Here is a 127,866-nt window from a genome sequence, read left to right as displayed (position 1 = left end):
TCAAGTGGCGGGCTGCATCAAACCAGTCAGAAGACTGATGCCTAAAAAGAAAAGAAAAAGCTATATATCTTCCAATTGAGGTCGACATTTGACATCAGTTCACTTATTTCAATGAGGAATGCTTTCTTTACCTGGTTTTTTTTAGTTTATCTGCCTTTCTTCTTCTGTCATGCTTTAGTTTGCTTACAACTTGTCATACTTTTTGGACTTTGTCTACTACGTGGTGCACAGATTCTATAAATTTTGCGATAATTTCATTTCTGTTACGACTCATTATGAAACAGGTAATAACAGATTCACCTACATTTACATAAATACTATGAAAGCCACTATATGTGGCACGGCGGAGAGTACCACGTATTACCGCTAGTCAATCCCTTTCATGTTCCACTCGCAAATGGACTGAGCTAAAAGCAGCTGTCTGTACGCTTACTTAGGAGCCCTGATTTCTCGTATCTTGTCTTCGCGGTCCTTACGTGAGATGCGTGTTGGTAGCATTAGGATCGTTCTGCACTCTATCGCAAATATTGGTTCTCTGGATGTTCTCACTAACGTTTCGCGAAACGATGTCTTCTTTCCTTCATTGATTCCCATTTGAGTTCACGTAGCATTTCCGTAGTGACCGCGTGTTTATAACATAACGACTCTGGGGGTTACTAAATTTTTCCTTACAATTTTAATGTTGGGATATGTTTTGAAACGTCCCCTTTGAACAATTATACAGACTGTGCTTAAACTGACATACAATATTTTTAGCGCAACGCAATCTGACTTTCAAAAATCCCTACAAAAGAATGGCCCTGACTAACATTAAACTATACCTTTCAGAAATCACTTACCTCACAAAAATCTTCATTCCTCGAACTACTGCAATACAGCGAGCGCCACTACTGCCAGCTAAATAAAAGATTCAAACTACGGAAGGCACTAACTACTGATAGGGATAGTTAGCAAATGAAAGATATTAATAGAGAACAAACAATGTATTTACCTTAATAGTCATAATATATGTAGCAGTTCATGACAAATTACAAAACTCCGCCATCTCTCTCCCCACATCCACCACTGCTGGCGGCTCACCTCCAACTGCGCAACGCTACGCGCTGTTCACAGCCAGCTGCCTAACACTACAATGGCGAGTATTACAACAATGCAAAGCAGCCACAGACTGCACACAGCACAGCCAGTGATTTTCATACAGAGGTGGCGTTACCAATAAAAAAACCTAAACAGCCTACTTACAGTTTTATCTGTGCAATAAAGGCTTTAAATAATTGTAATAATTTTTTCTTGTGAAATGTTGAAGTGTTACATTGTTTTTGTGTTGTAAAATTGAATGAACATTAAATGTAATATAGTTGTATGTAGTTACGGTGGGTTAGTTCGGGTTATACGTTGTTGCCAAAGAATACAGTGATGCTGCAATCGCAGTATCGTTGGACGCGCAAGCGCACCGGCGGTACAGTGTGGAACGTTTGTGAGATGTGAGCAGTCGAGTCGACTCGCGTACGGAGAACGGCGAAGGTAGCGGCGAGGCGTGTCTGTTGAGATGTGGTCCTAAGGCAGCGGTGCTAAAATACGTAATGGGAAGTTTGGTGTGGCCAGACACAGAACAAGGTATTAAGCGGGCTCAGAACAATCACCGCAAGAGCATACCAGTTAACAAGAAGAGTACTGCGGATCCGATTTTATTTATTGTGGGGCTGCGGGAAGAGGAACCTGTGCCACACATTGTCAACGATTAATGCCTTAGATGCAACGACGACGGCTCAAAACGAAGTAGGATGTAGCCAATCATTTGATTAGACTTGTATATTCTACCAAACGCTGTTTAACAAAGTAGGTTCCATCCAATCCATTGTTACTGACCCGAGAAAATCCTAATGAATGAGAAGCTATTGCACTGATTTTTTTCTATACAAGAATGAAGTCAAATAGAATAACTAACTAGTGAATAGCTTTTTGCTATGCTGAAAGAAGTAACAGCAACTAAAGTTTCAATTGTTTGCAAGACAGTAATGAACCAAAGTGCTTGCGTCTAATACTCGTAATTTGAACATAATTTCAAAATCATTGCTTAACAAAGTAAAATTCAGTAAAAGATATTTTTTTTTTCAATGACAAGTTAGTTTTCATTTTACGCAGTTGCAATCACTCAGAGGCGCTTGTTAACTCTTGAATAAATAATGGTAGTAAATGTAAAAAATCATTTTCGGAAAATAGTAATGAATGTAATGAAAGTTGAAGTTATTTGAGACCAACAAGTCAGTAAAATGATTTCTTGAATTTTGACATAGTTCTGCATTTGAAAGTTAGTTTTGCAGATTACTGAACATGGATTTAAACAATACGATGGTTTCCAATGTAAATGACAGCGTTTGGTAATGAAAAGCCAACCAGCTATTCTTATGTTAATTTACCAGTAAACAAACCATTAATTACAGAAACACTAATTATGCTCACCTTCTTTTCCAAATTTGGCTAACTACTGCGATTCCATTTCGCTCTTTATTTTCATTTCACTTTAATTGAAATTCATTTTCTTATTGTCATTGCTAGAAGCCGAGAGCATTGGCGAATCGGTTGTAGCATAACTTACATTTGGCGGAGTCACTTATTCTTCGGACTAGATTCCTCTCCTGCGCTACAGCGAACTTTAGGCATATGGCTCATTTAAATCCTAACTAACCGAAGTGGGAAGAGCTGTTATCTGTTGATCGAACCAACCGGTAACAAATATAGCAGCAAGCTTTAACAGTGATGAATTGTGACTTGTATTTGTTTTGCAGGAAGAGAAAATCAAGATTATTTCTGTAAATAAAATATTTATATATGAACTAAAATACTGTTATCACATCAGCAGAAGACTGTAAATTATAGCCGGCCGGAGAGGCTGAGCGGTTCTAGGCGCTACAGTCTGTAACCGCGCGACCGTTACGGTCGCGGGTTCGAATCCTGCCTCGGGCATGGATGTGTGTGATGTCCTTAGGTTAGTTAGGTTTAAGTACTTCTAAGTTCTAGAGGACTGATGACCTCAGAAGTTAAGTCCCATAGTGCTCAGACCATTTGAACCATTTTCTGTAAATTACACTGTGCGACAAGAGAAGTGAAGCGCGCAGAAGGAGAGGAGGAAACGAAAGGAAACTTGACAGGCTGTGATGTTAGATCACTGATTAAAATATCGATCTCATTCTACGAAGAAATTGACAGTACGAACCCACTTATCGGTATGATACTGCACCCGTTCTGTCCTGGATGCACACACTGATTCGGTTGGGGAGGGTATCATAAAGCCGCTGCATCTTTTCGTGATGCAATATGCTCTGCAGCTGTTGTAACTGATTCTTGTTATCCTGAACACTGGCTCTGGGATGAAATTGACGTCCGAGCTGCTCCCATACACGTTCTATTGGGACAGATCATGGGATGTTACTGACCCCAGGAGTGAATCAAAATCATGCAGACACTTCATAGAGATACGTACCATCTGTGGTCGAGCATTGTCATGTTGAAAAATGGTGCCACGATACTATCATGTGAGAGGCAAATCAGAAGGACGCAGGATGAGCCGTAGTTAAATGGTTCAAATGGCTCTGAGCACTATGGGACTTAACATCTGTGGTCATCAGTCCCCTAGAACTTAGAACTACGTAAACCTAACTAACCTAAGGACATCACACACATCCATGCCCGAGGCAGGATTCGAACCTGAGACCGTAGCGGTCACGCGGCTCCAGACTGAAGCGCCTAGAACCGCACGGCCACACCGGCCGGCAGTCGTAGTTATATCCGATGACTAACCACACCATGAAGTCAGGAGTAGCAACCCCCGTGCCTCTTCAAAACATTGGAAGAATGACCCCTCTGCCTAGGTCGCTGCTATGCTCGCCGACTATGGCCATCCAGGGTAGTAGGGTCGTCATTCAGCGCTGAGCGCAATGCGACGCCGTGCGTCACTACTCCATTTGTCCCACTCGCGGCACTACGTCAGTCGCAGCCGTTTGTGATGCAGAGTTAACGACAGCCTATGCACGGGACGATAGTTCTCTAGCCCTGCTTATGTTAGTCTCTGACCAACGGTGCGGAATTACTCAGAGTGTTGCAGAGAGTCCATTACTTGTTCTCGGATGGCAGATGCAAATGTGAAACGGTTGTGATGTGTTTAGTGCACAGTACGCCGATCCCACCTTGTGGTCGACCGGAGCCTAGCCGATGAGTGTGCTGCCTCCAGGTTTCAATGCAGCATCGATCACTACAAATTGAAATACTCCATGATTCTGCCAGCCGGCCAAATAGGTACACACAGTGAGATCCCTTTCAAACTGATGTGCTGATAACGCTATCTCACTTAACGTCTCTTATGTATCCTGCCACGCCTGGTGACAACACTAAACCTAATACAGTCAGAACACCGTTCTACCTGTTACGGAGAAATGTCACTCTAATCATTTACATGCTCGCCAATTGTGTATATATGTACGAAATTTCAGTGACACTCGACCACTTCTTCTGGCTGCTTCATTTCCTTTGGCAGGCATTGTATGTTGTGTTTGTTAGTTAGCTGGTTGTTCCATGGATCACTTTGCACGATAGATCATAATGATGTGGATCGATCTTTTTAAATTCACATTGCAAATTAATTTGTGCATATAGTTACATTCTGAATGTTTCCAAGTTATGTATTTTACAAAAGGAATTCCTACCCACCCCCTTTTATATAGTACAGTAACAGAAATTCTTCTAAGGGACAGAAGGAGTTGTCAAGGAGAAACTTTCTGAGTTCGTTTACAAACTTTACTTTGCTGTCTGTCCGACACTTTACATCACCTGGTAAGTGATCAAAAATCTTTGTTGCAGAATTGTGCACCTCTTTTTGTGCTAAAGACCACCTTAATATTGAGTAATTTTTTCTTCTGGTGTTATAATTATGTACATCATTTTTCCTTTTCAACTGAAGTGTTTTATTTAGAATAAACTTTATGAGGGAAAACATATACTGTGGAGCAGTAGTCAGATTACCTAAATCCTTAAACAGATGTCTATAAGGGGATCGTGGGTGAGCACCATATATTATTCTTAAAAACTAAACTCCGACCGAACGCCGTGTCATCCTCAGCCCAAAGGCATCACTGGATGCCGATATGGAGTGGCATGTGGTCAGCACATAGCACTCCCGGCCGTATGTCAGTTTACGAGACCGGTGCCGCTACTTCTCAATCAAGTAGCTCCTCAGTTTGCCTAATAATGGCTGAGTGCACCCCGCTTGCCAATAGTGCTCGGCAGACCGGATGGTCACCCATCCAAGTGCTAGCCCAGCCAGACAACGCTTACCTTCGGTGATCTGACGGGAACCGGTGTTACCACTGAGGCAAGGCTGTTTGCTGTATATTATTCTTAGAGCACGTTTTTGTACAATAAAGATTTCCTTTCTTAAAGATAAATTACTCCAGAACATTATTCCATATGCCATTACTGAATGAAAATGTGTCAGCTTACTGATTTGTCTCTTTTCCAAGGTTTGTAATGATTCTAAGTGCAAATGTGGCTGAACTAAGTTGTTTTAGGAGTTCCAAAACGTGTTTTTTTTCAGTTTCAATTCTCATCAATACGGACATCTAAGAATTTTGAAGTTCCACAATATTTATTATTTCCTCACCATGTGTTACACTTACCATCGATGTAGTACTCCTTGAAACCTGGATGATAGGTACTCAGAGAGCACACAGGATAAGGTTACGATTGTGGATAGGGCCGTAAACAGTTACTGTGAGTTGCACAATCAAACAAACAACTTTATTTTTCTAAGAACCACTTATTTACACATTGCTTTAAAAGATCGCAATTAGACAATACGGCTGAAGGCCTAGTTAAAGAAAAGTTGAGATGCTTTCTGGGTTGAAGGCCCAAAACCACACCAAAAACAAGAACGGCTTAAAGCCTTGCTTAGAAATCAAAAGCAATTAAAAGTAGAAGGTAAAAATTCAAAAAAAAAAAACATGTAATTGAAAAGAATTAGCGGCTGAAGGCCTACACTACACGTCTGAAGGACAACTATAATCAAAACTCATAAATAAACAATTTTTACTAATCAATAAATTTCTTTTTAAACTTACAACAAAAGGGCCGAAAGCCTGATTAAAGAAATATTAACTTGTTGCACGGCTGAAGGCCACAAACAAATTTGAAACATCGACTGAAGGCCTGAACAACATGTCAGACAAACAATTTAAAATAAACCCCTTCCTTCTTATAAAAAATTTTCCTTTAAAGAATACACACGGCTGAAGACCTTATTACAGGGGTTCACGTAAATCCTCGGCTGAAGGCCACATATAACACATCGAACAACTACCGGCTTAGGGCCTGGATTACAAACAATTTCAGATAGAACAAATTAACACGGCTGAAGGCCTTTATGTAAAATTTAAAAAGAACTGGATTAATATAAAACCGAAGGCCTCGCACAGTACTTCAAACTAAAATAAAAATCACAATATAAAACAAACAGAACAAGTGGTGCTCAGAAGTGTTCCAAGGGTCAGCCTGAGAAGGTAGCTCGACCGTAAGGTGAGACAGGCAGCCAAGAGTTGGAGTTAAATAATCGGATGGCAACCCGAACTAGGGACGGCCCAAGGACCTATCAACAATTCAACCAATTCCCTTCCATCCGACCAACGGCACAACAATGGAAAATACTGAGCGAGGACGAGGATACGAACAGCACTACGTCTTCAAAAATTGGCGTCTAAAAACAACCAAGAGAACAATAAGCACTCTAAGTAAAATATGAACCAAACAACTTAGAAGGCTGTGGAACTACACGCTGTGCCGGACAGCATCAACATGACGAGGAAAGACACACTGCAGGAAAACTATGCTAACGACCAGGGCAGGTTACTGGGGCGTTAACGGCCACAGGGCAGAATTACCGCTGGTGCACTTCACAGGCAAGTAACAGTCAATTCAATAATTAATCACAATATAGGGAGACGGCTGCAAGATTTCGCCAACACATTATACGTTGCTGCTAGCCCTAACGGCCCAGGTAGCAACAACCCGCAAATGAATGAAGAGCTGTCACAGCAGTTGAGGTTTCATAACAGGTTAACTGATCACTCAACTTCAGCGTCCAGGTACGGTGGGCAACGAACTTTGTCGCTCTCGCAGCTAGACGTCAAGCAATAGCGGCACGAACACGTGCCGCGTGCGGCTCACTCCTAGATGTCCAGAACTGAATATGTTGTACCTTTTTAAGATTGAGGGAGAGACCATTCGCAGGAAACCAGTCAATGGTACTTTTAAAAACTTCTTTCACCGTTCTTTCCGTTTCTACACTCCTGGAAATGGAAAAAAGAACACATTGACACCGGTGTGTCAGACCCACGATACTTGCTCCGGACACTGCGAGAGGGCTGTACAAGCAATGATCACATGCACGGCACAGCGGACACACCAGGAACCGCGGTGTTGGCCGTCGAATGGCGCTAGCTGCGCAGCATTTGTGCACCGCCGCCGTCAGTGTCAGCCAGTTTGCCGTGGCATACGGAGCTCCATCGCAGTCTTTAACACTGGTAGCATGCCGCAACAGCGTGGACGTGAACCGTATGTGCAGTTGACGGACTTTGAGCGAGGGCGTATAGTGGGCATGCGGGAGGCCGGGTGGACGTACCGGCGAATTGCTCAACACGTGGGGCGCGAGGTCTCCACAGTACATCGATGTTGTCGCCAGTGGTCGGCGGAAGGTGCACGTGCCCGTCGACCTGGGACCGGACCGCAGCGACGCACGGATGCACGCCAAGACCGTAGGATCCTACGCAGTGCCGTAGGGGACCGCACCGCCACTTCCCAGCAAATTAGGGACACTGTTGCTCCTGGGGTATCGGCGAGGACCATTCGCAACCGTCTCCATGAAGCTGGGCTACGGTCCCGCACACCGTTAGGCCGTCTTCCGCTCACGCCCCAACATCGTGCAGCCCGCCTCCAGTGGTGTCGCGACAGGCGTGAATGGAGGGACGAATGGAGACGTGTCGTCTTCAGCGATGAGAGTCGCTTCTGCCTTGGTGCCAATGATGGTCGTATGCGTGTTTGGCGCCGTGCAGGTGAGCGCCACAATCAGGACTGCATACGACCGAGGCACACAGGGCCAACTCCCGGCATCATGGTGTGGGGAGCGATCTCCTACACTGGCCGTACACCACTGGTGATCGTCGAGGGGACACTGAATAGTGCACGGTACATCCAAACCGTCATCGAACCCATCGTTCTACCATTCCTAGACCGGCAAGGGAACTTGCTGTTCCAACAGGACAATGCACGTCCGCATGTATCCCGTGCCACCCAACGTGCTCTAGAAGGTGTAAGTCAGCTACCCTGGCCAGCAAGATCTCCGGATCTGTCCTCCATTGTGCATGTTTGGGACTGGATGAAGCGTCGTCTCACGCGGTCTGCACGTCCAGCACGAACGCTGGTCCAACTGAGGCGCCAGGTGGAAATGGCATGGCAAGCCGTTCCACAGGACTACATCCAGCATCTCTACGATCGTCTCCATGGGAGAATAGCAGCCTGCATTGCTGCGAAAGGTGGGTATACACTGTACTAGTGCCGACATTGTGCATGCTCTGTTGCCTGTGTCTATGTGCCTGTGGTTCTGTCAGTGTGATCATGTGATGTATCTGACCCCAGGAATGTGTCAATAAAGTTTCCCCTTCCTGGGACAATGAATTCATGGTGTTCTTATTTCAATTTCCAGGAGTGTATATGAATGCTTGGATTGATTACTCGTACAATACTAGCGTCATCTGCAAAAAGAATTAGTTCTGTTTGTTGTGTATTAGACGAAAGGTGGTTTACATATGTATGGGGAACAATAGTGGACCTAGGATTGAAACTTGGGGGATCCCATACGTTATTTCTCACCCGTTAGAATTACATCCCTGAAGTATATTGGTTGAGTTACTAAGTACAACTTTCTGCATTCTTTTGGTTAGATATGACATTATCCATTACTTGGCTATACTATGAATTCCATAAAACTTCAGTTTATGTAGGAGAATACTGTGATTCACAGAGTGAAATGCCTTAGACATGTTGCAGGAAATGCCAACAGGTGCTATTTTGTTAATCAGTGCTGATAAAATCAGATGAGTGAACATGTAAATGGCGTTTTCAATAGAGCAATGCACCTGAAGCCTAAGCTATGATTTGCTGAGGATATTGTAGTTGCTAAGGTGAGATACTATTCTAGAATGAGATACTATTCTAGAATGCATCGCCTTCTCAAAAAAATTTTACGCATGGAGTATACATTATGCACGGAATAAAAAGAAAAGGCGGAAGTAAGTATGGAGTAGAATAGTAGCAAGTCCAGCTACTCGGCCTTGCCACAACTCATGCTGGTCATGTACTGACGTCACGAATTTGTAGCGTAGAGGCGGTCGCCGACGTGTCCGGAGGCTCGCTTCGCGCCTGCAGAATTAGCCAGAAGAGCGTCCGCTATTTATAATCGCCGGCATGCCGGGCGCCCGTAAACAGACCGGCGCCGGCGGTCAGTCAGTCGACGAGTGACCGGCGAGCGGGCAGGCCGAGCACGTGCTCTCCACACGCTGCAGCGGAGGAGGAGGAGGCGCCAACAGCACCACCACAGCACGCTTTTGTAAGTGCGTAAAACGAACAGCCCCCCTCTCCCCAATCAGTGTCAGAACACTCTGCGAGTCGCCATTCAGCTAACATTTGAAGGCGCGTGACACGTGTATATATGATTTACTTGTTATCTGGTCCAGGAATACTCTATTTGTTGTTACTCGACAAAGCGAACCGTAAGTGCGGCCGCGGCGGGAACTAATTTCGTCGCGTGATCAGGTACAGTTAACTTCCAGTTCAAAGTGGTGCGTTTTACTCCCTCGCCAGTGATAGTGCGGTAATTGCCTACCTGAGCAGCCGCGACGGCTTACTGTTAACGCCGTTGAACTTTTTGACGATGAGAAGGAGATAGCAGTGACAGTGATAATGTCAATGGAGACGGAACACGGAAGCATAATTGCCACGTAGGATAAATGCCAATTATGACAGCAGGGCACAATGATGTACAGAGTGGAATAGAAGTACCTATCGCAAGGGAATGCACTGACGATATGGATAGATGTTTTATTAGATAGCAGTTTCTGCGATATTATGAAAAAAAGAAAAAAACTGGCCAGGCGCGATTAGGACTACCGCATTGGGGGATCCGTACAAACTTATTTATGTATACAGACAGTTCACACATTCCGGGAATCGAGAACCTCCTTCATTTTCGCCTGCTATCGACATGTATACTGGCAAGATATCGGTCCCGAGGGTTCCAGGAATTTCGAGCATGTTTTAATTTCAATAATATAAATGTGACATGAAGTCATGGAAGAGGCAGGCTACTATAATTATAATAATCAGCAGTTTTCCATTCAGGCTGACTGGGTCGCAGTGGGTAAATTCAAGGAATGGCTTTATTCCTCATATGACGCGTGTCGGAAGTTATCGGTCATCAGGAGCGATTACTGCAAGTAGGTGTAGCGTTTCAAATTGTATGTGAAACAAACACTCGCAGACTATACACTTTCGTTTGTGTCGACACTTGTCGAATGCCATTTTTCCGCTTTCCCTGTATTCTTCCTTTCTTTATTTCGGTTATGCCATAGTCCCGTATCGATCGCAGGGTCGACGTGGTTACAACGGATTTGACAATGTTAGTGTTAGGGATGGCCGGATGTCCTTCCTGCCGCCACCCTGTACCCCCCAGGACGGAATCAGTGTACCCCAACTGTCTGCGTCTAGTGTAAATCGTGAAATAGTGCGGACGTGCTACAAATGTCTGCGACGGGTGTAGCTGAGGTGGAACGTGGGGACCAGCCCGCTATTCACCCAGCGGGCTGTGGAAAACCGCCTAAACCCACATAGAGGCCGACCGGCACACCGGCCCTCGTCGTTAATCCGCTGGGCGGATTCGATCCGAGGCAGGGGCGCCTACCCGAGTCCAGGAAGCAGCGCGTTAGCGCGCTCGGCTTCCCTTGCGGGTCTTTCTGATTTCCCTGTATGTGGTGCCTATATATTTCCGATACGGTGCCTCTTGAAACACCAAATCCTTCGTCTACCTTGGTTACGGAGACACCCACCACGCGAGCACCAACAACAATTTGCCCATGTTAGAGTTCACTTCGATCCCAAATGATGCCCATACAACTACACAGAACACTATTTTGAACAAGACTATCACGTGCAACGTATGGAGGATATTGCACAGATTCCGTTCGTGGTCATATGAGTGTGGTTTGAAAAGTTCTCACAATCACCACGAGAGGTCAGCGCTAGCGCAACGAGTTGTTCACGTGATATTCATTGGACTGTTGCCTGTAAACACGTGCCACGTCAGTGCTCGTTGAAGGGAGCTGTGGCGGTGGTGTGGCTCTGTTGTTGTTCTTGCGTAGTGATTTGCGAAAATGGAAAAAAATCGAGATTCGAGCAGTGATTAAGTAATTCGTAAAGAAAGGTATGAAAGCAAAAGACATTCATGCCGATTTCCAAAATACACTGGGGGACTCTGCTCCTTCATATTCAACTGATCCGAAGTGGACATATGAATTTAAGTTCGGTCGGGAGAGTTTATATGATGATCCGCGCAGTGGTCGAACGAGATGTATCACTACTCCAGAAAACATTGCAAAAGTGCATAAAATGGTCATGGAGGATCGCCGGCTGAAAGTGCGGGAAATTGCTCACGATTGCCAGATGTCATCTGAAAGGGTTAGGGCCGTTTTAGGAGAAACGAACAAGATTTTTTATGACCACAGATGAAATCTGGGTCCACTACTATACCTTAGAGACAAAACAACAGTAAAAGCAGTGGAAACATGCTGGTTCTCCGGCACTAAAGACGGCAAAGACAATTTCTTCGGCGATAAAGGTCTTGGCATCAGTGTTCTCGGATACCCGCCGCGCGGGATTAGCCGAGCGGTCTTAGACGCTGCAGTCATGGACTGTGCGGCTGGTCCCGGCGGAGGTTCGAGTCCTCCCTCGGGCATGGGTGTGTGTGTTTGTCCTTAGGATAGTTTAGGTTAAGTAGTGTGTAAGCTTAGGGACTGAAGAACTTAAATGTTAAGTCCCATAAGATTTCGCGCACATTTGAACATTTTTTTCTCGGATGCGAAGGGGATCCTGTTTGTAGATTGTCTCCCCATTGGGAAAACAAGCAGTGGAGAATACTATGGCCGGCCGGAGTGGCCGTGCGGTTCTAGGCGCTACAGTCTGGAGCCGAGCGACCGCTACGTTCGCAGGTTCGAATCCTGCCTCGGGCATGGATGTGTGTTACGTCCTTAGGTTAGGTGGGTTTAATTAGTTTTAAGTTATAGGCGACTGATGACCTCAGAAGTTAAGTCGCGTCGTGCTCAGAGCCATTTGAACCAGGAATACTATGCTAACCTCTTGGGCAAACTGGAATAAAAGATACGCAAAAAAAAGGCAAGGTTTAGCAAGTAAGAAAGTCATCTTCCACCAAGACAATACGCTCCCGCACACATGAGCCGTCGCCATGGCAAAATTACACGAACTAAGGTTGAATTGTTGCCACACCCGCCTTATTCACCTGATTTGGTTCCATCAGACTTCTATCTCTTCCCAAAACTGAAAATTTTTCTTGGTGGACGAAGATTCATTTCAAACGAAGAATTGATAGCCGGAGTTGACAACTATTTTGCAGGCCTGGAGGAAACTCATTTTCGAGATGGAATCAAGGCACTGGATCATCGTTAGCCCAACTGCATTAATCTACTACATTTAAAAATAAATAAAAGTTTCAGTGATATAAGTACTCTTTTTCTGTTCCGTTCCGAGAACTTTTCATTCCACCCTCGTAATACAACAGAGCAACCTGCAGGCTTGGTTGCATCTGCATATTTTGAAACATGCACTTCTAGCGGTGTTTCCATACTTTTGTCCAACCCCACGGCGTCCAATATTTTTAAATTAAATCTCTGTACTAATTACTGGGCAAATATTACTGATTCTAGAGCCAGCAGTTCGAATAATTCATCCTTATGTGTTCTATATTCGAGGAACCTTATAATCTTGCAGTCTTTGAATACTATTGCAGTGTTTTTACGTCTTTGTTGTTCCCTGTACTGTTAAAATAACAATTTTTGAACATTCCAGAGTATTAAGTACTGATATTTTTTTCTTTCTTGTAAAAATATCTCTATGAACATATGCCTCACTTACTCCTACCAATTTTTAGTTTTATATTTTATATCTACACTTCAACATCCCTTCTAGAAAACGAAAATCTGAATAATCCCAGTTTTCCCTCCCAAAGTTCTTTCACTGCCCACCCCTTACTCCCATATAATTCACTTTGATGCAGAGTTTTATAAATCTGGTAAATTATTTGCTTAAGGTTGAGTTAATTTATTGGTGAACTAGAAACGGAACACACAAATGCCTAATTGCTATGTGCATGGCTAATGTGACAACCGCAAAAAGCCCAGTATTTGCCAGTTTGGGTTTTTAACGCTTTTCTATTCTCTTTTTACCCGATCCTCATTACTTTTTAGGTTCATGTGGAGTGTGGCAGTAAATACTCTACCGAAATTATCAAATAATTTTTCGAAACCCCCAACTGCAGTAAAAAATGAGCAACTTCCCCCTTTTCTGTCATTTCCCTAATGTTTCGTTAACACTGAAGGGCACTCGATGCCTGTTAAACAGTGATCGTGCCTTGTATTATTTCCAATATACACTCCTGGAAATTGAAATAAGAACACCGTGAATTCATTGTCCCAGGAAGGGGAAACTTTATTGACACATTCCTGGGGTCAGATACATCACATGATCACACTGACAGAACCACAGGCACATAGACACAGGCAACAGAGCATGCACAATGTCGGCACTAGTGCAGTGGATATCCACCTTTCGCAGCAATCCAGGCTGCTATTCTCTCATAGAGACGATCGTAGAGATGCTGGATGTAGTCCTGTGGAACGGCTTGCCATGCCATTTCCACCTGGCGCCTCAGTTGGACCAGCGTTCGTGCTGGACATGCAGACCGCGTGAGACGACGCTTCATCCAGTCCCAAACATGCTCAATGGGGGACAGATCCGGAGATCTTGCTGGCCAGGGTAGTTGACTTACACCTTCTAGAGCACGTTGGGTGGCACGGGATACATGCGGACGTGCATTGTCCTGTTGGAACAGCAAGTTCCCTTGCCGGTCTAGGAATGGTAGAACGATGGGTTCGATGACGGTTTGGATGTACCGTGCACTATTCAGTGTCCCCTCGACGATCACCAGTGGTGTACGGCCAGTGTAGGAGATCGCTCCCCACACCATGATGCCGGGAGTTGGCCCTGTGTGCCTCGGTCGTATGCAGTCCTGATTGTGGCGCTCACCTGCACGGCGCCAAACACGCATACGACCATCATTGGCACCAAGGCAGAAGCGACTCTCATCGCTGAAGACGACACGTCTCCATTCGTCCCTCCATTCACGCCTGTCGCGACACCACTGGAGGCGGGCTGCACGATGTTGGGGCGTGAGCGGAAGACGGCCTAACGGTGTGCGGGACCGTAGCCCAGCTTCATGGAGACGGTTGCGAATGGTCCTCACCGATACCCCAGGAGCAACAGTGTCCCTAATTTGCTGGGAAGTGGCGGTGCGGTCCCCTACGGCACTGCGTAGGATCCTACGGTCTTGGCGTGCATCCGGGCGTCGCTGCGGTCCGGTCCCAGGTCGACGGGCACGTGCACCTTCCGCCGACCACTGGCGACAACATCGATGTACTGTGGAGACCTCACGCCCCACGTGTTGAGCAATTCGCCGGTACGTCCACCCGGCCTCCCGCATGCCCACTATACGCCCTCGCTCAAAGTCCGTCAACTGCACATACGGTTCACGTCCACGCTGTCGCGGCATGCTACCAGTGTTAAAGACTGCGATGGAGCTCCGTATGCCACGGCAAACTGGCTGACACTGACGGCGGCGGTGCACAAATGCTGCGCAGCTAGCGCCATTCGACGGCCAACACCGCGGTTCCTGGTGTGTCCGCTGTGCCGTGCGTGTGATCATTGCTTGTACAGCCCTCTCGCAGTGTCCGGAGCAAGTATGGTGGGTCTGACACACCGGTGTCAATGTGTTCTTTTTTCCATTTCCAGGAGTGTATTTCCACGTAAAGAAAGCAGTGATTAGCAAATTGGCTTCGCATTTGGGAAGATGGTGGTTCAAATCCCTGTCCAACCACTAGTATTTATGTTTTTCCTGATTTCTCCAAGTACTGGTGTCTTACTTGGAAAAGAAAAGAAAACCGGTTCTCTTCTCTTGTCATCTTTAATGACCTCCTTGTCGACGGGACTTTACACATCAGTCATGTGCATGGGTGCTTTGCATTCACAGCAGTATTCATACATTTTTATTGCCAGTTACCTTTTTTTCAGAAATAATCCATTTATCCGGTTATCATTATTATGTGATAATTAAGAGACAAGTCCTGTTTTACGAAGACAAAAGAAGTAGCAAATACATTCGACAACGGACTTTTTCTTGGAATTAAGACCTGCTGTTACGAAAAAATTAATTTTTAAAGGATTGAACAGAGTAATTGTCCTTGGATGATTATATTGAACATATTCTATAAATATATGGAATCACAGTTTAGAGAGAGTATTAATTATTATTTACTAGTGTTGGTGAGATCTGCTCTTAGTCTTCTTCTTCATCATCTTCTTCTTCTTCTTCTTGCGAGCCACTATGGAATAGATTTATTTCAACTGTTTTTTTTCTCTTTTCTTCCACATTTGTTTCACCATTTCTCTATGTTTCTCTCCTCCTTCTTCTTTCCAAGTGGCTCCCGCTTTCTTCTTCGATTTTTACGTTGTTCTTCAACATCTTGAAGAGTAATTCTAAGTTCGGATATGCTCCTTCCAATGTCTTTGATGTACGTTCTTCCATTTTTAATTTACTGAAGTGACAAGTCCTTTTCTCTGTCAGTTGGGATTAGTACTTTTGTATCTTAAGCCCTTCTTTTTTCGGAATTAGCAATATCTTTTTATTAAGCATTTGGTTTTTCATCTCTTGCAGTAGCAGAGATTGGAAACAAAATTACTGGTTATCAGATCCACCTGTTATGTAAACAATTGTTTTATCATATAAAACGAAACACGTTTCAGCGTGTTTGTGGCATCGTCAGTGGGTATTTTTTATTCAGTTGTGTAAAATGTAAACATGTCTTAAGTGATATTTATTCTCACAAAAATTAGGTCTAAAAACAGTTCTTATGTTGTTGTCATTGCCTTTGTTTACCTACGCTACTGGATTATGTAGAACTCTTTATACATTACTGAATATTGGTAGCTTGTTATCTGAAATTAAATTATGTTACTGCACGTGGAAGTTATCTTCTATTGTAAGCATATAGTACAGGCTGTGACTGGAAACTCTTGATTACCCGCGGGCGTGTAATCAGTTCTGCGAGTTATCCGTGGCACATTTCTCCCACTTTTTTTTTTTTTTTGTACTGAAAGTTTTTCTTTAAGCCGGGGGCGGTTGGAGATGAGTGATAATCTCACGTTACAAAACGAATGTAGTAAACAATGTGCTGTCCGAACAAGCGCTGGATAGCTCTCGTTGCGCAACGTAGCAATTAGCTTCTGTTAGTGCCTAACAATGTCTGAAAAGCGAGAATGTGTTGCGCTAGCGATACACCTGAAACTCAGAATACTACACAAACTCGAAGAGGGTAGTATTGGTAGAGAAATCCGGCATTGATTTACAGTATGGGTGAATCTACTATCTGTGATATTCGGAAAACAAATACAAAATAAATCAGTTTGCTACAGTTCTAAATCATCTAAAGGTTTGTCAAAGCGGAAGGCTATGAAAATTAAGGCCCGAAGATGATGCACTGAAACACCGATACTGGTAGCCATATAATAAATAACATCATAATGGCGGCTGCAGGTGTTCCGTTTTATTACATTATCTGAAGGTGTTCTGGCTCAGGGAACACCCACAGACAAATGCAACAAATCAGGCATGTATCACTTTCGTGCAACTCTTGTCAGCCAGTATACATAGGTTAAAAGTATTTAGGTTTATGTGAAGAAACAGTCATTTGTATAATAGGCTGATATTATATCCAGCAATACTAACGTCTTCCAATTTTCATTCAGTTGTATAGTCCTAGATTAGGCCTACATCATAAAATAGGAAAAAAAGTCAGAGCAATAAAACGCTCAACAACGACGTTGTATAATGCAGATAACATTGAATGTGTAATACTGATGAAAATACGTCGACCATTGACTATTAATATCATGTATTTGTCTGAAAGAGTTGAGAAACCACGAAAAACCTATGGGAAATTTTATCAAAAACGCCATGATGCAGCAATTTCACACTCTTCCAGTATTTAATATAAGATCATTATCGCCTTTTAGGTGACTTTATTATTTCGTAATCGAACGTGATTTTCGTCGAGCAGCTCTTCAGTTCTTCTCTGCACTCTGTTCAACAATTCAGAAACGTATAATATTTGTCTTGTCACCCTATAGTTCTCTCGTCGGTATGGTCACTTTGAAGAGGGCACAGACTATTTCCTTCCCATTATTCCGTATTCCGAACTTACGATGCGTCTCTCATAACGTCGTTGTCGACGAGACGTTAAACTCTAGGAAGGTTCACTCACGTATCTTCAATGTTTGCTCCGGTAGTGTAAGGATAGAATGGGTCGGACCATTCGTGGAGGTAACTCTGTTGAGCAGTGTATCGAGCCTGCACTCGAGGAACTTCAGCGGCATTCATCAGGCTAAATGTCGGGTTACTGCCAACATGCGAAAGTCTTTCGAGTTGACGCCATTTCGACAGCTTCTGTGTCAAATTCACTAAGCTGTTTATCAACTTTTGAGTGTTAAGTGGTATAAGACCTAACAACATAGTATTCCGAACTAAATGTTCTTGCATTAGCTCATCGTAATGCGGAAGGGACCTGGGGCATTTGGGCTGCAATTGTAAACACGCTATTACTTTCACTTCCGCAATGCTTGCCAGACACGAGCCATTAGTCAGTGACTCCAAATTTTTCGTGCCTGTCTATCTAACAGTCTGGTATTTTTTTTTTTTTTTTTTTTAAAAAGGTCAAGTTCTTCTTTTAAAGACGAGTTTGAGCGATCACTCCAGTTTATGTTTCCAGTAGTAGTAAGACATATATGAGATGTAGTCCTTTTCAACAGCATTTACTCAGTCTTCTGATGGGAATCGCCTGAATTTTTGTGTATAGCAACGCTTTAAGTTTTCCTATATTTTATCTGGTTGCCACGTAGTCTTTTTGTGATCACATTTATATCTCTCCATTTATTCATAGCAACACAGTTATCAGCATCTGCATTATCTGCAAATTATCTTTGTTAACAGCTAATGTTACCTTTAAAATGGTCGCTGGAGTGCAGTATGTAGTAGTCATCACTACAAATAAACTCACAAACAATTCGATGTGTGATTGCACCTCTCAGCTATCAATTAATTTCAGACCAGTGTTTCTTGTTTATTTACACTTACCCTTTCTTTCTTTTGTGCTTTATTTATCAAGTAGTGAGCATGATTTCAAGCTGCTGTAAAACCAAATACTCTATAGTCATCTTGTTCCATTGCTACAAGGCTTCAGATACATCAAAAGTCATTTTGAAATATCTGTTCTTTCATGCTCGTAAGTAGGATATTGGTGCTCATTCAAGACTTATCACATCCGCTATCAGGTTACACATCGGGTGTCAGGTTACACACTTGGCTCATTTATATTCAAGGTCACCCCCACTCTCCCTCTCTATCCCAGAGAACCACTGGAAATTGATCAAGGTCACCCAGGAGAGTTCCCACAGGCTTTATCCAGTTGTGCAATAATGGTTATGGACATAAAATGGCGAGAAACCAATCCCTCCCTCTAATCCAATGGGTGCACAATAAAATGGCGGGACAGTCCTCCCCGCCTCCTGAACCAATAGGGATCAAGCACCCTCCCCAACTCTATATTTTATAACTGGAATGCTTAAATGGGAGGTTTTAATTCTGGAGCTGGGCAGGACAGACAGAGGATGAGGCTGTGTCAATTTGCCAAGAACAAATTACATAAAGTCACAGCACTTGACGTCTGTTCTTTAATAAAAATTTAATGTTATGTCATTTGAGGCATCAGCAGAGACCACACCCTGGCAGCTATCTAGGTATTCTTTTCCATAATTTTATGTAATTATCCATATTTTTCATATTTTTCGCATCCTGCAAAGTTTCCAACCATTTTCGTATTAGTTCGCGTATTTTTTCCATAAGTATGGGGTCTTATAACTGGGGCACTTTAGTGGGTGGGGTTCACTGTGGACCTGTGCAGTAGAGAGAGAGAGAGAGAGAGAGAGAGAGAGAGAGAGAGAGAGAGAGAAAGAGAGAGAGAGAGGGTCAGGCTGCATCTATTTGTCAATAACAAATTACATTAAGTCATGTCACCTGGGGTCTGTCCCTTGATAAAAAATAGACGCTGCCCAGTTCTGGAGTGAATCCCTCCCTCTGGTGTGTCAGTGTTGTAAAAGATGGAGTTGGGGAGGGGCGATAGAGCCCATTGATCCAGGGAGAGAGGATGAGTTTCCCACATTTATACAAGTTAGTCAAGTGTGAAACCTTACACTGAGTGTGTAACCTGACAGTGAATGTGATAAGATCGTTGTCTCGTCTTGAAATGCCACTGATAATCTACTATCATACTGCTGGTACGGATTGTTCCATTCAGTACAGGCACTGCATTCGAGCTTAAAACTTGTACTAGGATCTTTCTGCACACAAACACAGTCTAGTGGTAATTTTGTTAGCCCTTTCCGTTTCTTTTAGTGAGAAACATTCTTTCTTATTCCTTCTTAAAACTTTCCAAGATAATTTCATCCTCTCTTTCCTAACGTTTATCCCCTCGTACGGGGTCCGTTCTTTCGATGATTTGGCGAATTTGCTTTTGCTTTGTGAACAGTAGAGTCGATATGCTAAGGTAGGCGAGGCGTCACCAGTCTGTGAAGCGCATAAAATTTTTTCTGTGTGTAGTTTAACGGTTTATGCGTCGTATTTTCTGAGGTGCAGATTGGGGACCAGCCCAGTGTTTGCGAAAAGAGGCATGCAAGACTGCCTAAGTACCACGTCTAGACTGACAGGAGTACCACACGCACGTTCACTAATCGCTGGTCTGGCTCACGTCCAACTCTCGCACGCCGGCGCATTGCGCATTGAACTATGCAAGCAGCTTGATAAATTTTATTTAATCCTTTGGCTAAATCCGATTTTCCCAGCGTGAATACTAACGTTTGTCACTAATTTGTCTGCAGTGGCAGAATATTAGCGCTCACACCTTTAAAGAAAATTATAAATTGCTTTTGCCATTAAAGAGGCTGTTTTACTACTGCAAATTTTTGCTCATCTGCGTGAAGGGGATGAAATCTATTGCTGTGATTATCTTACTCAGATATACAGCTGACTCGAATAGAATGGTGGATTTGCACTGTAAAAGTAAGAGAGATAATTGTGTACGGTCCTGGTGAGAATTAACTCTCAGATCTCAAAATATTAGGCGGATCGGAAAGTAATATCGTTTCTGTGCATGTACGTATTCGTTTATAGCAGCGCGGGGTAGCCGTGCGGTCAGGGGCGCCTTGCTACGGTTTGCGCGGCTACCCCCGTCGGAGGGTCGAGTCCTCCCTTGGGCATGGGTGTGTGTGTTGTCCTTAGCCTAAGCTAGTTTAAGTTAGACTAAGTAGTGTGTAAGCCTAGGGACCGATGACCTTAGCAGTTTGGTCCTATAGGAACTTACCACAAATTTCCAGTGTTCGTTTATCATTTATCAGCTCACTGTGTACTTCAGAGCCGCCCAAAAGACATTTTAAGGTCAGAGTGAGAGGGACTTGATGTGACTATGTAGACTTTCGCGTCGTATTAACAGGTCAAATTCTTGTATGGTGTTCAGCCGGATCAAGCTTGTCATCTGCCGATTATCGGCGAGAGCGGCTTAGCTTTTTTCACCTGATGATGGCGACCAGGTGGACAGCGGAAATATTGTGTGCAGATGACAAGTTTGATCCGGTTGAGGACCCGACGAAAATTTGTTCTGATGTGAGTGACTTGTTTACTCGAAAATAGTTAACTCCTTTTTTTTGCAATTTATGGTGAACTGGCCCGCCAGCTGCCAAAAGAAGTACTGGGTACTTGTAACTTTCCCTATTTAACACGTAATAACACGGAAAATAATTACCTCACGAGTACCAAACTTGGTAGCATTAATGTACAGAGAACAACGACCTGATGCTATATTTAAGTTAGAAGGAACAGTCAAGATCGCAATAATATTTGTTTATTGATCGGTTTCGTCTTATGTAAAAGCCATCTTGAGAATTTGTGGCTCCCTATGGCTGGGCCGCGAGCACCAGCAGTAGCATGCGAAAAATTCTGAAGATGGCTTTTACGTAAGTCGAAACTGGTCAGTAAATAAATATTATTGCGATCTTGACTGTTCATTACTTAAAAATAGTGATTCATAGTCTCACACACCTGACCAGAATCAGTGCACTTGTTGACGAGTCAACATTAGCTTGGACAAAAGGAACAGAACATTAAGTTACCTTTAATTTACGTCTATGGTCACAAACTTTTTGTTAACAGATTACCGGTTTCGGTCTTTGATGACCATCATCAGATCTGTTTCATAAAAACAAAGTCCTAATGTACTGCAGCCATAGTGGCATCGTCACTATGGCTGCAGTACATTAGGATTTTGTTTTTATGAAACAGATCTGATGATGGTCATTAAAGACCGAAACCGGTATTCAGTTAACAAAACGTTTGTGACCATAGACGTAAATTAAAGGAAACTTATTAAACATACGGGTCACTGTTTTTTCGCTACGATGTCGCAGCTTGTGGATCAGGACTATTATCGATACAACAGTAATGTTGCAACTGCACTTAGAGACATATCAACGGCTGAAAGGATTGCGGGAGTGTCCTCTTTCTCCACTTGCTGTGCGGAGCATTATGAAGAAGTTAGAATCAACTGGAGAACTGGGTGTCGCTCCGGGAAGAGACCGACGACCGGTTGCGCAGGTGGCTGATGAAATCGGTGTTGCTATGGCGGACAATGCTGAGCGCAATTCCCGATCGTCAGGCAGTGCGCGTGGTGTGTCACGACAGTTGAATATCCCGTGGGCCACTGCACAGAAGGTGCTTCGAGCCATTCTCAAATGATATCCGAACAAGATCCATATCGTACTGCTGCTTGCACCACAGGACACACAACGACGTGTTGACTTCGCTCTCCACTTTCTCGCAAGGATTGAAGTTGATGAGGGCTGGTCCTGGACCATCCTATGGACAGACGAAGCTCGTTTTTCAGGACGGGTGAGGTGAACACACTGACGAGTGTGGAGATCTTCAGCCCCAGTCACTGTGCATGAAGTTCCTCTATATGGTGAACGTGTTACCGTGTGGGATGGCTTCACGGCTAGGTTCATCATTAGTCCATTCTTTTTTGAACAGTTTGGCGCTCAAGGACCAAATTCGTGCAGTGTGAATGGCCAGCGTTACTGCGATATCCTTCGCCAGCATGTCTGACCCGTTCTACAGGAGAGAGAGGCACTGAACTCAACAGTTTTCATGCAAGATGGGGCCCCACCGCGCATCGCTGGTGAAGTTCACCCGCTTCTCCGAAATACGTTTGGAAACAATCGATATTATCAGCCGACCGTTTCCAAATGCTTGGCCTGCGCAATCACCTGATCTCTCCCCCTGTGATTTCTGGTCGTTGGGCTACCCGAAGGACAGGGTTTACCAGGGGAACATTCAAGTATGTGCTGATCTGAAGCGCAGCGTATCAAGAGAGGTAGTCAGCGTACCTACGGATATGCTTCGTTCTGGTGTGAGGGATGCAATCCTGGGTTTTCAGACTATTCTGAACACTGAGGGAGACATAATGAGCCCTTTTTGTATCAGTAATGGTACCGGCATGTAACAGTATGATGTACCGTAGCAGCACGTTAAAAATGTTTCAATTGAATGTATTGTGCGTTATTTCTCTTCCCCATGTCCTTGACATTAATGCTACCAAGTTTGGTCCTCGTACGGTAATTAGTTTCCGCATTACAATATGTTAAATATGGAAAGTTTAATATAACCACCCACTACATACCCAGCATCGTATGCTCTTTGTGTTTCGCAACAGTTGCAACCAAAAACATTTGTGATGTTTATCCAAGTGCAAGTGCAAATTCCAAGGTTGGATTTATATGTTCAAATGCGGTAATTTTGATCTTTCCGAGACTTATCGATCAGGAAGACCAACAATTTTAGACAGTGACATGTTAAGGGCGGAAGTGGAAGAAAATCTGTGTCGCACAATTGAGGAACTGTTAAACGCCTTTAACCAATCTTGGTCGACCATCCAAGAACATTTCCTGCAGACTGTTGAAGACAAATAAAGGTAACCGATCCACCGCATGAAACTTATTCCTTCAGCGGCACAATACAGGAGAGTTTTTAGATCGCTGGATCACAGCAGTTGGTACATGGGTCCTCTATGACAACCCAGACGCAAAAGGCAGTGTGCTCAGGACCTGACGTCACGAAGTACAGCGAAGCCAGCTTTACACTCCAACCAACATTTTCTAAGAAACAAAAAAGTCAGGAAAAGTCCAAAATGTCATCTCCAACTATTTTGCTCAAAAACCAATTGATTTTCGACGATGCGGCATTTAGAACTTGCGCACTAAATGGCAAAAGGTTGTTGATAAGTAGAATTATTACATCACTGATTAAAAATAAAAACCTGTTAACAACTGATCTGTTTGAATTTAAGGTAAAAGTGTTATTTTCCGGTCACCCTAATATGTTATGGAGATTAAATCGTAAGACGCTGTTTAACAGTGATGTGTCCACCGGCTGGAGGCGAAAGGCGCCTAGTGGTGATAGATATTTCATAGATAAGTAGCTGGCTGTTCAGGCTGCTGTCTCGACTATCCTAACTCCGTGAACAGCGACATGAAAAGTACGCAGCGATGATCACATAACTATCGCTAGCACTGACTCTGAATAGTCGCATCACAGGCCCAACCGCACATAGTGTTCATTCTGAACCACATTGAAAAATCATGAAGAGATGGAAATGAGCAATCTTTACGGTCCTGGGCCTGTAGTGTTAACTGAACTTTGCCGTGTCTTGTCTTATATACACGGTGTCGCAGTTCAGGAATATGACTGGAACGATTATTCGAGCAAAATTCTAGTAAACATGAGGTCTAAAATGCGCACCTTAGGAACTAAGGGCACTTATCTTCGATACTGTGAAACATATTTATCCTACTGCAAACTCTTTGCCAAAACAAACCCTGAGTATAGATCATTCCTCCTAGGATATACTGTATAACGTTGGAACTTCCATTTGGGAGCAAGTTACTGGCGACTTAAGTATGACGCTCTTCGCTTCTAGAAGTACGCAACCTATTTTCGCGTGTTTACGAGAGGAGGCGGAAGCTGGACAGCGGCCAGAACAGGACAGGAAGCGCGCCAGATTGGGGGTGGTCAGGTCGGCAGACCCAGGCCAATTGCTCGGCGGGGAAGACAGACTCGCATTCGAGGATTCAAGTATCTATCCAGCTGTTACGATTTATGTAAAACAAATTGCTCCTCCTCGGATTTTTTTATACTCCTTTAATAATGAGTCAATTGCGACTTGTTTGAGGAATCAAGCCCGTTATCAAACTCATTCACTGGAGCAGGATCAGTTACATAACGTGACAGTCAGAGCCAGTTCATATTCTTCCAAGTATTGCCAAAAGAGACATCAATAATACAAAAACTAGCCAGTTATATTGCCATACCGCGTCCGTTAGTTATGTTGATAGGCCTGGCCACTCATCCAGATGAAGACCTAAGCGAACGTAACTCAACAGTATGTCAACTGCTTGTTTAACTAATAACAGTTCTTCCTCTACTTTGTGCAGTTCAGCAGACACTTACTTTTGCGTAAACACTTGGAAGCACAAATACTAATGATTCTCCCACATAATATTAACGCCATAAATGACGCATCCCGTATGTAAATATAACTGGTTATTTTTTTGTATATTGATGTCTCATTTGATAATACTTAGAAATACAGGAATCGGATCTGGCCGTGACATAACACAGAAGCATTTGTTCCGTGGATGTGCCTGAAACTGCGCAATATGCCTGAAACGTGCCGACACCTGATGGAGTAATAAGGGAGCATAAAACAATTGATTTGGGAGTCAGTTAGTTTACATAGTAACATTATAACATCGACATCACACTATTCCAATTTCCCTAAATCAGGTAAAACGACAGAACTGATTTTTGTCTGTACACTGAGCTATTCATCTTTCAGTTTATTTCAAGGGTATGGATTGTAGAACTTCCTCGCAGATTAAACTGTGTGCCGGACCGAGACTCGAACTCGGGACCTCTGCCTTTCGCGGGCAAGTGCTCTACCATCTGAGCTACACAAGCACGACTCTCACCCCGTCCTCACAGCCAGTACCTCGTCTCCTACCTTCCAAACATAACAGAAGCTCTCCTCGCAGCAAAGGTCCCGAGTTCGAGTCTCGGTCCGGCACACAGTTTTAATCTGCCAGGAAGTTTCATATCACCGCACACTCCGCTGCAGAGTGAAAATCTCATTATGGATTATAGTCTGTGCCTCCTCATATTCTTTGTTGTAGTTCATTGTTGGCAGAGTGCGCCGTGCTACTTGATCCTGATTTCGTCGGATCTTCTGTCTGATTACTCGGAACCGATGGGCACATATGAGCTCTCAGCTCAATTTCTATATAATTTAAGGAGGGAAGGTGGGGAGGGGTGACCGACATCGCATGTCAGGTTAATTTCGTAAGACTATTCTCTAATCCAAATGTGACTAATTTACCTATAGTGCCATAAGTCATTGATTGATTTCAGAAAAATAAAATAATTGTTGTCAAACTCTTCAATTCATTACAAAAACTCACGGTTATTCCTGATAATGCCTAAAGTTCTTTCACACTTATTTGACTGAAAACCCCATGTAGACTTTCGTATGTTTATCTGGGACTGCAATATCACTTCAGTTATTCAAGCCAGCTGGTGATGCAAATCGATAGTAGCAGTGGAGAGAGGAGATTAGTGTTTAACGTCCCGTCGACAGCGAGGTCATTAGAGACGGAGCGCAAGCTCGGGTGAGGGAAGGATGGGGAAGGAAATTGGCCGTGCCCTTTCAAAGTAACCATCCCGGCATTTGCCTGAAGCGATTTGATAGTAGCAGTAATAAATGTAAACATAAAATCGTTCTTGGATGTGCTAGGATGACTCTTTCTCTTTCCTAAATTAAGGCCTACATTAAATGCTAATATATTTCTTTGTCCATGCTAGCCTGCTTTTTCCTTCCACGGTAGCAGAATTCCTTAACTTTGTCAAAGGGTTGAGCCATACAGGAGAAGAGTACATCTTCGTCTTACGCTGTTTTATGACGTTTTTATTTGGTTGCTTTCTTGTCTGCCTCTATATTCGGCACAGATTTTGCAATTGATTTTAAACTCGCTTCGAAATGAGCTAGAGAACAGAAATTTTCAACATAACTGGACGACACTGCAGTATTAACTCGAATCTTGTCTACCTGATCGATCTAGCTCCCAAAGGTATGAGTATGAAAAGGGCTGGTAAAGGATGACATCTTGGCTGCCCTGCAGAATGCATTCCAGGTGTTATGCGAGCGGACGGGCATGGATGAGCAGAGAGAGAGAGAGGGGGGGTGGGTGGGTGGGGGGAGGTGGGGAGGGGAGGAGTGAAGGAAGATACATATTGCTTTCTTGTCTGTCCGTTGGGTACAAATTTTGGAATTGATGTTAAACTACCTTCCCGATTAGCCAGAGAATTGGCATTTTAAACATAGCTCATAAATCGGATGGCAATGCATTATTAACTCGCTTTCTTGTCTGGTGTGTGGCGGAGGCTAATTTGCGTATCTCTCCAATTTCCTCCTTTTCCTGTACCAGTCGCGAATAGTTTGTGGGAAGAAGGATTGCTGATAAGCCTCCACGTAAGTTTGTATCTCCTTAATTTTTGCCTTGAGGACTTTTCGAGGGATATGAATAGGAGAAAGGCAGACATTTGTTGGGTTAGGTGAAGAGAAACTGAAACGAACATGAAATTTACTACAATATGTCTCTGGTGTAATCTCATCAAAATGTTTGAGAAATTTCGTATGCACAAGACTAACAAACAGAAAAAAATATTAGAATAAAAACGATTTTTTTAATGATGTAGTTGTGGTCTTCAGTCCTGAGACTGGTTTGATACAGCTCTCCATGCTACTCTATCCTGTGCAAGCTTCTTCATCTCCCAGTACCTACTGCAGCCTACATCCTTCTGAATCTGCTTAGTATATTCATCTCCTGGTCTCCCTCTACGATTTTTACCCTCCACGCTGCCCTCCAATACTAAATTGGTGATCCTTCGATGTCTCATAACATGTCCTACCAATCGATCCCTTCTTCTAATCAAGTTGTGCCACAAGCTCCTCTTCTCCCCAATCCTATTCAATACTTCCTCATTAGTTATGTGATCTACCCATCTGATCTTCAGCATTCTTCTGTAGCACCACATTTCGAAAGCTTCTATTCTCTTCTTGTCTAAATTATTTATCGTCCACGTTTCACTTCCGTAAATGGCTACACTCCATACAAACACTTTCAGAAACGACTACCTGACACTTAAATATATACTCGATGTTAAAAAATTTCTCTTCTTCAGAAACGCTTTCCTTGCCATAGCCAGTCTACATTTTATATCCTCTCTACTTCGATCATCATCAGTTATTTTTCTCCCCAAATAGCAAAACTCCTTTACTACTTTAAGCGTCTCATTTCCTAATCTAATTCCCTCAGCATCACCCGACTTAATTCGACTACATTCCATTATCCTCGTTTTGCTTTTGTTCATGTTCATCTTATACACTCCTTTCAAGACACTGTCCATTCCGTTCAACTGCTTTTCCAAGTCCCTTGCTGTCTCTGATAGAATTACAATGTCATCAGCGAACCTCAAAGTTTTTATTTCTTCTCCATGGATTTTAATACCTACTCCGAACTTTTCTTTTGTTACCTTTATTGCTTGCTGAATATGCAGATTGAATAACATCGGGGAAAGGGTACAACTCTGTCTCACTCCCCTCCCAACCACTACTTCCCTTTCATACCCTTCGACTCTTATAACTGCCATCTGCTTTCTGTACAAATTGTAAATAGCCTTTCGCTCCCTGTATTTTACCCCTGCAACCTTCAGAATTTGAAAGAGCGTATTCCAATCAACATTGACAAAAGCTTTCTCTAAGTCTACAAATGCTAGAAACGTAGGTTTGCCTTCCCTTAATCTTTCTTCTAAGATAAGTCGTAGGGTCAGTATTGCCTCACGTGTTCCAACATTTCTACGGAATCCAAACTGATCTTCCCCGAGATCGGCTTCTACCAGTTTTTCCATTCGTCTGTAAAGAATTCGCGTTAGTATTTTGCAGCTGTGACTTATTAAACTGATAGTTCGGTAATTTTCTCATCTGTCAACACCTGCTTTCTTTGGGATTGGAATTATTAAATTCTTCTTGAAGTCTGAGGGTATTTCGCCTGCCTCATACATCTTGCTTACCAGATGGTAGAGTTTTGTCAGGACTGGCTCTCCCAAGGCTGTCAGTAGTTCTAATGGAATGTTGTCTACTCAAGGGGCCTTGTTTCGACTCAAGTCTTTCAGTGCTCTGTCAAAGTCTTCACGCAGTATCATATCTCCCATTTCATCTTCATCTACATCCTCTTCCATTTCCATAATATAGTCCTCAAGTACATCGCCCTTGTATAGACCCTCTATATACTCCTTCCACCTTTCTGCTTTCCCTTCTTTGCTTATAACTGGGTTTCCATCTGAGCTCTTGATATTCATACAAGTGGTTCTCTTACCTCCAAACGTCTCTTTAATTTTCCTGTAGGCAGTATCTATCCTACCCCTAGTGCGATAAGCTTTAATGTACCATGTTTTAAACTAGACTAAAAAGCACAAAATAATTTGTCCTAACCCCATACAGATATTCTTGAAAATTTGTTATCTGAATTTTAAATAGTTATGAAAATGCTTGCAATATTTAAAACGGAAAACGTGGTATACGTGCAGTACGTAGTTATATGAATAGTTCACCTCCTTACAGTTGCACGACTAACTAACTGATACATGAATAGTTGCATGCGCCCCGCGTTTTCTTTATTAATCTTCCAAGTATTTTCCAAGCTTTTAAAAATTCAGTGACACACTTTTCAGAACTGTCTGAATGAGGTTTTAGGAACCAGTATGAGGATAGCAGAAATTATGTTATTCAGTGCGATTTTTAAAAAAATAGTACACTGAACATTTTTATTTAAATAATTATCAATCTGACCTCTTCTCTCTTGGTCTTCCATTCTTATTGTATTTTCTTGGTTCTTGTGCATATTATATTTTATGCATCTTTTCGTATAGCATTATACCCATTTATCTGAAAATTACAAATATTTCGCTGGGCTTTATACTGTCGAACGGGTTTTCTGGGTCTACAAATCCCACGAAAGTTTTCTGAATGCTTTTAACAAACGTAAAGTCAGAACTGCCACTCTGATGCCTTTAACTTTTATGATGCCAAAGTGGTGTCATGTATCTTACTCTGGTTAGCAACTTGGGTGTTGAAAACTGGCGACCATATTCAAGTTAAGAGAAAAGTTAGACAGTTTTGTGGTCTCACAATTTCCAGAAGAACATACCTCCAGACAGCGGCAGGTCAGGAAGAGAGAGAGCACTGGTATTCGAGGTGAAACACTACCAGGGCAGAAGAGTCGACAAATGACGTACTCGCCCTCTTATCGATCCCTGGCAAGCCTTGGGTACCTTTTAAGACTGGCTCAGCGTCAGACAGTTTTGGAAGATATGCAGTACTTTCTTCATATCGACTCTGGTCTCAGATTAGTCTTTAGGACTTACGAGACACTGGCGGAGAATCGTAGCGGCATTTGTGCCTCCTAATACTTAAAACTAGACGAAGAAGATTGTTTTAAGAGGGGAGAAATGTTGTAGTAATTGGTGTACAATGTAAAAATTCATGTATTCAATGTTCCCTAAAAATAAAGTTGTAGTAAACTACAGTGGCCTTTTAAGTATGATGCCTTAACGAGACCATCACAGTGTGATTTGGGCTATCAAATACCGCTGAAAAGCTTACGAAAATGAGAGCTCGTGCCACAGTCTTAGATTTCAGTTTATTGAACTGCTGCCTTGTGGATTCACTTAATTTTAATAGGAATCAGAAAAATAGGAAATGCATCCTTGGATGGAGTGCACCCACTTACACACGATCCCCAGTTGAGCTAGTTTTGGTCTTGGAAACAATCGAATCAACTTCATGACATATTTCCATTTCTGAGGTAACTTCTCATATAGAAGAAAATTATCTATTGCGTAAAAGCGAGCATGTGGCGTTCACATGCAGTCGACTTGTAGGTACCGCTTGAAGGAGTTAGGCATTTTAACTGCACCTCTCAGTACATTTGCTTCGGAAATTCGTTATAAATAACCCACTACAGTTTGAGAAGAATAGTGATGTCCATTCGTACAACACTAGTTAACATGATTTTTATTACCGATCATTAAAACTTTCAGTGGCTCAGAAAGGCGTACATTATAAGCAGCAATAAAAATTTTTGATCATCTGCCTGATAACATAAAACATCTGACATGGACTAAACCAAGTTTTAAAGCTAACCTAAAATGATTTGTCTTGCTCAACTCTTTCTATTCCAAGAAAGAATTTTTATTTTAAAACTTTGTAGCTCGCAAGAAATTAGAGTTTTTAAGTGTAGCTGCATGATTAAGACAAAAAATAATGTAATCACTAATGTTGACTACTCGTTCCGAAGAGGTCATGAAGACTCAGCAATACCGACCGACTGCCGTGTCATCCTGAACCTAGAGGTGTCATTGGATGCGGATATGGAGGGACATGTGGTCAGCACACCGCTCTCCCGGTCATATGTCAGTTTACGAGACCGGAGCCGCTACTTCTCAATCAAGTAGCTCCTCAGTTTGCCTCACAAGGGCTGAGTGCACCCCGCTTCCCAGCAGCGCTCGGCAGACCGTATGGTCACCCATTGAGTGCTAGCCCAGTCCGACAGAGCTTAACTTCGGTGATCTGACGGGAACCGGTGTTACCACTGGGGCAAGGCCGTTGGCCACTAATATTGACAAGAATTATTTATGCAGCTCCTGTAAACTGAATCGCTCCACATCATTTAGACGAAAGAATTGTCCAAATTATCTAAGAAACGTAACTAACTAATCATTAATAGTGTCAAAAATCCGAATTCCATGAGTCACTCTGCCGAGCTTGCATCCCCTACCTGTCTGACGGGTCATTATCAAAACAATCACACTGCATCAGCCCAAGAGACACTGTCGAACTTAACGTCCCTAGCTGACCAAAGAAACACTATCAACAGTCGTATGTCGTGACTGCGAAGTGGTACAGAAATTAATCTGGTACATTGGCGCTGTTTCTGACTGTCATGAAGCTAACGCTTCCATCAATTTTTTTTTCTTTGCCGGGAAAATACTAGCGATGAAAATTTGTGCCCTGACCGGGATTTGACCCCGCTTTTTGCGAATCGAGTGCCATCAAGCAGGCGTGCGTTAGTATAGTCGGCAACGCAGGTGTGTTGTCCCTCAGTGTGTATTGCTCTGTTGATGTATCCTCCTGTAGACTCAACGGGAGCTGTTGAATGCCTGGTGCTGAGCCGGCAGTGTCGCGTGTGGTGTTGCAGAGGCGGAGATGCCGGAGGAGGCGGCGTCGTGCGAGCTGTGCGGCGCGCCGGCGTCGCAGCGGTGCTCCATGTGCCGGCAGGCGGCCTACTGCAGCAGGCAGCACCAGAAGCAGCACTGGCCCACGCACAAGGCCGGCTGCCGCTGCTACGAGGTGAGCCGACGGCCCGGGCGCTACTCACACCAGTTGCAACTCTGCTGCTCTCTGTCTCAGCGAATCTTCCTACAACTGTCTACCAAAACTTCTCAGAAATGACTACCAAACAAACTAATTCCTGTTGTTGATAATTCTTCCGGGTCATATGGCCGTGGTCCATGGAACACTTCAATTCTTAACGTTTCGTCCAATACTACGTTGGACATCCTCAGAGGTATGGCTGGTCCTGCCGAGTCCTGCCGACTGACGAGTCGGTCGTCGGAGAGCGGCCTAAATACCGAGGAAAGTGGGCGTGGTCTAGCTTGCACATAGTAGCAAAGAGAAAACTAGTCAAAGATAATATGTAACTATCGACAATAGCCCGTCATAGATAAAAATCACTTATCGATTCTGTAACGCCACTGTCCATATCTCGCTTAATTTCAAGGCCTCTTCTTTTCTACTAAAATTATCTTCATGTTTATAAATTTCAATAGCCTCCCTATACATGAAGATAAACTCCAGCAAGCGACCAAATGGGTATAAAAATCTTTTTATTTATGTAACTGCTTGTAGATTACGTACATGATTACTTACCAATATTATAACTTTGCAGTGTAAATTGCCCTGAAGATGACCCCATCGCGGGTTGAAACCGGTTGGCGGCAAAGTAAACTAATGCGATTGTGACTGTCATTTTGAATAATTGATTATAAGTAAATTAATCGCTGTTTCTCCACACAACTGTGTGGTCTAAAAATCCATGAACTTTTGTTGCAGCTTCAATGGTAACCGTTATAACCTGTAACTCTTTCTGACCTGTTGCTAGGAGGACCATGTCGTCCCCAAACCTCAAATCCTTCTTCCCCCAGTTTTTATCCCCTTTGCATTTCCCCCCTAAATTGTTGGCGTAGAGCATTCAAATTTTCAGCAAGTTGCAACATATTGTACATATACTTAGCGTACTGAGTAAAATAAAAAGAATTTTAAGTATATTTAAAAAATTTTTGGAGAAAGTACAAAGAATTGTACAATATTTTAACCGCATAGTTAAACAATTACATTTCCCAAGCCAGTGACTAAAATGCAATGATTTTGTTTCAGTAGCCTAAGAATATATGAAATTTTCTGCAAATTTTTCATGACCACTGCTATAGTGGCTTATGAAATACAGGGACCCAAATAACATAATTTATCATCGACGACATAGGGCATTCTACTGCTCCTGCTTACGCCTGTGCCAGGCAGTGCTCGAGCCAGTGTTTATTCGACTGTACATGCTTTTGTGTGATACCAGTCGTCACTTAAAAAAGCTCGTGAACCCGCCTAATAGACTCAGATGTAAACAGAAATAGTTGCTGAACCGTTAATCAAGATCTCGGATGTTAAAGTGAATTCAGCGCTAGTTTTTCTCTTGCTCATATATGCGTTTCTCCCGTCTGTTTCCTTCGTTTTGGAGTGTCATATAAGATCAGTACGTACACTTTGTTTTCAGAATCTAATTCTTAAGTAAGACCCATGAGTTCAGTCACTGTTTCACAAGGATATACTGCATGATACTGCCTAGGAAGCTGTCTCTCTGCATGCCCTCTCCTGCCCTGTTTCGCCTGTGTCCGAACGTGCACCTGGCCTAGGAATCATGGCTGTAGTGTTACGCTTTGTGATCACGTAAATTTGCTTAAAGAAGACCACGTAACATATCTTAGTCTTTTGAATTCGCGATGACACTTCAGCATGAACAAAGTTGTTGAGATTAACGGGGTGGCAACTTCATTGGTTTTTGTACAAAAGCTGTGATATTAATTTGCAGTGTGTAAATAAATTCATATTCTCCGGTGGGCACATTAGTCAGGAATGACACCTTTAGACCACCAAAAGCTGCTATATCACTATTTTGTTATGATTATAGATCATTTTACTGACAGGGTACTATAAATGTAGCATTATGAATGGTAGCCTGGAATGACAATCCATTGATATTAGACATACAAGAAAGACTTGCCAGTCCTCTGTATTAAGCATCACGGCTCTACAAACACCTCATTTCATTGACAGATGACGAACGTGTAGCGTTTATACTGCGTGAAGTATTTGTGGAGTCATAATCCTCAACACAGTAAACTTGTATGTCTAATGTCAGCGAAATGCCCTCCTGTGCTATGTTTATAATACTACTCGATCTGATGATGATTTATGATCAAAACGAGCCGTTCATTAAAAGAAAATATTGATTTTAGCGATCTGAAGTCGACATTTTTGAATTCTTTGGGCACAGTGGAACACTGTCTGTAAAAAGATCAGACTGTTGATGGACAACCGAGAACTGAAAAAGCTGTCGATTCGAAGTTGCCTTCTGGTTTCTAGATAAATCACGTCGAGTATTCTAACACAATATCCGTGAACACGACGTTCCGTTCCACGTAAGATTGGCTCGAGAGCGAGGACAATTTGTTGGTTGTTTTCGTAGTTCTCTGTTAAACAATGTGTGATTTTTTTCCTTTTTCTTTTTGTCCACCTGCCTTTTACTTCATTTGTTTATTTGTTATATTAAAAATATGTTGGGCCAAGCACGTAATATTCACTCCAAACAAGAAAAAAGGGAAACAACGCCCCACAAAGGAATTACTCGAACGGAACGGTAATCGATAGATACAGACAAACAGATGATTACAATATCAGAAAATTTGGGTGATTTGTAGAAGAGAAAGAGCGTTTCAAATTTTGTTGGTCCATCTGTGGTCCTCACGCAAGCAGTCATTCGGTTTGGCATTGACTGACAGAGTTGTTGGATGTGCTCCTGAGGGATGTCGTGCCAAATTGTCTCCATCTGGCGCGTTAGATCCGAGATCGTTGGAGGGCCCTGTTCATAACGTTCCAAACGTTCTCATTTGTGGAGAAATCTGGCGCCTTTGTTGACTAAGGTAGGGTTTGGCAGGCACGAAGACAAGCAGTGCATCTCTCGTTGTGTGGGGTCGCGCATTATTTTGCTGAAGTATGAGCCCAGGACGGCTTGCCATGAAGGGAAACAAAACGGGGTGCAGAATATCGTCGACATACCGCCGTGCTGTAGGGGTGACGCGGATGAGAGCCACAAGGGTCCTGGTGTGAACTAAAATGCAATCCATGACAGCACCCCTGGTTGTCGGGCCGTATGGCGGTCGACGGATAGGTTGCTACCCCACCGCTGTCCAGGGCGTCTGCAGACACGTCTTCGGCCTGAAGCTCAGTTACTGGAGAAGAATTATTTTTCAGTGATGAACTCCCTTTTGAACTGAGTCCCGATGACTAGCACATAGAGGTTCCAGACACCGGTCAGATAACAACCTGACAGTCATCCGCTACCTCTTTCTCTTGAATAAAACACCCAATTTTACTGAAATTGTCATCTACTGTTTGTTCACATCTACAGATTTAGATTTCCGCCCCATTCGAATAATTCCTTCGTAGTGCCGCCCCCCCCCTTTTTTCAGTGTATTTGCATTAACATAACCCCAGAGAATTATATATATATATATATATACCAACCACCTACAACTTTTGTTCTCTGCGGATCCCTAAAGTGCTGTCGAAGTTTCTTCCTGATGCACCTCTAGTTAACGTTTTCCACATGTTTACTTCCTTGCCGGTTCTTTGGAGGTCATTCTGTTTCATTATTGGTCTACTTGATTTTCAGCATTCTTCTGCAGCACTACATTTCGTATGTTTTTTTTTAATTTCTTTTATGGTTTTAGTGTGGTATTCGTGTCTTTCCGACGTGCGTCCGTTAAATGCGGCATGTCTGTCGAAAACCAATGTTGTGCAATGGTGCGCAAATGGGTGCTGCTGTTTGATAAAAACGCACATCCCCAGCATCACAAGTGTCGTAACGCAGAAATTACGTCAGCTCAAGTGACAGGCACTCGAGTACCCGCCCAGCAGACCTGATCTCTCGCAATTCGAGTATCACTCCTTCGGTCCCTTAAAAAAGGTCTTAAAAGGTCAACAGTTCCTGTCGGACGAGAATGTGCAGCTGGCAGTTACGAACCTACACGCAGCAGGACACAGTGTTTTACCAAACGGGTGCCTTCAATGTGGTGCGTCGGTGAGATGATTGCCTCACTGCTCATGGCGATGTTGCCTGACTGGGGTACCTGTTCTAGACTGTAATGTCCTTCGGACGGAAAGTTTTTGGTAGCCCTTTATATTAATTAAAAATGCTACACTCATGTGCAGTTATTTCATAATTAATAAATCAATGTCAAAGATGAATGGTTTGTATGATTATAGTTTGTGGGTGGAAATGTCTGGAGTCTTTAGTGATATTGTTCCTCTTGCTCTGGAACTATTCTAACTTGAGACTGGTGTAGATGAATAAGCTGCTGGTAGGTGCGAAGCAGAAGACGCTGACGAATCTGCTGAGAGTGTGTATATGATGGAAGAATATGTGTTGGAAGTTAGAGTACACATGTCTCATGCAATATGTGAGGTGGGAATGAGGGATAACAGAGGAGAAAAGTAATGTTACTGCGTCGGATTGTGGGCACTATTATATAGAAGGGTGATCGACTCAGGATGCCGTGCAGGACGCAGCGCGCATACTACCAGCTTCTCGGTGGACATGAAATCAGAAATTCTGCTTCAGCAATTACATTTATTTATTGAGACTCTCGTTCAGTGACTGCTGGCGGCTACTCAAGGCTTGCGTTGACCCCAAGGTCGCATGGCTACTTCAGCAAAGCACGAGGAAACGCACTCGGCTCGCAGTAAGCAAGGAAGCTCTCAGCCATGAACAGCAGCTAGAAGCTTTACTGACGACGACCCGATTTGCCAGGAACTTCGTTCAGTGTATGAGGAGCCAAAACAGATGAACACGTTTCGGTTTATCCGTTTCTGAGAAACGATGGTCAGAGTTTATTGAGGTACTTTCTGTACCTTTTAGTGAAAACATGGTTCAACTGAAGCTGTGGTACAGTGAGCAGCATCGCGGCTTCTCACTTTTGTGTCCCTCGTTCGAAACCAGATGACTACATCTAGTCATGTCTGTAGAAGATTACTACATCAGTGTTTTCCAATGTATTAGTTTGGTGCATACCTTTGTAGCGTTTCCCACAACTTTAATAAACACAACATGTACGCATAACAGAGACTTTAGTAATCGATAAGATAGTTTCCTTTACTATTTACAACAGTTTGCCAACGCTGTGGTATCGTTTCAATTCTGTAGAAATTACATGCTTTTGAGGAGCAAAAATCGTCAAGCCACGTTCGAATAGCATTTTAATTCGGAAAGGAAGTTCCTTGAAGATTTTACTATTGACAGCCGAAAACATGAAAATCTGAAGGCGCAAGATCGGGTGAACAAGGTGGGTGCGGAATGACTACCCGACCAAACGCACGTACAGGGATTTATTTGAGTCCAGCAAAATGCAGGCAGGCTCTTGGACTTACAGTAGCATCACTTGACGCAGTCTTCCGGGTCTTTTTTCTGGACTGCGTCTGCAAGACGTCTCACTTTTTGACAATAAATGTCAGCAATGATGATTAAGTCTCGGGGAAGCAATCCATGGTACACAGCACCGTCGCTGTTCCGTCAGATACAAAACATTATCTGTCGTGGATGCGCACAGGTCTTTGTACGGTTAGTTGCTGCTTTCTTTGGCCTCAGTCATTCCTTTCTTTCCCTTAAGTTAGCATAAAGACACCGGTGTTGGTCGCGAACCAACTGATGACGAGTGAGCAGGGCTGCACGTACGGCCATCCGCTGGTTTTTGTGCTTTTGACTTAGAGGATTCAGTATCCATACACCTGATTTTTGAACCTTACCCATTACATGAAAATGTCGGACGATGGTGGACTGTCACGGTTCACCAAATTTACCAGTTCTCGAGTACAATGACGCGAATCATTGTTCATTATTGCGCTTAAACCATTTTCATCGAACCCTGAAGGTATTCATCAATGTGGAAGGTCACTTATATCAAAACAATCGTCCTTGAAAGGAGAAAATCATTTTCCTGTAGTGCTCAGTCCCATGGCGTTACCCCATACACGGCGCCAAAGTTTGTGGCTGTCCACGCTGCTGTCGCCTCTCTATTGAACTCAAACGGGAGAATGCGTCTGATGTTCAGATTTCTCTACTTGGTGTCCACAGATCCAGTTACTATCTCCGAATGATACAATGAAAATTTGTAATCTCAAATACAAGAAGTGAACTACAAACGAAAAATCGCAAGCGATAAATAAACCGATACCAACCGGAATACCACCATGCAAAGCAAAAACGCTACGGTCTTATGAACTAACCTAATATATTGAAATAACGTTATCCTTATTAGCCTAATAGTCGTGTGTCTAATGAACGAATTAAAAGAAATGAGTGAGAAAATTATTTGAAACTGTTCCGGTGAAATACCTGTAGTGTATATTCATTCATAATCAGCTGCGCGCGCCAATTTTCGGAGAAGTGATCTGTTATGCTAGGTTTGCCGCGGAATTACTGCCAACATGTCAAATCTCCAGCAACGTTAACGTTGCTTTCCGAAGTGAGACTCATGTGAAGAAATGTCACTGTGGCAAACCTGCCTTCCCATGATGGTCGTGGTGTTCAAGATTTCTATGTTTCCTACAGTCGTGGGTAAATAAATTCGAAAAATAAACAAATAAATGAAATAAGCAACAGCAATAATCGGATTTCGAACATAGGGCGCAAAAGTGGGAGGCGTCTTGGACTGTCGTGAGCTAAAATGCATCTACATTATTCGAAAACTTGGGCCATCGTTTTCTCAAAAACGATAGAGTGTCTACTGATTGGATGAGACACGTGCTCGCTTATTTTGACTCTTCTTCCACTGAGAAAGTTTCTGGGAAGTTGGATTACGGCACATATCGTGTTCTCCTTGTAAGTCAAGACTGTCGTGGCAAACCACAGGCCCGGATGTAGAACAACTTTCTACTTCCGCAGACGGTAAGCGTGTGGCATGCTGACGCGCTGGTCGCAGACCCGAGATCCCTTGGGGACGTCAGAGGTCGGTTAGAGTCACCTTGGAGCCGATCCCAGCTGTATGGCGCTAGTTCAGTTTCCGGCAGCATCAGGTCAGCAGCAGCGGAGGTACTGGGTAGGTGTGAAAGGGGCTGGGTGACAAATATCGGGCCGCCGGCTGGCGCATAATATATTTCGGTGTCGGTAGAAGTTGACGACAACAATACACTACTAGGTCTTGGCGGCGACTGTTTATGGTAGATTTGCTTCCCCCGACCCCTACCTCCCACATTTGTTATCACTGGGCTCCGCCCTCACCCATGATGGGACCGCGGCGGACAGAGGCTTACACCATGCCGGCTCAGAAGTATTCTGGCTCTGGCAGCAAATTTCTACAGGCAGCTATCCCGGCCAGAGGTTGTGAAGTCGGTTCCGAGAGGTCTTGGCTCATCAGTACATAACGATGCATGTCAGAGGTTCGAGAATGGCTAAATTTCGAAATTTGGGAAAAGCGGGGTATCGAAATTAACTCAGTCAAAGTGTGTTGTGAAGATGAAGGGAAGTTTGACTTTAGGAGGCTAGTTCTAAACTGAAGAAACTGCGAATAGTTGGGAACTTAAGGAGATGGTACGTGGATAAACAGAAAGACCCAGAGGTTGTAGAGATTTTCGGAAAGAGCATTAAAGAACGATTGACAAGAACAAGGAAAATAAATACAGTAGGAGAAGAATGGGTAGATTTGACAGATGAAATAGTGAAGGCAGCAGAGGATCAAGTAGGTAGAAAGACGAGGTCTAGTAAAAATCCTTCGGTAACAGTAGAGATAATGAATTTAATTGATGAAAGGAGAAAATACAAAAATGCATTGATGAAGCATGCAAGAAGGAATACAAACGTCTCAAAAATGAGATCGACAGAAAGTACAAAACTGTTAAGCAGGGATGGCTAGAGGACAGATGTAAAGTTGTAGAGGCATATATCACTAGGGGTAAGATAGATACTGTCTACAGGAAAATTAAAGAGACCTTTGTAGAAAAGAGAACCAGTTGCATAAATATCAGGAGCTCAGACGGAAAACCAGTTCTAAGCAAAGAAGGGAAAGCAGAAAGATGGAAGGAGTATATAGAGGGCCTATACAAGGGTGATGTACTTGAGGGTTATAGTACGGAAATGGAAGATGACGTAGGTGAAGATGAAATGGGAGATATGATACTACGTGAAGAATATGACAGGGCACTGAAAGATCTAAGTCGAAACAAGTCCTTGGGAGTGGACAACCTTCCATTAGAACTACCAATAGCCTTGGTAGAGCGAACCCCGACAAAACTCTACCATCTGGTGATCAAGATGTATGAGACAGGACAAATACCCTCAGACTTGAAGATGAATATAATAATTCCAATCGAAAGAAAGCAGATGTTAACAGGTGTGAAAACTACCGAACTATAAGTTTAATTAGTCACGGCTGCAAAGTAGTGACACGAATTCCTTACAGACGAATGGAAAAACTGGTAGAAGCCGACCTTGGGGAAGATCACTTTGGATTCCGTAGAAATGTTAGAACACATGAGGCAATACTGACCCTACGACTGCCGGCCGGTGTAGCCGTGCGGTTCTAGGCGCTTCAGTCTGGAACCGCGTGACCGCTACGGTCGCAGGCTCGAATCCCGCCTCGGGCATGGATGTGTGTGATGTCCTTAGGTTAGTTAGGTTTAAGTAGTTCTAAGTTCTAGGGGAGTGATGACCACAGATGTTAAGTCCCATAGTGCTCAGAGCCATTTGAACCATTTGACCCTACGACTTAGAAGATAGACTAAGGAAAGGCAGACCTACGTTTCTAGCATTTGTAGACATAGAGAAAGCTTTTGACAATGTTGATTGGAATACTTTATTTCAGATTCTGAAGATCGCAGGCGTGAAATACAGGGAGCGAAAGGTTATTTACAATTTGTACAGAAACCAGATGGCAGTTGTAAGAGTCGAGGGGCATGAAAGGGAAGCAGTGGTTGGGAAGGGAGAGAGAGGGTTGTAGCCCATCCCCGATGTCATTCAATCTATAAATTGAGCAAGTAGTAAAGGAAACAAAAGAAAAAAATTGGAGTAGGAATTAAAATCTACGGAGAAGGAAAAAAAAACTTTGTGCTTTGCCGATGACGTTGTAATTCTGTTAGACACAGCAAAGGACATGGAAGAGAAGTTGAACGGAATAGACAATGTCTTGAATGAGGATATAAGATGAACATCAACAAAAGCATAACGAGGGTAGTGGAACGTAGTCTAAATAAATCAGGTGCTCTGAGGAATTAGATTAGGAAATGAGACAGTTAAAGTAGTAGATGAGTTTTGCTATTTGGGCAGCAAAATAACTAATGATGGTCGAAGTAGAGAGGATATAAAATGTAGACTGGCTATGGCAAGGAAAGCGTTTCTGACAAAGAGAAATTTGTTAACATCGAGTATAGATTTAAGTGTCAGGAAGCCTTTTCTCAAAGTATTTGTATGGAGTGTGGCTATGTATGGATGTGAAACTTCAGCGATAAGTAGTTTAGACAAGAAGTGAAGCTTTCGAAATGTGGTGCTACAGAAGAGATTAGATGGGTAGATCGTGAAACTAATGAGGAGGTACTGAATAGAATTGGGGAGAAGAGGGATTTGTGGCACAACTTGGTTAAGAGAAGGGATCGGTTAGTAGGACATGTTCTGACGCATCAAGGGATCACCAATTTAGTATTGGAGGGCAGTGTGGACAGTAAAAATCGTAGAGGGAGACCAAGAGATGAATACACCAAGCAGGATGTAGGGTGTAGTAGTTACTTGGAAATAAGAAGCTTGCACGGGATAGAGCAGCGTGGAGAGCTGCATCAACCCAGTCTCTGGACTGAAGACCGCAGCAAGAACAGGCTAGTTCTGGCGAAGTACGCTCTCTTTACCTGTGCCAGCCTGCCTCCAAGTTTTGTCGATTACAACGGACAAACGACCGTTGGATTACAGTCGCCTGTTGTCGTCGTGACGTAGTGTCTCTGTGGCGGCAGGTGCGCACGAGCGCGGAACTGGGCCGGCACCTGGTGGCGACGCGCGACGTGGAGGCTGGCGCGGCGGTGCTGGGCGACGCGCCGCTGGTGGTGGGCCCGCGCGTGCACCGCGCCGCCGACGAGGCGCCGGCCTGCCTGGGCTGCCTGCTGCCGCTGCCGCTGCCGCCCGAGGCCGCCGCGCTCGCGCGCTGCCCGCGCTGCCTGTGGCCGCTGTGCGCGCCGTGCGCTGCCGCGGGCGCGCCCGACCACGCGGCAGAGTGCCGGCTGCTGCGGCTGTCCGCGGGTCGCGCCGGTTGGCTGCTCGCCGCCATCACGCCGCTGCGCTGCCTGCTGCTACAGAAGAGGCACCCGCGCCGCTGGCAGCTGCTCGCGGACATGCAAGCGCACGAGGACCAGCGCGGGCCCGGCACCGACGCATACACGTGAGCAGCCCTCCAGCCTCAAAGCAAACGTTTCACCTCATATGCAAGCACTATCCCTAGCGGTGTGACGGAAATGTTCAAATGTGTGGGACTTAACTGCTATGTTCATCAGTCCCTAAGCTGACACACTACTTAACCTAAATTATCCTAAGGACACACACACACCCATGCCCGAAAGAGGTCTCGAACCTCCGCTAGGACCAGCCGCACAGTCCATGACTGCAGCGCCTTAGGCCGGGGAAATGGGAGCCACGAGTAAAGCCGTCGGCACACGGGCCGTGCTGTCGAACGTTAACGTTGAGCGTGCCGAGTTCAACGTGCTCCTGAACACTCAGGAACGATGCGACTCGTGGATACGGTACGTGGGCCCCAACGTGGTATACGCGATCGCAACGCACTCCAGCGACAGTTGAGGGATGTTTCTAGTTCGTAAATCACACTGTTTACTCAACGAGTGCGCGTAATTCCCACGTTAGCTCTATTAAAACGCACATTTCTTCCATCGTCCACGAAAAGGAAAGTACCATGTCCAATCAGTAAGGACACAGGCTTATAAAAGTTCCGTTACAGACAGTGCGTTACAAATTTGGAATACTTCTCCGCGTAAGATAAACGTTACTTCATGATTCCCACATTTTAGTAAAACTCCAAGGTCAGTCTTACTTGATCACTGTTCCTACCCACTAGCAGAATCTTCGCAACATGTGAATTACGAAGCGTAAAAGAAGAAGGAGTAAAATATCTTTAAACAAGTATCGCAAACTGTCCTTTAGATTAAGCCAATCGAACAAAGTCACCCCCCCCCCCCCCAAAAGAAGGTGAACTTGTATTTACATAAAATCAAATATTATAGTCTACATTTGTATTAAACTAATAATAAAGTATCGGAACCTAATAAAAACGTGAATGTTAAGAAAAAAAATTTGGTTGTCTCAGGACGCGAACCACCGCCCCAACAAAAAGAACTCTTTTTCAGAACACTGAGGCTCTTCATTACGCTAAACCAACGTCTCCCTTATTGGCACTAATCATAGTATCTTAGCACATGCTAAAAACATTAATCGTAGATATGTTACTAATTGAAATTTAATTATAACAAATTGTACCAACAACAATGCGTTTTGGGTGGATCTTCAGTGTGTCGCTGCCTTCAAATAGTTTACTCTCATTATACGCAAGTTACAATAATTCTTTTGCCGCGAATATGATGTTTCTCATTATTTTATTGGAACGAATCACACAGTTTAAACAACGGGTTTTGCAGTGATTCTCAATTTGCTGGTGCTCAGAAGCGGCTTATATACGTATAGACTTGAAATGAATGCCAATATGGCGCCTCACAAGTCGGTACTGAAGGGAGACGGCGTGCGTGTGACGTAGGTGGCGTTGTGCCATCTCATTGGTCAACGCTCAGACGCACGCTCAGAATATCTGACATGCCGGATATTGCTCTGCACGTTCGGAAAGACTCCCGAGCGTGCTATTCCATGTTGTGACGTCAGAAACTCGGCACGCTCAACGCTCAACGTTCGGATGCACGGTCCGTGTGCCGACGGCTTAAGCGATGGTCACACAGTGACGATCAGGCCCAGTGCCCGGATAGCGTGGAAGGTGGCAAACCGAGTTAAGGGAAACGAAATGCCCTGTTTGGATTACGTAAAATTAGGTTGTGTATAAGACACCGAATGGCTATAATAAAGGACAGCTGCCAACGGATACCAGTTTGGGCTCTAATTACCGGGGTGGCCGAGCGGTTCCAGGCGCTACAGTCTGGAACCACGCAACCGCTACGATCGCAATTACGAATCCTGCCTCGGTCATGGATGTGTGTGATGTCCTTAGGTTAGTTAGGTTTAAGTAGTTCTAAGTTCTAGGGGACTGATCAAAGGAAAGTGGCTCCGAACACTCTGCGACATACCATCTGAGGTCATCAGTCCCCTAGAACTTAGAACTACTTAAACCTAAATAACCTAAGGACATCACACACATCCATGACCGAGGCAGGATTCGTACTTGCGATCGTAGCGGTTGCGTGGTTCCAGACTGAAGCACCTAGAACCGCTCGGAATCAACGGCCGGCTCCATCCTTTACACAATTTCCTCAATACAGGCATCGGAGACGTCGACGAGATGTTGCACGGCGCAGGATTTGCACCTGCTGGCCAAAATTGGAACTATTTTTTTTCCAGCGTAAATCGGTTCTGCATTAACGCGTAAGTTTCTCCGCCATACGATAATTACAGCCCCCACTGTATCTCCTCGAGTAGGTGCATTTCAGTGACTAGTTTGGCACGTACGTTCGTAGCGTTTTTGTTTTACATTTTGGTATTCCTTTTGCTGTCGATTTATTTATCGATTGTAATTTTGTACTTTTTGTTCACATTTGGTATTTCAGTTTACATTTTATCATTTTGTCGTTTGGAGGTTGTGTGAGAAGCTGAGGACGTAAAAATGAGTGCCAAGTGGAAAAATCGGAACGCTTCCGACATGCTTGTTTGACTTCAGTACAGGGGTCACAGCAGTGGATACAGCAGGAAACATTTGCGTCTTGTATCGGGATAATGTCATTGGTCAGACCGCGGCCAGGACATGGTTCTTTCGTTTTAAAGAGAATCTTTTTGATATTAGTGACTCTCCACGTTCAGGAAGACCTTCGGACTTTTATGAAGATCGTTTAAACGAATTAATCCGCCCTGATACACATCTTTGTACTCGGGAACTGGCAAATGTGATGAACTGTGATCGTTCCACCATACTGCGATATTTGCAAGCAATGTAGAGGCTTAAAATTCGCGTGTATGGTACCCCATGCTCTAAGCCAAAATCACAAAAATCAACGGGAGGTCATAGGTTCAACTCTGCTTGGTTGTCATCAACTGGGTGTGAACAGAGCCGCCCCTTGCTATCGTGTCTTTATGCTAAATTAATGAAAAGAAACGAGTGGGTCGGATTATGCAAAGTAGTAACTGCCGCATCCATAAAAGATAACGTTGTGCATGTGGTGCAACAGCGCCGATGTGTAGTACGAACAGCTTCCCCGAGCTGTAACCGTCCCTGCTGACATTTATTGTCAACAAATGAGGTGTACTGCGGACGCAATCCAAAAAAACTACAACCAGAAGTGATAGTAATGCACAACAACGCCCACTTGCATTCTGCTAGACTGGCAAATAACACTAGATAGGAGTTTAGTTGGGCAGCATTTTCTGCACCCACCTTATTTACTTTATCTTGCACCCTCAGGTTTTCAGCTTTTCCTCTTTCAATTGAACAACCCTCAAGAGACTTCCTTCCCGGATGAAAATGAGATCCGAACAAGGCTCGACGATTCCTTTGCCTCAAAACCACCTGATTTCTGCAGTTGTGGAATCGAAAAGCTACCACAGCGTTCGCACACTACTATAAATGATGGAGTATATATTATTGATGGCCAAACTCTCCGTTACGAGAATATATTGTATTTAAACTTACGGGAAAACGCTGAGAACGTACGCACCAACCTAATATAACCATCTGGTAAATTATCTCGGAAACTTTGCAGTCGAAAGATTCGAAATCGAAGTGGCCATAGATACAATCCTTGTGTACCTGCTGTAGTTACATGAATTTAGTACTATCTCTTACAAGGGAAGATACAATTTTCTCTCTGAGCTTGACTTTTTCTTCTAAATTTCTACAACCCCATAAAGGAGCAGTCACGGAGTTCGACAGCATCCACTATGGATAAAATTCATTCTAAATTTCAGTCCTATTTTCCCGATAAAGTGTTAAAAACATCCTGATTCGTATTAAAAATAACGTCACGTGACGCAAAACAATGTTTGAGTATGTCGAGAAGAGATTTAGAATATGTACCTTTTGTATTGAAAAAATAAACTTATGGACTATGGAGTCCAAAGTTGAGGTATCAAAACATGACTACAGCATAGCTTGCACGACCAGGGCTCTCTTCAACTTCCAATTGTAATTTACCCTTGGCAGTTCTTCTGGTTCGACTTGCATCCCTGTTATACATCTTCAGCTTGTTTTCTGAATTTCTCACTCTCGCTACCCAAAGTTCCCATCCCCTCAACAGTGCGACAGCTCGCGCCTGATCGTAGAGATTGCAGCGCTTCACTTGCACTAGTGTTGCGTTGACTGAAAGTAGCAATGGCATCGTGCGGCACAAAGTGTTCAGTGTACATGCTCACAAACACATGGTTAAATGTAAATGTCGTGTGGCGTTCGTCGGGTAGACCTTTCGCCGGCTGCAAGTCTTTGGATTTGACGCCACTTCGGCGAATTGCGCGTCGGTCGGGATGAAATGATGATTAGGACAACACAACACCCAGTCCCTGAGCGGAGAAAATCTCCGACGCAGCCGGGAATCGAACCCGGGCCAGTAGGATTGACATTCTGTCGCGCTGACCACTCCGCTACCGGGGCGGACAACACATGGGTAAGCAAGCGGAAATAACATTGTTCGCATATCCGTTTGTATTTTGTGTCCTGCCTTGCAAACATTTCCGAAGTAGATCAGTGTCTGCCAGGCCTTCGAAAACCGGCTTTAGTGCTTCCACAAACGCAATAGGCAGACTGTTCCGATGAATATGTTTTTCACCAGTTACTAAGTCGTTATTGTGTTTCCACCATCTATCCATACCTGCCAAGCGCAGTCCATGACGCGGTTTATCATCGTTAAACAGTGTATGAAAATACACTGTCCACACAGCTTTCTTTATTGCTTCTATGTAATGAGTATTTGCCTAATTGCTAAACCATAATAATCTTAAAATGTCTCTATAGTTGGCATTGTCAGTCAGTCCTTGCCACCGATTGGTTTCCTATTACTAAGGTAAATTTTACCTAGCGGCCATTTAAGTTTTTGAAAATAGTTCCCCACTCTCTTTTGCACGTGCTTCACACACTCAAGTTTCTTTATTTATACCCTGTCCCCATTTGGGCTGGATGCCACAACTTCATTAAAGGGTTTGCAGTCTCCATCCCCTGAGTAACTGATGCACTGTACGTCATAATATAGCTGAGAGTGCTGAGAAAATTTGTTCACTCCTGCCGTTTCCCTGGGTTCATTTGTGCCACTGCAATTTCCTGTACAATTGTCTAAATGAAGCTGCTTTTGTCTTTCTGGACACTACAAAATTTGGACATAATAGCAACAGCAATCTCTTTGCCTGTGTCCACACTTGTGGCTGTGATGAAACCATTTTTTGAAGTGTGACCTCGCTTTTGTCAAGTGCCATAAAACGCTTTTGTCTCTTTCTTGGTCACAGTCCATATTTTGTAACACTCCTTCGTTTGCTGCAACTTTCGTACATTCATTGGCAACAACTTCAGCTGCAGAACCTAATATATAGGGTGTTTGTTTTAACTCGAGACATCTAAATATCACGAAAACAAATGCACCATATGAAAAAAAGTTCTAGGTGAATAGATAATATTAGTAATGGGGAAGTCTGTGCTATAACTGGCCATCCCCTGACCATCACTCCTTCGTGGGCGGTGTTAACTCTGTATTTTCAAATGGAAAGCGTCCATTTTTATAGCATATTCTGATTCTACGCAAAAAAGTGCATACACCTTACTCAAACCTCTGTTTTCCATTCGTGGTAGCTGTAACTACGTACAATCGAAAAATATCAAGTTTTCCTGCGTTTGGAATTAAGAGACGACGCATTTGTTTCTACATTTCATTTACTATGAAAATGTAAACCTTTGAAACTGATGTTCAAACGTTACTTCGGTGTTGCAAATGTGATTGTACCGTACCGCACAAATGATAAGGCTAGACATTGACGTTTCTGGCGAATAAGCTACTTGTATCGTAACGTAGTTTTCTATTCCCTATGGGTTGACTGTGCTGAGTCCCCAAATGTTTGGTTTCGGTGGCCTGCCTCAGCGTGATTGTTTCCGGTGTTCGTTTCCATTCAACCGCCTCAACTCTTGCGCGGCTACTGGAGGAATACAAGCCACAACCATCGTAATAAGGTAAAATGTCCAGGAAATGATAGCGACAGGCGCACCTATCATGGATACTCGCCGTAATCAAGCATCCCAATCGTGTGGGAGGCAAGGCGCCTCACCGAAATCAAGCATCCGATGGGCACAGAAAACAATTACATTCAAGTCGTTGTTCCTGGATCACGATGCAGGTGGCGACTACTCGGAGGCGTGGCAGATAGATGGTGTGTCAGGAGGCACTCCCCCAGTTCGCCTCTTGCCGGTTCCTCAGGAACGAGGAAATGGTTGTAACCCGTGTACGCCAGTGGGCGCAGTAAAAGAAGAGTGATTTTTAACCATTTGTTTCTGCAAATACATCTCCCCTCTAGCGATGCTACGGCGGTCCTCTGTCACAGCCTGTGCGGGTGCGCAGCGAGCGCCCGGCAGCTACTCGGTTAGTGGATGCTGCGTCTCCACACTCCGCACTCGAAGGAGGTGGCGCGTGCGTATGTGGCTTACACACGCCGGCCTAGGAGGTCCCCCAGTAACTGTGGCTGATCTCTGCTCTTTGAACCAGACGACGGTTGTCATGTGGTCGAGAAGTGCGCCGACCATGGCCTGCCGTGCAGGTAGGCCGCGTGGCTCCGCTGAAGTGTCAGGAACGCTGGTGCCCTGGCTCAAGTCGACACGGAGGACCTACAGGCCTTCCCATCTGCGTTGGAAGCCGTCAGCAGCGCCGAACTCGTTACTGGTGCTTACAGAGAGGAAGACACCTCTCTGACGGCTGTTGGTGGTGTTGAGTACGAACAGGAAATCTACAACAGACTTATACCCAGCGTTAATTCCGTGTCAGCGAATCGAAAACGCTCGTCCTGTGCACCATCGATCCTTCTGACCAACTCCTTCCTGAACTCAAATGCTGGAGTATATACGAGGTGTGGCTAGAAAAAAACCGGACTAGTACTGGTGAAACAATAAAACGAATTCAATAAGGCTGAAAGTCGCGTGGCCTGTCACGTGACTCTCGCTCCGCCTACTGCTCGAGTTTCATCTGCCTCTTGCACTCAGTCTGCCCGTGGCGTCTGTTTTAAGTAGTTGACGTTTTGTCTGTGCGTCGGAAAATGTTGAGTGTACAGAAAGAAGAGCGTGTTAACATCAAATTTTGTTTCAAACTAGGAAAATCTGCAAGTGAAACGTTTGTAATGTTACAACAAGTGTACGGCGATGATTGTTTATCGCGAACACAAGTGTTTGAGTGGTTTAAACGATTTAAAGATGGCCGCGAAGACACCAGTGATGACACTCTCACTGGCAGACCATTGTCAGCAAAAACTGATGCAAACATTGAAAAAATCGGTAAACTTGTTCGACAAGATCGCCGTTTAACAATCAGAGCAGTGTCTGAGTTAACAGGAGTTGACAAGGAAAGTGTTAGGCAGATTCTTCATGAAAGTTTCAACATGAACAAAGTGTGTTCAAAAATGGTTCCAAAGTGTCTCACAATTGAACAGAAGGAACGCCGAAGAATGATTTGTTCTGACATCCTGGAAAACATTGAAAGTGATCCCACCTTCTTACAAAATGTTATTACTTGCGATGAATCGTGGTTTTTTACTTACGATCCCGAAACTAAACGCCAATCGATGCATTGGAAAACTCCTGGTTCTCCACGACAAAAAAAAGCACGAATGTCAAAATCGAAATTCAAAGCAATGATGATTGTTTTTTTTTGACATCAAAGGGATTGTGCACATTGATTGGGTACCAGAGGGACAAACAGTGAATCAGCATTACATTAGCGTCCTGGCTACCCTACGCGAGCGAGTACGGAGAAAACGGAACGATTTGTGGAGAAAAAAAGTCATGGATCCTTCACCAAGACAATGCCCCAGCTCACAGTGCGTTGTCAGTGAAGACGTTTTTGGCAAAACACAACATTCCCATCTTAGATCATCCACCCTACTCACCTGATTTGGCCCCCTGTGACTTTTTTTTTCCCCTAAAGTCAAGTTAGCTTTGAAAGGAACTAGATTTGAGACTGTTGAAGCAGTAAAAGAAAAAGCGACGGAAGTAATGTATGGACTTACCGAAAATGATCTGCAGCATTGCTATGAACAGTGGAAAATTCGTATGGAGCGGTGTAGAGACCGAGGAGGAGAGTACATTGAAGGAGATAACATGAAATTGTAAATAAATGTTTTTTCCAGCATCAGTCCGGTTTTTTTCTAGCCGTACCTCGTATAGTGTGAAATATCGGCTGGTGTTGACCCAACGTCACTTGTAATGAGCGCATAGGCTTTCCGAACGTATCAGCGATTCATATCGCGCCCTATTTGCTTATCACATTTGTTACACCAACAGACTGATCCGTAAAAATATTCAATGCGACTTCTTGCGTTAGCGGCGCGGTCCCTTACTTCACGTAACAAGGTGACGTGATACTTCTCAGTCGTATTGCTTTACTAAGCACCTGCTGATGCTAGCTACCCAGTTCACACAAAGCTATGGTCTGCTGCTTTCCGCCTGACCTGCTAACGTGATGAAACGCTGCCGTTTCGTGTCGCGATTGTAGATACTCGCTCAAGTAACACAAAGTGAACGAAATCTCGCAATTATGAAATTCTGCGGCCAGCTGCCTGATACAGGGTTGAGCTTATTTTCTAGCCAGATACTGAAACGCCGAATAATACTGTACTGTACAATCTAATTTGCAACATTCAACTACTTTTTGAACATAAATATAAACCGTTAGGACACAAAGACTTACATTTACATCGTAAATGAAATGTAGAAGCAAATTCATCGAATCTTAATTGGAGAAACAGGCACGCTTGATATTTTTCGATTACAGCGCCATGTACCATGAATCTTGAGTCAAGATGGTGTACTCGGTAATGAAACAAAGCAGTAGGTTCTGCTGATATATCGACTGTTAGACAGTGTGTCTAATAGTGTATTTTAATACGACAGTATGCCATGTTAGGTAATATATAACACTTAAAACACTTGATAATGGCACTTTGAAGCCGAAATCATGATTGCGTTAAGTGTAAATGTAACACTGTAAATAAACAACAGTATAATGGCGGTACTGACCTTAAAGAGATATTTTTATAGCGGATTGGGCATTGTGAGATAACCTGCACAAGTAACACAACCTCCAGAGAGTATAGCTTTTACCATAATTCAACAAGCAACAAACCTATCATGAAGTACTTAAAATGAATACCGGTTAAATGACAGATGGATTTATTAGTAAAAGATCGTTTCAGTGCAAGATGAAACTATAGCTTTCCCCACCTCTGTGGAATGAAAATGCGGCATTTCTTAAAGCGCATACATTTGAATAGAAAATAAATACATCTTTTACACGTTGCTATATGCAGGCGAAACTAATAAATAGCCACAGGGTGTGTCACCGCATAAGGCCCTTATTTGATGACATTGGTAACGAGTTCTTAACTCATTACATTTAATTTTTACAAACTGTCACGCAAGTTTCGAGCCCACTATCTATAGCTGTGTATTGTTATATTTAAATTTTTTTGTTATATGAAAATGGTATTCTGGATAACTTATTAAATATTATTTACTGTTTGGTTCACTTCATAAACGCAATATCAAATATTTTTCAAGTAATATTGTAAAAAGTTGCGTGAATAGGTTAACCAGCCGCACGGTAAACAATGCTGAATCCTCAGAGATGGGGAAAACATTTCGGACTATTCAGCCTGTTATACAGGAGCTCTAACCAGCAGGCATACATCAAAGTATAGCGAGATGAAGTGGGTGAGCGGCCGGCCGCCGTCGCGGCACGGAAGAACGCGGAGCTGTTCGAAACGCGGGGCCACTGTGGCTGGAGGTTCGAGTCCTTTCTCGGGCTTGAGTGTGTGCTGTTCTAACTCACACTAGCTTAAGTACATTCTGGGCATAAAATACAACCCTGCGGTGATAAGCATTCATCGGCTGCAGGTTACATGTACTATTTTATTACTTACAGTATATAATCACACCACATACAAAAGTGCAGACATATATATATATATATATATATATATATATATATATATATATATATACACACAGTGTGTTACAAAAAGGAACGGCCAAACTTTCAGGAAACATTCCTCACACACAAAGAAAGAAAATATGTTATGTGGACATGTGTCCGGAAAAGCTTACTTTCCATGTTAGAGCTCCTTTTATTACTTCTCTTCAAATCACATTAATCATGGAATGGAAACACACAGCAACAGAACGTACCAGCGTGACTTCAAGCACTTTGTTACAGGAAATGTTGAAAATGTCGTCCGTTAGCGAGGATACATGCATCCACCCTCCGTCGCATGGGATCCCTGATGCGCTGATGCAGCCCTGGAGAATGGCGTATTGTATCACAGCCGTCCATAATACGAGCACGAAGAGTCTCTACATTTGGTGCCGGGGTTGCGTAGACAAGAGCTTGCAAATTCCCCCATAAAGGAAAGTCAAGAGGGTTGAGGTCAGGAGAGCGTAGAGGCCATGCAATTGGTCCGCCTCTACCAATCCATCGGTCACCGAATCTGTTGTTGAGAAGCGTACGAACACTTCGACTGAAATGTGCAGGAGCTCCATCGTGCATGAACCACATGTTGTGTCGTACTTGTAAAGGCACATGTTTTAGGAGCACAGGTAGAGTATCCCGCATGAAATCATGGCGGTGAATCGAGGAAGTGCAGTACATACTGACGAAACTAAAATGAGCTCTAACATGGAAATTAAGCGTTTCCGGACACATGTCCACATAACATCTTTTCTTTATTTGTTTGTGAGGAATGTTTCCTGAAAGTTTGGCCGTACCTTTTTGTAACACCCTGTATACATATAAAATGATTCAAATTTCCCACGTTTTGTTGCAAGCGAGGAAATGTCCGGGCAAGTACAACCTTTGGTGTGCAAGAACGGCCCTCAGATGGCTATCTGTCATTTGCGATCTATGTTTCGATTTGTAAAGCTTTAAGGCTGAGAAAAGTTGATCACATACAGGGTGTTTCAAAAATGACCGGTGTATTTGAAACGGCAATAAAAACTAAACGAGCAGCGATAGAAATACACCGTTTGTTGCAATATGCTTGGGACAACAGTACATTTTCAGGCAGACAAACTTTCGAAATTACAGTAGGTACAATTTTCAACAACAGATGGCGCTGCAAGTGATGTGAAAGATATAGAAGACAACGCAGTCTGTGGGTGCGCCATTCTGTACGTCGTCTTTCTGCTGTAAGCGTATGCTGTTCACAACGTGCAAGTGTGCTGTAGACAACATGGTTTATTCCTTAGAACAGAGGATTTTTCTGGTGTTGGAATTCCACCTCCTAGAACACAGTGTTGTTGCAACAAGACGAAGTTTTCAACGGAGGTTTAATGTAACCAAAGGACCGAAAAGCGATACAATAAAGGATCTGCTCGAAAAATTTCAACGGACTGGGAACGTGACGGATGAACGTGCTGGAACGGTAGGGCGACCGCGTACGACAACCACAGAGGGCAACGCGCAGCTAGTGCAGCAGGTGATCCAACAGTGGCCTCTGGTTTCCGTCGCCGTGTTGCAGCTGCGGTCCAAATGACGCCAACGTCCACGTATCGTCTCATGCGCCAGAGTTTACACCTCTATCCATACAAAATTCAAACGCGGCAACCCCTCAGCGCCACTACCATTGCTGCACGAGAGACATTCGCTAACGATATAGTGCACAGGATTGATGACGGCGATATGCATGTGGGCAGCATTTGGTTTACTGACGAAGCTTATTTTTACCTGGACGGCTTCGTCAATAAACAGAACTGGCGCATATGGGGAACCGAAAAGCCCCATGTTGCAGTCCCATCGTCCCTGCATCCTCAAAAAGTACTGGTCTGGGCCGCCATTTCTTCCAAAGGAATCATTGGCCCATTTTTCAGATCCGAAACGATTACTGCATCACGCTATCTGGACATTCTTCGTGAATTTGTGGCGGTACAAACTGCCTTAGACGACACTGCGAACACCTCGTGGTTTATGCAAGATGGTGCCCGGCCACATCGCACGGCCGACGTCTTTAATTTCCTGAATGAATATTTCGATGATCGTGTGATTGCTTTGGGCTATCCGAAACATACAGGAGGCGGCGTGGATTGGCCTCCCTATTCGCCAGACATGAACCCCTGTGACTTCTTTCTGTGGGGACACTTGAAAGACCAGGTGTACCGCCAGAATCCAGAAACAATTGAACAGCTGAAGCAGTACATCTCATCTGCATGTGAAGCCATTCCGCCAGACACGTTGTCAAAGGTTTCGGGTAATTTCATTCAGAGACTACGCAATATTATTGCTACGCATGGTGGATATGTGGAAAATATCATACTATAGAGTTTCCCAGACCGCAGCGCCGCCATCTGTTGTTGAAAATTGTAACTACTGTAATTTCGAAAGTTTGTCTGCCTGAAAATGTACTGTTGTCACAAGCATATTGCAACAAACGGTGTATTTCTATCGCTGCTCGTGTAGTTTTTATTGCCGTTTCAAATATACCGGTCATTTTTGAAACACCCTGTAAATAAGTAGAACCAAACAAGCAAGTTATAGCTGCAGCATTTGCAAGTAGTTGAAGGAATCTATCCGGTGGAAAGCAAGAATAGAATTGAATGGTGTCATTAGCCATTCTAAACTTTTCCTTAATGAAGCGATCACATTGCAGATCTATGAGTTCTAACTGCACATCTGCGAACACAGATCTGACGTCCATAGAGCATGGTGACATGAAAATATCAAAATATGGCTCAAATGACCTCAAATACTCGAATCGTTTTGCGAATCCTGCATCTAGAATATTGAGAGACTGAACAAACGACGCAACAAGGTCATTATTAATATTATCTGCGAATCGTGTCACATTCGGAAAATGTGTGAAATTACGATCCTGGAACTGACCTCTCCATATCTCGAGTTTCATTTGGATTGCGCGAAATTTAGAAAATAGGGATACAATTAACTGACCTTTTCCATGCAACGAAGCATTGACACTGTTCAAATGACTCTTTATGCCGGTAACAAATGCTAGGTTAACAACCCATCGATGGTTAAACGTCTCAGGAACGGACCTTCCTTTCATATCCATAAAAAGATTTATCTGTTCAAGCAAAAGGAAACGTTCTAGGGTTTTACCGCTATTCAGCCATCTTATCTGGCAAAGATAGGTTATATCTCTGAAGTGAGCGTGAATACATTAACTTTCGAAACTGTCTTTGATTCAATCCTGCAGATCTTATTAAATTTACAGTCGTAACAACGACATTCATAATCCTGTCAAATTGCACAGTCTTCGCACAAAGTGCCTCTTGATGAAAAACGCAATGCACTGAGTGGAACTGCTGTCCTGGGCTCAGCTTAGTTTTTAGACGTCCCACAAATCCCACGTTACAGCCAGCCATATTTGGGGTGCCATCAGTGGCGACGGAAACGAGCTTATTCCAGGGTAGATTCAGCTTAGTACAGCATGTTGAACAGCATTAAATACGAGTATATCTTCGTCGGTACAAGTGTCTCTCATTGGAACTAAATTAAGAAGTTCTTCTGCTTTGTTTAAATCTATATCTACCCCTCGGAAGAATATAGCCAATTTTGCTGTATCAGTAACGTCGGCAGTTTCACCAAGTCACAGAGGATATGCAAAGAATTGTTGTTCTCTCACCATTAGCTGTCGTTCAGCATCTGCACTAAGGTCTTCCACACGGCGTGCGATTGTGTGTTTACACAGACAAATTGCGTGAAATTTTACTGTTCTTAGAGGACATACGGATTCACTACAAATGTCGAGGCAGTCTTTCACCGACGGCCCGGTGGAGAACAGTCGAATTTCACGAGCAATAAAATGGGCAGTTCTAAAGCTCGCCCTCACTGCAACGTCATTTGTAGCTTCAAATTCCTAGTCGAGTAAATCCAGTTATATTACAACTTGAATAATATTAACAGTTGATGTAAGCTTAATTGAGATAACCGACTTTACCTCATTGCCGAAGGATTCTTTTAACGTTGCACTTGATTGCAGAGGCTCGTCTCACTGAACACTATTACACACGTCACAATGTTTGGAATTGCAGTGTCGTCCAAGGTTATATTTTTTTCGTATAGCAGAATGTCGACATGCTGAACACGCAGCACGTTCTCTAGTATGCGCAAACAGCCATGCACTTTCCACTGGGATTCTTGTTGTATGCAGTTTGCACTAGATCTTTTTTTTTTAATCTCATTTTGTTCTAGATTGTTCGTTGAATTTGTTCGTGGCGGACGTCCGATGACGCCTGTTCAGGTTGATCGTTTATTCGTTCACTCAGTTTTTTTGTTATAGAGGGTAGCTAAACCCTCTGACCGAACACGCTGAGCTACCGTGCAGGCAGATCTTGGTCTCTTCTCAGCTGAAACCATTCCCACAGCACCAGTTGTCACCGCAGCGCCGGCCGCGGTGGTCTAGCGGTTCTAGGCGCTCAGTCCGGAGCCGCGCGACTGCTACGGTCGCAGGTTCGAATCCTGCCTCGGGCATGGTTGTGTGTGACGTCCTTAGGTTAGTTAGGTTTAAGTAGTTCTAAGTTCTAGGGGACTGATGACCATAGACGTTAAGTCCCATAGTGCTGAGAGCCATTTTGTCACCGCAGCGAACAAACAGGCTTGTTTACGCAGCGAAGACTGACAACAACACGCGGCTACCCTGCCCGCTCGCCACTCGTGTACCAAGCGCGGTGTGAGCAAGCCTAGTCTAGGGAGTGGAAACTAGCACGTGACCCATACAAAGGCAGGCTTCCTTCACTGATCAGCGTACGCTTTCCGCTTAAAATTACTGCAGACCGCAGCGCGTGCCCCCACCCTACGATCGGGACATGTAACTCCTTGTGCCAGAGAAGCCAACCCGGGGGAGAAATCGATCCTTACGTACATGTTTATACCACTATTAAACCCTAATCCTGTCGCTCAACAACGTTTTTCCAGGTCTCCCTAGCTTCATTTCTTAGGCTACGGCCACACAGAACGCCCCTCGCTTGGCAACTAGGTATCTCGCTACTCGCCTGGTGCCAAGTGCTTGGGTACTTGGTGGCTATCCGGAGCCAGTTGCCACAGGCGTGTTGCTCGCTCGCACTGTGGAAAAGTCTCTTCCAATGCTGGATCAGAAAATGCTTCGAGCAGAAAATATATGAACTGTTGCGGAAACTACCATCATGCTGGGTACATGGTATTAATTGTGAGAGAAGTGAACGTGGTCCATTCAAAATGTACAAACAACTTCGGGAGTTGAAAGACACATTTTTTGGTGCAAAGTGAAGTCGGTAGACAACCTTCTCGTGGCTATTACAGAAAAAAAATAGGAACAACATACTAATTACAGAGCAAGTATATCACCCCGAGTATATCTCCAAGAAGTGCAGTCGGAGAAGGTGATATTGCCGCAAGATCTACGCACTTTTTTGAACGGTTTCAATTGAAAAAGAAAATACTAAATGACTCCCGAACATTGAGATTCTAGAATTTTACAAAGAGGAAGCTTGCCAACAACAGATGAAAGTGCTACGCTGTTTTAAGACCTTCAGTATCCGGAGATGCCAGACGTTCCTCAGACAGTTAACATAGCAGAGGCACAAAGTAGAAAAGGCGTTCCACTATGTCTACAAGCATAGGCACCCAATTCTTGGATCTTGAGAGAAAAATCAAAAATTAAATACTGGAGCAATTGGCGATTGTTTCAGAGTTGGGTTCCATGTATGGCTGAGGAGCCGTCTGTACAAAATCTTATACTGTGAAGCAAAATTCAAAAGGTAATTGTTGCAAAACGTCAGTGAGTTTCCAGAATGAGATTTTCACTCTGCAGCGGAGTGTGCGCTGATATGAAACTTCCTGGCAGATTAAAACTGTGTGCCCGACCGAGACTCGAACTCGGGACCTTTGCCTTTCGCGGGCAAGTGCTCTACCAACTGAGCTACCGAAGCACGACTCACGCCCGGTACTCACAGCTTTACTTCTGGCAGTACCTCGTCTCCTACCTTCCAAACTGGCAGAAGTAAAGCTGTGAGTACCGGGCGTGAGTCGTGCTTCGGTAGCTCAGTTGGTAGAGCACTTGCCCGCGAAAGGCAAAGGTCCCGAGTTCGAGTCTCGGTCGGGCACACAGTTTTAATCTGCCAGGAAGTTTCACGTCAGTGAGTTGTTTAAAAACTGCCGATATTACTGTTTCATCATCCATGGTAGAGAAGAAGCAAACGAAATGATATAATCTGCAGCATTTGTCAGGTGAAGCTACTAGGTGACATGCCAGGATGAACCAACACCACCGTTCGTCTAGCGACGCGCCGAACCGAGGTCCACGAGAAAGACAGGCCGCGGCGCGTACGTCACGAAGGTAGCACGGAACTCGCTCGTTCGCTCGCTCAGCTCAGCAGACAAAATGCGTTTCTAAACCCGTTAACTCGCAGCTGGGCGTGTAAGTACTAACGAGAATTGCGTCTCTAACTGGAATCTGATTAACAGTACTACAGCAAAATTTAATTTAAGATCAATATTCGATATAAATGGTATAACGGCTTGTTCATAGCATTTAGTCTCTTCTGCTTAACAGTACTCATTACACGCTGGAAGTGGTGCTTTATGCAACTGATAATCATTTTAGCATGATTTTATTTTATTGTACGCCAGTACAGCCGTGACAAATTATAAGTAGGCCCATGGACTTCCCATCATTATAGGACTAATAACAGTAAGATTCCATAATAGAGGATTCCAGTAGAAGATTCAGTTTTCGTTTGTACGGACATGCCTAGTTACGAGTTAACAGGTGTAGAAACGTAGTTCGTCTGCTGATTTGAGCGAGCGAGCGAGTGCAAGACTACCTTAGTGACGTACGCGCCGCGGCCTGTCTTTGTCGTAGGTCTCGGCCAAACGGTATAGCTTAGTCACCTGGCGCTCGGTGCTGCTAGTCTCGTAAGTTGACAGCTGCTTGTTTAGGTGGGTAGTCGCTTGGTGAGTCGTGAGGTACCTAGGCTCCAAGCGAGGCGCGTCCGGGGCGGGTGTAGCATTTTTCTTAAAAAAAAAAAAAATGGGCTAGGGCGCCAAATGTAAGGGGACCGTCACCCTAGTCGGCCCCAATCCAAAGACTGAGATTTACGATGAAGAGGACAGCCCTAAATACGGGTCTGTTGCGCAGGGAGTCTGGCGAGGTGTCTGAGTTCCTGCGGAAGAAGGTGCTGTGCGGCGAGGCGGGTGAGGCCGTGGAGGACGCGAGCGACGCGGCGATCCGGCGCGTGTGCGGCGTGCTGGACGTGAACGCGCTCGACATCACGCTGCCCGGCGGCGGCGAGGCCAGCGCGCTCTACCCCACCGCCTACCTGCTCGAGCACAGCTGCGTGCCCAACACCAGGCACACCTTCGACTTCCAGCGCGGCTGCCGGCTCACCGTTCGCGCCGCCAAGCTCATATCCAGGTACCGCTCCTCACCACACTCCTTCCATACTTTCGTTTATTTCATTCTCCCCCAGGTGGCTCAGGTGGGTCATCCTCGACATTAGGGGTTGGAACTACTGCACACCAAGTCCCGTTTAGGAACACTGGGAAGCCGATTCCCATTCCTTAGCCGGCCGGGGTGGCCCAGCGGTTCTAGGCTCTACAGTCTGGTACCGCGCGACGGCTACGGTCGCAGGTTCGAATCCTGCCTCGGGCTTGGATGTGTGTGATGTCCTTAGGTTAGTTAGCTTTAAGTAGTTCTACGTTCTAGGGGACTGATGACCTCAGAAGCTAAGTCCCATAGTGCTCAGAGCCAACCCATTCCTTAGATGTGCCTTACAGCTACGGGAAAACAACTAAATCTTTAGTTGGAATTAGAATAATTTATTTGCAGAATGAAATTTTCACTCTGTAGGAGAGAGTGCGCTCATATGAAACTCCCTGGCAGATTAAAACTGTATGCCGGACCGAGAGCCGTACTCGGGACCTATGCATTTGGCGGGCAAGTGCTCTACCAACTCAGCACCCAAGTACGACTTACGATCCGTCCTCGCAGCTTCAATTCCGCCAGTACGTCTTTCTCCTACCTTCCGAACTTCACAGAAGCTCTCCTGCAGGCATTGTAGAACTGGCGGAATGAAAGCTGCGAGGCGTACTTGGGTGGCTCAGTTGGAAAGGGCTGGCCTTGTGGACCATCGGCTTAGATACCTCGACATTTACCACACCTTACTCACTCCCATGTGGCACAAGTGTTCTCGGTTCCGATTACCCTCGCACGTCGTATGTTGATGGCGATGGGGTCCTTTGTCTGCACCGGGATGTTATTTAAAGTTCAATATTCCTCCCTTGCCCTCCCGCGGGAACGTGGTGGAGTGGACTTATTCCATGTGCAAGACAGAGTTACGGCACTTTTTGTTAGTTCCCAACTGAAAGGCTGGCGTCGCTGCCCGAGGAGCCTGACCGGACTGCTTTTACATGAATATGCGCCAGTCTCTATGTCAGCCCCAGTCACGTTAGCAGAAATTCCACACACCCCCCCCCCCCCCCTATTATCACTTTCGGCACTTCTTTCTTGAATTAAGCTGCATCCTCTACTCCTTACCCCTTCCACGTATAATCCAGACAAAGACTGTACACAACACATTACACATGTGTCGAAACCCCGACGCCATCGAACACAAGTTCCCCAGATCATATGGCGTCGTGTGTGGAAATCGGTGCATGCAGGTTATCTCGACACCATGTTTGAATTACTAGGAGATCCCAAAGGATAGTCTGGTAGCCAAGTTTGTAGACTATTTAGCCGTGTCTGGTAATTCAAACATGCAACGAAGCGACCAAACGAACGATTCCTTTGGGAACCATCCGACTAGAAGATTGGGACCATCAGTCCGGATTTGCTAGCTAAATATTGAGGGAATTAGCCGATCCAAATCTGAATATCTTTCAAAGTTTCTATTGGACAATAGCATCGATGTGGTACTCCTTCAGGAAACACATACCGACTCGCAGGAAGACTTACAAAGAAGAGGACGTATTCAAGGCTTCCAACAAATAGGGGCAACATATCATCACGCCTATGGCGCCGCCACATACGCCCAATCCGATATTGAACATGCACACCTGCTGTCCACAAGCACAGAAAACAACATCCATGTTGTTGATATAAAAGTAGACAACATAAGACTTATGTCTACAAACCACCAAACCAAATCTGGCCAAGTATTGTACTACCCGTACATTAACACCCAACGATATATGCCGGTGATTTTAATAGCCATCATGAAATGTGGCGATACACCCAAAATAATGAACACGCAGAAGCGCTGGTGGAATGGGCCGACGAGAACAATCTACATCTTATATTCGATGCCAAGAAGAGGGGCACATTCCACTCGGCCGCCTGGCGCAGGGGCTACAATCCGGACCTCTGCTTTGTAACTACCGATAACGAGGGAAAACCAGTGCCTATACATAGGAGGGTTGCCACAGATTTCCCACACAGCCAGCATAGGCCTGTTATTTTAGACATCGGTGTCACTATACCCCTGATACGGTCCTTCCCTCGACCTAGATGGAATTTCCAAAAAGCTGACTGGGAGAGGTATTCAGCGGACCTTGATAAATGCATCCGGTTTATACCGTCACTACCTAAATGCTACGATCATTTCAGGAAAGCTATAATTACCACAGCTAAAAAACACATTCCTAGGGGGTTTCGAAAAGAATACATCCCAGGATGAGATGCAAAATGCCATCAGCTATATGAGGATTTTACTAGTAGTGGTGACCAAGAAATAGCTGATGACCTCCTCCACAATCTAGATTCCGCAAGAAGACAACGATGGACTGAAGCAACTGAAAGAATGAATTTCACTCAATCAAGTAGGAAGGCATGGAGTTTGTTACGTAAACTCGGAGGTACGACAAGACCAGCCCAGAAAAATCCAACCATAACACCAGAGAAATGTCAAGAGCTCCGAGAGACAAACCACATACCAGGATGATTAAGCGCGAACTCAGAACACTAAAAAAGAATACTCCAAATATATCAGAGCTTTCCAGACCATTCACTGAGGATGATGTCATTACTGCCCTCAAGGATATGAAACCGGGCAAAGCCCCAGGTTTTGACAACATACATCCAGAATTTCTAACCTACGCTGGAAAGAACGTAGTCAAATGGCTGGCAAATTTCTTTTCGAACATTTTGACTACAAACCATCTCCCTAGAGAATTAAAAAAGGCAAGAATAATAGCTTTGCTGAAACCAGGGAAACCAGCAGACCAACCGCTAAGCTACAGACCAATAGCACTTCTTAGCTGTACATACAAACTTCTCGAGCGACTTGTCCATAATCGAATTAGCGGCATCATTATGGAGAACTTACCCATAGAACAGGCAGGCTTAAGACCTGGCCGTAGTTGCTGTGACCAAGTTCTGGCATTAACATCCTACATAGAGGCTGGCTTTCAACAGAAATTGAAAACAAGTGCTGTATTTCTAGACTTAACATCTGCATATGATACTGTTTGGAGAGATGGAATAATTTACAAACTCTTAAGAGTGATTCCTTGCCAGATTTTAACATCCTTAATACATAATATGCTGAGTAACAGAACCTTCCAGGTCACCCTAAACGGAAAGACAAGCAAAACAAAACTTATTAACAACGGGCTTCCGCAAGGCTCCGTATTGGCCCCTCTTCTGTTTAACCTCTATATAGCAGATCTCCCAAACACAAAGTCAAGAAAATTTTGCTATGCGGATGACATAGCACTGGCTACCAGAGACAAGTATCTCTTCAATACAGAGGAAGTCCTTAATAATGACGTCGAAATACTATACAATTATTTCAAGAAATGGAGACTCAAGCCAAACCCTAACAAAACTGAAGTATCTACATTCCATCTTAATAACAAAATGGCAGATGAAATTATTAACATAAAACTCGGAAACACCAACCTCAAACATAATAAGTTTACAAAGTACTTAGGTATAACATTGGATTGCACTCTTTCTTACCGAAAACATCTGGAGAACACCACTGCAAAAATTGGAACACGGAATAACATCATTCAAAAATTTAGCGGTACTACTTGGGGAGCTAACGCAAAAACATTACGCACCTCATCTATCGCCTTAGTGTTCTCTGTGGCTGAGTACTGCGCTCCAGTCTGGATTAATAGCTGTCACACCAAACTTATTGACAGGCAATTAAATAACACAATGAGGTTGATTGCTGGAACCGTTAAATCAACGCCCACGTACTTGCTAACGGTGCTATGTAATATCCTGCCCCCGGACCTGCGTAGAAAAGCGGCCCTACTGCACGAATTTAGAAAGATTGAGACAAAACCAGAACTACCAATTAAAGAAGAATTCTCACAACTGCGACACACTCGATTGAAATCAAGAAAGCCACCCATACGCACAGCTGAGCAGCTTCAAAATAATAACTATGACCACATGAAACAATGGAGACTAGATTGGAACCAAAAGACAAATGACCAACTACAGACCTGGTTTGAGAGCTATAACTGCAACATCTCTGGAATGGAACTAACACGGAAAACATTGTCCGCATTAAATCGAATACGTACTGGACATGGCAGGTGTGCGGATTCACTACACAAATGGGGAAGAGCGATGCCACCAGAATGCGACTGCGGTGCCCCTAGACAGACGATTCGACACATCCATGGTGAATGCTCCTTGCGAGCATATGCAGGGAACTGGTCCGACTTCCTGGAGGCATCCCCATCGGCGCTAGAATGGATCTCAAACCTCGATATAACCTTTTAACTTACCAATATAAACATAAATTATATTCATGATTGTTATAAGATTTTAATGTCTAACACTTGATGTATTAATGTTGCATGTATAGCCATACGCTAAATAAAATAAATAAATCTCGACACCAGCGCCCAGTCCACCTGGTATATCACCGGTAATGGCAAACAGGTCACCAGTTTCGTTTGCACCGCATCCGCCTCGCTGACACGCCCCTCTGCGTTCTCTGTGGTGTAGGGGACACAGACGCTCATCGATTCTCATGTGGTCCGTCGTCTGACGTCTGGAAGCTCGCGCAGTGTATCTTGGCTTTCATTACCCGACAGACACCTGCTCAGATCACTTTCTTGACGCTTTTATTCCCGGATGTGTTTCATTGCCCCGTAACAAAAACTAACGCTGTGAATTGGATACGCCGTCATACGGTCCGCTACCTTTTTCGCCCCGACGACAAATCAGAACTAGGTTATTGGACGTACCTGAACGATCGACAACTGTGCACTTGTTCGCAACCCCAGATGCAAGCAGAACTTTTCCAATTTTCTGAGGAGCGCCTTTCATGACCCGCCTTCCGTCTGGAACGTCCAAGCCATGAGATGCAGATGCTTTTGCCGACATGATGTTCTGAACACACTACAAACGGAATCTCCATTAAAATTTCGAGAAGTCACGTTTGGATATTCCACCAATCGGAAGGCGCTAGCGACTCCTGGGATTCTGGTACGTAGACTAATTTAATAAAAATAATAATAAAAACCAAAACAATAAAAGTAAATAAATAAAAGAAAATAAACATACAAAAAAGCAAAAAAGAAATAAAATAAACTAAAGAGAAAAAGAAAAGCCCCTACTCAACTACTTTCATTTTCATCTCTGTATATTCTTCCCCCCTGCTTCCTTCCTTTCCTACACCCTTGTAGTAGTAATAGGTTAGTTGTTTTGGGATAGGAGTAGGTAGGAGCCAACGCCTGAGGAGGTGCATTTTTATTTTTTTATTTTGCTAAGACGCAAGTGGCGGTGGCAAGTAGATTTTTTTCGTACTCTCCCTTTCCTGTCCTGGGGCCGAAAGAAAGTGGTAGAGCATAATATATATATACATAAAAAAGTAAGCAGTTGGTGAAGTCCTTGCCCGCGAAAGGGAAATGTCCCCAGTTCGAGCCTCAGTCCTGCACACAGTTTTAATCTGCCAGGACGTTCCATAGTATATTTTGTTGGTGAGATAACTAATAAGACAGAGGGGTTGGAACTGGGTGTGGAAACTGCCAACAGGAAAAAAGGAACTAAAAAACCAAAATCATTTTCTTTGGCTAGACGTCACGGCTGCTGTTAATGGAAAAAATAAATCTGCAAAATTTTAATGCCATCAGGCTTAACATAAGTAGGTCAAACTGAATCACGTGCACCATCAGCACTAAAAGAATTTATAAAAGAAACGTGCACTGATGCACCCAATTTACAATAACTAGCTGGCCTCCGTCACCAACTCTTGACGTTTGCAGTATTTGCTAAGATCATGTTATGACGTCACAGCCATATTTAAAGACTTTCGTCCCTTTTTATACAAGACATCATTATTTTAATTAAAACGAAATTAAATAATAATTAACATCTGAAATATTTATCGTCTGTATAAAAAGCAGCGACCATCGAAACATTGTACTACCATTATTATAAAATAAGAGGACAAAGGTTCTCAGGTTTACATTTTTATAAAGGGAACAAACAATGAGCAAATAGGTCATTCCAGTTTCAATCGCATTCGCTGATCTGATGAAAAAATTTGAAATTTGTGGTAAGATTTTAAACATAGCTGCACTACAGCAACTGTTTCACGTAATAAAATTATAAACAGCCGACCAGTTCCAATGGAGAAAGAAATTCTGAGTCCTTACTAATGTAAAATTGTTACCTTCTGAAGAAGACAAATTTATATTTGTCGAAACCTAGCTAAAGAAATTCTTTATCCATTGCAACTGGTCGGCTGTTTATAATTTTATTATTTGTGGTAAGGTCTTAAGGGACGAAACTGCTGAGGTCATCGGTCCCTAAGCTTACACACTACTTAATCTAACTTAAACTAACTTACGCTACGGACTACACACACACACTCATGCCCGAGGGAGGACTCGAACCTCCGACGGTGGTAGCCGCGCGGACGGTGACAAGACGCCCTAGATCGCACGGCTACCCCGCGCAGCTGATCTGATGAGTTTTAATATAAGTTGTCGCATTGTATTTTGTAGATAGTTGTATGGAACAGTTAAAGTGAAAAATTTAAATTATAACCTGATTTTATCCTGCAGTGTTTTCTTTCCAATTATTTAGAGATGAAAGTTCAGAACTATTACATAATGCAGAATATTTAAATACGGAAGCTTTTCATTTGGGTCCAGTGTTTAATTCCAGTTGACAATTACGGCAGTATAAATTTTCATTCATTAAATACGACAGAACCTGTAGTCACTTTACTTTATTCATAAGTCCGATCGTCTTTTCAAACTTTGATATTCATGCAGTTAATGTCAAAATTAATGCGGTCACAGAATTAATCAGACGAATTGTTTCCAAGCAAACTAGGGCCGTTGGTATTCTGAAAGTAATAGTTAAGAAATGCTTGAGATCTTTCAATAATTTAAATTTTTTATTGAAAACAGAATCAGCGAATAAGTCAAGGATAATTTTTAGGTCCCAGTTATTATATTTATGGTTGCCTCAGTGATGTATTAAGTGCCAATTTAGATCTGAATTAATTGAAATACAATTAAAGACAGTAAGTAAAACTCAAATTACGAGCGTTGACGGTAAAATGTAATTATGCAATTTTTTACAGGGCGTTAAGCAGGCCGTACATGTTTAGTAAAGCCTTTGGGAAAAACTCTCCTAAAACATGAAAATATATGAAACATGTACAGTGACGAAAATATGAAAGCAGAGAATTCCAGGCTACTCATAAAACATCCTTAACAGAGCTTAGCTATAAATGCAAGAAGAACTTTAAGAATTCTAAATATACGTATATAAATCGACAAAGGCTGATAATATTAAGTAAAAGATTAACGTTTAAGGGCCATAGAACAGGCAGTTATTAATGTCGATATCGAAGCACAACCTGAGTCAAATGCACTGCCATGACACTGAAAGAGCTTCACTAGTTAAGTAAAAGTTAACCAACGTTCATTTAACAACGACTATAACTGAAAACACAGAAATCACTTCGAGTGTCGTATACGACGAAAGTGAAAGCGTTTTATTTTAGCATGTTTTTCACCAGGTTAAAGTTTCTTCGTTTCTCTTCTCGCAGTTCAGTGAACTAACTAGACAACTGCTAGATTTCGTTGCCATCGGTCTACCACTAACCTGATCCTTCATACTACAGCATTTCAGACCGAAGTCTCCTCAGATGCAGTATACCAAGTGCGTCTCCTCCGACGGACCGGAAGGTAGAAAACTTTCAGGCCAAGGTCTGCTGAATGCAGTATATCAAGGGCGTTTTCACCATCAAAGCATTTGAATCACGGTTGGAAGCATTTTTGTAGCTAGTAAGACTTAAAGCCATTAAGCAAGGAACACAACGAGAGCGAGACCACAGACTATCGCTCTTAAATCGGGCAGGCGGCGCACCCACGGACTCCAGCAGAACACTACAGCACTCGTTGCTAGGTGACAACGTACAGAGATACAGCAGAGGGAAGACCTCTAATGATGGTATTTTCGCTAGCTGACAACGGCTCGATAATCCTGTCCATCAAAAATATATACAGACTATGTGTGTATGTACACACGATTAGTTTGGAAACACCTAGATTCGGTTGGTGGCGAAGCGTCGTAGCATTTATGATTGACACACCTTTTAACATGACCAGTCAATCACCTCCCAACTGATCACGTAGACAAGTCGGTGCCGATTCCAAAATGCCTGTAGAAAAACCACGATCCCAGTGTGTTCAATAGGGCATATGTCAGATGAATTGGTAGGAATTACATGAAGACCCTCGCGTTCGTGGATTGTTCCTCGCAAGAGGAACTTTATCATTCAGTATGGCGTCGTAACGTTTGGGAAGGAATTCAATACTTCAAGCAGCTGAGGCGGAAAACAGAAACTGATAAGCGTAGTGCTGGGATACAAGCAACGGCACACAGCCAGTCGCTACCAGAACGAACGTGTGCCAACAGTGTGGAAAAATCTATAGCTCCAGCATTGGCCTCTACAGTCGCTTAAGCTCCCCTAGATATTGAGTTTCGAAGAAGACAATCATACTCGTCAGTGAGTGATAGCCCCATAACCGTGGGTGAGTAGCATTTTGATATCTCTTCGCTGGTGTACAGTGTACTCACACAAACGTTCAACTGAAAGCGGTTGACTGAATGACTAGTGCGTATTTTACTTGTATTTTCATCTGTTTACTGTCCAATCTCACAGGCGGACTAGTTACGTTATCCTGGGTACCCGCACTGTGGGCTGGTGCAGGAGATACAGGAGGGTCAAAATCGATTTTGTGCTACGTTTTAATAACACAATGTTTACCTGAGTGGTACACAGGCATACATTTTTGATAGGTCTTGAGGAGAGGAAGAGGATTACCGAATAAAAACGTACAGGGTGCCATCCAAACAAAGACTTTCTGCTGGTTATATTTTCATATCAAATAAAAGTGCAGGAAAAGCAACCATGCTATCATTTGCTTGTGACATTTTTTATTTCAGTCTTGGACAAAAGTCTTTTGGGTTGATCAAGGCAGATATGACACCTTGTGTGTAACAAATTTTATTCAAATTACTATAGGTTATGCTTGAATGGCCCCACTTTCCCACCGACTACTTACGAATAGTAATGGCAGCTGAGTCTTCCCATGTACTAAGTTGCATAGTTGCATGATACTAAGTGAAATGCGTATAAGTTTGAGATGTTTCCAGCTGTTCAGAACCATGCTGGAACATATGCGCCCGCACACACACACACACACACACACACACACACACACACACCGTATGACACAAAGTGTTTTGAGCGTGAGGTAATGGTGTGTGTTGATCTCCGCAGGGGTGAGCACATCTCGACGATGTACACGCACGCGCTGTGGGGCACGCAGGCTCGGCGCGAGCACCTGCGCGCCACCAAGTACTTCGAGTGCCGCTGCCCGCGCTGCGCCGACCCCACCGAGCTGGGTACACACCTCAGCGCCATGCGCTGCCTCGGCACGCTCACCGAGAGGTAACCGCACAGTGAGCTCAGCACACGCTTGCTTTACTTGCTTCGGCATGGAGGATGTCAACACTGCTTGTAGATAGAGACGGCTGCTCTCACACTGCCTGCCGGTTGAGAAACTCGTTACCAACAACGTGCGTAAGACCATGTCCCAGCGCAGCCTTATAGGTCCCCCACACAGCAATGATTGGCGCACTAATTTGAGAGCCTTCTCGTGTGCATACTGTAGTTGTAGCTGGTATACACAAGTTGCACATGTTGCTCAGGGTGGAGGCCCATGTTTCTATTAAAACCATCCACGCCCACCGTCCCATTCTCCCTCTGTGGGCTGTCCTCCGCCTCCGCGAATCCCGCCGCCTCTATCGCTCCTTCCTGCGCACTCGTGACAGGGAACAGGGAGATACACTCCAACGCCACTGGCAAATACAGCGACACGTATGGAACCTTATTACAGCACAGAAACTCCTGGACTGGCGCCAGACCTGCACACGACACATTCTATCGCCTTACTGGTTCCCATTCCACACCCCATTACCCCCTTCTCCATAGCGACCGCCCTCTTCCCGACAACCTCAGTAAGGCCAACCACTTTGCTCCCCACCTTTCCGACGTCTTCTCCGTCCCTAATGATCCCCACTTTGATTACTCTCTTTTCCCCACCATCATGGAATGCGCCGATACCTCGGTCACTCCACTTGCTCCTAGTCTCCAATACTTGGGGCAGTTGCCCCCTCCTGACATCAACACTCCAGTCAAAGCACATTACATTAAACTTAGCCTCCAGTCAAAACGCAATGCGGCCCCTGGTCACGACTGTGTCACCTACTACCACCTTCGAGAAAACTCCTTCTCCTTCCTGACTGTCCTTGCCAATCTTTTCAACGTCATCCTCTCTACTGGCTTCTACCCCGACCTGTTGAAGACTTCACGCATCCTCTTGTTCCTCAAACCCAACAAACCCCCTTCTATATCAGTAAACTCTTCCGGGCTAAGTTGCCGTGGTCGATCTGTAGAACCTGAGTCGACTCACCTCGGAAGATGTTCTCCGTAGTTGAGGACGAAACGTCAGGGAGAAGAAGTTCTACAGATCGACCACGGCAACTTAGCCCGGGAGAGTTTACTGATAAAGACGCCGGCCGTGAAAGCCTACATGGAATGAAAACCCCCTTCTATCGCTTCTTCCTATCGTCTCATCTGCCTCTTTAGTAAGGTCTTTGAATCCTTTGAATCTATCCTCTCCCACCATATCCATTAGCGCCTTTATCAACACCATCTCCTCCCCCCTACCCAGTGTGGCTTCCGACCCTCCTTCACCACCAAAGACCAACTCCTTAACCTTGTCCACTTCTCTTCCTCCAGCTTCACTCCTGTTGCTCTGCCATTTTTGTTTCCCTCGACCACCAAAATGCCTACAACCGCATATGGCATCCTTGTCTCCTCTTTAAACTCCAAACCTATGCCCTGTGTTTCAATTTTGTTCATCCGGTGGCTTGCTTCCTCTCACACCATCCTTCCTATATCACCCTCCACAACACTAATCCCGTATCTTTTATCACACTGCTTGTGACCCGCAGGGCTCCATCCCCTCCCCTCTCCTCTATCTCCTGTACACCACCAATATGCCCAAGCCACCCCCTCCTGTCCACCTCCTCCAGTATGCTGATCACACCACCTTCCTGGATCTCTCTCCTACCCTTCAACCATCCCAATGCACCCTTCAAACCCACCTTGACCAGTTCACCACTTGGTGTAACCAGTGATTTCTTCATATCAACCCCTCCAAAACACAGGCAATCATCATAGGCTGCATCACCTACTCCTTCCGTCTCCAAGATTTCTACCTCACCATTTATGGTCTCCCATCCGGCTCACCCCCCACCTTGAGATACCTTGGCCCCACCCTTGATCGTCATCTCACCTGAACCCCTCATCTTCTGACAGCCAGCAGAAAGCCCATTCCTGCCTCTGACTCTTGAAACTACTGTCTGGCCAGATATGAGGATTGCATCCTTCCACCATTCTCCACACCTACAGATCTCTCATCCATCCTATCCTCTGTTATGCCAGCATTGCCTGGATCTCAACCCCCCCTCCACTTTTACAAGGCCCTCCAAATCCTCAAACACCATGCACTCCACCTTGCCTTCTATATCTGCCTTCCTTCACCCACACGATTCCTGTATGACCTCATCCTCTTCCCCCACCTCCTCCTTTTGCTCCAACATCTTCACATCCTTTAGACTGTCGACAGGCTTGATCCCCACACCCCATGGTTTCCTCCTTCCTCTCCACACCCCACCCAATGCTGTACCTCTATCACTGTATCCCTCCCTCTCTCCACCTCCACAACCTCCATCTCCTTCATCAGGGCTATTTCAAGCACCTCCCCCTCCCGGATTTTGAACATCTACCCTTCCTTCCAACTGTAACTTGGCCTTGTTGTCCCCCTCCCCAGGGCCCCTTTTTCCTCTCCCCTCCTTCTCTCAGAGCGGATTTTCCTCCTTCCCTTCCCGAGTCCCTGCACCCCCTCCTCAGCTGATTTCCTCTTCCATCCCTTCCCTCCCCGGCCCTCCTTCAGCGCGCCCCCACTTCATCCCCCTCTCTCTCCCATCCTCTTATCCTCCTTTTCCCTTCTCCCTTCTCCGTTATCCCTCTCCCCCCCCCCCCTGGCACATCCACCCAGGTTTTTATTATCAGTGTGGTGCTTTAGTGTTGTGTTTTGGTGCCGTTATACAGTGTCATCTAGTGATGTGGTTTTAATTTGTGTTCGACCTGTTTATCGTCCATGACTGTTCCATGCTATGCTGTCCGTCACGTGGCTATTTTAATCGTCTTGTGACTTCTTACACAACGACCATACTTTGCCTGGTGAATTTTAATCCAAAGTGTTTTTTGTTTGTTTGTGTAAAATTCTTTTTTTAGATTTTTACCTCCGTTTTACAGTTACCACTTTGTATGCTTTCTTTTTTATGTTTCCACCTTTTTTTGTTTCTGTATTCTTTATATTGTTTTAAATGTCTTCCTGTCTGCTTCTGTCTCTCGGCTGAAGAGCAGAGCTTATACTGCTGCCAGCCCGCGCCTGATGGAATCGAAATTACAATAAAGGGAAAAGAAAGTTGCTCGGCGCGATCTGATATTTCGTAAATAAGAATATTTGGCAGCCAGGGTCGTGTGTTCTAATCGCTAGAGACATTGACATTGTTGTTACAATTTTGCGTTTCAAAGAATATTTAATAACTGATGTAATGGCTCACTTACGCGACCTATTGGCTATGCGTGTAAGCGCCCGTCGAAGCTTATGCTGCGTTCCCGCTCATTATTTCCTGATGTGACGTAGCTATGACGGCTCCATTGACGAACTCGCCTCCATTCCGGGGTACACTGTTCAGTTAGTCACATGTTCCATAAAGCATTTTAGCGATATCGTTGTCGAAATGATGTGGAACGAGTCAGTTCGTAGGATATGTATACATTATTAGTGTTAAGATTAATGAACAGATTATCATTTTACTCCTACTCACGTAACTACACTTAAAGAAAAGCTTTTTTTTAACTGGCTGCCGATTTTTAAGCAGAAATTCGTCGGTAACAAAGAGTAGTCCAGGAGAAAAGATTTTAAATTATACGTAAAACTTGCTTCGCTACGTCTCAAATATTTAATGTTACTGGGCAAATGATAAAAAAAATTTATTACTGCATTCTGAACTCATCTCTGAGTCACTGAGAGTTTTACCAATTGGTAATAAAGGTCGTTTTCCCTCTAGTGTTGTAGGTACGTTCATCACTGTTCTTCTCCAATGGTGATGGATTATCTATGACGAATTTCACTAACGAAAATATGTATTGTGATGGTGAAGTTAAAATGCCTAGCTCCTTGAAGAGGTACCTACATGAAAATGCCTAGCTCCTTAGAGAGGTAGCTACATGACGGCCGTTTATACTACGGATTTTTTATTTACTCTGTTTTATGTATCTGACTAGCCAATGTGGCGCCTTTGTTTCATAAGTCGAGTGTTCTCTCGTTATATTTGTGCGATTCATGCACAGTAATATTATTCCAGAAAGTATGTAAAAAAGTATTGCGGATCTGGTTACTATGTTGTTTTCCCACGTGTGTACTGGTTATACAGCTGTGCGGACTGTCTTGTAATATTTTCCTCGGGAAATAAAGGAAAAAATACTACAACACACGATCTTGGCTGCCAAATATTCGTATTTTGTGTGTGATTTAAGTATGTAAATTTTGGAAATTTGTGGTAACATCTTATGGGACCAAACAGCTGAGGTCATCGGTCCCTAAACTTACGCACTACTTGATGTAACTTAAACTAACTTAAACTAACTACCCCGCGCTTTACCAACGTAAATGTAATGTTTGCGGGAAGCATCCTGCAACACCATGAGGAATGGGATAGTGAAGGGGCTTCGTACAGCAAAGTATCATCTCCACATGCGCTTTATAGTTTGACCATCTTTTTTATTGACGATAAAATATGACTCGTTAGATCGCGTCATATTCCTCTTCAAATTTCTTTAGTGCTTGACGTTTCGATCCCTCTGCTGGGATCTTCAGGTTTCCGCTGACGTCCCTGAATGGCTAAACACTGTCGAAAGACAGTGACTTATAAAAGGCTGTTTTCTCGCTCTTTTTTAAGGGAAGTGGGGTTACTGGGTAGCAATTTTCAGGGTGCTGTTGATGTGCAGTAGAATGTACTACGGACACCATTTCGGGGTAAAACTGCTCCATACGTATGAGACCATCTCAAATTATGCTTGCTGTCGAATTATTTTAAATATAAGGGTATGTCCGAAAATTTGCGTCTCACGAAAGCAACTAGGATATCACATGGCAGCGGGTACTCTAGAGTTACTGCGAGTGGTTTTCTCCGTTCGAGTGGCCGTTGTAGGTCCGTAAGTGGCGTGAAAGTGCTGCCATGGCGAAAACTCAGAGACCATAAATCATCTCACTGCTGCTGCATAAGTAAAACCCATACCACTCAAGACACAGGATGGGCAACGGCCCACCAAGAAAGAGAGAGAGAGGCGAAGTGAAGAAACGCGTCTAAACATCCACTCTGTAGATACAGCTGTACTTCAGATAATGACGATGTGCAAGACGCAGACGAGAGCTAAAATACGTTTAGGTCGTTTCTGTAGTCAGTAACGGCTGGACCGATCGCTAAGCAGATTTCTCCTCATAAACTCAGATACGCAATCTAACTTGTCTCGCAATCGATCAACTACTAGAAAAGGAAAAACCCCTCGAAAATGTTTTCTACTTGTCGGTTCTTAGAAAATCAGACTGGGGAAGGTTATCTTTCTACTGAAATGATAATACTGGTCCACATTAGCCCCGGTTTTGCACTGACGAAAAAATTCCAACACCAGGAAATAATGAATTGCAATCAAATTTCGGGAATACGTTCGTCTACGTAAGTGTTTAAGTGACTAACAATGCAAGCTCACAGGCTAATGCAAGTGCGAGAAAAGCTATTGCAAATGTGAGATGCAGGTACATTAGTAACTGGTGTAACAGCCAAAATGCGGAATGCAAGCACAGAAACGTGTTTGCATTGTGTCATACAGGTGCCGGATGTCAGTACGTGGGATGGAGTTCCACGCCTGTAACACTTGGTCTGGCGATACAGGGACGGTTAATGTTGGTTGTGGATTACGCTGGAGTTGTCGACCGACGACGTCCCAAATGTGCTCCGTTGGTGACAGATCTAGTGATCGAGCAGGCCAAGGCAACATACCGAATCTGTAGAGCATGGTGGGTTACAACAGCGGTATGCGGGCGAGCTTTATCCTTTTGGAAAACCCCCCTGGGATGCTCTAAACGAACGGTAGCGCAAAAGTCGAATCACCAGCCCGACGAGCAAATTTGCAGTCGGGGTGCGTGGGATAACCACGAGAGTGTTCCTGCTGTCATACGGAACCGCACTCCAGACACGTCCAGGTGTAGGTCCAGTGTGTCTGGGTTGCAGACACGTTGGTTGCAGGCGCTTAGGTGGCCGCCTCCTAACCAACAGACGGCCATCGCTGGCACCGAGGCAGAAACGACTTTCATCAGAAAACGCAACAGACCCACTCTCAACCCTCCAACGAGCACTCGCTTGACACCACTGGCGTAGCAAAAGCGGCGGTTTGGGGTAAGAGGAATGCACGATACATCGCGTCTGGCTCGGAGCGTTCCTCGAAGTAACGTATTTGTGACAGTTAGTTGTACCACTGTTGTGCTAATTGCATCTCAGAGCCGGCCGGAGTGGCCGAGCGGTTAAAGGCGCTACAGTCTGGAACCGCACGACCGCTACGGTCGCAGGTTCGAATCCTGCCTCGGGCATGGATGTGTGTGATGTCCTTAGGTTAGTTAGGTTTAACTAGTTCTAAGTTTAGGGGACTTATGACCACAGCAGTTGAGTCCCATAGTGCTCAGAGCCATTTGAACCATTTTTGCATCTCAGATTGCTACTGCAGACTCAGTACGATGCGCCATACGCCGAACACAGTGGTCTTTCCTCTCGGTAGTGCCACGTGGCCGTCCTGAGACCGGTCTTCTTGCCATCGTACATTCTCGTGACCACCGCTGCCAGAAATCAAGTACAGTGGCTACATTGCTGCCACATCTTTTTGCAACATCGCAGAAGGGACATCCAGTTTGTCTTAGCCCTATTACTAGACATCGTTCAAACCTACCGAGGTGTTGATAATGGTATCATTGTTGCCTTAAAGGCATTCTTTACTAACATCTACTCACCATGTCAAGTCTCCAAGGTAACTACCGCTCAAGACCGTTACAGCTGTATTTAAATCAAACCTGGTTTTCATCCTTGTAGTCGCACAACTCCTCCTTGCTGTTGCGATTTTTTTTTCCATCAGTGTCTCTGCGAGTACACACGAACAGGAAACACACATTAATGTAAATTACAAACACAAAGTAAGAAACGGAAATATAAGCAGTGAACATAGGGATAATTGAATTGCATCTTAAAACTATTAAACAAACCACAACGAATGGATAAGGTAGGGTGTCGATCTTCTCAACAAGACCTCCCCTCAAACTCATAATCGCTCTTGTGTGCGGAAAAATTGCGCCAATCGTACCAGAAAATAAGATATTGATTTTTCCTTCAAATTCTGAACCCGGTCAGACATGGATGAGCCCTCTAAATATAGTATGAAGTCGTATTATCTAACGAAGTTCAAAGATACGAATCGGAAACCTACTCATTCTCCTCTCGCGATAGCCGTCGCTAGAAGGTATTTTTAACAGAGAAAGAGGAGGACTGTCCGCTGCAGCCTGGTGGCAGCAGTTCATCACTCATGAAGTGACGAGCTGGCCCTCGAAGACAGGTCCCCCCCGTCTCTTTCTCAAGTGTTTTCCGTCCTCATCTCCACTAGAGCTCCAGCCGCAGAATGCCCCGTCTGGGCGCTCTGTGTTCCCCCAATTTCGCACAAAATTCCACACAAAGCTTCCTTCAACAATGGGAAAGTCCGGCCAATGATTACCCAATGAAATTTTAATTAAAAAATCTTCACTAGCCTGCCAAATCGATATGTCTTTAAGTTACCCATTGAGGTGCTTTTCCACGCGTGGAGAGAAACGATTTTGTTGTTCAGCTGGTTTCGCGTGTGGACTACTCTGTTCCTCACCTACAAAAAGTAGAGAAATACTAACATACTAACAGTAACTGCCACATACCTTTCTAACGTGAACACCGCCAACTCGCTACCTTTGGTCCAGCATGTCTCACTGCACCTTTCGTAGAAGGCCTTTCGGCGAAAAACACACCACTTAGAGCGGTAGCAGCTCGTAAAACAGTTGTTTACTTTGCATTGGCCCGACGTGCTACATTATTTCCAACAGTGTTTTTTAGAAAGTGACCCCAAGTCGCACAGGACAGAGTTCGCAATTGTAAATACTTGCAGCCATACGCGAGTAGCGGAGAAATATGAAGCGTATCAGCCCAACAGTAGGCTGATACATTTCAGGTGGAAGATGTGAATGTAGGCTATGTGTTACCTTTTCTATTAAAGTAATACCTTTGGATTATGAATCGCTGGCAGGAGTGGCCGTGCGGTTCTAGGCGCTACAGTCTGGAACCGAGCGACCGCTACGATCGCAGGTTCGAATCTTGCCTCGGGCATGGATGTCTGTGATGTCCTTAGGTTAGTTAGGTTTAAGTAGTTCTAAGTTCTAGGCGACTGATGACCTCAGAAGTTAAGTCGCATAGTGCTCAGAGCCATTTTTTGATTATGAATCAGAATGTTTATTCTGAGGGTTAAAACGCATTTTACCACAAAATAATTGCAAGACTACGTGTAGTGCCGGTATTTGAAAACAGGTTACGATCTGTAGAGTCATTCCTTAATTTTAAAATAGGTTACAGTAAATAACGTTGATTTTGAACGTTTCACTGAATAAGATGCAAATAACCAAAAACCTAAGCAACGCAACAAAAGACTAATGTCATCACTGGTGAAATCCTAGTACTGATTCATGTGTAATACTCGTACTTACAGTGACGGTAAGTTTAATGTAATTTATATTATAAAGTTCAAGTGCACCTAACAATAATATTATGTCAGATTTGCCGGTAAGAAGGCAAAATGGCTCTGAGCACTATGGGACTTAACTTCTAGGGTCATCTGTCCCCTAGAACTTAGAACTACTTAAACCTAACCAACCTAAGGACATCACACACATCCATGCCCGAGGCAGGATTCGAACCTGCGACCATAGCGGCCGCGCGGTTCCAGACTGTAGCGCCTAGAACCACTCGGCCACCACGGCCGGCTAAGAAGGCAACCGAACATTTTTAGCGTCTCAGTGGAATCATCGCACAAGCGCGAACCATGTAAGGTGTTTAGATATTCAGTTTTGATGGCAATACGTACTCTGTTCGTTATTTTGTGAGATTTTGCAGCAATATAATGGCACCATCCATGTTAGCCTGGATCTCTCCGCTTTGGGAGATCGTTGAGACAGACGTGCTCTGATTGTCGGCCTAGGCGCCTAGAACCGCTCGGCCACACGGCCGCCTGCCTCAAGATGGTTCAAATGGCTCTGAGCACTATGGGACTTAACATCTATGGTCAGCAGTCCCCTAGAACTTAGAACTACTTAAACCTAACTAACCTAAGGACATCACACACATCCATGCCCGAGGCAGGATTCGAACCTGCGACCGAAGCAGTCGTGCGGCTCCGGACTGAGCGCCTAGAACCGCTAGACCACCGCGGCCGGCCCTGCCTCAAGAGATACATAGTTTACAGTGCAGTAATTGTCTTACTGTGTTAAAACCTTTACGTAATATTATACATCTTAATGACTAGATTATGAGAGCATTTTAGTTTTTAATTTCGGTCGATAGCTAAATGAAATGTTGAAAATCAAATATTGTTGCATTGGAAGCCGTTAGATAGGCAACCGTAACTGTAACAGTGCATTGTGCTCTGGGATAGCGGACTAGTAAAACAGGGTGTCCCAGAAATGTGACGGACTTCGAGGGGTTGCAGACGCTGTCTTGAGGAACAAATCGAGGACAGGAACCCTTGTCCGGAAACGTAATCCAACGACGCTACAGAGCGTCAAAGTTGCAGGCGCCGGTGCGTGCGACAAGGCCACCCCTTCGGCAGCAGACGTGACTTTGTCCACTGACCAACCGTAGGCAGAAGGTCCCACATTGTTGTTCGTTATTGTGTCTAACAATACCACCACATGCAAAGTAGGGTAGAAATCAGATTAATATTGTTGCTCACGCAGCATATGTTCGCTTTATCGGGCAACAACGAAGTTATTGACTGTGGATGGTATCGTCAGAATGGAAATGAAGTCACTGTAAAAAAGTGATTAATTTTGGGACTTATCTTGAATGGATTTCCACGTAGATTTCGTCGATGTTGTTACGGCTCATCTTGTTGATGCTAGGGTGATTCCACTTTGACTGCTAGAAGGTCCAGATCTGTATTTTAGCAATATTAGAAGACCTAACAAATGCGTTTTTCAGGAAATTCTTAATGATCAAACAATCCCAGATCAGAACAATGGTACGGTAGAAATAATTTTTGACTTGGTGTTCAGGATCCACATTTTTATTAAACTTCTTGTAAATTCACATTTACTTCTTCTTGATTGTCACATCATCAAGAAAACAGTTTTGCATCAATCTTCATATATTTAATTTCCACTTTAACCGAACATAAGACTGGACTATTTTTTTACAAAGCGAAATAACAACTTATCTTCTGCAAACTGAAACAAAGATTGCCCTGTGTGCATTCGCTCCAAAACGGTTACAAGTAAGTCAAAGATATGACAGTCTCACAGAAATGAATACACGCATGAACCATATCACTGTAATATATCGATACATCGGAGTACTGTACATTAATAAAACCAAATGTGAATTTTGTCACAAAAATATGTGTGTTACTCCGCAGAAAAGTAGTACGATATTACTGGTATCGAGAACTGGGGTTGGAGTGCCGTAATGGTCACGTAAATAAAGAACCATTACAAGTGATAGCAACAGATTGTCACTATCGCCAGTGGAAAAGATGTAACTAGCTGCTGCGTAGCAGCCACTGTCTCCTGTTACGTTAGTGGATGACGGTTTCGGACAAGGCTTTCCGTCTGCAGTTTACTTTTCTCCTATGTACCGACGAACATTGGAGATTTTAGAGCGTTCGAGGAGAAAAATAAACAGCGGATGTAAACCAGTGTCCGAAACCCTATCCACCGATGCAACAGCGCGTCGCATTCGTAGGAGACAAAGTTTGTTTATGGAGCAACTAGCTCGATCTTCTCCACTGGCGATAGTGACAATCTGCCGCGATCACTGAATAACAAATAACACTGCGAGACTTTCTGCCTACGGTCCGTCAGTGTACAAAGCCACGTTTGCTGCCGAAGGGATGGCCTCGTGGCGCCTATAACTTCGACGCTCTGTAGCGTCGCTGGAAGACGTTTCCTGAAACAGGTTCCTGTTCTCGATTTGTTCCTCAAGACAGCGTCTACAACACTCGAAGTTTGTCGAAACTTTTCTGAGATACCCTGTATAGATACAGCAGATAAACGCTGAGTTTATGAAGTGTTGGTTGTCAGACAGAGAAAGTTCTCAGCAGAGTGAGTGTTCTCGGCGTGTGGCAGTGACGCCCCGGCGTGCGGGGGCATCCAGCTGCCGACGTCGCCGCTGGACCCCGCCTCGGACTGGCGCTGCGACCGCTGCCCCGTCTCGCTGCCAGCCGCGCACGTCGCAGAGCTCGTGTCGCGCCTGGGAGACGAGGTCGACAAGACGCAGCAGGTAAACATCAGCTGCTCTGCCTAAGCGCCTCTCCTGCAGTTCTCTGTGTCGAACTGGCTACGGCCATTGCCAGGTGAAGATGGGCACCGACTACTGTGACTAGCAAATGGTTCAAATGGCTCTGAGCACTATGGGACTTAACTGCTGTGGTCATCAGTCCCCTAGAACTTAGAACTACTTAAACCTAACCAACCTAAGGACATCACACACATCCATGCCCGATGCAGGATTCGAACCTGCGACCGTAGCGGTCACGCGGCTCCAGGCTGTAGCGCCTAGAACCGCACGGCCACTCCGGCCGGCACTGTGACTAGCAATCCTTGCTAACTGAAGATGGCAACCGGTGTGAAAGCATAATACATCGCAGAAATAAACTCAGAAGAAAAACTTCAAAAAGCCAAGATAGCAGTTTTGGTATGACTACGGTACCGAAACTGGTTATCGAAATAGATGCTTTACCAGCGATCTTGATTTTTTGAAGTTTTTCTTTTGAATTTATTGCATTGCAGATCATCCCCATTCTGGTAGAATGTTAGGAATACATAATACTTTGGAGTAATTTGGGGATGGGTGCCTGAATAAAATACACTATCTAATCAAAAGTATCCGGACACCTGTTACTGGACATTAATGAGGAGTGTGTTCACCCTTCACCCTCTGTTATACACTACTGAGGACACTTTCCTTCACTCGGGTGTCCGATTAGCACTTTCGAATTCACGAGTGATAGCTTCGGCCGAATTCATGCGATTTTTTACAACCACCGTCCGCAGTGTTCGACGATCCCTGTCCGTCAGTATACATGAGGTCTGTCTGCTCTTGGTTTAGCTGTGGCTGTTTCTTCTCGTTTCCACTTCACAATCACGCCAAAAACTCTCCCGTGGGCAGCTTTTGAATGGTTGACATGACCCTGTGTTGCTCAGGTGACAACACGTCCAAGGTCAGTGAACTCTCCTTATGGACACACTCTGCTGTTACTGCTTCCCTACTGACATTTTTATACTGGAGTGTCCCCGCACGTGACACCTAGCGGACAATTTAGCATTAGATTGGGATGTCCGGGTACTTTCGACCAGATAGTTTATTAATCATATTATTATATGAAAAACATCATTAAACATTAAATGTTCAGTGCAAATACTAAAAATTGTGAGTGCTACAGATTTTGTTGTTGTTGTACTAGGGTTAGGAGCACCAACAGCCACAAGATCAAGCCGCTTTTTCTGAAATGGTTATCCATCGTTTGGTGTTGCAGGAGCGGCCGACGGTGGAGAGCCTGGAGACGCTGCTGGAGAAGCTGGACACGTTCCTGCACCCGCACCACTACCACAGCTACTCCGTCAAGCACTCGCTGCTCCAGCTGTACGGCCAGCAGCGCGGCTACGCCATGGACCAGCTGTCCGACCAGCAACTGGCCAGGAAGGAAGGTACGACACACCTCCCTACTGCAGATGTGCTACTGCTTTTGTGCCCGCACTCGCTTCCCCTTGCTTTACTGCCTCTTCTGTATACAGCTTAATTCTTATGTACGGCTGGAGAGCTTTCCCACCGTTCCTGTTCTCGTCGGATCTCTCCTATTCACTGAAAAAGACTTGCCATAAGACCATAGGCTTTTCATACTGTTTTCATGTGTATCACAGCACTCGGCATTGTCCCAGGTATTTGTCACCCAACCCTGTTGTATGAACGTCGCTAGCAGTGGAAATTAAAGCATTTCCTTACACAGATAAAATTGGGCTTAACATAACCTTTAAAATTATTCTTAATTTTAACCGTTATGGTGATGAGGTAACAGCGATCTGTTCACGATGATCAGTTAGTAAAATCAGTCAAGGTCGCAGACTATCTTATTTATTAAAATGGCCGGTTTCGGCACGTTTAAACAGCTACCTTCAGTTTATGAGCACTGTATAAAGATATGAAAGGCATGTTAATCAGTGAAGTAAGCCTTCATGTAACACGCACAGAGATGAGAAATACTATAGTGTGTACAAAATATCACAAATACCATAGCATGGTGTTTACCCATGTGGCTGCAGGTGTAGCTGTGATGAACGGCTGCGTTTGGTACAACGCTGTTACTAGTGACTATTCCTCCATGGGTTAAATGGTGTATGAAGACGCGCGCATTTGATACATTACATCAGCTGCAGCCAGTGGGAACTTAATTTACGTGAAATACATTATAACTTGCGAATAAAATGAAAAATAACAGGGAAATTGTATACACAGTGTTATACAAATGTAACAGTTCAAACAAGTAATACAAGTACACTCCTGGAAATTGAAATAAGAACACCGTGAATTCATTGTCCCAGGAAGGGGAAACTTTATTGACACATTCCTGGGGTCAGATACATCACATGATCACACTGACAGAACCACAGGCACATAGACACAGGCAACAGAGCATGCACAATGTCGGCACTAGTACAGTGTACATCCACATTTCGCAGCAATGCAGGCTGCTATTCTCCCATGGAGACGACCGTAGAGATGCTGGATGTAGTCCTGTGGAACGGCTTGCCATGCCATTTCCACCTGGTGCCTCAGTTGGACCAGCGTTCGTGCTGGACGTGCAGACCGCGTGAGACGACGCTTCATCCAGTCCCAAACATGCTCAATGGGGGACAGATCCGGAGATCTTGCTGGCCAGGGTAGTTGACTTACACCTTCTAGAGCACGTTGGGTGGCACGGGATACATGCGGACGTGCATTGTCCTGTTGGAACAGCAAGTTCCCTTGCCGGTCTAGGAATGGTAGAACGATGGGTTCGATGACGGTTTGGATGTACCGTGCACTATTCAGTGTCCCCTCGACGATCACCAGTGGTGTACGGCCAGTGTAGGAGATCGCTCCCCACACCATGATGCCGGGTGTTGGCCCTGTGTGCCTCGGTCGTATGCAGTCCTGATTGTGGCGCTCACCTGCACGGCGCCAAACACGCATACGACCATCATTGGCACCAAGGCACAAGCGACTCTCATCGCTGAAGACGACACGTCTCCATTCGTCCCTCCATTCACGCCTGTCGCGACACCACTGGAGGCGGGCTGCACGATGTTGGGGCGTGAGCGGAAGACGGCCTAACGGTGTGCGGGACCGTAGCCCAGCTTCATGGAGACGGTTGCGAATGGTCCTCGCCGATACCCCAGGAGCAACAGTGTCCCTAAGTTGCTGGGAAGTGGCGGTGCGGTCCCCTACGGCACTGCGTAGGATCCTACGGTCTTGGCGTGCATCCGTGCGTCGCTGCGGTCCGGTCCCAGGTCGACGGGCACGTGCACCTTCCGCCGACCACTGGCGACAACATCGATGTACTGTGGAGACCTCACGCCCCACGTGATGAGCAATTCGGCAGTACGTCCACCCGGCCTCTCGCATGCCCACTATACGCCCTCGCTCAAAGTCCGTCAACTGCACATACGGTTCACGTCCACGCTGCCGCGGCATGCTACCAGTGTTAAAGACTGCGATGGAGCTCCGTATGCCACGGCAAACTGGCTGACACTGACGGCGGCGGTGCACAAATGCTGCGCAGCTAGCGCCATACGACGGCCAACACCGCGGTTCCTGGTGTGTCCGCTGTGCCGTGCGTGTGATCATTGCTTGTACAGCCCTCTCGCAGTGTCCGGAGCAAGTATGGTGGGTCTGACACACCGGTGTCAATGTGTTCTTTTTTCCATTTCCAGGAGTGTAAAATGATTTACACTACTCACACTAGCGCGAGAGCTACACCAAAGCAGTTTGGATTGTTTTGAGGGCAGAGACCAAACAGCGAGGTCATCGGTCTCATCGGATTACGTAGGACAGGTAAGGAAGTCGGCCGTGTCCTTTCAAAGGAACCATCCCGGCATTTGCCTGGAGCGATTTAGAGAAATTACGGAAAACCCAAATCAGGATGGCCGGACGCGAGATTGAACCGTCGTTCTCCCGAATGCGAACCAAAGCAGTCTTCTGAATAATGGCTGTAAGAACAACACCAGCAATGCATGGAACTATTTACTTGTTTCATATGTAACAAAATAAATGTTTTTGCACCTTATTTAGTACTAAAATTATTTCAGTGTTCACATCGCAAGGTTTCTAACATTTTCAGTTATTTTTATACCAGTTTTGTACCTTAAGCAAAAGTAGCATGGCATCGAGTTCAAGGTTGCTACATAATCTTAACTAAATACATCAAAATCAGTTAGAGTTCTATAGACAACCATCAACATGAAATATTTAGCGAGCCATGTATGAAGGATATTACTGTGTTAACATCCGAATGACTTCTGTGTGTGGAATGCATTATTTTGCTTCAGAACTGAATTTGCTACTTTATGTTTATTCTCACTTGACCAAATTTTTTTATCTCTATCTATTTGCCATTCTTCGTTTATTCTTAGCTTGTGATTACCAGAATACAAATAAAAATTTGTAAGACATAATTTGTCTTTTTCGTTACATATTACGACCACAGTATCATCAGTAAGTACAATCCAGTGTGTGCGATTATCAATAATTTCATCTCTTGGTTGCCTTTTTCAGCGTAATTTCAGTGAGTAAATTACGTAAATAATCAGAGAGATGAGAACCTTGTCAGATGCATTTCGCAGCCTATTTCTTAATGTCACTGATATCTATCTATACGCCCTGATTTTTGAATTAATACATAATAAATCATGTGACCCCAGGAATGTGTCAATAAAGTTTCCCCTTCCTGGGACAATGAATTCACGGTGTTCTTATTTCAATTTCCAGGAGTGTATATACAGATAACTACTGGATCCCAAACAATTTGAACTTGCTTACTGCATTTCCCTCCTTCCCCCAAATACTTCCCTCCATTGCCAAATTAACAATTGGTTGAACCTTAGAATTTTTCCTATGAATCGATCCCTTTTTTTAGTCAAGTTATGCCATAAAGTTCTTTTCTCCCCATTTAGTTTTAATACCTCTTTATTAGTTATTCGACCTATCCATCTAATTTTGAGCATTCTTTCGTAGCTCCTCATTTTAAACGTTTCTATTCTCTTCTTGTCTGTACTGTTTGTCACCCACCTTTCACTTCTGTAAGTCCACATTTCAAATCAATACTTAACAATAATCGTCCTAAAAATGTAAATTTATATTTTCTGTAACTATACATTTCTTTAGCAGGAAAGATTGTTTTACTGTTGCCTGTCTGTATTTTAATTCCTCTGTCCCAAATAAATAAATATTAATAAATGAAACTTACGGAAACACACCTCCTAAGGTCAAATATGTACAGTAATTAGATTTTCCTGTTTCAGACACAGTTTACTGTTTTCATTTCTATGCGTGCATTTATATAGACAAAACAAGTAAGTTTCACTATTATAGACACTTACATGGTTATTTAGAAACCATTCATACAGTGTAAAACAAGATCATACTTCGTATATTCTAGTAGTAGTTGGCCAGCATTTCACTCATCCATTTCCACTTTTTAACGCTTTTCAAGAACATTACGTCTCGATGGAATGTTTCACTGTCGGCAGCACCACTATAGCTTTCAGGGACACAGTGTAGATGTGAATCTGGAAAATGCACTTTTAAAGACATGTTGCATCTTGAATGCCTTTACGCATTTATCATAACCTGAACCAGTTCTTCACAGCTGCTAGCTATTTTCCCTCGAAGAAGGTTTTGAGTTACTTTCATGAAACATAACCACCCTTTTTTTTAAGTTTACTAATTTGGGGGCCCATTAACACGCCTTCCTTTATTTTAGCGAAAAAAGACGAGAAAACTGGTTTGAAAGCTACATAAACCATTTTCCAGATTGTTTCACGGCGTTTACAGACTGTTTAAAAAGGTCTATCTTAATGTGAAAAGGTCACAGAAGATCATTTTACCTGCATTCAGCTATCTCATTCTGTATATTTTTCTACCATTCTTCAGTTCCACTGAGGACAAATCTTTCTTTTATAACAGGAATTTCTGTCACCATTGTCCACCACAGACAGAAAACAACCATATTTCGTGTAGCCTTGTTGCATACCCAGTATCATGGCAATTATTTTCAAGTCACCACATATTTTCCGCTTATGTTCTTCATATTAAATTAATTGCAGCATGTTTTTCAAAATATCATAAGACGTTTTAGCCACAGTGAGATATGCAGCTGAAACAGAAGGCACTGTACTTCCATTGTGGAGGAGATCCCCCTTTAGACTGTATGTGAATCCATCTATTATGTGACTCATATTTGAAATTTAAAGCTTTCATGAGACGATGACACTGCAGTATGACAGCATGCTATCACCTTTTGCAGAACAGGAAACAAATAATCGTTCTGTATGTCTAAACTCTTCTTGTCTGATGCCAATAGATTACGTTCATGTAACCTCGAAACTAATAGTTCTACTTTTTGTTTACTTAAATCTAAATCACGAAGTGGGTCGTTTAAATATGCTTCTGTTATCAAACGTAGAGTCAAAGAGCTCATGGACTTTTATGATAGAATATTTTTTCAGGAGCTGATGCCAATTCTTCACTCACACTTTCTGCATTTTCCATATCTGTTGTATTGTCTTCAATTGTTAGTCTAGTAGACACTGGAAGAGTTTCTGAGTGCAGGTTGGTATCCTTGCAGAAGGCACATTGGGGTATACACTACACATCTCTTACACTTCTGAATTCCGAAATCAGGAACATCTGAGAAACAATGCAACAGCCTGTAATGTGGTCCTTCTGTCGTCCCCCCCACCTCCCATACCATTGGTATTATAAACAACATGCATTTACCTCTACCTTAGTAGTAGGGTAAGGGCAGCACAAGGACACTTTTGATATCAAATTGATATGCAAATTAATTAAATTGATCAATTAATTGCCCATCCCCCAATCCCACCCCAACCTCCAAATGACATCATGTGTTTTTTCCAGCTGGCATGTCAGTCCTCACCTCCTCCTCCCCCTCTCCACCCCACCAGCTCCCATGCCTATCCTATTGGTGGGAATTTCGAATTTCGGTGGGAATTTCGAATTTCGGTGGGAATTTCGAATTTCGGTGGGAATTACGAATTTTGGCGGGAATTTCAAAAATGGCAGGAATTTCTTTGTCCCGGTGCTGTGCTGAGGTCCCACCCCACCCCCCTTCACCAGCGTTTTGGCGCGAAATGAAAAAAAGAATAGTGGTGCTCTTTCTGAAACTCGAACCTCAGTCATTCTGGGGAGGGGGAGGGTGGGGAGGGGGAGTGGGGGGGGGGACCCATGTGCCAGCTGGGGAAAATACATGACGCCATTTGGGGATAGGTGAGAGGGCAGGGGAGGGGCATGGGGGTAATTAATCGATCAATTTAATTAATTTGCATATCAATTTGATATCAAAAGTGTCCTCAAGTCAACATTATCCCACTACTTAGCTTCTCACCAGTTTATCACATTAACACAAAATGTTCCCAAGTTCTATTCGAAAATAATATTTTTCGGCTTTCTTTACAATTTTTTTCCTATGCTCAGCAAACGTGAACTCTCCGGAGATACAGCAGAAACTCTCTGGTGTATTGGTACAGGTTCTACAAGGAGCTACTTTCTAGAAGTTAAATACGTATGTGACATTATTTCTATGAGTTGGATTGTGGAAACAAAGAAATAATACTAAGCGTAAATTAATATAAGCTAGTAGCATTATCTAAAAAGAAAGGGTAAACTCAACATTTCACACATTCTGTGTGTTATAATCTGTCTACTCTGCCTCTGTGGATGGAGATACTCCTTTAAAACTTTTCACTGCTCTTATTTGGTCGACAATGGGAAGAGAGGTGGTAGTGTAGAGTTCTTGATCATAAGGCTCTGCATCAATGCCATGGTTTACATAACAAATCTCTCCACAGTGTCTCACGAAGCGAGGGCATGTGATACTGTTGATGGTAATCCGTCTGTTGGATAGAGACATCAAGCTTGGCGGCCACCTTGGTGCTATTCGCTAGGACTAGGCTACATGGTACTGTTAAGACCCCTTTCTTCTCAGCAACAGATAGAGGAATAAAGTTGAAATTAGTGTCAAATACTGAGGTCTAAGGTCCTTGGCAGAGTAAATAATTTAAAGTTCTAACCCAATACAGTCAATAGATATGACCGTACATGTCATATTTTAATATACCCAAACTCGATCATCAAAATTTTCTGTAAACATGTTGGGCATAGAGGTCCAGCGGAAAAATGCATTCTTGGTAACTGACAGGTTTGTAACCAAGTCTGATGTTAGGAAGCGTTAATATAACACGTGGTTTGGATTGCAAGTCAAACTGTAGTAAACCGTAGGTCCCTTTTTGCTTGTTGGATAACTGGGGTAGGTACGGTAGAGGCAGGCCGCCAAAATGGTGTCAATAGAAACATCTGCATCAGGCCACTAAGCCACACGAAATTATTATCTACATGCCTAATTAAGTTTGTAAGGTAGCCTCAGGGTGCGAGTCCTTCTCGCTTTTCTCCTCGGTTTCCTTTACTGCTTGTTAGGATTGAATAACGTAGAACAGGCTATAACCTGTCTCAGTTTCTTCTCATTTAGTGCTTCTTTTTGATGTTGTTCTGGTTTTGGAACAACAATATGGCACCTACACAATCTGTAGAAAAATATTTACTCCCAGTATTTTGTCTATGCTAACCTCACAATTTCAAATCTTGTGTTGTCTCTGTCACGTGACATTACCTGGGACGTTCAGTATCGGTATTCATGCAACACCATGCGCTACCAATACGTTTCAAAACGCCGCACATAAAAACGGGATTTTTCCGGGGCTCATACCCCAGGGTCTGTTGGTGTGAATTCCTAAAGGATCAAACTGCTGAGGTCATCGGTCCCTAGACTTACACACTACTTAAACTAACATGTGCTAAAAACAACAAACACACACGCTAATGCCCGAGGGAGGACTCGAACCTCCGGCGGCAGGGAACGCGTAATCCGTGATATGGCGCTCTAGACCACGCGGCCACTACACGCGGCGGGGTCTGATAGAAACGTAGGATCCAAGTCTTTTGGATAGCCCTTGGGCTAGGGACCATTTGTATGCCTAAAGGAAGGGTCGCCTTACTGTAACTATCGTACGGTTCAGGCTCAAAGTCTGAATATTACATAGTGCTTCCAGCTTAGGCAAAAGGAGCAACTCATTTGTTTCTTTTGCATGTTGTGTTCGGTGCGACTTAAGCGACTTGCGGAGGCACCATTTAGTTCAGGGAGGTTCCTGAGAAAAACCGAAGAAGCGTTTTCCACCATTTTTTCGCCGTCAGCAAAGAATATATAAGTAACTAACCGCAACAAATTGCTTATATTTTAGTGGTACATTCTTTTCGCATTTATCTAAAAGTATCATCTTCCCTTTCCCAAAAATCTTTATGCATTATCGAGAAACACCCCAAAAACATTGTTTTAGGATATCCAAACCGAGCCGCGGATCCCAAGATGGTTATGCAAACAACAAATGGCTGTAATTTTCACGAAATACAGTATTTCTGAGATCCCGATTTCGAACAGCCTCTAAAATTTTCTTGATATCTTTATGCGTTTCCGAGAGGTTCGAAGTTAATCCTATTTGTACACATAAAACAACAACGTAAAATCCAAAGCGAGGCGGAAACGTAGTTTATGAAGTGACGTTTTTTACTTTTTTTTGTCATTAGTCTTCTGACTGGTTTGATGGGGCTCGCCACGAATACCTCTCTTGTGCTAACCTCTCCATCTCAGAGTACCCACTTGCAACCTACGTCCTTAATTATTTGCTGGATGTATTCCAATCTCTGTCTCCCTCAATAGTTTTTACCATCTACAGCTCCCTCTAGTGCCGTGGAAGTCATTCCCTCATGTCTTAACAGATGTCCTATCATCCTGTCCCTTCTCCTTATTAGTGTTTTCCATATGTTCCTCTCTTCTCCGATTCTGTGCAGAGCCTCCTCATTTCTTACCTTATCAGTCCACCTAATTCGTCTCTAGCATCGCATCTCAAATGCTTCGATTGTCTTCTGTTCCGGTTTTCCCACAATCCATGTGCTCCAGACGTACATTCTCAGAAATTTATTCCTCAAATTAAGGCCGATATTTGATATTAGTAGATTTCTCTTGGCCAGGAATGCCCTTTTTGCCATTGCCAGTCTGATTTTTATATCTTCCTTGCTCCGTCCGTCATTGGTTATTTTACTGCCTAAGGAGCAGAATTCCTTAACTTCATCTACTTCGTGACCATCAATCCTGATGTTAAGTTTTTCGCTGTTCTCATTTCTACTACTTCTCATTACCTTCGTCTTTCTTCGATTTACTCTCAATACATATTCTGTACTCGTTAGACTGTTCATTCCGTTCAGCAAATCATGTAATTCTTCTTCACTTTTACTCAAGACAACAATGTCATCAGCGAATCGTGTCATTGATATCCTTTACCTTGAATTTTAATTATACTCCTGGACGTTTCTTTTATTTCCAGCATTGCTTCCTCGATGTACAGATTGAACAGTAGGGACGAAAGGCTACATCCTTGTCTTACATCCTTTTTAATACGAGCACTTCGTTCTTGGTAGTGCACTCTTATTATTCCATTATTGTTAGTTAGTTAGTAATTGGCTCCTTCTACCGACCCTCAGACACCGATGATATAATTGCTGAACAGTTCAGAGAAAATTTGAGTCTCGTAACAAATAAATACCCCACTCATACGGTTATAGTTGGTGGGGACTTCAACCTTCCCTCGATATGTTGGCAAAAATACTTGTTCAAAACCGATGGTAGGCAGAAAACATCTTCCGAGATTGTCCTAAATGCTTTTTCCGAAAATTATTTCGAGCAGTTAGTTCATGAACCCACGCGAATTGTAAATGGTTGCGAAAACACACTTGACCTCTTAGCCACAAACAATCCAGAGCTAATAGAGAGCATCATGACTGATACAGGGATTAGTGATCACAAGGTCGTTGTAGCTAGGCTCAATACCGTTTCTTCCAAATCCACCAGAAACAAACGCAAAATAATTTTATTTAAAAAAGCGGATAAAGTGTCACTAGAAGCTTACCTAAGAGAGAATCTCCATTCCTTCCGAACTGACTATGCAAATGTAGACGAGATGTGGCTCAAATTCAAAGATATAGTAGCAACAGCAATTGAGACGTTTATACCTCATAAATTGGTAAGAGATGGAACTGATCCCCCGTGGTACACAAAAGAGGTCAGAACGCTGTTGCAGAGGCAACGGAAAAAGCATGCGAAGTTCAGAAGAACGCGAAATCCAGAAGATTGGCTTAAATTTACAGACGCGCGAAATTTGGCACGGACTTCAATGCGAGATGCCTTTAATAGGTTCCACAACGAAACATTGTCTCGAAATTTGGTAGAAAATCCGAAGAAATTCTGGTCGTATGTAAAGTACACAAGCGGCAAGACGCAGTCAATACCTTCGCTGCGCAGTGCCGATGGTACTGTTACCGACGATTGTGCCGCTAAAGCGGAGTTATTGAACGCAGTTTTCCGAAATTCCTTCACCAGGGAAGACGAATGGAATATTCCAGAATTTGAAACACGAACACCTGCTAGCATGAGTTTCTTAGAAGTAGATACCTTAGGGGTTGCGAAGCAACTCAAATCGCTTGATACGGGCAAGTCTTCAAGTCCAGATTGTATACCGATTAGGTTCCTTTCAGATTACGCTGATACAATAGCTCCCTACTTAGCAATTATATACAACCGCTCACTTACCGATAGATCTGTACCTACAGATTGGAAAATTGCGCAGGTCGCACCAGTGTTTAAGAAGGATAGTAGGAGTAATCCATCGAACTACAGACCTATATCATTGACGTCGGTTTGCAGTAGGGTTTTGGAGCTTATACTGTCTCTCTTTCAAATTCTAAAGGTGGCAGGGGTAAAATACAGGGAGCGAAAGGCTATTTACAATTTGTACAGAAACCAGATGGCAGTTATAAGAGTCGAGGGGTATGAAAGGGAAGCAGTGGTTGGGAAGGGAGTAAGACAGGGTTGTAGCCTCTCCCCGATGTTGTTCAATCTGTATATTGAGCAAGCAGTAAAGGAAACAAAAGAAAAATTCGGAGTAGGTATTAAAATCCATGGAGAAGAAATAAAAACTTTGAGGTTCGCTGATGACATTGTAATTCTGTCAGAGACAGCAAAGGACTTGGAAGAGCAGTTGAATGGAATGGACAGTGTCTTGAAAGGAGAATATAAGATGAACATCAACAGAAGCAAAACGAAGATAATGGAGTGTAGTCGAATTAAGTCGGGTGATGCTGAGGGAATTAGATTAGGAAATGAGACACTTAAAGAAGTAAAGGAGTTTTGCTATTTGGGGAGCAAAATAACTGATGATGGTCGAAGTAGGGAGGATATAAAATGTAGACTGGCAATGGCAAGGAAAGTGTTTCTGAAGAAGAGAAATTTTTTTAACATCGAGTGTAGATTTAAGTGTCAGGAAGTCATTTCTGAAAGCATTTGTATGGAGTGTAACCGTGTATGGAAGTGAAACATGGACGATAAATAGTTTGGACAAGAAGAGAATAGAAGCATTCGAGATGTGGTGCTACGGAAGAATGCTGAAGATTAGATGGGTAGATCACATAACTAATGAGGAAGTATTGAATAGGATTGGGGAGAAGAGAAGTTTGTGGCACAACTTGACCAGAAGACGGGATCGGTTGGTAAGACAAGTTCTGAGGCATCAAGGGATCACCAATTTAGTATTGGAGGGCAGCGTGGAGGGTAAAAATCGTAGAGGGAGACCAAGAGATGAATACACTAAGCAGATTCAGAAGGATGTAGATTGCAGTAGGTACTGGGAGATGAAGAAGCTTGCACAGGATAGAGTAGCATGGAGAGCTGCATCAAACCAGTCTCAGGACTGAAGACCACAACAACAACAACTGTATTCAAACATAATGAATCACCTCGAGGGGAACGATCTACTGATACGTAATCAGCATGGTTTCAGGAAACATCGTTCTTGTGCAACGCAGCTAGCTCTTTATTCGCACGAAGTAATGGGCGCTATCGACAGGGGATCTCAAGTTGATTCCGTATTTCTAGATTTCCGGAAAGCTTTTGGCACCGTTCCTCACAAGCGACTTCTAACCAAGCTGCGGGCCTATGGGGTATCGTCTCAGTTGTGCGACTGGATTCGTGATTTCCTGTCAGGAAGGTCGCAGTTCGTAGTAATAGACGGCAAATCATCGAGTAAAACTGAAGTGATATCAGGTGCTCCCCAGGGAAGCGTCCTGGGACCTCTGCTGTTCCTGATCTATATAAATGACTTGGGCGACAATCTGAGCAGTTCTCTTAGGTTGTTCGCAGATGATGCTGTAATTTACCGTCTAGTAAGGTCATCCGAAGACCAGTATCAGTTGCAAAGCGATTTAGAAACGATTGCTGTATGGTGTGGCAGGTGGCAGTTGACGCTAAATAACGATAAGTGTGAGGTGATCCACATGAGTTCCAAAAGAAATCCGTTGGAATTCGATTACTCGATAAATAGTACAATTCTCAAGGCTGTCAATTCAACTAAGTACCTGGGTGTAAAAATTACGAACAACTTCAGTTGGAAAGACCACATAGATAATATTGTGGGGAAGGCGAACCAAAGGTTGCGTTTCATTGGCAGGACACTTAGAAGATACAACAAGTCCACTAAAGAGACGGCTTACACTACACTCGTTCGTCCTCTGTTAGAATGTTGCTGCGCGGTATGGGATCCTTACCAGGTGGGATTGACCGAGGACATCGAAAGGGTGCAAAAAAGGGCAGCTCGTTTTGTATTATCACGTAATAGGGGAGAGAGTGTGGCAGATATGATACGCGAGTTGGGATGGAAGTCATTAAAGCAAAGACGTGTTTCGTCGCGGCGAGATCTATTTACGAAATTTCAGTCACCAACTTTCTCTTCCGAATGCGAAACCATTTTGTTGAGCCCAACCTACATAGGTAGGAATGATCATCAAAATAAAATAAGACAAATCAGAGCTCGAACAGAAAGGTTTAGGTGTTCGTTTTTCCCACGCGCTGTTCGGGAGTGGAATGGTAGGGAGATAGTATGATTGTGGTTCGATGAACCCTCTGCCAAGCACTTAAATGTGAATTGCACAGTAATCATGTAGATGTAGATGTATTGTACATATTGTATATTACGCGTCTCTCCCTATAGCTTACTCCTACCTTTTCCAGAATTACGAAAATCTTGCATCATTTTATATTGTCGAACGCTTTTTCCAGGTCGGCAAATCCTACGACCATGCCTTGTTTTTTCTTTAGTCTTGTTTCCATTGTTAACCGCAACGTCATAATTGCCTCTCTTGTGTGTTTACCTTTCCTGAAGCCAAACTGATTGTCACCTAGCGCATCCTCAATTTTCTTTTCCATTCTTCTGTATATTATTGTTAAGCTGATTGTGCGATAATTCTTGCACTTGTCAGCTCTTGCCGTCTTCGGAATTGTGTGGATGATGCTTTTCCGAAAGTCAAAAAATGGTTCAAAAGGCTCTGAGCACTATGGGACTTAACATCTGTGGTCATCAGTCCCCTAGAACTTAGAACTGCTTAAACCTAACTAACCTAAGGACATCACACACATCCATGCCCGAGGCAGGATTCGAACCTGCGACCGGAGCGGTCACGCGGTTCCAGACTGAAGCGCCTTTAACCGCACGGCCACACCGGCCGGCTCCGAAAGTCAGATGGTATGTCGCAGCACTGAGAAATATGCTGTGATGAGTCTCCGTTAAAATCAGAAGGGTTCTGGGAAACGCATATTGCTGTACTGATGCAGATGCAAAATTTTTGAGCATGTAGAACCCGGTATGTGTTGTAAAACAGTCTTGCGTTATTTCAACTTCACATACGTAAACAACCAAAATTTTATTGACTCATAAAGTTCATTTTACATGACTGACCTGCCCTACTATAGTACGGAAAAGAAGGGAACCAGTGAAAAAATGCTGCTTTCGGAGCTAAAAAAAGGCGAATATGCTCCTGTTTAAAAGACTCTTACTGAAAAGTTGGGCACCAGCTGCAACATTCTACCTTTCTTACTACCTTTAAAAAAGTTCCCAAATATTTTTACATGGGAATATATTCGTGCTTTATTATGCTCAGGGGGAAGGGGACAATGGAAATGGGAAAGAGACGGAAAAGTAATAAATACTGTGAGGTAGTAGACATTGGTTGAGGTGCAGATAGAGCGGAGACAACGGCAGTGCGAGCGAAAGAGAGAGAGAGAGAGACACAGTGGTCGTGCAACATGGTTGACAATGATAAAACACTGCAAGGAGAAGAAAGAAGGAAAGAGTGACAGTGGGAGAGGAATAAAGGAAAGGAGAAAGTTGAAGTGGATGAGGGCCAATGATAATGAGAGACAGATTCTATGACACTGACAATGATGGAGAGAATGACAGTGAGAAGAGATAGCAGCAGTGGGAATGAATATATGAGATGGTAGCACTAAGAGAGAGCGAGAGGGAGAGAGTGACAATGAGAGGAGACAATAGTAGTAAGACAGAATGAAGGAGGGTGCGGCTGTGATACAGGAGACAGGACAGAGAGAAACAAAGAGATAATGTGTTGTGCTGAATGAGTGAGAGAGACTGAGCAAGTGGGTATGGACGGTTATGAGCGACTTACAGTGATGGACTAGTGGATGTGAGGGAGTTACAGTTAGGGGACCTTGGGGGAGTGAGAGGTGAGCTGTATGATATGTTGGAGTGCCAAAACTATTGGAAAAATTTCTAAAGGTGCTGAGGAAGATAGAATGAGGCAACTGGTACTTTACTTTTCGATCAGTCTTTTAAGCAGGTACACATTCGCCTTTGGAGCATTTTTTCGCTGATGGGGATATACACTCCTGGAAATTGAAATAAGAACACCGTGAATTCATTGTCCCAGGAAGGGGAAACTTTATTGACACATTCCTGGGGTCAGATACATCACATGATCACACTGACAGAACCACAGGCACATAGACACAGGCAACAGAGCATGCACAATGTCGGCACTAGTACAGTGTATATCCACCTTTCGCAGCAATGCAGGCTGCTATTCTCCCATGGAGACGATCGTAGAGATGCTGGATGTAGTCCTGTGGAACGGCTTGCCATGCCATTTCCACCTGGCGCCTCAGTTGGACCAGCGTTCGAGCTGGACGTGCAGACCGCGTGAGACGACGCTTCATCCAGTCCCAAACATGCTCAATGGGGGACAGATCCGGAGATCTTGCTGGCCAGGGTAGTTGACTTACACCTTCTAGAGCACGTTGGGTGGCACGGGATACATTGTCCTGTTGGAACAGCAAGTTCCCTTGCCGGTCTAGGAATGGTAGAACGATGGGTTCGATGACGGTTTGGATGTACCGTGCACTATTCAGTGTCCCCTCGACGATCACCAGTGGTGTACGGCCAGTGTAGGAGATCGCTCCCCACACCACGATGCCGGGTGTTGGCCCTGTGTGCCTCGGTCGTATGCAGTCCTGATTGTGACGCTCACCTGCACGGCGCCAAACACGCATACGACCATCATTGGCACCAAGGCAGAAGCGACTCTCATCGCTGAAGACGACACGTCTCCATTCGTCCCTCCATTCACGCCTGTCGCGACACCACTGGAGGCGGGCTGCACGATGTTGGGGCGTGAGCGGAAGACGGCCTAACGGTGTGCGGGACCGTAGCCCAGCTTCATGGAGACGGTTGCGAATGGTCCTCGCCGATACCCCAGGAGCAACAGTGTCCCTAAGTTGCTGGGAAGTGGCGGTGCGGTCCCCTACGGCACTGCGTAGGATCCTACGGTCTTGGCGTGCATCCGTGCGTCGCTGCGGTCCGGTCCCAGGTCGACGGGCACGTGCACCTTCCGCCGACCACTGGCGACAACATCGATGTACTGTGGAGACCTCACGCCCCACGTGTTGAGCAATTCGGCGGTACGTCCACCCGGCCTCCCACATGCCCACTATACGCCCTCGCTCAAAGTCCGTCAACTGCACATACGGTTCACGTCCACGCTGTCGCGGCATGCTACCAGTGTTAAAGACTGCGATGGAGCTCCGTATGCCACGGCAAATTGGCTGACACTGACGGCGGCGGTGCACAAATGCTGCGCAGCTAGCGCCATTCGACGGCCAACACCGCGGTTCCTGGTGTGTCCGCTGTGCCGTGCGTGTGATCATTGCTTGTACAGCGCTCTCGCAGTGTCCGGAGCAAGTATGGTGGGTCTGACACATCGGTGTCAATGTGTTCTTTTTTCCATTTCCAGGAGTGTAGTTCCTGTTTCTTGTGCTCTCTAGAAAAAAGGTTCAATTATAAATTTTCTGAGAGACATTATTCAACATCATTCTTAAAAGAACGAAATCATTAGTCGTGCAAGTAAATTACAGCGTACCCTGCGCATGCGTTAAAGGCTCGTTGCTGTTCACTATCTGATCAAAAGTATCCGGAGACGCCTATGTAACGAGGAATTGACAGCTAGATGGCACGAGGGGCATACCCGCCTGTATAAAAGTAGGCAGGGAGTACTGTGTTGCCAGCTGGAAAGCCTCAACAGTAGAATGGGCTGGTCAGCAGAGCTCCGCGACTTCGCACGTGGAGAGTCATTGGATGGCACCTGAGTAACAAATCTGTCATGGACATTTTAACCCATCTAAAACAGCCCAGATCGACTGTTTATGATGTGATTGTGAAGTGGAAACACAAAGGAACAACCGCAGTTAAACCAAGAGCAGACAGACCTCACGTACTGACTGACAGCGACCGCCGAACAGTGTGGAGGATGGTTATAAAAATTAACATGGAACTAGCGGAAGATTCTACCAGTATTCCATCTAGACTAATGGCAGTGTGTAGGAAGTTAAAAAATGGTAAACGATCCTACAGTTCCTCATAAGGCATATATTCGTGATATTTATGCAGTAAATGGCGCTGGAGGTAGTGTGAAGAGCGACGTCACTGAACAGTGGTTGCCTGGAAACGAGTGATTTGGAGCGATGAATCACGCTGTCCCTGCGACTATTCAGTAGGAGGGTTTGGGTTTGGTGTATGTCTTACCTGATGTCATGTGTAGCGCCAACAGTGAAGCACGGGGCAAGTGATCTTATAGTGTCAGAGTGTTTCTCCTGGTTAGGGTGTGGTCCCCGTATTGCTCTTGAGAAAACGCAAAATGCGGAAGGAGGTGAATACTTTTCACAGAATTTTGTACTTTGTACAGTAGAGTATCAGTTCGTGGACGTTGATTGATGGTATCAGCATGACAATGCACCCTGTCAAAAAGTAGCGTGTGTGAGGCAATATTTCGCGGGCAGAAACATTCCTGAAACGGACTGGCCTGCCCAGAGTCCCGACCTAGACCGAATAGAACACCTTTGGCATGAGTCAGAGCGTCGAATTCTCTCCAATCCTCGGTGTCCAATATAAGCACCTTCTCTGATTTTGACGCTTGAGAAAAAATGGTCCTTCACAGACACTGACGTTCAGACACCTCACTGAAACCGTCCGCACTAGAGTACAGTTTATCATAACGATGTAGGGTGGTCACGCATCATATCAATGTGCACAAATAGATTTCCAGATACTTTTGATCCGTTAGTGCAGTGGCCGTCAATCTTTTCTGCTTAAGAGCCAATACTGACATTGTGGGTACATCAGGGGGCATATACAGGACGATTAAGAGATTTGGTTTTATCGCAACCAGCAGTGTTATATCTGGCCTTCAAAAACCACGCTCGAGATTTTCATATTCTCTTGCTCGCTATGCGCAAGCTATTAGTGTTATAGAAAAAATGAACAGGACCTTTTTATAGGAAATTTAATGTAGTTAAGTTTTATACTGGAAAATAAGTTTTCGCTAGAGGCCGTAGTTTTCGAATTATTCAAGAAAAACGTACAAAGGTGAACATCAACCGCAACGCCAATCCCACAATCAGTCCCCACCGGTCAGGAATCCTAGTATGTCGTTCGTGGCACGTCGTCCTGCCACTATACAAAAATTTGCGACTGAACGAATTATTTCAAACGTTCGACCTTTTTTGGTCTTTATTGCCTAGCCTTATTACGCCATTAGCTTAGCCGTACTACAACAAATCGTAAAATTGATGTTTGTGTAAATTTCACCAAAGAATTTTGTGTATTGGAACAGCACAAAATAAACAGTTACGTCGTTGAATTCGTGAGATCCTCTGATTACGAAACTGCTTACCTTGTAAGTATTAAGTTTGCATCGAACTGTCAACGTAATTAATTTTAGCGTAAAGGGTACACAAGTCGTTTTTCTTTCATTACGCTCACGGTCATTTTTAAAACAATGTTATCGAAATAGCCGACTATGCTGGTGACATAATAGCGCTATCAATAGTGACCAAAAAACGCCAAATATTGGAACCAGTTCGTGTGGTCGGAAATTTTTGTGCAGTGGTAGGAGTGAGTGCCACGAACAACATACTAGAAATCCTGACAGGTGAGGGACGAGTGTGGAGTCTGGAGGTGCATTTGAAGGTCACTTCTCTACGTTTTTGCCGGCCGATGTGGCCTACATCTACATCTACATTTATACTCCGCAAGCCACCCAACGGTGTGTGGCGGAGGGCACTTTACGTGCCACTGTCATTACCTCCCTTTCCTGTTCCAGTTGCGTATGGTTCGCGGGAAGAACGACTGTCTGAAAGCCTCCGTGCGCGCTCTAATCTCTCTAATTTTACATTTGTGATCTCCTCGGGAGGTATAAGTAGGGGGAAGCAATATATTCGATGCCTCATCCAGAAACGCACCCTCTCGAAACCTGGACAGCAAGCTACACCGCGATGCAGAGCGCCTCTCTTGCAGATTCTGCCACTTGAGTTTGTTAAACATCTCCGTAACGCTATCACGGTTACCAAATAACCCAGTGACGAAACGCGCCGCTCTTCTTTGGATCTTCTCTATCTCCTCCGTCAACCCGATCTGGTACGGATCCCACACAGATGAGCAATACTCAAGTATAGGTCGAACGAGTGTTTTGCAAGCCACCTCCTTTGTTGATGGACTACATTTTCTAAGCACTCTCCCAATGAATCTCAACCTGGTACCCGCCTTACCAACAATTAATTTTATATGATCATTCCACTTCAAATCGTTCCGCACGCATACTCCCAGATATTTTACAGAAGTAACTGCTACCAGTGTTTGTTCCGCTATCATATAATCATATAATAAAGGATCCTTCTTTCTATGTATTCGCAATACATTACATTTGTCTATGTTAAGGATCAGTTGCCACTCCCTGCACCAAGTGCCTATCCGCTGCAGATCTTCCTGCATTTCGCTACAATTTTCTAATGCTGCAACTTCTCTGTATACTACAGCATCATCCGCGAAAAGCCGCATGGAACTTCCGACACTATCTACTAGGTCATTTATATATATTGTGAAAAGCAATGGTCCCATAACACTCCCCTGTGGCACGCCAGAGGTTACTTTAACGTCTGTAGCCGTCTCTCCATTGATAACAACATGCCGTGTTCTGTTTGCTAAAAACTCTTCAATCCAGCCACACAGCTGGTCTGATATTCCGCAGGCTCTTACTTTGTTTATCAGGCGACAGTGCGGAACTGTATCGAACGCCTTCCGGAAGTCAAGAAAAATAGCATCTACCTGGGATCCTGTATCTAATATTTTCTGGGTCTCACGAACAAATAAAGCGAGTTGGGTCTCACACGATCGCTGTTTTCGGAATCCATGTTGATTCCTACATAGTAGATTCTGGGTTTCCAAAAACGACATGATACGCGAGCAAAAAACATGTTCTAAAATTCTACAACAGATCGACGTCAGAGATATAGGTCTATAGTTTTGCGCATCTGCTCGACGACCCTTCTTGAAGACTGGGACTGCTTGTGCTCTTTTCCAATCATTTGGAACCTTCCGTTCCTCTAGAGATTTGCGGTACACGGCTGTTAGAAAGGGGGCAAGTTCTTTCGCGTACTCTGTGTAGAATCGAATTGGTATCCCGTCAGGTCCAGTGGACTTTCCTCTGTTGAGTGATTCCAGTTGCTTTTCTATTCCTTGGACACTTATTTCGATGTCAGCCATTTTTTCGTTTGTGCGAGGATTTAGAGAAGGAACTGCAGTGCGGTCTTCCTCTGTGAAACAGCTTTGGAAAAAGGTGTTTAGTATTTCAGCTTTACGCGTGTCATCCTCTGTTTCAATGCCTTCATCATCCCGGAGTGTCTGGATATGCTGTTTCGAGCCACTTACTGATTTAACGTAAGACCAGAACTTCCGAGGATTTTCTGTCAAGTCGGTACATAGAATTTTACTTTCGAATTCACTGAACGCTTCACGCATAGCCCTCCTTACGCTAACTTTGACATCGTTTAGCTTCTGTTTATATGAGAGGTTTTGGCTGCGTTTGAACTTGGAGTGAAGCTCTCTTTGCTTTCGCAGTAGTTTCCTAACTTTGTTGTTGTACCACGGTGGGTTTTTCCCGTCCCTCACAGTTTTACTCGGCACGTACCTGTCTAAAACGCATTTTACGATTGCCTTGAACTTTTTCCATAAACACTCAACATTGTCAGTGTCGGAACAGAAATTTTCGCTTTGATCTGTTAGGTAGTCTGAAATCTGCCTTCTATTACTCTTGCTAAACAGATAAACCTTCCTCCCTTTTTTTATATTCCTATTAACTTCCATATTCAGGGATGATGCAACGGCCTTATGATCACTGATTCCCTGTTCTGCACATACATAGTCGAAAAGTTCGGGTCTGTTTGTTATCAGTAGGTCCAAGATGTTATCTCCACGAGTCGGTTCTCTGTTTAATTGCTCGAGGTAATTTTCGGATAGTGCACTCAGTATAATGTCACTCGATGCTCTGTCCCTACCACCCGTCCTAAACATCTGAGTGTCCCAGTCTATATCTGGTAAATTGAAATCTCCACCTAAGACTATAACATGCTGAGAAAATTTATGTGAAATGTATTCCAAATTTTCTCTCAGTTGTTCTGCCACTAATGCTGCTGAGTCGGGAGGTCGGTAAAAGGAGTCAATTATTAACCTAGCTCGGTTGTTGAGTGTAACCTCCACCCATAATAATTCACAGGAACTATCCACTTCTACTTCACTACAGGATAAACTACTACTAACAGCGACAAACACTCCACCACCGGTTGCATGCAATCTATCCTTTCTAAACATCGTCTGTACCTTTGTAAAAATTTCGGCAGAATTTATCTCTGGCTTCGGCCAGCTTTCTGTACCTATAACGATTTCATCTTCGGTGCTTTCTATCAGCGCTTGAAGTTCCGGTACTTTACCAACTCAGCTTCGACAGTTTACAATTACAATACCGATTGCTGTTTGGTCCCCGCATGTCCTGACTTTGCCCCGCACCCGTTGAGGCTGTTGCCCTTTCTGTACTTGCCCAAGGCCATCTAACCTAGAAAACCGCCCAGCCCACGCCACACAACCCCTGCTACCCGTGTAACCGCTTGTTGCGTGTAGTGGACTCCTGACCTATCCAGCAGAACCCGAAACCCCACCACCCTATGGCGCAAGTCGAGGAATCTGCAGCCCACACGGTCGCAGAACCGTCTCAGCCTCTGATTCAGACCCTCCACTCGGCTCTGTACCAAAGGTCCGCAGTCAGTCCTGTCGACGATGCTGCAGATGGTGAGCTCTGCCTTCATCCCGCTAGCGAGACTGGCAGTCTTCACCAAATCAGATGGCTGTCGGAAGCCAGAGAGGATTTCCTCCGATCCATAGCGACACACATCATTGGTGCTGACATGAGCGACCACCTGCAGATGGGTGCACCCTGTACCCTTCATGGCATCCGGAAGAACCCTTTCCACATTTGGAATGACTCCCCCCGGTATGCACACGGAGTGCACATTGGTTTTCTTCCCCTCTCTTGCTGCCATATCCCTAAGGGGCCCCATTACGCGCCTGACGTTGGAGCTCCCAACTACAAGTAAGCACACCCTCTGTGCCGAGCGGTTCTAGGCGCTTCAGTCCGGAACCGCGTTGCTGCTACGGTCGCCGGTTCAAATCCTGCCTCGGGCATATGTGTGTGCAGTCCTTAGGTTAGTTAGGTTTAAATAGTTCTAAGTCTAGAGGACTGATGACATCAGGTGTTAAGTCCCATAGTGCTCAGAGCCATTTTTTCTCTACGTTTTTCTTGAACAACTCTGAAATCGTGGCCTCCAGACAAATCGTATCACAGTCCAAAATTTAACTACATTAAATTCCATACAAAAATGTCCAGTTCATTTTTTCTTCCAAGCTAACAGTTCGCGCATAGCGAGCGAGAGACTACGAAAATCTGTTGCGTGGTTTTTGAAGGTCAGATGTAACATTACTGTTTTCATAAAATGACATAGGCAGGGTCAGGTTAATCTTATTATTAACTGGTTACTTAGAAGAAAATATCCAAAGAAATCAGATCTGGCGATCTTGGTGGCCAAGCATGTGGTCCACCTCGACCAATCCAACTGTTCCCGTAGACTACGGTCAGGTGGTTTCGGATGCGAACTGGAAAATGTACTGCCATGCCTTCCTGCTGGAAACACAGTTCGTGCCGAATATCCAGTGGCACATCTTCCGAAAACTCCGCCAGCACTTGTTGCAGGAATATCAAGTACTTGGCACCCGTTGGATGGGGAGGAAAGATATACAGCCCAGTAACATGACCATCGCGGATACCTGCCCAGACATTGCGCTGAAGGTATGCTGAAATGTTCATGTACACGTGTTTTAGGGATTTCTTGATCTCAGATGTGGCTATTTCGAACGTTCAAACCAGTTTCCCTGTCGAAATGCGCTTCGTCGATGGAGAAAATTCACCTTGGAAGCTAAGAAAAATCAGCAAAACGGTGAAAAAATCAAGTTCAGAAATTGACACATGGCACAAAATCCGCCGGGAGTATGGCGTATACCTTCTGATGGTTATGTGGGTGAGTTGCTGTTCATGCAAAACACACCAAACTGACGAGTGAGACGCATGCAAGTCACGAGCAATGGCTCGAGTAGTCGTCGACTTTCTTCAACTTGATGAAGCACTTCCTGTCCAACACAACAGAGCGCCGCCTTCTTGGAACACCACAGTTTGCTCTGTCGCTTGCGAATTTCCCACTTCCCAGCAGCCATTGTTCTACTCTGGGAAACATGGGAATGGGATGCGATGGAGCCACACTGTTTGGAAAGCAATCGTGATATAGACGTTGGACTTCACTTCCATTATGGCGAGATTCACCATAAACTAACAAGACGTCGGTGTGCTCTGCGAATGTATAACCAGGCATTCTGTTACTGCAGCACTAGTGACCGCAATGTCAACTGACGACTCACCAGGAAGCACGAAAACAGGGGAGATGGGAACAGAGGACATCATGTAAAATCGCGTCATCATACCATTCATGTTTGTGGATAGCCTACCATAACAGGTGAACTGAATAAGAAACATCTAGCGCGCGACTGAGTAGATCTTGGATACGAACCGTTACCAGACATGGATTCTTATGTTAACACTTGATTTAATAAGTCACGCCTAAAAACACCTAGAAACATCCTATATAGTGCAGTCACTTATGATTGCACGTGCAAACGATAAAGGGCAAGTGAAATGTTCATAATCAACGTCGTATCTCATAAACAGCTGGAGGCACGGAAACGAGTTTTTGAGACGTGATAGCGTATTTTGCCATACAGTTGACACATGAAACTTTCTTATCTGATGTGATACATAAGTAATAACAGAATTTTTTGATGAAATAATGTAATTATTCTAATGCCCATCAATAGCTTGTGAAATGAGTTTTAGTAGTTTACAGTGATGCAGCCCAATACCTAAAATTATTTTATCCAATACCCAACATTATTTTATCCAGACGGAGAATTAATGTGGTTAAGGAAAGAATCACACGTTTATTTTTCTACTAAGCATGACATTTTCTTTAGCTATTGACCTCACTTGCCATCAGTTGTCTGTTTAATAACACTCTGTTTCAAGATTCTGTGCAATTGAGTTGCATTATCATGTTAGTGAGGTGAAACTGTGTAAACCGCACTGTGGTCTGGTAAGAGATGCCAATTTTAACATGGTAACGAGATAAAGAAGAAAAGATTTACAAGTCAATCAAAAATAAATCTCTCCTCCTGTAGCAGTTTCAGTGTAATCCTCTAACCCAGGGCCTGCCACGGCGTGCCGAACTGCACGCGTGCGGCATGTGAGGGCGAAGGCCCGCCCCTCCACTTGTGTTTGCTCGGTCCTTCTTGGAAGTACACGAAACAGCGCGACATTTCATTTAGCATTGCAGTGCGGCATTTTTCGGTCGGCACAACTCTCTGAGTTCGGCAGAATCGTGCTTTCAGCGCTGTTTAACCTTCACTAATTGTCAGTGTTATGAATGGCGTTCACAGCTCCAGTGGTTGTTTGCACAAAAAGAGGAAGTCTAGCGATCTATCGCCGCATCCCTTAAAAATGAATGGGAGTGACAGAAGGTAATGATGTATATTCTGAGTTCGTATACGCGACAGGTACTGGATATTTGCTATGAAACGGCATTACAGAACCATGCAGAAAGAATTTAAAGATTTAGTTGACACTGGGACAGCAAAATACCGCAACGATCGACAGTTGACAGACAGGATTCCTTGTTTGGTACATAAAAAAGCACTTTTTGATAAATTTGCAGGCCTGGAGCACGTGAAGAAACCGGTGGTACAAATAATAAAGTTTCTGAAGCCTCACAGATTATTCCATTGTCATTTGTAACAGTTTCCAATGGAACTGAACTAAGAATATAGAACCTTCATGTAATACTGCAAAGTACGCTGGTAAAGTCAAGGGGCATACCTGGAACCATCTTTCTATTTAAAACACGCTACTGTTGAATTTGTGAAGTAAAAGGAATGCAGCAACGAAAATTAGAACATCCAGAATGTACTGCAGACCTCGCATATTAGGTGGGCTTGAGTGCAACACGGCTCACAGTAAGAGATCTCAAGGTACACTATGTGATCAAGAGTGTCCGGAAACCTGGCTGAAAATGACTAACAAGTTCGTGGCGCCCTACATCGGTAATGCTGGAATTCAACATGGTGTTGGCCCACCCTTAGCCTTGATGACAGCTTACACTCTCGCAAGCAGACGTCCAATCTGGTGCTGGAAGGTTTCTTGGGGAATGGCAGCCCATTCTTCAAGGAGCGCTGCACTGAGGAGAGGTATCGATGTCGGTCGGTGAGGCCTGTCACCAAGTAGGAGTTCCAAAACATCGCAAAGGTGTTCTATAGGATTCAGATCAGGACCCTGTGCAGACTAGTCCATTACAGGGATGTTATTGTCGTGTAACCACTCCGCCACAACCCGTGCATTATGAACAGGTGCTTGATCGTGTTGAAAGATACAATCGCCATCCCCGAATTGCTCTTGAACAGTGGGAAGCAAGAAGGTGCTTAAAACATCAATGTAGGCCTGTGCTGTGATAGTGCCACGCAAAACAACAAGGGGTGCAATCCCGCTCCATGAAAAACAGGATCACACCTTAACACCACCGCCTCCAAATTTTACTGTTGGCACTACACACGCTGGCAGATGACGTTCTCCGGGAATTCGCCATACCCACACTCTGTCATCGGATCGTCACATTGTTTAAATTGATTCGTCACTCCACACAACGTTTGTGCACTGTTCAATCGTTCAATGTTTACGTCTGTACCACCAAGCGAGACGTCGTTTGGCATTTACCGGAGTGATGCGTGGCTCATGAGCAGCCGCTCGACCACGAAATCCAAGTTTTCTTCTCCCGCCTTATTCATAGTACTTTCAGTGGATACTGATGCAGTTTGGGATTCCTTTGTGATGGTCTGGAAAGATGTCTGCCTATTACACATTACGACACACTTCAGCTGTCGGCGGTCTCTGTCAATCAAAGGACGAGGTCGGCCTGAACGCTTTTATGCTGTGCGTGTCCCTTCACGTTTGCACTTCACTGTCACATCGGGAACAGTGGACCTAGGGATGTTTTGGAGTGTGTAAATCTCGCGTACAGACGTATGACACAAGTGACACCCAATCACCTGACCACGTTCGAAGTTCGTGAGTTCCGCGGAGCACCCCAATCTGCTGTCTCACGATGTCTAATGACTATTGAGGTCGCTGAAGTGAGTACCTGACAGTAGGTGTCAGCACAATGCACCTGATATGAAAAACATATGTCTTTGGGGCGTGTCCGGATACTTTTTATCACATAGTGTAACCTCCTTCTGATTTGGTGGGTATGCTCTTAAAAAGAAAATCGCTCTTTAGAAGAGACACATTATGATAAACACTATCCAGTTCCCTAAGCTCACTGGCATTAAGGAAAACGTGAGGTTTGTAGAATTCATTGTGGCCTTGAAACAATTACAGGGGTAGCTTTATAATGATTTTTAGAACGCTATCAATCTTACAAAATCTTACAACTATTTCCGAGCGTTTTTCGAGTCTGCTTGCCGTTTCAGTTGAAAGCTCCCTTGTGCATGTGCAGGTGCAACTGATTGACCCGAAAGATAATTACAGTTTTAATGAAAAATCTTTTCACATTTAAACTACCCAGGGCGTCTGCATTGCTTTCCCCGAGTAAAGATTTCGTATTTTCTGATGAGGTTGCTAAAGTGCTACAATGTTTTGAGCGACGAATGTTTGTGAGAGAGACTTTTTTTAGACTACGAAAGTAAGTATGTCCCGATTCCGTGGCAACTTGAGTGTGGAACTCTGTGAAATTGTCTGCGTCTTGCGTAAGCCGGCAGTTTGTAGCAGATTAAAACTATTTTAAGTCTTCAGCGTGCCAAAAATAATTAAATAATACTAAACATTTATTCTGTTTATATATACTTGTTTTAAGGCTCACCGGCCACTTGACCATCTTCTTCTACTGTGCGGATGCACAAATAGTGCCCGAACTCTTACGGGAATCAGCAACGCGCCGCGAGTAATGAGTATAATGGGCGAGGGCACTACGAATGTAGTGCGGGACAATACGTTGAGAATGTGGGTTACGTGGGAGGCGTGCCAGAGATAAATCCCTGCAGTCTCGCTATCCTCAGTGTCCTCGGCTCAAAAATGGATAGAGCGTCTGCCATGTAAGCAGGAGATCCTGGGTTCGAGTCCCGGTCGGGGCACATGTTTTCATTTGTCCCCGTTGACGTACGTCAACGCCTGTAAGCAGCTAAGGGTTTTCATTTCATTGCAATTTATTCTGTTTATGACCTGTGTTGTTGAGAAACGTGAAATATAAAACCAAGTAGCATGCATTGCGACTGCCACTTAAATGTAGCGTGTTCGCAGTTTTCCTCTCTGACCCGCTCCTTGCGCACGGACAGATTGGCGTGGTGATTGGGGAATTTGAAAAGAGACTGAGCGCTTTGGTACTCGTGCCCGGACAGCAGAAACCTTGGCTGCCCCCACTTTAACCCATTGTGTTTTTAATAATAAACGGTTGGCATGTCGAATTATTGGTGATATTGCCATGACCTGCTAATAAGATCGTCCGCAGGACCACTGCCGTTCTCTCCTCAGCTACCGCCCCGTCTGCGCAGCTAGGTGCGGAGTAGTACTGTACGCACTGTATTTGCTAGCAACCGGTATTGTATTTGCTCAGACCGGTTAAGAGCAGGCGGCCGTGTGCTTTGGGTTGCAGCGCTGTGCCGCGAGCTGCTGCTGACGACGAACTGCCTGGACCCGGGGTACGCGCGGCTGGCGCTGTACACGGGCGTGCTGCTGCACGAGCTGTCCCGCAGCCTGCTGGAGTCTGCCCGCCGCTCCGCCGGGGACCGCTCGGCGCTGGAGCAACTACTGGAGGCGCGAGCGCTGCTGGCCACGGCGCAGCGGGCGCTCCAGCCCGAGCCGCCTGGCAGCGCCGGAGAGCGTATGCTGCAGCTGGTGCGCGGCGCACAGCACGAGGTCGAGGCCCGCTTCAAGGAGGCCTAACCACCACCCACCGCAGACACACTCTCTCTCTGCATTCGCCGCGGCCGCTGCGAGCCTCGCGCGGGAACACGTTCTGTGTAGCCAGTTCTCGTATATCACAAATGTCAGGTTGAGCACTTTGTGCACAGGTCGTGGTCCACGAAACTCTTTTGTTCCTAAAGTTTCGTCCAGGACTGCGCTGGATATCTTCAGACTCCATTGAGTCTTTCCGACTCGGACGTCCGAGAGGGACGTAGGCGCTGTAGAAAAGAACATGTAACCAGAGTTACACTTCATAGAGATTATCCTTGTCGAAAATAAAACGTAACTATCGGTTGTAGTCTTGTCAAAGAGAAAAAAACTGTTTAGCGGATTCTGCAAAGCTTCTTTCCATATGTCGCTAAGTTTCAAGCTGTCTTCTTTCCTATTAAAGTCATTCCTATGTTTATATTTTTCCGTGGCTCCTCTACATAATAGTTCGTCACTGTACATAAAATTTTTGTTCCAGGAAACTTCACTTCTTGACTTCCTGACTGAAGAGCATGTTCTGCTACAGCTGATTTCTCTATTTTCCCTAGTCGGCAAAGACTTTTATGTTCCTTTACCCGTTTTTCGAAAAGTGACGCACTCAGGTGGATATTTGCATGAGATCTCCAGTCACCATCGACAAAAAAAAACAGGGGTGTCATTAAAAGTCTTGTCGATAGAGCCAAAAGGATTTGCTCACTGGAATACCTGGACTCTTAAAACATGTGAAGCAGAATTTCGAGAAAATGGCTACTTTTGGGAAAAAGTACAAAGAATTCTACGACCAAATAATGGAAGGCCGAAGGAGAAGCATGAAAGCCGGCCGGTGTGGCCGTGCGGTTAAAGGCGCTTCAGTCTGGAACCGTGTGACCGCTACGGTCGCAGGTTCGAATCCTGCCTCGGGCATGGATGTGTGTGATGTCCTTAGGTTAGTTAGGTTTAATTAGTTCTAAGTTCTAGGCGACTGATGACCTCAGAAGTTAAGTCGCATAGTGCTCAGAGCCATTTGAGAAGCATGAAAAACAACGAGATGGAAGAATACACTTTCCCTCACTTTTGTTAAAAAAAGTAACAGATCAAATCGGAAAGATTTTACAGAAATATGACATTAGACCGGCTTTAGATCAGCAAACAAAATAGGTCAAGCACTTCGATATGTAAAGGATAAACACAGTCCTCTGTCAGCAGGTGGGATATATTTGAAATTACGTGCACGTGTGGTGAAGTTTATATTGGAATAATGAAGAGTAGCGTGAATACACGGGTAAAGGAACAAAGAAGTCTTTGCGACTAAGGAAAATAGACAAATTGGCTGTAGTAGAGAATGCTCCTCACTCAGGAAGTCACAAAGTAAAGTTTTCTGAAACAAAAATTTTATCTACGAGGACCAGCTGTTATCCGCTGCTACGTGGAGAAGTTCAAATGTTCAAATGTGTGTGAAGTCCTAAAGGACCAAACTGCGGAGGTCATCGGTCCCTAGACTTACACACTATTTAAACTAACTTCAGCTAACTTATGCTAAGAACAACACACACACCCATGGGGAGGGGAGGACTCGAATCTCCGGCAGGAGGGGCCTCGCAATCCGTGAAATGGCACCTCAAACCACGTAGCCGCTAAGCGTGGCGTAGAGAAGTCATCCAAAAATGTAAACATAGGGATAATTTTAATAGAAACGAAGAGACCATGAGACTTAGCGATAAATGGACAGCAGCTCCGTAGAATCACTAAACAGTTTTTTTTTTTTTTTTTTTTTTTTTGTCTTCAACTAGACGACAATCGATAGTTGAGTTTTTACCTTTCACGAGGATAATCTCTATTTATCACGTGTAACCTCGGCCACACCCCCTCATATATATATATACTTACTGCAACCTACATCCTTATGAATCTGCTTAGTGTATTCATCTCTTGGTCTCCCTCTACGATTTTTACCCTCCACGCTGCCCTCCAATGCTAAATTTGTGATCCCATGATGCCTCAGAACATGTCCTACCAACCGGTCTCTTCTTCTTATCAAGTTGTGCCACAAACTCCTCTTCTCCCCAATTCTATTCAATACCTCCTCATTAGTTATGTGATCTACCCATCTAATCTTCAGCATTCTTCTGTAGCACCACATTTCAAAAGCTTCTATTCTCTTCTTGTCCAAACTATTTATCGTCCATGTTTCACTTCCATACATGGCTACAGTCCATACAAATACTTTCAGAAACGACTTCCTGACACTTAAATCTATACTCGATGTTAACAAATTTCTCTTCTCCAAAAACGCTTTCCTTGCCATCGCCAGTCTACATTTTATATCCTCTCTACTTCGACCATCATCAGCTATTTTGCTCCCCAAATAGCAAAACTCCTTTACTACTTTAAGTGTCTCATTTCCTAATCTAATTCCCTCAGCATCACCCGACTTAATTCGACTACAGTCCATTATCCTCGTTAGACGTCCTACCAGTCAGTCGGCAAGACTAAATGGAGAGCAACACCTCTGAAATCCAGCGCAGTTCTGGACGGAATGTTAGGAACAGAAGAGTTTTGTGGACCAAGACCTTATACGTCGAAAGGTCTTACCAGCAGCAGTGTCATCCAATCGTCAAAGCCTTCATTTTAAAAGTGAGTGCAAAGCCCGCTCAGTCAACTGACATACCTGTCACCCACAGGAGAAAACGCTCTAATACCATGTAAGACCTACTGTAAGCTTGACAATGGCCTCATTTCGGCGATGAAGGAAGTCCATAACTTTCTTCAGGTTAGCCATACCCTGTTGAAACCGTCGACATTTCGATCTTATGGAGCTACCAAATTTCAGGGATGATGATTGCTACGCTTCATCCGATTTTCCAAGTGGTCCCAGCCATTTTCTATCGGATTATCATCAGGTGTCTCAGCGTCGCAGTCGCCGTACCATAAGATACCGGAGTGTTTGTCGAATCAGGAAGGGAATATCGGCAGCCCTCTGAACACTTTTCACGATGAATCAATCCGCTCCATTTGTGCTTGATAAATTCTTTATCCCGATAAAATCGTACACATGAACTGGGTTTCAGAATGTAAATCGCATCTTCAGGTGCTAAAAGAAAAAAAAGGGGGAAACCAAGAGCGATTCTTCATAGAATTAATTAACACTATAAGGGTCCAAACAAATGTGAACATCAGGATTGTAACAATTAAGCACATGTTGTCAGACTAACGTAATCTATGAACCAACTGTGAACCACTAGACATGTGGCATCAGTTTAAGAAATCAAAATTAATGCATAAAAGCGGCAGACTGCCAATTTGTGAACCTCAGAAGTAGCTAGCCATGCAAGTGCCCAGCCGCCGTATATCGTGGAGGCCCAGCGAGACCGGTCAGCACGATGCCGCTCGGGCCGCTGACACGCTTGAGTACACACATTCGTCAGGGAGTGGTTGCCACCGGAACTAATGCCGAGGGCGGGAGGGGCCACCGAAGAAATCATAGCTAACAACAAGGCCACACACTCAGGTTTCCTCCCAAACGCTACCCGCTACTAATAGCACTCGAACTACCTTATTTATGCGTTGCATTAGCTAAGACAGGCCTAGTACAGAGCAACCAATAAAAGCAAGACATGTAATGTATAATGCAATTGTCAAGAAAGAAATCAATAAAAGTGTATAATGAAATTGTCAAGAAATATAATAAAACTGTAGAAAAAAATTAATAAAACCATTGAATAAAATATAAACGATGCCAAACCTGCATACCACAATTTATGGCTTTGAATACTGTTGTTGATATTTCGGAAGACGGGAATGTCCACGATGTAATCATCGTAAAGGTGTAGAAGAAATCGCAAGACTCGTTCGTCGAGAATGTTGAAGTAAACATCCTAGTTAAGTGTGTATGTGAAATCTTATGGGAGTTAACTGCTACGGTCATCAGTCCCTAAGCTTACACACTACTTAACCTAAATTATCCTAAGGACAAACACACACACCCAGGCCCGAGGGAGGACTCGAACCTCCGCCGGGACCACCTAGTTAAGTGTTCACGGCAATCTGAATGAGTGACCCAAGTCACGGTACGAAGGACACACCCAAAATACAACAGTCAATCTGAACTACATACTCCACACGCTATGGGCTAAACATCTTATTAGGTCGTCGGTACACTCGACACCTTGCGTTATTTCAGAGGAGGCAAACTCGTGACTTTTCGGATCGCACTACACTGCTCCGCTCAACTCCTGTCCAGTTTTTGTGCTGTTTGGCCCACGAAAGACATGCAACTTTGTGGCACTGCGAGCAACGACCTCTTGCGGGGAACCCACTCCAGATCTTCATTACGTCTCTTTCCCTTTCATTTGTTCTCACGGAAACTGGTTGAATTACTATTTGGGACCCATTATCACTGATAAGGTGTAACGTGTCCGGTCCCCACCGTTTAAAATATTTTCATTACTCCTACGCTGTCCAGTCACATTTTGACGACCTGTAAAAACACGAATAAACACCTTTTGCAGTCTGGACACGCAGAAAAGAGTCAGTAAGGTTCTGGAAGGTACTGACAGGCATGTGCAGCCATGCCGGCCCCAGTGCCTTGGCCAGCTGCGCTAGGTTTCTCGATTGAGGATCCATGGTGCGAACAGTCTGATCGATGAGGTCTCGCAGCTTCTCGAATGGGTTTAAATCCGAGAAATCTGGTGGCCAGGGGAGTACGGTAAATTCATACTGGTGCTCCTCGATACCCACATACGCTACCAGCTATATGACACGTTGCATTGTTCTGCTGGTGGATGCCATCGTGCTGAGGAAAAAGGAACCGTGTGTAGTGGTGGACATGGTCCCCAAGAATATATGCATACTGGTCTCGATCCTTTGTGCCTTCCAGAATGACGAGATCACTCGGAGAAAGCCACGAAAACATTCCCCAGACCGTAACGATTCCTTCGGCTTTGACCCTCCCGACGATTGTCGCAGGGCGTTTGCTTTCAGACGTTTCACCCTTAACAAGTATAAAATATGATTCATCTGAGAAGCCCACCTGTCACCACTGACTGAAAGTTCAGCTGCGGTACTGGCGTGCAGATTCCAGCCTTCGTCGCCAATGAACAGCAGTCAGCTGATTGTAGCAACTAGGCGCCTGATGCGGAGGCCCGTACGCAGCAACTTTCTCTGAACCGTCGTTGAGTAGACGCAGTTGGTAGCTGTGGTGTCACCGCAAAGCACCATACTTGCTAGGTTGCAGGCTTCAAATCGGCCGCGATCCGTCAGTACACATCGGACCCGCGAGTCGCCACTGTCGACGCTAGCAGACCGAGCGCCGCCACTCGGCTGGTCTTACGGGACAAGCTAGAGCACAGCCCTGTTCTACAGCCGACTTGAATAGGAATGGTTCACTCGTTATAGCTTCAGAGATCTCATTTGCAGAGACGCTAGTTAGCGTAGCTTTCAGCTAAGTCAGTAGCTACGACCTAGCCAGGCGCCACATACAGTTTATGCATTGACAATTGATCTATATGTGTGAAGCAATCAGAATTGTAAAGAAGTATTCGCAGTTCAGTCTATAACTGGAATTGTAAATATTATTGTACAAAGGCAAAATGGACGTTCACCGCTGATTCTGAATTAAAGCTAAGTATTTAATTGTATTCTTGTCTACTAACTTTCTGATCACCTAAGATGTTCCAGATACATCCCGTCAAGTATAGTTCATTGATCCTCACGTCAGCCTACGTGATCAACGCGTGTACTAAATGGCCATACCTCGTTATCAGTCTAAGAGTCAAACTGAGTGAGTCAGCTGGGTCACCCCTTTTCCCATGAGGCCCATAGTTCAGCCTCATACATAACAGTAGCCCCTTGGTTGATCTGGGCGGCCAGTTGCTCAACAGCTGTAAGTCTGTTTGCCCATACACATCTCCGCAGCCGTCGCTCACCGCTGTCATCTATGGTCCTTGGTGCGGGAGTAGCAATGTGCACATTTAAAACAGCACGCTGCATCCACACAGCTCCAGACGTAATAAAAATAAGCGAGTAGTAAAAGGGGGCTATTAACAAGGACTAGAGAAAGTGAGTAATCACTAACATGAGATGAACTACATGGCAAGTCATGTAAGTCAGTACTACCACACAAAATTCACAATTTTTTAGTCGTATCATCCACATTTGTCATTATTAAATGTATAAGACAGAACTTAAAATATTCATATACGACAGGAGAACTTTGTAGATCTTGGCCCGCCATCACATGGTAATGAAATTGAATGAAGAAAACGATTATCAGTTGGTTTCCGCTGACGTACACACTGTAGCACGACAGTATGATATGCGCTGTTCTCGCACCTCTATCGTAACTCTTTGTTCCACTTAATTTACAAATTATTAGTTACTCTTCATTATTTATGAGTGTTTCTTTTGTGGTTTATGTAATAATAATCTTATACAAACTATGAATATCTTTTTACCCAGACTGTAGCATTCAATAAAATCTTGTTGCACTTCGTTATCAACTGCAACTGTTTATAAATGCAACGAAAACACTCATTTATAGTGTCCAATGAAAATTTGTGCCAGAACGGAATTCGAAACGGATCCCCTGCTAACTGCGAGCAGTCGCCTTAGGCAGTTAACCATCTGAGCGCATTGCACGGCCGACTTAAACTTTCAATGGCACCGATGTTCCTCTCCTACACACGGCTTTCAAATGAACCTAATCAATGGGGTCGGTTAGTGATTCATCATGACGTAACAACTCTGTGAAACATCTCTTCAACATTAATCTTTGTGAAGTATGAGAATGCACAGGTTTTTTTAAACTCATTCAGACGTATTCTCAATGGCTCAATAAGGTAATCTTCGTACAGTCACAATTTTTTTTTCTAAATTTGGTGTTAAACGCTACGTTAATGTTATGATTTATCTTATTTTCATAACTGTCTGTTGAAAAATGACTCAGATTTATCATAACTCACGCCCCCTCCTCCCCAATTCCTTTACAATGAAATCATAGCATCGAAATGCGTTGCCGATTCTATAAGCAATAAACAAATACCAACTGCAGACAGTGAAACAAAATCGACTAAAATATACTAAGGACTGCGTCACTATACGTCATACGGCCTCTATTGCGAACAAATAAACCTATCAAAATTTACGTAATAGCAGTCTGCTCATGCCAGACTAAGACACTCATTACCACGATGTATAGCACTCTGACGACAATACCACCACAAATCGTTATGCATCAAACGAATTTCCGAATACTCCGCTACCTCAGATGCAAAGAAGAAACCACAGTCTAACATTGCCATCGTCTGAAATGCTTTCGCCCGTCTGCAGCCCTCTAGCACGGCGGTCAATCAGCGCGCAAGCCAACGCAGCAAGAGCAATATAAACAAAGTTTACGATTCAAGCAACACATACACAAATAGGTAAAATCTTTCACAATAATTAATCGTGAAGAGTATGCGCGACATAAATGCAGCATCAGTGTAAAAGCTTTAAAGGCAGTAATTTGGGTGCAAAGAATAATTTGTGAATAAAAACAGGATCTTTAAGTCAACTTTTTAACATTTTCCTCTCTAAAAGCTGACATTACACGAAACGCTTAAGTCGCAGAACTTAGACATTTAAGAAGATCTGTAACACGTGACTTGAAACACCTAAGAATTTAGGAATTTATTTATTTACCAACATATAACATTTCCAATGGCGCTGTGAGGCTCTCAGCAGTGTAAACTGCATGTACTGTGTTTCATCTAAGCTCACTGACAGTTCGTTTACAGAGGATCAGTTAATAACTTTTAAGAAAATATGATTTCCATTTCCTAGCGGGGAAGATTATCCATTAGACTTAATTGTAGCACTTCACTCCTCAGCAAATAGGCTACTTAAGGTTCTTGGCCGCGCGGGATTAGCCGAGCGGTCTAGGGCGCTGCAGTCATGGACTGTACGGCTGGTCCCGGCGGAGGTTCGAGTCCTCCCTCGGGCATGGGTGTGTGTGTTTGTCCTTAGGATAATTGAGGTTAAGTAACGTGTAAGCTTAGGGACTGATCACCTTAGCATAAGATTTCACACACAAACACATTTGAACATTCAGGTTCTTTGACATACTACGGCAGGTAATTTCTATAGGGTGGAGGAAAAGAACATTATAAGAAGTGAAGAGCAGAGCAGGAGGAGTCGAATCAAACAAAATTTTTCATGTAACCGTTGGTCGGCAATGCACCGTTGTGGATCTTCGGCAATAAAACGACAGCCAGTCAGCGATAGGCACGCGGAAGTTCGTGTATTTCATCGAACTTGCCCCGGCCGGCCGTTGTGGCCGAGCGGTTCTAGGCGCTTCAGTCTCGAACCGCGCGACCGCTACGGTCGCAGTTTCGAATCCTGCCTCGGGCATGGATGTGTGTGATGTCCTTAGGTTAGTTAGGTTTAAGTAGTTCTAAGTTCTAGGGGATTGATGACCTCAGATGTTAAGTCCCATAGTGCTCAGAGCCATTTGCACCTTTTTTTTTTAACTTGCCCCAACCTGTTCTGCAAAACAGCGCAGTCGCTAATCACATTAACTGTAGATTGCTGTTTCAACTAGCTGCTACGTAACAACTCTGTGAAATATCGCCGGCCGAAGTGGCCGTGCGGTTAAAGGCGCTGCAGTCTGGAACCGCAAGACCGCTACGGTCGCAGATTCGAATCCTGCCTAGGGCATGGATGTTTGTGATGTCCTTAGGTTAGTTAGGTTTAACTAGTTCTAAGTTCTAGGGGACTAATGACCTCAGAAGTTGAGTCCCATAGTGCTGAGAGCCATTTTTTTTTTTTTTTTTTTTGTGAAACATCTCTCCAACATCAGTCTATACAGCTTTGTGAAGTATGAAAATGCTAAGATTATTTTTTTTAACCAATTCAGACTAAATGGCTTAAATAAGGTAATCATCGTGATAATAATTTTTTTCTAAATTTGGTGTAACACGATATATTAATGTTAAGACTTGTCTTATTTTCGTAACTACTTTCTGAAAAATAAAGCAGATTTATCATAACTCACCCTCTATTCCTTTAGAAAGAAATTATAACATCGAAATGCGAAAGACAGGAATACTTTAAATTCATGCCCTTGTCTGGTTACGTTAGATATGTTTACTGGGTAAAGATTGGATTTTAACTCAACTATTCTAAAAATACCATAACATGATTAATTTGTTCAGATCATAAGCAGAAAAAGCGCAGTAGTAAAATAGTCGACAAATGGTACTGTAAGACGCAGTATTATTAGTAATTAAATGACTCCACATGTTTTAGTTTTTCCTAGTGGACAGACATTAAGAGTGAATTTTTATTTCAAAAAGTACAGCAGATCAACAAGGCTGAACTATGGCAACAGTGAATCCGGCCGCGGTGGCCGAGCGGTTCTAGGCGCTTCAGTCCGGAACCCCACTGCTGCTACGGTCGCAGGTTCGAGTCCTGCCTCGGGCATGGTTGTGTGTGATTTCCATAGGTTAGTTAGGTTTAATTAGTTTTAAGTCTAGGGGGCTGATGACCTCAGATATTAAGTTCCATAGTGCTTAGAGCCATTTGAACCTTTTTTTTTTTCAACAGTGAAAAAGAAAACTGAAATGAAGTTTTAAATGCCTTTTTTTTAAAAAAAAAAGTTATTTATAGCAAACCCTAGAAATTGCTGCTTTTAACATCGCTACAGAGTTGCACACAACACATCGTGAAGCACAACAACCACAGAACAACACAGCAGCAGCTTAGCGGGACGAAGCAGCGCTGCTAGGCAACCCTAAACACGTTCGCTTACTGAACAAACTTCCAGGCAATCGTATCTGTCGTTTTGTGGCCATAGCTTAACGACAAAGTACTTCCTGCCTATGGCTGATTGTAAAATTTTGCTTGAGTTTGCATCCCTAACTTTGCTCTAACCTTATCAGATTGTTTATCTGTATCCTGTATACAAAGAATTACAGAGGAACCAAGCTCCATCCAGTAGCACACCTGTTGTCAGTGTACAAATAGAACTGGCTCTAAAACATTTGTTAAAGAGCTGCGTTAACCAGATATGAACAGGATAGGTCAGGGATACCAACAACAACTGTCTGTATATAATTTAATTTTAACGTAAATATAAACATTGTATAGGACAATTACCAGATTACTTTGTACTTCAGTGTTACAAGATGTTTCTGAAAGGACTTATAAACTTCGCAAATTCATATAAATTTCTTCATATGGCTCACAGGCCTGGTTCTGATGTCATTCTGTAGCAACATACATTAAGTTTTTACCTTACATCTAGACTGGTTGAACACGTCCCGTCTGAAGTAGATTTCTTGCCAAACTCGCTGCAGCATGCGACGCCTAAATTTTCAATTGCTGCTTAGATTATTGCTCTGAGCTCTGAGCTCTGATAGAGGAGCCGTAAGGGTGGTATAAGCTCTGTACCTTTGATGAATGCCCACAAAAAATATACATCAAGAACTGTCAAGTCGAGCGAACGTGGGGACTATTGCAATCGACACACCTCGACGTCTGCCGGTCGATTTACTTGCAAAGGAGTTACTGAGGAAATCCTGGACATTAATGAGGCAGCGTGCCGGTGCGCCATCTTTCAAGACGCGTACGCTGCGTTCTTGATCTGCGGGATTAAAAAGTTTTCTAGCATATCTAAATACACTATTTCGTTGATGATTTTCTCTTGGAAGAAGAAAAGAATTGTAACCTATTCTCTTGCTCAACACACAAAAGACGTTAACTTTTGGTCTGTCTCGAAAATTGAAAAACACTGAAGCTGAAGTGGACGCATCAAGCGTTAAATCCGTATACTAATACGAGACACGCTGTGTTTGTAACGACTGACAGAGAGCAGCAAGAAGCACGAAATTAATCATAATATCCAAAACGTTAAAAAAGCAACTACATAATTTTGTGTGTCACTACATATGCATTAGATCACAGATGATGACGCGAGTAGCTCTAGTGCATTGAAATATATTAGCTGACATTTTCTTTATTATTGTATATTCAGTAAATGGTTTTACCTAAATTGGTAAGGACTTTTTCGGTGTTTGATCACACCAAAAAACGTCTGAAAGGATTGCGATTGAATGTGATAATAAACTCGGGATATAAGTATGCGCTGTAGTGTATTGTGTGTGAAATCGTATGGGACTTAACTGCTAAGGTCATCAGTCCCTAAGCTTACACACTACTTAATCTAAATTATCCTAAGGATAAACACACACACCCATGCCCGAGGGAGGACTCGAACCTCCGCCGGGACCATCCTCACAGTCCATGACTGCAGCGCCTCAGACCGCTCGCCTAATCCCGCGTGGCTGAAGTGTATTACAAAAGACAGTTTGAGTTATAAAATATTAAAGAACAATTGTGTGAATCTGGGCTTCACAATGATTCACTTTCTGACGACAATTGCAAACTAAAACCGTGAGTTGGAAGAGTTGCTAAATGAAATGAAGTTGCTTAATAATCTCACACCTGACTCAATGAACTGATTTGCAGCTTGTATATGACGATCACAGTGACTGTTTGTTTGCAACTAGCACCAAAGAATCCCAAAGATCTGAGGAAGAAATGACGTATACGAGACAGTGAAATTTATCTTTAACTTGTATTACATTTCTCCTGCTCATCGTAAAGCGCCAGAGCTGTAAGCGATGCTTACCATAATTTTAAACGTGATGTGAGCAGAGTGGAGATATCGCAGCTGCCTGGTCTGAAGTTTAGCGCTATAATTAGGCACCTGAGGAGTAGAACACTGGAGACCCCAGATGCCTCTGCCACTTGAGAGTGCGGCTACAACTCTTGCCACCATCTCCTGTCTGAAACTTGTCTGCATTTCCTATTTTATGTCTGCAGAAAGCAGCTTACTATTTCCTCCCACAAATAAAATGAGTCCATCAAACCTTTCAAAATTTGCTACAGGCTGTCAATCAAGACATTATTCCTTTTACAAAATTCCACAAAAAGAAACAACGAAATGTCAACAAGCCAATGAATTGAACTTCTTCCCATCTTTTCTAAAAAAACTTCTTACTCAGTGCTACTTTCTCCTAACGTCACTTCTAACACCCCAGTCGGTGCTCATTCAGCTACTAGATAGCCTAGCATTACAGGTCCTGTGAAAAGTTAAGAAAATTGTCCACGATGCTAGTCGCCGACTTTGCTGAAACTTCTGAACGTTAAGGTCAGAGCTGTTTTGTCATGTTTTTAGGAAAATCAGGAGATGATTATCTGCTGGAGTATTTCTTTCAAAAAACTCCTAGCGCCAATCACCCACTGCAAGAGTTCCATCTCCAGAAAGAAGGCTTTTTATCTCAGCCGTCTGGCAGACTGTGCTACAAACCAGGCAATGGCCTCTCCGCCTGCTCACTGATTGTCAAAACGACTTCCACCCACCCACCCTTCCCCCTCTTTATCCCACATGACGAGGACGCCATGTATGTACTTCTCCTCCCTTTCTTCCAACAAACTCCATCGTACCCACAACTCCCAATGGCTCATTTCGCCATGACTCGCTAAAAGTCCTCTGTTTCATATTCACAGCACTCATCACCCAAAGTGCACCCATAAAGCAAACTGATATACCTAGTACCATATCAGATTAGAGAAGATTAAGAAGTGTAAGTGAAATCAGCTCATACAGTCACTGTGATATCGTGTCTCTTGTTTAATTAATTCAGCTTCCCTCCACTTGCATAATTAAAGCTGAATGAATGAAAAGAGGGTTGTTCAAGGGTTATTATATACACGATGAGCCAAGCGCCTTGACTACCCCCTTAATAGCCTACAGTTTTGGATGCAATACAGCTGCAGTGCTACTTGGTATGGATTCAGCAAATCCTTCGTAGGCTTCTGGAGGAACATGACACCAAAAGTCTACGAAAAGGCCACCCAGTTCCCGTAAATCACAAGCCTGTTATTGTGAGCAAGGAGTTGGCGCCCGATAGCGTCCCAGATGTGTTTCGTGGTTTCATAGCAGATCAGGCGAATCCAGAGGCCAAGACTTCAGCGTGAGTGTACTATAATGCTTCTCAAACCACTGTTATCCTGTTGGAAGATGTCATCGCTGACGTTCATATAGCCCATAGCTGTCGTGATGCCTTCAGTTATTGCCTAGATACCACGGAAGCCCAGGTGAATGACCACTACTGCATAATACATGCCCCACTGGCCAGGATCTGTGTCGAAGTGTGTGTTTTGTGTAGCCATTCACCTGGATGACGACGTTTCTGGACACGACCGACCTGATGTGAGAAACAATTTGGTTCTTCCGCCAAGGCGAGATGATTTCATTGATTCACAGTCAGATCTCGATGATCTCGTGTCATCTACAACCATAATTATTATTTGGCTATGTCGTTGGGCCACCATGGGAACACGTAGGGGTAGCTTGACGCGGACTCCTTATTCGGCAATGTGCGCTGAACGACGTGCTCGCTTGTGGCCACACCAGAATTGTAAAGAACGCTGTCGTCAGATGTACCACAGGTCGTCGTCTGTCTTGCTTTACATAGCGGCAAGTCTCCCTCCTGAACTTTTGTGGTGAGCCGCAGACCCCCAGCAACTTGTCATCTAATCGTGACCTCACCGTCTTTCAACCATTTTCCATAGATGCTCACGACAGCAGCGTGAAAATACCCAACCAACTTCGCCATTTCCGAGGTGCTCGTTCCAACGCTTCGGGCCATAATAATCTGCCCTTTGTCAAAGTCGTCTACGTCAGTGGTTTTCCCCACTGCGATCGCTAAAATCATTTTTCGTTCATCCCTGCTCAATTTATATATTGTCCTTATAGTGTCAGGTGCCTATAACCCCAACATGAAATATTCAGTATCGCGATGAGCAGCGGGAATAGTGTTTTGGCTTCACAATTTATCTGTTTCGCAAAGGTATATGTGGAAAATTATGAGAGGTAAACTGCATAGTTATGTTTATTTTTTCTATTTATTTTACGTAATCTCAACATATAACAATTTTCCCACAGATGCAGTTCGAAGGATTGACTGGACGCTTGCGGCTAAAAGGAATATTTTTAAGGGCAACTATCACATAAAGGTATATTGCAAATATTTTTCGCCTGAAGATTCTGACACTGAAATCAGCAGGAAACTGGATCCTGATTCGGTACCACTGATTTTTTGTATTTTCTCTGCATTTAGCATCCACAGAAAAAAGAGAGAAATTACAGTACTACATGTGTGATACTAGCTTATCAAATCGCTAAATTGTTGAAAATCAGTGCTTACATTCAGCCTCAGATTTGAGAAGCTGTTACTGACTGTTCTACATCACATAGTACACAATGGCATGAACACGACTTAGGCCATCACGTGGCTGTATCACGTGACCTCAGCACGGCTAAGGTAGCTGCGTGCGCAGATACGTGTGTCTGTGGTTTAGGATTTATCCACTGCTGACATTAGGCCGGAGGTTATGGACTGTAATTTTTAAGATAGTTGAAAAGTGTGTCAGTTGTAAAAGACATAGCTGTACTTTTTGTGTCTTCTTCTAGTGTGGCTGTCAGAGAATACTAAGGTAATTTGTATTTATAGTACGTATACGCATTGTTTTAATAAGAGATTTGTGTAATCTATAATAGACTTCGTTGTCTTGGGTAGCAGTCCAAAACTACCTTATTTTAAAGAAGCAATTAAGTAATTCTTTGTGTAAATTAATGATCTGTGGTAATGTACAAAATAAATGCGCTAAAGACTAGTTAATTACCTCAGCCAGATTTTCTTTAGTTCATGAGTAGATGAAAATGAAAATATACTTTCAGCAGTAATTCTGATTTTCGGTTTGTAGTGTAAAACCATTTTTAATTTATTATCATTTGTATCATAGCTTCTCTGTAAGAGAGGACTGATGTTGTGGTTCAAAGCAGAAAGAAAAGTGTTGATTTAGAACAAGGTGCTGTCGATACACGAAATTAACAGATTTTTAATTTTTAATTAACATATAAAGGCAGTAAGAGAATTGTGTAGATGTATTGTAGGCTTAAAGTAGAAAAAAAAGACATTGAGTCCGGTAGTCTCTTCATCAGAGTAGAATTACTCAACTCGTCTTAACTTCATTTTACGATTTCTTGTATTTCACTATTAAGGTTGTGAAGAAACGATGTAATAACAATATTTCTCAATAAGTGTGTGCGACGGATTTTTACGTGCGTGCGATGCGATGCACCAATTGCGACGGATTATACGTGCAATGCAATTTCTTTTATAACTTTTGTTCACCTACCTCTTTACAGCGGTAGATCTTCGCACGTAAGCTCCTGACTGCAGCTACTTACGAGATCACAGAAAAGCAGTGTTGAGGAAACTGTAACCTCATAGCTACACGCCGGAGGCCGCTATAAGTAAAATTTGCTGAAAATTGCCTATGTACTTTAAAGAAATGATTCGGAAAGGGGATGTCACTCGTACTTTAAACATGAAGTTCAAATTTAAACCTTCAATACATCTTTATTGCCGTGAAGCAAGATCATCAGCCCACATTTACGAAAATTACTAAAGTTTCTGCTCACAGGTATCATCATACTTAAAACAGCCAGAACTTTTACCTTCCCAAATTCCGAAACCAATTACTTGTAACACAGTCAATGATCGGCCAATTACTTCTGCACACGATATTCAGTGGTTGTCTTTAGTTAAAGTTTATGCTCGCCATAAAATACTCAGCAAGAATATACTCAGTACCGCCACGCTATATAATTCAAAGTTCACTCGCGATTTTCGTCGGAACGAATTATCACAACACTCTAAAGTTTTCATAAACAGTTTCTGGTCACTACCAGATACCATTAACACTGGATCATAACGCGGAAGTCATCCCAAGACTTCATCTTACACATAATGCGAAAAGTCACATCCAGCATAACCGCCTCCAATCAAAGCTAGCTCGCGACTCCCCTCTCACTCTCCCACTACTCAAAACTGTCTCTCCTCACTAGGCGGTCAACCGTCTCGCTTCTCATTGGCTGTCAGCACTTACGACCAATGAGAACTCACTTTCAGGGCGCGGCTCGCGCCAAAATCTAGCAAGCACCAATCACTTCTCTAGGCTCATTGACGTCATCAAATTAAGTAACACAAAACTCTCTAATTAAATAAACAAAATAAAATGAACTATAAGCTTTACTCTAAATCTGGAAATTTATTATGTAGTCGCGAATGTTCTGGCTGTCTTGTACATAAGCATACATACCTGGACATCCGATATTCACTATTAGGGGAACCACTAGTGGATTCGTTCCCACGTTACAGAGCTGGAACACTTGCCAGTTCCTGTAGAGAATTACATGAATGATTTTTAATAATGCCGAACGTCCCACATACTCTCACGCACGGATTCTCATTCACACGCAATACACATATTTACTTAGAATTCTTGAAATTATTATTATAGAAAAGTCACAGAGGTTTCCTGAAACTAAAAACTTTCCAACTTTATATATGAACACTGAAAGTGTTATCAGATCACCGTACATAGTCACAGAAGGTGAATTATTACATTACTGTATTTATTTAAATTCTTGACTGTCGGAAAATTACGTTTTTTTATGGAATTTTACTATCTTCCAAAATACAACTAGTTTTGATCTCAGACTTTGACATATTGTTTGTTTTCACAACAGAACGTTGTACGTCAAATACGACGTTCCTCAGGTTATTCCTTTATTAGTTATTAATATTTTTAGTTTCGTATAATGTAGGTGGCCTGCCAGCGCTACTCCACTGCTTTCACACGCTCAGCTGCAACAGATGATCGTGACGTCAGTCTGCAGGACACAACTCGTCCGTTACTGACCGTATAGTACTCTACCGGCTTACATTGCAGCCCACATACATTCTGAAGTAAAGCTTTTAATAGACAAATGGGCGATCGCGCACTAGTTGCGACGCCACATGTGGTCCTTTAATACACTCCTGGAAATTGAAATAAGAACACCGTGAATTCATTGTCCCAGGAAAGGGAAACTTTACTGACACATTCCTGGGGTCAGATACATCACATGATCACACTGACAGAACCACAGGCACATAGACACAGGCAACAGAGCATGCACAATGTCGGCACTAGTACAGTGTATATCCACCTTTCGCAGCAATGCAGGCTGCTATTCTCCCATGGAGACGATCGTAGAGGTGCTGGATGTAGTCCTGTGGAACGGCTTGCCATGCCATTTCCACCTGGCGCCTCAGTTGGACCAGCGTTCGTGCTGGACGTGCAGACCGCGTAGGACGACGCTTCATCCAGTCCCAAACATGCTCAATGGGGGACAGATCCGGAGATCTTGCTGGCCAGGGTAGTTGACCTACACCTTCTAGAGCACGTTGGGTGGCACGGGATACATGCGGGCGTGCATTGTCCTGTTGGAACAGCAAGTTCCCTTGCCGGTCTAGGAATGGTAGAACGATGGGTTCGATGACGGTTTGGATGTACCGTGCACTATTCAGAGTCCCCTCGACGATCACCAGTGGTGTACGGCCAGTGTAGGAGATCGCTCCCCACACCATGATGCCGGGTGTTGGCCCTGTGTGCCTCGGTCGTATGCAGTCCTGAGTGTGGCGCTCACCTGCACGGCGCCAAACACGCATACGACCATCATTGGCACCAAGGCAGAAGCGACTCTCATCGCTGAAGACGAGACGTCTCCATTCGTCCCTCCATTCACGCCTGTCGCGACACCACTGGAGGCGGGCTGCACGATGTTGGGGCGTGAGCGGAAGACGGCCTAACGGTGTGCGGGACCGTAGCCCAGCTTCATGGAGACGGTTGCGAATGGTCCTCGCCGATACCCCAGGAGCAACAGTGTCCCTAATTTGCTGGGAAGTGGCGGTGTGGTCCCCTACGGCACTGCGTAGGATCCTACGCTCTTGGCGTGCATCCGTGCGTCGCTGCGGTCCGGTCCCAGGTCGACGGGCACGTGCACCTTCCGCCGACCACTGGCGACAACATCGATGTACTGTGGAGACCTCACGCCCCACGTGTTGAGCAATTCGGCGGTACGTCCACCCGGCCTCCCGCATGCCCACTATACGCCCTCGCTCAAAGTCCGTCAACTGCACATACGGTTCACGTCCACGCTGTCGCGGCATGCTACCAGTGTTAAAGACTGCGATGGAGCTCCGTATGCCACGGCAAACTGGCTGACACTGACGGCGGCGGTGCACAAATGCTGCGCAGCTAGCGCCATTCGTCGGCGAACACCGCGGTTCCAGGTGTGTCCGCTGTGCCGTGCGTGTGATCATTGCTTGTACA

At 44.1% G+C, this 127,866-nt stretch overlaps 1 protein-coding gene across 1 annotated transcript; it reads left to right on the top strand.

Moving 5' to 3' along the window:
• Positions 1-9,560: 9,560 nt before the first annotated feature.
• Positions 9,561-113,889, top strand: LOC126456096 (SET domain-containing protein SmydA-8-like). The gene is made up of 8 exons (XM_050091851.1): positions 9,561-9,652; positions 31,909-32,060; positions 42,033-42,454; positions 59,593-59,868; positions 69,227-69,397; positions 80,544-80,697; positions 81,953-82,124; positions 109,322-113,889. Exons 2-8 carry the CDS (start codon positions 31,917-31,919, stop codon positions 109,609-109,611), a joined length of 1,629 nt encoding a protein of 542 aa, XP_049947808.1. The 5' UTR covers positions 9,561-9,652; positions 31,909-31,916; the 3' UTR covers positions 109,612-113,889.
• Positions 113,890-127,866: the final 13,977 nt, after the last annotated feature.

The sequence above is a fragment of the Schistocerca serialis genome, chromosome 2 (assembly GCF_023864345.2).
Source record: "Schistocerca serialis cubense isolate TAMUIC-IGC-003099 chromosome 2, iqSchSeri2.2, whole genome shotgun sequence".
NCBI lineage: Eukaryota > Metazoa > Arthropoda > Insecta > Orthoptera > Acrididae > Schistocerca > Schistocerca serialis.
Note: the sequence above shows the minus strand (reverse complement) of the source record. Positions and strands in the feature narration are given on the sequence as shown.

Coding starts and splice junctions, on each gene's coding strand:
- LOC126456096 (XM_050091851.1), top strand. CDS start 31,917: ATGCCGGAGGAGGCGGCGTCGTGCGAGCTGTGCGGCGCGCCGGCGTCG. Junction 42,455..59,592: donor CCCGGCACCGACGCATACAC/GTGAGCAGCCCT, acceptor TCTGTTGCGCAG/GGAGTCTGGCGAGGTGTCTG. Junction 82,125..109,321: donor GCAACTGGCCAGGAAGGAAG/GTACGACACACC, acceptor TTTGGGTTGCAG/CGCTGTGCCGCGAGCTGCTG.